This window comes from Capra hircus, chromosome 2, assembly GCF_001704415.2.
Source record: "Capra hircus breed San Clemente chromosome 2, ASM170441v1, whole genome shotgun sequence".
Taxonomy (NCBI): Eukaryota; Metazoa; Chordata; class Mammalia; order Artiodactyla; family Bovidae; genus Capra; species Capra hircus.
This window is the reverse complement of record NC_030809.1, coordinates 66,487,799-66,605,922: the sequence shown is the minus strand read 5'-3', so window position 1 is coordinate 66,605,922 and position 118,124 is coordinate 66,487,799. Positions and strand designations below refer to the sequence as shown.

The 118,124-nt window shown below is 44.4% G+C and overlaps 1 protein-coding gene and 1 pseudogene across 2 annotated transcripts; both read right to left on the bottom strand.

Moving 5' to 3' along the window:
- On the bottom strand, nt 5,347-113,260 carry CCDC93 (coiled-coil domain containing 93). 2 transcript variants are annotated; one of them, XM_018061956.1, is made up of 25 exons: nt 113,046-113,260; nt 108,414-108,527; nt 106,303-106,397; nt 98,097-98,208; nt 92,024-92,122; nt 91,190-91,246; nt 78,169-78,269; nt 77,562-77,579; nt 71,843-71,879; nt 68,885-68,977; nt 68,563-68,613; nt 67,627-67,713; nt 40,773-40,889; nt 36,942-37,004; nt 28,536-28,609; nt 27,619-27,700; nt 26,681-26,752; nt 25,384-25,437; nt 23,721-23,783; nt 20,963-21,071; nt 18,897-18,979; nt 16,648-16,685; nt 12,807-12,891; nt 10,446-10,559; nt 5,347-6,058 (listed from the first exon to the last, which is right to left on the bottom strand). In XM_018061956.1, the coding sequence occupies exons 1-25, from the start codon at nt 113,085-113,087 to the stop codon at nt 6,005-6,007; spliced, it is 1,914 nt and encodes a 637-aa protein (XP_017917445.1). In that variant the 5' UTR covers nt 113,088-113,260; the 3' UTR covers nt 5,347-6,004. The 2 variants fall into 2 exon arrangements, with proteins under 2 accessions (XP_017917445.1, XP_017917454.1); XM_018061965.1 differs by lacking the exon at nt 77,562-77,579 and having other exon boundaries at nt 113,046-113,201.
- On the bottom strand, nt 61,218-62,245 carry LOC106503000 (annotated as a pseudogene).

Below are 118,124 nucleotides of genomic sequence, written 5' to 3'. Positions count from 1 at the left end.
ATAGAATTCAGAGACAATCAGTGTGTCTAAAAAGTGAAAGCAAGGCAATTAGGGACAGGAGACACTTTGCAAAGCAGGATGGTACAGCGATGTCTACTGCTAGCCTAGATGGAAACAGGAGACTGAACACCGAGAATCACTGATGGGAGGGATAAAAGCGTAGTATCTCTAACAGGCACAAATCACCTGGCCCTCCGGTATAAACGTCAGAACATAAACCGAGGCAGTTTTCAGTGAAGAACGTAAAGTTGTATTCTCTGACTACTCATTATAAAATTGCAGCCATCACCACCGTACTGGACAGTCCTGATCTGCGTCTTTGCTGAGTCAGTGAGTCCGCACATTGACACGTGACACAATGTGTGTGTTACCTGTTTGTATTGAATTTTGTACCATGTACATGTATTATCTATTCAAATATATTCCACAGAAATATAGCCCTAGGAAAACAAGTTCCTTTGCCTGCTTGGATCTATTCCCAGGGCCTGACCCAGAGCAGAACCTCAATTGTTGTTGGTTGAATGAATGAGTAAACAGGGATTTTTCTCATAGAACAAGAAATATGGAGGCAAGTGGTCCCCAGGTTGGTTTGGAAGTGCGTCATGCCTTCAGGGAGCCAAGCTCTTTTCAGCCTTTCACTCTGCTGAGCTCAGGGTGCTGGGAGGTCCTTTCTGATGCTCTCGAGATGGTGAAGCCTGCTCCAAACCCCTTGCCCTTCCCCAAACGAGCTGCCAGAACAGAAGCTCTTCTCTGCCATCTCGAGTTGATTATCAGTGGGAAGGTCTCCTCTGTACTGGCCATGACTGGGTTAGACACCCATCTGTAAACCAATTCTTGGCAAACAGAATTCATGACTGTTTTCAAACAGCTGTCATGATTCCTCTCCTGGGGCTGTACACATTGCCACCTAGAGCTGAACAAAATCGGTACTGTAAAAACCATCTGGAAAACAAAGGGACAGGAAAGGATCGCCCACAGTGTTTCCATGCGAGACAGGTGGGGCTCCCCTTGGACCATGGCTCAGAGGTGCCATCTTCAGTTATTAAAGCCCAAAGCCAGGGGAGCAGGGGTTGGGCTGTGATTCTCGAGACGGAGGTGACCATGCAGCAGCCACGGTCTGTCCCAGGATGCAGCCACTTCGCCGTCCATCCACCCGTCCCCCCGACTGCCACTCAACCCACACAATGAGAGCAGAGCCACCCCCACTGCTTCGTCTCCCCAGAGGTGTTCTTCCAGAAGAGGAGGCCCCCTCTTCGCTTCCCTGTTTTCCCTAAGACCTGAGAAAATGAGATCAACCACTTTGGGCTCAAGGACTTTAAATTCCTAAGGAAAGCGGATTTACTGACCAAAAATCTGACATTTTGTTTCTTTTTTTAAAAAATGTAAACAAAGTGAAAATTTAAAAACTTTATTTTTTGAATAGATAATACATGTACATGGTACAAAATTCAAAAGGTACAAAACGTAAACCGTGAAAAGTAACCCCCACCCCTCATCCCAGAGGCAGCCGAAGCTGTCAGGTTCCTGTGGATCCCCCTAGAGATTCTCTACCTATGCGCACACACACAGAAGTATATACACAGACACATTTTCCCCACCCTCTTCATTTTCAGAAATAAACACTAGTAAGCCAAGTCTTTATCTCCACTTAACCATGCATCTTAGGGATCATTGCATGGTAGTAGATAGAGGATAGCTTAATATACCATTGTATGGATTTGCCACAATATATTTAACCACTGCCCTATGTTGGTGGCAGTTTCCATCTTCTTGCTATTACAAATAATGCTGAAATGCAAATCCTTGTATATAGGAAAATGCTCAGATGTAGCATTGCTGACCTGAAAGGTTTGTGCATTTGCACTTTTGACAGACACTGTCTGACTGTCCTCCATGTTGTTGTACCATGCATACTTCCGCCAACAGAGTATCCCAGGGTGCTTCCCGCTGCTTGGTTTCATGTGGCTCATTCAACCAGCCAGGTTACCTTTATGCATGGTGTACTTTGAGCCAAGACATACTCCTGACCTAATCTCTGAAAATAATACGTTCCCTTTTCCCCCCAGTCTCCCCATTTGCATGGGGGCGGGGAACCATCTGCAAAAAGTAATGCCTTTGAAAGGTCTGAAACCTTGGACACCCTTCTCATCTCAGCCATCAAGGTTACAGGGTAACAAACACTCTGAGACCCTCTAAAGTGGCTGAATAAAATCACCCCCTCATTCTCAAGCTAAGCACAAATCAGATCAAAGGTTTAATCTGAACTCTGCTAATACAAGGATACATAGCTGCAGTTTGGAGAAGCTATTTTATCCAGCCGGTTTCCTAATCATCCACTTTAGTCAGATGCCAGGGAGACTGCAGAGAACAATACAGGTGACGTCCCTGCTTTTCCGCTTACACCCCAGAGTGGAGGGCAGCTAACAGATGTTGCACAGGACTAAGGGAGTGTGCTGTCAAAGTGTCGTGTGCTGTCAAAGTGTCGTGTGCTGTCAAGATGGAGAGCAGCGGAGAGGGCAGTGTGTGGTCAGGGATGCAGGCTGACACTGAGGTATCTGTGCGAGCGTCAGGTGTCTGGGAAAGCACTTGTCCACAATCTTGGACGGAGAGTGGTCCAGGCAGAGGCAAAGCTGTGAACCTGGCACGTCTGAGGAACTGACGAAAGGCTGACATGGAGAGTCCATCATATTCCCCATGTCATCAAAGAGGCCGCAGACCAGCTGCTAAATCCCCACTAACGTTTCTACACATTTACTGTGAGAACAGGGAGACCATAACATTATTTTTTTACATAGCATTTTTAGCCTATCACTGTGTGCTATGAGACAAAACTGTCATGGCTGGGACGAAGGACCAAGAGAAGGCCTGGGGACTCTGAGGACACATCACACAAGGCCCTTCTCTTGGTCAGCGCCAGCTGCTTGGACAGACAGTGGGCCCTCGCCCTACGGGGGCTCTTCACTGTCCGGCTGTGCAGCGAGTCGTGCTTAAGGCCACCAACGGCCACGAATGACTCAGAGCACTTCCTTCTTCAGTTTCGTTCAAGTCAATTAACTGCATCTCGGGCTCAGCCATGGTAACTTGTTGCTAAAACGCCACTTCCCTAATCACCTGCAGAGAGGGCAACATGAGGCCGTGCTGAGGTGACAGGGATCAGGTGGCATAGGTTTGCAGGCCATGGGCCCAAAGTGCCCTCAGGCAGGACTGCTCTGGTCAATGGGACAGCCTGAGGTCCCTCCTGTCTCCTGCACCCGGTTTCAGGAGGCCCAGGAGCTGCAGGGATTGTCAGGGAGTGAATCCTCAGCCTAGGAAAGGTCTCCTGTCTATCAGCCCCTCTGCCTTCCGGTTTTGCTGGCAGGACACCCAGCTCTCCACAGAACACGGGCAATGAACCCAGTTAAAACCACACCCTGCAGACTCTGATCTTGGGCTGTGCCCACTCAGGCCCCTGACGAGTAACCTAGGCACCTCCTTTGGAGCAGTTAGCTGAGGGTGACCCAGGAGCCTGAATCCAGACCAAGGACGGCAACAAACGCAACCCGAGTATCTTCTCAGGTGCCTGGAGGTCGTCAGTCTGTCCTGCTCACAGTGGCTCTGACTCCCTAAGGTGCACACGGGATGGGGCCCCAGGCCAGGGGCTTCCTGAGAATTCCAGGCATCGGCCGCCAGCAAGCTCACTGCCCTGACCGAACAAGGAGGACAGACTGCTCCTGGGGAGACCTCCTTCTCCTGGTAGCACGTTTTACAACTGGGATGTATTTTTCATCTCCAGAAAAGCCTGTGGCCTCAGCAGAGCAGCCAGCCATCCTCTGGGCATACAGAACGGGTCCTGGGAGGCCCCTGACCTCTGAGGCCTGACTATAAAGCACATTTAATGTCCTCTTTACTCACAAAGGCACTATCCGCACTGTGGGTTATCCGTAGCAAACAGAATTCTCAAGACTGGCTTCTGCAGTTTAATTCAAGATGTGTTCAAGGAAAAGAAACTGATTTATTATCTTTTTCAGGCCTTATCCCTTAGTCCTAAGGGACTGAAAAATGGAAACATCTGATACCTCCCTATACCAAAACCGAATGAAACTCTGTGGAAACACAGCCCAAAGTCAACACCCCCACTTCCGGAAGATGCATCAGTTCCTCTGGATTAGCCATGCCCAACCTTCTTCAGTCATCCAGAAAGGAGGGCCACCGTGATCCCCAGGGTAACCCATTTCTCCTCCCACCACCTGGGGACAACACACGAATAGTCTACCTGCTCACATGTTGTTAGGCCTGTGAGCTTCTCGGCAAGATCACCAAGGTACTTTCCTGAGCCTGAGACAGTTTACAGTTCTACTGCCCCCACCTTCCCTTGCCCCTGGAGCTCTACCTGCACTCTGGCGACCACTGGCTTCAGCCTCACTGAGTCCTTTCAAAATCCACAGGTTACTGGCACCCACCCAGGCGGAGAAGCACATGACCAGGAACAGTGCCATCAGCACGCGGGGGCACTGGGAGCAACCTCCTCACTGGGCGGGCCTTGCTGGACCGGCACAGAAGCCAAGGGCCGTTGATCCAGCATGAGATTCTTTAAGTCTGTACACACCAGCCCTGCTTAAACACACATTAGGGAACTAAAACGAGCACAATGTCCCTGCAGCTGCACACAGCATGCTCACTGCACATTTAAGCTTTTATGTTTCATATCCCAAACCTGCTGACTGGTACCTCCAAGGCTTGTGTGGAATGATGTGCAAGCCTTGCTCGTGCTGGGTTCATTGATCTTGAATGATTCCTGAGGGCCGGGGCAGGAGGGGCTCAGTTTGGATGGACTCCTTCCAGAGGAGAACATAAAGCCCTCTGTCTTTCCTTCAAGGTTCTGCAAAGGGTGTCTCTGCCCACCTTTCCAGACTGGTCTCTAAAGCCTCCTGCAGAGACTGGCCACCCACACCTCTCCCAACAAGCATGCCTTGTACTCTCCCTGCACTCGAGTTTTAATCACATCCGTACTTTATCCAAAATGGCTTTCCCACTAATCTCTATTCAACTGTGATTCCTCCTTTGGATCCAGCCCAACCCAGCCATCTCCATGAAAACCCCTGGATCTCCACACACCTGGCTGCTCTTCCTGTTCGGACACCCTCGGCACCTGCTCAAGGCCGGTCCCTCCAGGATTTACACACTGGCCTGAATGGAGGTGACTGTGGGTGAGCCCGCCTCTGGGTCCAGCCCTGACCTGTGCACAGCAGGGAGCATGTGATGTGAGGGGGATGCACAAGACCACCCAGAGTGGCTGAGACTCACAGGAGAGCAGGGCGCGGTGAAGTGTCACTCTGTGTCAAGCTGAGGTCTTTTTTTTTTTTTTAATTTTTGGTGAGATGAACTCGGGTGAGTGCGATGAAGCCAAGGGCAGACACAGTTTTCATTCTAGTTGCTACACCATTAAGGTTGCTGACCAGCCCCCAAGGGACCAGGAACAAAAGCCATCATGGCAAGTGAGAGGCCCAACTGACCAATATTCACATGGGCTGGTCGTTCAGCTAAAAGCCTTGTTTACTAAGAAAAAAAAAAGTCCCTGTGGTCAAGCTCTGGGGCCATGTGCTGGAAGCCTGGGTGCAGGGTCTGTGTCCCCCTACTCAGTGCTTCCTCCTCAGCAGCTGCTCAATTAACATTACTGAACAAGTGAATTTCTCTTTATTCAGAGTCCATTCAAACACAGGTACCTTCATATGTGCAATGTTACTGGAGAAATAAACGTAGAATCAACACAGAGAACAAACACTGCCCACATTTCTTCATTGGAGGACGGGTGTTATCCAAGCCACAATGTCTGCACCGTCCGATCCCATGGACAACCACCACCATGGAGATGAAATGTGAGCAAACAGGAGGAAGGAAATATCCCATGTTGAGATCATCACACCTACATCTCTGCTGTAGTGTCCAGAACCATTTCACCATCTCAGAGCTGATACATGGCGTTTAGAGGAAGACATCAATGACGTGCGATGATGTCTGGGAATGTTCAAGAGGCCTTGGCTTTCACCTTGGACAGCAACATCTCGTTCTTGCGGCCTTCCTGCAGGGGAAACAGAAAGAGAGAGCAGAGAGGTGGGGACCGTGTTAGCGCCCACCTCTGCATCCTTCCCTGTACCCGGGGAGGCCTGTGGATCAGTGGACAGGCCTCCTTTTCCACTGCCACCAGTATAGGGGAGGTTCCTGGACACATGCTTCAAGGAAGGCCCCAACAGTCACAAAGACTGACTGTCACACTGAGGACAGGAGAGGATTAGGCATTGTCATCCCCAAAGACTTTAGTCCCCAAGGGGCAGAAGCAGAAAGCAGACACTTCTCTGCTGATCTTGGATGCCTCCAGTGAGGAAGGGGAGAGTCCCGGACACCATGGCCCAACGAGTCCTAAGAGACAGCAGATGAAGCATGTAGAAAAGCTCTTACCCCACAAGAGCGAAGGTTAAGAATACCCTCAGCTTTAACAGAGACACCCACAGCAGACAGAGGGAGAGAAACATATCGAGGGACATCTCTCCCATAAAGTGAGCTGCAGGAAACCCATCACTGAGGGTGCTGTAGGATGTGGACGAGCTCACTGGCCTCATCCCCTGTGTGCAAAGTCTGGCATCCAGGGTACAAGGCCATCGCTGTGTTGTTTTGAATCCCCTTCTTCCAGAGCATCTCACTGTGCGTCCTCCTCCCTGTTTGCAGTGGCCTTGCTAGCTCAGGATACTTCCGTCTGCTAGCACATCATGTCCACTTCCTCCCTGGACTTCAAGGAGCCCTGTTTACAGTGAGAGGTGAGCGTGGAAGGGGAAGGACCTCGAGGGGTCGAACCCGAGCCTTCAGTCACCATGCTGCCACTTAGTGTGGAAGAAAAACTTGGTCACCCTTGGCCCTTTCTGCATCCAAGACCCCCAGAGTCCTCAAAGATGTTTCCACCTCCCTGGGCCTGGCCAGATGCTCCCACTTCTCTGGAGGCCCTTTGCTCTTGGCTGCGGTGACCCTGGTTCACCTTCAGGGTTTCTGCATACCTTCCATTCAGAGCTGGGGAGGGCTGGGTGGGCGTGAAGCTGAGTTGTTCTGCCAGAAGCAAGATACTCTGACATTTTTTAAGCACATGTTTTTGGAGGGGGAGATAACTTCTAGGGGAGAGAAAGAATGTGAAGGTGAGTAACATTTGTTGTGTTAGAGAAGTTGAGAAGAAAGTTTTCTTATTTAAATGTAAATGGGGAGCAGTAAAGACGAACAAAACAGGCAGAGAGGCACACTATTACACTGGTAGACTGCTTTCTCTAGTTCTGTGTGTTTTCGAAATTTTCCATAAGAAAAAGATAACACAATATAACAACGAATAAATAAGTTTTAATTGCTATTCACATTACCTTATGAAGGAGGAAAAAACAAAAAATAACCCCAAAACAAAAAACCTTGGAAGCATCGAAACTGCTGCTATGGAAAAATCCCCAGCAGGGGTCATTCTTCTCATCACACCACACTGAGATGAGCTTCAAGTTTTCAGTAAAGACATTTCAGGCCGTCATGCCTGGTGTGTGAGCGCTACTTGATTCATGCAATCTCCTGGAAGCCTTGTAGGAGATGACAGAACGATATTGTCTGTCTGTTCAAAGCAAATACAGAGAGAGTCCTTTAGGTCTTTCTCTGCACGTCTGCTTCTTGCCTGCTGAAGAAAGTATGGGGCCTGTTATGTGCCAGACACTGTGAGCTCCACTCACTCGAGATTATGTGCCCAAACTCAGCATCATAAAAATGTATGGCTGGCTTCGTCAGAGCCAGGCAAGAATCTAAATCTTAGTTTGGGCAACTTGTGAGAAACTGTGCTTTGAGAAACACAATTAGTTGGTGTAATACTGCCATTAAGGTGTTTTCAGAGTATATGTTTTTTCCCTGGCAGACTTGTTATTAACAAACCCTCCCAGGGAAAGTGAGTCGATGGAATTTTAGAGATAACTCAATGTCTCTACTCAAAAGGGTCTTGATCTCAGAGGAGGTTGGAGTCAGGATGTGGGCATGACCTAGTGACTGCATGGAGCCCACGGGGTCACAGGAGCTCAATTAATGTGGAGTCAACTGTACCCCATAAAGGGATGCTGGGGTGGTCAAAGGGAAGCTGTGGAGGCTCAGTAGTAAGGAATTCGCCTGCCGACGCAGGATATGCTGGAGACTTGGCTTTGATCCCTGGTCGGGAAAATCCCCCGGAGAAGGAAATGGCAACCCACTACAGTATTCTTGCCTGGAGAATCCCACGGACAAGAGCCTGGCAGGCAACAGTCACAGGGCTGCAGAGAGTCAGACACGACTGAGAACACACGCGTGCCGCGTGGTGGTCAAAGACCATGTTCTGGATGACACTGCTCTGCACGAATACTTACTGCCCAGCATGGTGCTGGGACCAGGAGGCAGGAAGAATTCAGAACTGGGGAGAAGAAAACCAAGCAGGTCAGGGAAAAGCAAGCAGAGGAGGCAGAGCAGAGGGTTCTGGGAGAAGATTCCATCCTGGGATGAAAATCTGATTCTTCAAACTGCTTTTCTCCCTCAAATGAGATCTTACACGAAACTGCAATATGTAAAATGGCAGAATTACTCTAACTGGAAGGATGCAGTGGGAGCTAGGGAGCAGCAAGGAAGCCTCAACACCTGCGGTGGCCCCAAGTTACCTCAGAGGAGCTTGAAAAAAATTTCTAAGATTTTATAATGCTAACTCATGGTTTTAAATTTTTACCAAGCAAAATGATTAAAAAAAAAAAAAGGGGGGGAGGCCACACTGTCACCATCATTTTATAAGAGAGAGGCAATCGTAGTATCAAAAAATAAGACAATTTTTTTTTTTAAAGGTGAGTCCTTTAAGTGAAATCCATGTAGCCATCTGCAGCAAATAGTCCATTTCCCTTCCCCTTCTTCCATCTTGCTTCAGACTGAAGGACACTGAGGCCAGCACCTGGTCTGGTCTGGGGTCTTCATGGGTTCTGAGGCTCCCGTCTCTGACTGACAGTAACTGTGCCAAGGAGGCAGGAACATGGAAATCCTGTCCTTAACAAATCTGAGGGAACTGCTTCCTTCAGAGATGGCCCCCAGCCTTTGCTCCGAGAGCGTGCAGTGTGATAACGAGCTTTTCCATCTCACTTTTACTTGCTTTGATTTTGACAGCTTATACTTATCCTCCCAACTCATCTGCTCTTTGTTTCTGCTGTCAAAATGGCAGTGCTAGTGTGTCCAAGCAACGTTTAAGTGTAATTCTTCTCCTCCGGGCCTTTTCTCTTTGTGTGTTATTTGGGAAAAAGAGCTCAGGTGGGGAGCGGTGGGTCCCTGTTTACTTCCTGTAGCTCTCTCGCTGGCCCTTTGGCTCCAACCCCTACTGACCAGAGAGGCTCAGCAGCTCACCTGGTCACTTTGCCCAAGACTGAGTTCTCACTGGGGAGAGGTCTTCCCTGACCACACCACTACATCAGTCCCCTCAAGGCAAAGGCTGGAATTACTTCTGATTTGTTATTACTCATTTATTGAAAGGATGAGACATTCTGAAATGCCTACAGCTGTGGCTCTCAAAAGTTACGTTACAATAATGGGAAGAAGCAGCAGAGAAGGAAAACAGGAGGGAAGGGAGGAAGGAAGAGAGATGAGCCACAGAAAACATGTAAGAACAAAAACATTGGTATAAAAAGACTGTTTTTTATTCCATTGACCACATGCCAGGATACAACTACCTTTAGCTTCCCTGTATCTTCAGCAATCTCTAAATTCACTAAAACTATACAGATTTATATTAGAAAGGGGGCAAGAAGTCCTGAAAATAAAGCTGATGAAATCTTGGCAAGTGGCGGAATAAAGTCTCTTTCTGGAAAATCTCTTAAGAAAAGGGCACTTTCCTTTCTGGAATGATGGACAGTAATCCTGCCCAAATGCAAGAGAAAAGACAGGGGTCAACAACATTTGGCAGAGGGTGGGTGTGACAGGTGCCAGACACATGCACGGCTGGTCCCTACCCATGTGCATAGCAGGCCAGTGGCAGGATGTGAACCCAAGCCTGTCACACTCACAGTTCACCCCCCTCACACAGGGCTTCTCAAGGTTCCTCGCAGCTTAAGACTGGGAGGAAGCGAAATGCTCGACCTGAATCTATAACAAATACTGTTTCCAGGTGGCCCTGTGATGCCATCTTACTTGTGAGTTTAATGTGGCTACAGAGTGTCAAGAAAATGAAGTGAGGTTTCCTGGAACTGAAGTTCAGTTAGAGCTTCACGATGGGCCACAAAACAACACAGTCGTGACCCGCTCAGACGCACACTTTACTGTCCGGTCAACTGCCCACTTGCTGTTTCCATTTCAGACCAGTGGAAAACCAAAGAGACGCTCTGGTTTGCAGAGGTTCATCTGGGGGCGGTGGTGTTGAACAAGAATCTTGCCCAGCCTCAAGGGCCCCATCCCCCTCTTACCTCCTTGAACTCTTTCACGGTCTTAAAGTACAGCCTCTGTTTTTCTAACAATTCCAAGTACTGGTCGTTCAGCTGGTCTCTTCTCATCTTGTTTTCTTGCTTCTTCTTCTCCATCTGTTGAAACATTTGAGGAAACAGTGATGAAAAGCCAGGTTCTGACCAAGGGTGGCTGACAATGTCCAGAAGGAAACTATTACTAACTTTTCATGGATTTCCTTCCAGTAGTTTCCTTCTATGCGTCATTTCTGAGGTTGTTTTCATTTATCTGCATGATACGGCATAGGAACTATAATCTGCTCAGCAATTCTCCTGTCATTGGGCGTTAACTGCTTCATCTAACTCTTTCTTTGTGTATGTGCGTCTGTGTGTGTATGTGTGAGTACAATTTCACAAGAAACAGGTAGGCAGTTTCCTCTTTACTCAGGAACCTTTCCACAGGCCACAAACACCTATTCTATTACTTGCACTCCCTGCTGGTCTGTTCTGTGTACACCCTGCACCTGCTGGTTCTGGGGGAACCTGTGCTCTGGGGCACAGACACTCCCCCGCCACCTCTATCTAAGCAGAACCCATCATGGTACCCAGATATAGGGGGCTGTGTTTTTGTTTCTTTTAAACAAACACAACAAAAGACATCCATTCAAATAAGTGCTGTTCTGCAGAGCAGACAAGACTTAATCCATTCCAGTGCCAACCAACATTCAAAGTCTACCTGGAACCCTCAATGAGAACTACTTTTGGACTCAATGAATTCACTTGTTCAACAAAGAATTCTTTGGTGCCAACTACGCGTCAGGTGCTGTGCCAGCCACCAGCAACACAGACATGAGAGGAGACAGCCCTCCCCATTCAGGGACCTGAGCAACCTCCTGGTGCCGAGCCACCTCGTGGGGGTACAGACACAGTAGCAGCCTCCTCTGCTGGCCAGTACCAAGATGCCTTCACCATGAAGCTTAGGGCAGAATGGAAGGAATGAAGGAGTCAGGCCCATTTCCTTCCTGGGGAATGCTTCAGATAGTAACAGAAAGGGAAGCCAAAGCGGGGGAAAAAAACCCAATAACTTCCTCTTGTTCTTTGCTATGAGCAAGACTATCTCCTCGAGGATGAGCATAGTCAGTGGAAAGTCCCTGCACTGAGGGTTTTTACAGGCCTGTGGTTGGCCAGGTTCTCTGCTCCCCACCTCCCTCTAACCCCCGATCATCAAGAAGGGACTCCACTCCCTCCTGCAAGACAGTCTGCCTGCCCTGGGGAAGTGGCCCCACACATGGACAACTGCTGTCTCACTTTGCCCTCATTTTTGTGGCTGAATAGTCTTGTGACCAGTGACACTTTTTTTTTTTCTCTTTTGACATGATTTTGTTGACATCCTTAATAAGCAGATGAATATTCTGCTAGAGGGAAAGGGACATGGCAATCCCTCTCTGGTGAAATGGGATTACAGACAGCTTGAAGGAGTAGATTTTTAGGACAGGTCCTAAGGCTATTCTTTCATGTGTTTACATTCTGGCCACACTCTCTGGACTACTCCACCCCAGGATTGTGAAAGGAGATGCCCTTTGTCCCCAGGAGGTTTCGCTGCCATGCCCAAGGACCAGGTGTGTGACACTATTTCTAAAGTAGGACCAAAAGCAAGAGACATTGGAAGTGTTAGTTAGGATTTGTCTGCTGCGGTAGTGGGAGCCTATGTCTGCATGTCTGGCTTCCAGACCATCAGCGAGTCTTCTTTTCTCCTGACAAAGTGTGCACGCGAGGAGCCACAGAGTGCAGAAATGCTCACGCTGCCCCCAGCCTGGACGATTCTCTGCAAAGCTATCTCTGGAGCCCCCACATCCCTTTCAGTTCCTCTTTTCTCTTTTGAGGCTCAGTATCCTCTCACTTTGGCAGAATTCAGCAATTACTTGCATTTTTATAGGGGACTCCTGGAAACTAAAATGCTCTTGAGGTGTAAGGAATGGATCTCTGATGGTAGAATGTCAGGAACCAGACAGCCAGTGAGGACTTGATTCTGGGCAAGAGAGAAGGCCTGCTGGTGAAAGCCAGCTTCCCATCTGTGAAACGGGGGGAACACACTCACGTAAGAGGGCTTCTGGGAGGATGAGCACAGTGCTTGCCCCTCGGTGGGTATTACATCCACAGAGCTGTTGGTAACCGTCTGAAAGACTGATGCAGGCAGCCCATGGAGCTGGCCTGCCCACTGTAGGGTCAGAGACCTTAGTGGGACCCCTTGCAGAGACACGAAGATGTGTCTTCAGAACTGACAGCACATCCCCAGGACAACTGGAAGAGACCTGCTTTCTCCAGGGCCTTCTCCCATCACCAGTGTAAAACTCTGGCCACATTACAGAAAAAAAGCAGTCTGACCTTCATTCGACTTTGCTTAATTCCTTCTACGATTTGTTCCATCTGACGTAAAAACTGGTCCCGGGAAGCAGAGGAGGCCATGGCTCTGAAAGAAAGACCAGCAGAGGTATGACCAGCAAACAGGATTCAAGAAAAGGGGAGGAATTGAGGAGTCAGTCCAGATAATGCCCCAGGAGGTAGATAGGCCGTTGCAAGGCAGGAAGGATCCATGGAGGCCCTGTGATCCCAGGCAGCCAGAGATTTTAATTTGTGAGCAAGGCATGAAAGTTAGCTTGGTCTTACAAATAAATATTAATCTGTTTTTCCCCCAACCCTCTCTATAGTTTTCTTACTAATAGACACTTTCATAAATAAAATGTGACTGAAATTAACAATTTTTAAAAAATTTTGAATGGTGACAGGTACTGCTTAAGGAATGAATTTCAGTTCAGTTCAGTCGCTCAGTCGTGTCGAACTCTTTGCAACCCCATGAACTGCAGCACACCAGGCCTCCCTGTCCATCACCAACTCCCGGAGTTCACTCAGACTCACATCTATCGAGTCGGTGATGCATCGAGCCATCTCATCCTCTGTCGTCCCCTTCTCCTCCTGCCCTCAATCCCTCCCAGCATCAGAGTCTTTTCCCGAGTCAACTCTTCACATGAGGTGGCCAAAGTACTAGAGTTTCAGCTTTAACTTCAGTCCTTCCAAAGAACACCCAGGGCTGATCTCCTTTAGAATGCACTGGTTGGATCTCCTTGCAGTCCAAGGGACTCTCAAGAGTCTTCTCCAACACCACAGTTCAAAAGCATCAATTCTTTGGTGCTCAGCTTTCTTCACAGTCCAACTCTCACATCCATACATGACCACAGGAAAAACCATAGCCTTGACTAGATGGACCTTAGTTGGCAAAGTAATGTCTCTGCTTTTGAATATGCTATCTAGGTTAGTCATAACTTTTCTTCCAAGGAGAAAGCGTCTTTTAATTTCACGGCTGCAATCACCATCTGCAGTGATTCTGGAGCCCAAAAAAATAGTCTGACACTGTGTCCACTGTTTTCTCATCTATTTCCCATGAAGTGATGGGACTAGACGCCATGATCTTTGTTTTCTGAATGTTTAGCTTTAAGCCAACTTTTTCACTCTCCTCTCTCACTTTCATCAAGAGGCTTTTTAGTTACTCTTCACTTTCTGCCATAAGGGTGGTGTCATTTGCATATCTGAGGTTATTGATATTTCTCCTGGCAATCTTGATTTCAGCTTGTACTTCTTCCAGACTAGTGTTTCTCATGATGTACTCTGCATGTAAGTTAAATAAGCAGGGTGACAATAAACAGCCTTGATGTACTCCTTTTCCTATTTGGAACCAGTCTGTTGTTCCATGTCCAGTTCTAACTCTTGCTTCCTGACCTGCATACAGGTTTCTCAAGAGGCAGGTCAGGTGGTCTGGTATTCCCATCTCTTTCAGAATTTTCCACAGTTTATTCGGATCCACACAGTCAAAGGCTTTGGCATAGTCAATAAAGCAGAAATAGATGTTTTCTGGAACTCTCTTGCTTTTTCCATGATCCAGCAGATGTTGGCAATTTAATCTCTGGTTCCTCTGCCTTTTCTAAAATCAGCTTGAACATCTGAAAGTTCATGGTTCATGTATTGTTGAAGCCTGACTTGGAGAGTTTTGAGCATTACTTCACTAGCGTGTGAGATGAGTGCAATTGTGTGGTAGTTTGAGCATTCTTTGGCATTGCCTTTCTTTGGGAATGGAATGAAAACTGACCTTTTCCAGTCCTGTGGCCACTGCTGAGTCTTCCAAATTTGCTGGCATATTGAGTGCAGCACTTTCACAGCATCATCTTTCAGGATTTGAAATAGCTCAACTGGAATTCCATCACCTCCACTAGCTTTGTTCATAGTGATGCTTTCTGAGGCCCACTTGACTTCACATCCAGGATGTCTGGCTCTAGGTGAGTGATCACACCATCATAATTATCTTGGTCATGAAGATCTTTTTTGTACAGTTCTTCTGTGTATTCTTGCCACCTCTTCTTAATATCTTCTGCTTCTGTTAAGTCCATATCATTTCTGTCCTTTATCGAGCCCATCTTTGCATGAAATGTTCCCTTGGTATCTCTAATTTTCTTGAAGAGTTCGCTAGTCTTTCCCATTCTGTTGTTTTCCTCTATTTCTTTGCATTGATCGCTGAGGAAGGTTTCTTATCTCTTCTTGCCATTCTTTGGATCTCTACATTCAGATGCTTATATCTTTCCTCTTCTCCTTTGCTTTTTGCTTCTCTTCTTTTCACAGCTATTTGTAAGGCCTCCGCAGATAGCCATTTTGCTTTTTTTGCATTTCTTTTCCATGGGGATGGTCTTGATCCCTGTCTCCTGTACAATGTCACAAACCTCCGTCCATAATTCATCAGGCACTCCATCTATCAGATCTAGTCTCTTAAATCTATTTCTCACTTCCACTGTATAATCATACGGGATTTGATTTAGGTCATACCTGAATGGTCTAGTGGTTTTCCCTACTTTCTTCAATTTAAGTCTGAATTTCACTTAATTTTTTAAAATCTGCAGCTTTAGAGGCACTGATCAAGGCACTGGCTGTCCAGTGGTTAAGACTTCACCTTTGAATGCAGTGAGTTGAATTTGATCCCTGGTGGGAGAGCTAAGATCCCTCATGCCAAAAAACTGTAACATAAATAACAGAAGCAATACTGTAACAAATTCAATAAAGACTTAAAAAATAAAAGGCACTGTTCAAGACTGGAAGACATTTTCTGAGATTTTCCTAAAACCAGGCTGGTAAAGCTGTTCCTGTTTCCAGGAAGAGCAGCTAAACAAGTATGACCTTAAAAAACATGCCTGTTCACCTCCAGTCCTGCAGAGGGACTGATACGAGAAGGATCAGAGCACACGATACAAGGATGAGACGAAATCTTTCAAAGGATGGGCCAAGAAATAGCAGAACTTCCACAAAAACACTCCAACCTCAGCTTCTCTCAATGATCAGGGATACAGATGAAGGCATCATTTTTAGAAATGTCACAAGGTTGTAAGTCACTAGCTGAATCTGAATATTAAATGGAGCTGTTTGTTTTCAATTAGAAGTGAAACTTGAAGTTCAGAGCTTGTAATCCAGCTAAGATCTTAGCTGCTGGTCACAGCAGAGTCCGTGCTGGTAAGAGAGGAATTCTTCTGGACAGAGTACCAGCCTGGGGTTGCCTGGATGGCAGACAAGGGAATGGTTATCTTTGAGGGCTGGTATGATTTGAGTAGAGGTGGGCTTTGCTGTTCAGTTTTTAGAGAAAATATTTATATTTGAACACGGTAATTTAGAGTATGCACATGACTTAAAATCTATCACCAAATTTGAAAACTATTTAAAAAATATATAGATTATTTTATTACCTAGATTTTATTTTTTAATTTACTTTTTTCCCCAACCAAGGATTGAATCCAGGCCCTCCATGGTGAAAGAGTAGAGTCCTAATGACTGGACGGCCAGGGAATTCCCTCATTATCTAAATTTTAAAGCATCTATATGTGTGCAAAAACAAATGTTATTAATCTAATCTTAGTAGGACAAAAGTAATCTACAAAGAAATTATAGTAGTTAGGCATAGTAAATTATTTGAGAGCTAACTTTTCCCCTAAGCTACTCCTTGGTGTTTTTAAAATTTGCTGTAATATCATGTTTTTGTAAGAACTCAAGGTCTGCATAAACCAAGACACATATGCACACAGCAATAGGGGTGGAAGTATAAGAATCCCAGCCTGGGCACTGAGCTTTGCTGCAAAACAGAGGTGAGCCGACGCCGTGTAGGGCACACGGATGGTGACTGGAAGAGAACACTTACTGTGAGAAGTTCTCATGAATGGAGTTCAGCAGGCTGATCTGGGGAGGAAGGAAGAACAGGAACAATAAGCAAAGGCCGAAAGATGCCTGTGCCACCCCAGCCACTGAAAGCCTGGCGCCTGTCTCTGGATACTGCTGAAAGGAACACACCTTGTTCATGCAGGTAAAAAGTAACACAAAGACAAGAGCAACGTGTTCTCAGCCTCATAGTTTCCCCAGAGCCTCCAGCTGTAACAAGCATGACCTTGGTAGCATAGGAGGAGGGCTCCGTGATGGGACCTAAACCCCAGCTGAGACACATCTAAGCCAATATTAGGGCTCCTTGGGGAAGCTGCACCACTGTCCTTTCGATCTCACCAAACACGGAACTTCATTTTCAGGGCCATCAGTCCAGCGGAGAGTCAGTGGGGGAGGGAAGGTGAGAACACTGTGCCCACCCTACTCCTTCCCACAGAGTTTCTGCCAATGGGTCTGCTGCCAGGCAGCTCTGAGAGCCTCCACGGGTACGTGCCCCATTCAAGGTCCCTCCCCCATGGAAATGCCATGGCCCGTACACAAGACCCTTTATCTGCCCTGATGACAGTCCAGGTCAGGGCTCTGAGTCTGGAGTCTAGAAACCTAGGTTGTCTTCCCAGCTCTGTCACTGACCCTCGCCTGTGAGCCCAAAACTAAGCATTTACTATACTTGGACTCAGGTTCACACTCTGAAACATGGAGATGATATTCTTGTCCTTGACTCCACAGGCATGTTGAAAGCTAAAATATCACAAGTATAAATAGACTTGGAATAAAATGTACAATTTACCCAAATGAAAAGTTCTAACTGCATTAATATTGCTTGGAATTAAAAAGATGCCACCACCCTGCATACTCCTAAAGGAATGCAATAACCTTAAACACTGCTGATGAAGGGAAGTCAATGGGGTTTAAGGCTTTCTCACAAGGAGCTGGCCTGTCCCTGAGTTAGGGGACAAGTCTTCTCCTTACCAGGTGGGAAGACCCCCAAGTCAGGGTATGCAGCAGAGCAATCCCCCAGGTCTGATGAAAATCTCCCAAATGGACTCATCTGTTCAAACACCGATCAAATGTTTGTTATGTGTCTATCACTGTGTAAGGCCCTGGATACAGAGGAAACAGAACCCAACCCCTCCTCAAGGAGTGCCTCTCGGAGGAGAGAGATTGATCCGGTTTGACTGGCAAAAATAGGTAGTCAACAGGGAACTCAAACTGGGGCTATGAAACAACCTAGAGGGGTGGGATGGGGTGGGAGGTGGGAGGGAGGGTCAAGAAGGAGGGGACACATGTCCACCTACGGCTGACTCATGTTGATATATGGCAGAAACCAACACAATATTGTAAAGTAATTATCCTTCAATTAAAAAAAAACCCCCCCAAATAAAAAATAGGTAGTCAAGATAACTATAGCCACAGAGGCTTCCATTTGGGTCCAGGTAAAAGATACATCTGTAATAGTATTCTTATTAAAGTGGTAATTAGTGCAGGCTGCAAGATGATAACCAAATAAACAAAGATTCTGTCTCCCTGAAGGTGAGGGGTAGGAAGGAGCGCATACGTATCACTGTGTGCTAGGAACTTCAGGGACACTGTCGCATTCATTCTCTATCACTGTAGGGTATGTGCTGAGGGTCAGGAGAAGAAGGTCAGACTAAAACCCAAACCCAGTGACTCCGGAGCGCCTGCCCCCGCCACCACACTGCTGCATGCTGCAGCTGTGAAGGCGCCGCTGCTCATTTCTAAATACAGCTGCACACCTGCCCCGAGCCACTGCTTTCCACGGAGGGAGCTGTGAATCACCAGCAGATCTGACCTGAGGGAGAGTCGGAGCAATATGGAGCGGCTGCTCACGGTCAGCCCTGCCACTCCTGCTTTCAATTTCACAATTGAAAGCAGTTCTTTCAGTTCATGCCTCTGTCTGACGCTGATGACTAAACAGCCATTTCCCCAGGTCAACTCTGACGGCCCACCTTCCCCATTTCCTTCAGTTGGTTCTTTCCTTCATTTAAAGCTCAAACTCAAGTTTCACCAAGTCCAGGCCCTTCTCCGTATCTACCTCTTGTGCTTCCAGGATGTTTCTTTTTAGAATGGTGCCTCTCGCAGGGCACCATGCAACTGCTGCCCACTCTGCACGGTGACAGCCCCGAGGAATTGTGCACTTTCTGACCTTGTACCCAGCACTGGGCACATGACACACACGCATCTATGTTATCTTCTTTCTATAAAGGCTCTTACCTCTTTCTCCAAATAAACCTTCTTGTCATCCAGGGTATTATATAAAGTGAAGAACTGCTTGGTTTCTTTGTGCACTGCCGAAACTGTAAATGCAGAGAAATCAGCGAGCATGTGTCAATGATCCCAAGTGCCCTCTCCCGGCTGAGGCGCTGCAGGACTGGGACCTGCCGGGTTGGCGCTTACTCTCATTTGCGAGGAAGCCCCATGGTGCACAGAGGCCGTGTGTGGGGGGCTGCTGCGGGCTGGCAGCAGGTGGCAGCCGTGACAGCCCTGCCAGGACAGGAGCTAGAGGAGGCTCCCTGCCAGTGTGCAGGATGGGGCATTTCTCTGAAGTCCTCCAAGTGAGGGTCCCAGGAGAAAGGGGGCAGGGATGAAGCAGCCCCACGCCAGCTCTTCCTGTCTGTGCGGCTCCCTCCCTTTCCAGGCTCCTCATGAGCAGGAGCCATAGTTGGCTCACTTTTGTAAACCCTGTGCTTAAGGGGAAAGATTTAACTTAGGGAAAAAGCTATTTTCTGCTGAGAAACTGCCACTGTTGACACCTACACTGATCATCTGAATTAAATGTGAGGACTAAAACATCTGGGTGGGGGTAAAACATAAAAGGAAGCACGTATGCTCTGAGGAAGACAGTGCTCCAGCTAGAACTAGGAAGGATGGCTGAGAGGTCAACATCTCAAGGGAAAACTGGGTGTACTTTAGAGAAGACTGGGAGTTTCCCAAGTGGGAACTGTAGGGCCCTGGCCTCCTGGACCTGCAGACCAGCTCACAGGGGTGAGGGACACAGGGACTGCAGGGGCCCAGCTGGCCCAGACGAGGCAGGTCTCTGCTCAGGATTCTGAAGACTCCATCCAGTTATGGAGAGCTATGATATATTAAGGCTTTTAAAGCAAGAGTGTAAAATGATGAAATTTATGTGAGAATGAGCTCTCAGGCAGGAGTGAGGAGAAGGCGGCTATAGCAGGAGTCCAGAAGAAACAGACATGATACTATTCAGAAACAGAATTGGCAGAGCAGCATCAGTCAGAGAAGACAGAGGGTCTAGCCGGGCTCGACAGCAATCACAGTGAGTGAGGGGAAGATGGGAGGGAGGCAAAGTCTTGTACCTGCCGAGTCTGAGGTACCCAGGAGATATGCAGGAGTGGAGCCTAAGGAAGGGGTGATGGTCCAGGACCTGTTTACTGAGGGTAAGTGAGGAGGTCCTTGAAGGGTTTTGTCTAACAGAATGGAGAAAGGGTCCCAGGTGCAGGTAACAGGAGGAGTCAAGGCCTAGGATGTCAAAGTTCATGGTGTGCTGAACAGCAGTGTGTGGACTGGGGAGGAAGAGGACGACTGAGAGCCGGAAAGAGGCCTCCTGGCAGGCCACCTAGACTAGGGAGGATCCTGGATAGAATGAGAGTGCTTTCCTTCAGTCTAGGGAGCTTGTGCGGGTCTGTCTCAGGAGAGAAGTGATGCAACTGGATGGGTGGCTGAGAGGGATTCAGAGAAGCAGCTGCAGACCAGTGAATGGTTACTGGGCTATGATACAAGGAAGAAGAGGTACGGCAGAAGCACTGCGAAGAAAACAGCAATGGCAGCTTTGAGGGTCACTCTGAGCCTGATGAGACGTGATCCCTGATTTAGGTTGAGGGACACCCAGTCTTGAATGACACAACGCGGTTAAAGGCAAGGATCACATGAGAAGAAGGTTCACAGAGAAGGAGGACAGTGAGTGAGGACTGATCTAGAGATGCTGGCATCACAAGGTTACATGTGAAGTTGGAAAGTGGAGTCTTTCCAACTCCGGCTATAGCAGGAGTGATGGCTGATGCAGATGAGGGTGGGCTGAAAGCATTACTCCAAGAGCTCAATCAGCTTAAGCCATCTATCCATGGAGAGGGAGTCAGGCCTCTACAGTGTTATGCCTGGGATTCTGGGCTACGTGGAATGAGTGGCCCTGATGATGAGCTAAAGCCCTTTCCAGGGCTGGCTTCCATGGACAGAAACACCACGCTACAGTGGGTCAGAGGCCCTTGTCCCCTGCCCCTCCCAGGGCCAGCCTCAGGACAGTATGTGGTCGATGCACCTACTCTGGCGGTAGAGTTCAATAAATCTCTTCTGATACTGTATTAGCTCGGCTCGGCTGGGCACTTCATCAATCTTGCGATGTAAAATTGCTATTTCTCGATTTCTTCGAGCCTAAATGCAAAAGAGATGGGGAGACAACACTATTTGATGAAAGGCCTTATTTGTTCCCACAAAATATTGCCTCCACTCACCCTGTGCCTGCAAACCAGCCCTGGAATGCAGGCACACAACACCAGCTGGCTCCGATTCTGATTCCCACCTGGCAACACAGAGAGAAGGCATGGCTGTGAACTGGTGCCACCTGTGTACGCGTGTGCTAAGCTGCTTCAGTCATGTCTGACTCTTTGCAACCCTGTGGACTGTATCCCCCCAGACTCCTCCTTCCTCGGGATTCTCCAGGCAAGACTACTGGAGTGGGTTGCCATGCCCTCCTCTAGGACATCTTCCCAATCCAGGAATTGAACCCACATCTCTTAGTTTCCTGCACTGGCAGACGGGTTTTTTACCACTAGCGTCACCCGAGAAACCCCTAAACTGGAGCCACAGGAGGCAACAAATTACAGGTCCAGAAGGAAGATTCTGAATGGGATGGTACCCCCGGCCAGCCCACCAGGCCCCAAGGACTCTGGAGCAGCTGATTCCCCAGAGCCAGGTGGGGACCAGAAGCGCTTCCCGGATGACGAGAGACTGATGCCACCTTGCTGCTCCACACAACTTCCAAATCCCTGAGCCTGTCTGAAAAGCTCCTAAAGCATCTTTCTGGCATTTGCCCCCTCCCATGAAATGAACTGGGCTCTATTAGTCAAACTGCTCCTGATTGCATCTGGGAGGCAGCGTAGTGAGCATGCAGGGGAGACCTTGGGCTCTGAGGCGGGGAGTTTTCTGCGGGCAGCACTGGAGAAGGCTGTCCAGCTCCCCGACACAGTCACAGTCTCAGTGTTGCCCTCTCCTGTGCCTCCTTGTCCCTCCCTCTCCCAGCTACTTTATTACAGTGGCAGATGGGGACCTCTAATTTATTTGGGTGCAAAACCCTTTCCAGTGCAAAACCCACTATCAACTCTGGTGACCAAACCAAAATCAGGTCTGTGGCTTGAGCTAGAGAAGAGGGACAGATCTATTTCTCCTTTTGGCCAAGGCTATATTCCCCATGGGTGCTTGGGCTCTGACGCCTATGTTCCGCCCCCCCCCAGGAATCTATAGATATAATCAATCATTCATTCTTTTCACTGCATCTTTAACCTCTCCTTTTCTACTGGTTTCTTTTTACTGGCATTTAAATATGCTGAAGTCCCTCATCCCTTTAAGGCCCTTCCTTACCCTGATCAGGGCCTTCTCTGTGGCCCAGTCCTTAAGAATCTGCCTTCCAATACAAGGAATGTGGCTTTGATTCCTGGTTGGGGAACTAAGACCCATAAGCCGTGGGGCAACCAAGCCCTTGAACTGCAACTAGAGCCCATGCACCACCATGAAGACCCAGGACAGCCAGAAAAGAAAGAAAGAAAAAAGTAAACCACAAAACCAAGTACTCAAGTGCCTCTGACGTCCTGAATCCCCTCCCCACAAGCCACCCTTCAATCCACTGCCGCTGGCTGCTCCCAACACCCACTGGAAATACTCTCGCCAAGGTCACACAGACCTTCTCTGTGCACCTGTGGCAATTCTCAGCCTCCAGCTCCCTTGACTTCTGGCAACACTGAACCTTCTTTCCACTGAGCCCTCTGCTCAGCTGCCAGGAGACCTCAGACTCCTGTTTTCCGTGGGCCTCGAGCTGCCCACTTGGTCTCAAGCCTCACTAGTGGAGTCCTTCTTCCCCTCTTCACAGCCCAGCCCAGACTATTCCTACTTGGTGGAGTACCCTAATCTTTAAAAGCCCCACAGAGATCTCATGACCATTTCTCTTCACTGTCCCATTCCCTTCAGCCCTATCCTTTTTAATTTAGGCTTTTCCTCAATGAATAACACAAGAATCCACGTTAGTGCCAAGTCGGAAATTCTCCACCACCCTGACTCTACTTTTTTCTCTAACCCATCCCAAGTTCCATCGATACAGCTGCTCAGCATCTCGGCTACCAGTTCACATCCATACACCCTCACTGAGCCAGCCCTAGCTCGGGCTTCAGCACTGACCCCTGTAGCCCCTTGGCCACTCCCACCAGAACCTGGCCTTCCTTTCCCAGAGAGCAGAGAGAAGTTCCGGGCCAAAGTGCAACACAAGTCAACTCTTGGCTTTTAAGTGTCCCTGAGCCAGAATCTGGCAATGGAAGAGATTTTACAATGCAATTTTGACTCTGCATGAATTTAAAGCCAACTCTGAAGCCTATGTCCCCATATCTGATGGCGTTCTCACCACCCTGCCTCCCCCTGCACGCCCCTGCCACCCCAGATCATCAACTAACAGCTCATACGGGCACATACTATTTGAAGAAAAGTACTTGACATGAACATTAGACCTTGAATCCTGCCTCCGGCACTTTCTAGCTGCTTGTATTTAACAGATTTGAGTCAATTTCTTCATACAGAAAATAAGGCTGATAGCTACTCTCCAGTAAAGGTGATAACCAAGTCAAACGAGATGCTGGTGAAATACCAGACCAATGTGAGGTGTTATAACCAATACCTCAATCCAGAGTTACACTCCAGACAGAACAGCAAACAGCCTTATAACCGAGTCTCCCTGGCTCTTAGACACTGAGATGCTCTTGTTCTGCTACAGGACATGCAGACCTAGTCAGATGGGTTTATCAGCTTGCTTTTACTCACCTGTAGTAGACGGATCTTGTAAAGTTTCTCTTTCTCCATGTTATACCGTCTGTCTAGGTCTTCCTGAAATTGGAAAAAAACTCCACAATTACCTGCAAATTTTTATTTTTTTGATGAAGTCTTTTGAAGTTGAACAGTTTTTATATATCTCCTTCACTGTGAGGCTCCAAATTTCTTTTTTGAAATGGCTGAGTTCAGGGTTGAGTCCTCATCCTGTGAGACCCTCGACACTCTTTCACATCACTTTGTAACAACTCTTTCTTCTTCTGGGACCCAGGCTGAACCCAGGGTTCTTAAGTGAAGGATCCCCCAAATCCATGTGCCCTTCCTTCCCTTAACAAAAAAACCATGAGGAGGAGATAACTAATATTTAAAGAGCCTGCAGTTCTGTGTTGCTGTGTTAGATGATGCTAGCTTGCTTACGTTTCTGTTTAGAGCTGCAGTGTCCAATGTGATTGCCATCAGGCACATGTGGCTATTTAAATTCATATTATCTAAAATTGAAAAATATTCAGTTTCTCAATTGTCCTAGCCAACCTTCAGATGCTCAGTAACCATACACAGCTAGCGGCCACCATATTGGATACAGCACAGATCGAGAACACATCCACCACTGTAGAAAGGCCTTTTGGACAGTGTTAAAAGACAGAAACCAGCCCCTCACTGAACCCAATGAGGTAAGAGACGTGGCTGGATGGCTCACTGTGCTAGAGGAAGCTACAAAGGCGTCAGAGGTGCCCCTCTCCCCGTGTTTTTGCACACACACACCCCTGCCAGCTCCTCCATGGGGCTCAGCCGCAGGCAAACCCCAACAGCCTTCACTGTGGGAGTTCTGAAGTTCCCTCTCTGGGAGCCTCTGAGGGCACGAAGGGAAGAGGAACCTAGAGGAGGTGAATGGTAGAGGCTTTCCTGTTGCTCCTTTCCTCCTCCTCTCCCTTTTCTGTTCCTTTCTCCTGGAAGCACTCCTTTAACTCAGAACAGGGGTTGGCAAACACCCCAATGGCTAAATCCAACGGCCCTTGAGCCAAACTTGCCTGTGCCTAGTTTTTTTTTTAACTTGTAAATTTTTTCACTGAAGGACAACTGCTCCACAGAATTTTGTTGTTTTCTGTCAAACCTCAACGCAAATCAACCACAGGTATACACATATCCCCTCCCACCTGAACCTCCCTCTGTGCCTAGTTTTATAAATAAAGTTTTATTGGAACATAGCTATGTCTTTTCACTTATATATTGACTCTGAGGACCAGAGTGGAGCTGGCTCACAAGGTTGACAATATTCACTACCTGGCCCTTAACACCCCCTGACCTCGAAACGCAAGCCCATAGACAGAGCTCTCTCCCTGCACACTGCCCACCCCTCGAAGCCTGTGGGCTGTGACCAGCAGGTGTGGCCCTTTACAGGGCTTTCCCCTTCCCAGCTCAGAGGCCAGGCTGGAGATGGAATGCCTGGGCCAGGTGCAGGGCCTCAGGGCTGTCCACAGGGAAGCTGTGCTCCACCCCAGGGGCGGGTGTGCAAGATGGACCCAGGTCCTGAGAGCCCACAGACGAGGAGGTGGCCACAGAGATGATGGAAGGAGGTGTGAGAAGCTTTTGAAGACACAAAGCTGGTCACCATGCCCACAGAGGACAGTACTGGTCCTGAGAATGGGCAGGTACTTACATTGTGCATCATCGCAGAGGTTAAGGCACCATGTGACTCTCCCCCAGAGAGGGTCTGCAATGAGGAAAAGTAAAAAAAAAGAAAAAAGAAAACATCATCTCTGAGGAAAGAAGCTGAGGGTCCAGAAGTAGGAAGGGGTGGGCTGGCAGTTTGCCGATCATGTCTGAACCCGAAACAGCCCGTACATGAGTGCTAGATTTTAAACTGTTCTGAAATGTCCATCAGTCACATATTAACAAGCTAAACTCTGTTTCTAAATGTGAGTCAATCCCTCTAGCGAGGTGTGATGGCTAAGAAGAGAAATGCCACCCTTAAAGTCTGAGTTCTATACAAACCCAGAGCTGGCTGAGCTGAACTCAGAGTTTCAGTCTTGGAAACGACTGGAAAGTTGGGGTGGTCCCAATTCACCACCCACTGCCCAGCCATACTCTGCCGTCGCTGTACCAGTCCTCATGGCTGTGGCTGAAGTGACAGAACCCATCACGAACGGGAGGTAGCACCTCCATGGCCTGTCTCCCTGATAGCGGGGCAGTGTCCATACAGGCCCAGGCCCAACCCTGGCAGAAGGCCCTGGCTGCTCCAGTCCCCTCCCTTCCCTGAGCCCCAAGTTCCCCATTTCCCCAAGCAAGAGGGTGCAGTTGACGAGGTCTGAGGCCATACCCTGACCTAAGCACAGAGAGCCTCAGCAAAGAAGCTTTGAATGGAATATGAGAAGGGAAAACAAACCAGTGATCCCTAAGGTCTCATTTGCTGAGAGAAACAGACTTTATTTTCCATCCTTGTCCACACCAGTTCCTTGGAAGATCAAGGCCTCTGTTCAGAGAGCCAGTGGGACCTGTTCTGAGCCAGGTATGCTCCCAGGTGACCAGAGCCCCGACCTTACATCTCCAGCGAGCTGCTCTCTGCAGCATCCATGTCCTGGGGCAGGAGAGCAGGGTGAAATCAGCAAACTGGCACACAATTGAGAGGTAAATGGGACAAATGGGACCAGAGCTCAAGGAGTTCCTAGAAACATCCATTCCTAATGGAGGGGCAGCCGGGCTTGTAAACCGGTTAACACTTGCCCCAGGGTTGCTGCCATCAACACTCAGAGCTGCTTTAACTCACAAAAAGAAGACAAAGTTCAGGGACACATATCGACGAAAACCATTTGAGAAATGAGTGTTCAGAGGACAAGGTTGAGGAAAAGTCTGGTCCCTTTCAGCACCAGACTCTGCTGGGGAGTCCTCTAGAAACCCTTTCATGGTGGACGTCACAAAGTCCCCAGTAGTCTGGAGCACCCCTCCACAGCCCGTACCTTTTCATCTCTGCCTGGCGCCCTCTCAGCCTTCAGGCTTTCGATCTCCTGCTGCAGCCGTGCCATCTCCTCCTTTAAAAGTAATATGAACATTTACAAGATCTGGACAGGCTAGTAACTGGATGTAATGATTTACCTTGATCTAGAGTCTTATTTTCACATTCGTGAGTTTATGTGGGGACAAGAAGTCCATAAAGAACTAGCCTCCCAGGCCCCTGATTTTCAGCCTGGGAACGTCTTTTTAGGAGGGTAGAGGCAGCCGTATCTCAGTCAGAAGGGGTCTTTCTTCCCCAAGGGCAGGTGAGGCTTGCAGTAATCACTGGGACATGGGATGAATGAGTGGCTTAGAGTCAGTCCCAAGCCGCCTCCTCTTTTTCAGCTCTTCCCCACCTTTCCTGGGACCTTCCAGCCTGGAGCCCTGCCTTACCCAGCCCTCCTCCACTTGTCACCCTCATCTGCTTAAGTCAGGTACAGCTTCTAGAGGGCTCCTACGCCATAGTGGCCTCTCTTCCCTTAGACTCACAGAACTCAGCCCTCTTTTCCTATCTCCCACATAGCCACCTGTGCACATATCACCCCCGCTATTGGACCATGTGACAGAGACATGTTAGGATTTTAGGGCGGCCCTAGTTTCGTATGATACTACTCCTCTTGTAGAACTTTTCTTTTAAATACATTTGTAAATTAGAAAACACTGTTTGTTAGACTGTGCTCTCAGTTTGGGGTCTGATACACAGAGTTACTCATCCAAGTTATTTCTGGTGTCCTCTGATCGCAACATAAGCACTTTACTCCTCTTGCACACTACCACGTACCTGCCTGGTGAACCTCCTCTTCCTATCACACCTGGATAGGACCCTCAGCAGCACAAGGGGAGGGAAAGCAGGAGACTGTATGAGAATCTTTGTTAACATCTGATGACACCAAGCAACACTTACTCGACAATGTGCTTTAAACTCCTGTTCCTGACTTTTCAGATTTTCATTCATGGCTACAAGGGCTCTCAAGTTCTGCAGGATGCTGAAAAGACCAAAAAACAACTGACTTTCAACAAACCACTATGATTTTATGAATCACAGCTAAAACCAAGACCCCAGAAAAAAAGGAACTTTTTTCTTAATTTCTTTTGTCTCTCCCAAGAGTGTCTAGTAGGCTGCCCACCAATGATAATGACCACCATTTAACAGACATTATTTTTCATCTATAAGCTGAGTCCATCAGGTCACATTCAAACAAATGTTACAGAATACAGAATTAAAATATCAACTGCAGAAACATCAATGTGTTTTGAGATTACTGTATATTTTTAATGACACCAACTACTTAAGACTCAGAGCACAGATAGAATTGTAACTTTAATTCCCATTTAAAATTTTAAATGTAAATGTAAATGCTTTAATTTAATTTAAATTGTCTAAAGACAATTAATTAAAAAAAACACGAACAACCCAAAACCCAGTGTCTTAGTAAAATAAAGATAACATTTTCATTCTTGAAGGACAGGGTAACATCAGTGCTGTTAAAACCTGGTAACCATGGTTGACTCCAAGGAAGGAGGACTGGGTAGCTGGGGGCAGGGACGGGAGAAGACTTTTCAGTGTATGTCTTTTTGAACCTTGCAAGTATTACTTACTTTCTAAAAAGGAGGAAACAGACAAAACAAAATACAAAACATAGCTGCTCCCGACCCAGGGGGAAGTGGGAGGAAGAGCAAGAAGGCAGCCCCGGATCAGGATCAGCGTGAAGTAACCGGCAGAACGGCGCCAGCAGCCATGACCTGGGCTCCTCAGCCCTGTTCTCCAACCACCAGTCACACTCACAGAGAAAATAAATACCACGTGTTGAGATCTCCTACCTCGGATCAGCTTTGGCCTCTATCTTCTCGAGAGCTGTCTGCTCTTTGTCCAGTTTCTCACTGTGACCCTTGAGCTACGGGAGAGAAGGAGGCATGTTGCTGTAGACTTGCCAGGACAGAAGGCGAGGGCTTCCATTCTCCTTCCTGGTCCACACCTGCGCCCTCTCTGGACAGGTGGCCCAGCCCACTGGACATGGCCGTACATTGAGAAAACAGGTGGACAAGGGGAACAGGATGGGGCTGGAAGGACAGCACAGAAACATTAAAACCACAGCCCTCCTGACACAGGCTGTGAGTAAAAGAAACCTTGGCAATACCTTTAAATCACAGCAGCAAGTGGGTGGAAAGCCAAAGTAATGCTGGCAGCAGGTGTCTCTCAGTGGGAAGAAGTAAATAAAAGCAGCAGCTATGAGAGACAGACCTGGGTTTCAATCTCAGGATATCACTATTGGGGCTACTCACAAGGCTAGGGTTAAATCTCCTATCTTGAAAAACTCCATTTTCTTTCTCTGAGTCAGCGGAGACTTTAAAAAGCAAACTTTAAGGAAACTCAGATTTCAGTTTTTAAGGTGTGTAGATCTACTGTACGATAGACTATTAAGCTGCCATTAAAAAAGAATAAAGTTTTTTTATGATGATCTCTAACATTTACTGTAAGTTGAAGAAAACACATAAAACCACTATTCCAGTGTGCATCAGGGAAGGTATACATGTATACATCTTGTATACACATGCATTAAAGAACCCACACATTATTTGTATATGCACAAAAATTTTCTGAAAAGATTCACAAGTGATTGGTTACCCTCTAGGTAGAGTAGCTGCTTGGGTTACAGGGGGACACCATTTGTACTTTTTGAATTTTGAACTATGTGAATGCGCTACCTATTAAAAAAAAAGTTGAAGAACTTCCAAGAGTTCTAGCTGAGAAAAAGTAGCAGCAAGTCCTTCTTTCTCAAGTCCTGGGAAGTTCAGGTGATTCTGTTTGATGACAGGAGCGGGCACCTTGGGGACAAGAAAGATGGTAGCAGGTAAGACTGGCCAGTGGAGGACCACCGTGTGGATCCGGCAGGTGTGGGAAGAACTGGGCGGCAGGACTGGGGTCTGCGTCAGGAACAGCTGGTGGGCTGTGCAGTGAAGCCTGCTTCCCTTAAGCCAAAAGCTGGCGCAGGAGTCCCAGAGGCAGGGCGGCTCCCAGAGACCTGGCAAGACTCAGGAGGAGGGACAGTGTCCTGACCCCAAATATCAGTTAACACTGCCTGATCTCACCAAACAGCAGGACCCCCTTTCCAAAATAGTTATGTGGAGGATGCTGCATAAAATGAATACAGAATCCACACAGCTGATAACAGAAAATTTCAGAATCACAAATAAGCACACCATTAAGAATTATCATGTATTTTAAGAAAGACAAAACTGTAAAAAAGGTTATCAACTCAACAAATGAATTCTGATCTGAAGGGATAGTTTGTAGATCAAGGAAAACTTCAGACACAGTCAATGCCCTTACGCTGGAGAGGATCCTCCATATATAGAAAAGAGTCAACCACCACATAAGAAATTAAAGTTGTGATTGCTGAAATTAGAAAGTGCACAGGCTAGAAGGGGCCCGCCACTGATGCAGGGGCCTGCAGCGCCTTCCCCACACGTCAGGGCTGCCAACCATGCTCCACCTTCCACACCCCGCTTTATTCTCCTATATTCCAGGGAAGGCAGGTCCTCCCTGTTTTCCAGGGCCACTAGGTTTTGCTGAAGAGGTAAAACCTGGCGCACTGGCAGGAAAGGGCTCAGAGCGCTCATGTGCCCATGCCTTGCCTTGAGCAGATAAGGAGAGTGAGGCCCAGAGGCAGAGCTCATTACTGATTCAGGGTCCCGGTCTTCAGTCTTCTGACTAAATCAGGCTTCTTCCTACACTGTTCAGCATAGCCTCCCATCTTCCTAGACGAGAATTAGTTTGACTGCCTGACTAGATGGTAAGCTCCCTGAGAGGTCATGGTGCCAGGTCTCCAGCACTGGAATCTACATGGCCTTTCTGCCTCAGTTTCTCCAGCAGCACAGCAGGGATATTAACAGTGTGCTGCCAGGGTTGACAGGACGATTCAATGGTAACACAAATGATGTGCCCACAGCACAGCCAGTACATCGCAATGTTGGTTGCCATTATCATGTGAGGATAGGGAGAGTATCTCCTATTATTAACTTAATTCGAACCTTCCACCTTTCTAGCACATGCAAGGATTCAAAAAATATTTTTTTAATTTATTTTTTTATTGAAGGATAATTGCTTTACAGAATTTTGTTTTCTGTCAAACCTCAACATGAATCAGTCATAGGTATACCTGTATCTCCTCCATTTTGAACCTCCCTCCCATCTCCTGCTGTATGCCATCTATCTAGATTGACACAGAGCCCCTGCTTGAGTTTCCTGAGCCATACAGCAAATTTCCATTGGCTATCTATTTTACATATGGTAATGTAAGTTTCCATGCTATTCTTTCCATATGTCTCACCCACTCCTCTCCTCTCCCCGTGTCCATAAGTCTATTCTCTATGTGTGTTTCTCCACTGCTGCCCTGAGAATAAATTCTTCAGTACCATTATTCTAGATTTAGAATACAGTAGTTCTCTTTCTGACTCACTTCACTCTGTATAACAGGTTCTAGGTTCATTCACCTCATCAGAACTGACTCAAATGCGTTCCTTTTTGTGGATGAGTAAATATTCCATTGTGTATATGTACCACAACTTCTTTATCCGTTCATCTGTTGATGGGCATCTAGGTGGATTCCATGTTCCAGGTGTTGTAAATAGTGCTGCAGTGAACCATGGGATATATGTGTCTTTATCAATTTTGGTTTCCTTAGGGTATATGCCTAGGAGTGGGATTGCTGGGTCATATGGTGGTTTTCCATACTGTTCATGGGGTTCTCAAGGCAAGAATACTGAAGTGGTTTGTCATTCCCTTCTCCAGTGGACCACATTCTATCAGACCTCTCCACCATGACCTGTCCGTATTGGGTGGCCTCACATGGAATGGCCTAGTTTTACAAGACAGTTCCAGAAAAACATCTATTTCTGATTCATTGACTATGCCAAAGCCTTTGACTGTGTGGATCACAATAGACTGTGGAAAATTCTGAAAGAGATGGGAATACCAGACCAACTGACCTGCCTTTTGAGAAACCTATATGCAGGTCAGGAAGCAACAGTTAGAACTGGACATGGAACAACAGACTGGATCCAAATAGGAAAAGGAATACGTCAAGGTTGTATATTGTTACCCTGCTTATTAACTTGTATGCAGAGGACATCATGAGAAACACTGGGCTGGATGATGCACAAGCTGGAATCAAGATTGCCAGGAGAAATAGCAATAACCTCAGATATGCAGATGACACCACCCTTATGGCAGAAAATGAAGAACTAAAGAGCCTCTTGATGAAAGTGAAAGAGGAGAGTGAAAAAGTTGGCTTAAAGCTCAACATTCAGAAAACTAAGATCATGGCATCTGGTCCCATCACTTCATGGGAAATAGATGGGGAAACAGTGGAAACAGTGGCTGACTTTATTTTTTGGGGCTCCAAAATCACTGCAGATGGTGATTGCAGCCGTGAAATTAAAAGACGCTTACTCCTTGGAAGGAAAGTTATGGCCAACCTAGGCAGTAATATTAAAAAGCAGAGACAGTACTTTGTCAACAAAGATTCATCTAGTCAAGGCTATGGTTTTTCCATTAGTCATGTATGGATGTGAGAGTTGGGCTATAAAGAAAGATCGCCGAAGAACTGATGCTTTTGAACTGTGGTGTTGAAGACTCTTGAGAGTCCCTTGGACTGCAAGGAGATCCAACCAGTCCATCCTAAAGGAGATCAATCTTGGGTGTTCATTGGAAGGACTGATGTTGAAGCTGAAACTTTGGCCACCTGATGCGAAGAGCTGAGTCATTTGAAAAGACCCTGATGTTGGGAAAGATTGAGGGCAGGAGGAGAAGGGGACGACAGAGGATGAGATGGTTAGATGGCATCAATGACTCAATGGACACGAGTTGGGTAAACTCCAGGAGTTGGTGATAGACAGGGAGACCTAGCATGCCGCAGTTCATGGGGTCCCAACGAGTCAGACACGCCTGAGCGACTGAACTGAACTTTGTCAAAAATAAGGTACTGATAGGTGCATGGGTTTATTTCTGGGTTTTCTATCTTGTTCCATTGGTCTGTATTTCTGTTTTTGTCCCAGTATCATACTGTCTTGATGACTGCAGCTTTGTAGTATAATCTGAAGTCAGGAAGGTTGATTCCTCCAGCTCCATTCTTCTTTCTCAAGACTGCTTTGGCTATTTGAGATATTTTGTGTTTCCATACGAATTGTGAAATTTTTTGTTCTAGTTCTGTGAAAAATGCCTTTGGTAATTTGATAGGGGTAGCACTGAATCTGTAGATTGCATTTGGTAATATGTTATTTTCACAATATTGATTCTTCCTACCTAGGAACATGGAATCTCTCTCCATCTATTTATGCTGTTTTTTAGTTTTTTTCATTAGTGTCTTTTAATTTTCTGTGTACAGTTCTTTTGTCTCCTTAGGTAAGTTTATTCCTAGATACTTTATTCTTTTTGTTGCAATGGTGAATGGGATGGATTCTTTAATTTCTATTTCTGATTTTTCATTGCTAGTATATAGAAATGGAAGTGATTTCTGTGTATTGATTTTGTATCCTGCAACTTTGCTAAATTCACTGATTAGCTCTAATAATTTTCTAACACTATCTTTAGGGTTTTCTATATACAGTATCATGTCATCTGCAAACAATGAGAGGTTTACTTCTTCTTTTCCAATCTGGATTCCTTTTATTTCTTTTTCTTCTCTGATTACTGTTGCTAGGACTTCCAGAACTATGTTGCATAATAGAGGTAAAAATGGACACCCTTGTCTTGTTCCTGATCTTAGGGGGAATGCTTTCAGGTTTTCACCATTGAGAATAATGTTTGCTGTAGGCTTATCATAAATGGGCTTTACAATGTTGAGGTAGGTTCCTTCTATGCCCATTTTTTAAAGGGTTTTAATCATAAATGGGTGCTGAATTCTGTCAAAGGGTTTTTCTGCCTCTATTGATATTATCATATGGTTTCTATCTTTCAAATTGTTAATACAGTGTATCACGTTGATTGTGGAAAAGGAAATGGCAACCCACTCCAGTACTCCTGCCAGGAAAATTCCATGGTTGGAGGAGACTGCTAGGCTACAGTCCATGAGGTCGCAAAGAGTTGGACATGACTGAGCGACTTCACTTTCTTTCTATAGTTCCTTTTGGAGAAGGAACTGGCAACCCACTCCACTGTTCTTGCCTGGAGAATCCCATGGACAGAGGGGCCTGGTGGGCTACAGTCTATGGGGTTGCAAAGAGTCGGACCCGACTAAGCAACTAACACACACAGACACATCACACTGACTGATTTGCATATATTGAAGAATCCTTGCATTCCTGGAGTAAACCCAACTTGACCATGGTATAGATCTTTTTTCTTCCCTTGTGTTTCTTAACTGTATAAGTTCGAATGGCAACCCACTCCAGTGTTCTTGCCTGGAGAATCCCAGAGACGGGGGACCCTGGTGGGCTGCCATCTATGGGGTCGCACAGAGTTGGACACGACTGAAGCGACTTAGCAGTAGCAGCAGCATTTGTTGTAAAGCTGGTTTGGTGGTACTGAATTCTCTTAACTTTTGCTTATCTGAAAAGCTTTTTATTTCTCCATCAATTTTGTTTGAACGATATCCTTGCTGGGTACTGTAAGCTTGGTTGTAGATGTTTCTCTTTCAATACTTTAAATATATCCTGCCATTCCCTTCTGGCCTGCAGAGTTTCTGCTGAAAGATCAGCTATTAAGCGTATGGGGTTTCCCTTGTATTTTTTTCTTTGTGTTTGGCCTTTGTTAGTTTGATTAGTATGTGTCTTGGCATGTTTCTCCTTGGGTTTATCCTGCATGGGACTCGTTGTGCTTCTTGGACTTGACTGACTATTTCCTTTTCCATGTTAGGGAAATTTTCAACTATAATCTCTTCAAATATTTTCTCATACCCTTTCTTTTTCTCTTCTTCTGGGACCCCTATAATTCGAATGTTGGTGTGTTTGATATTGTCCCAGAGGTCTCTGAGACTATCCTCAGTTCTTTTCATTCTTTTTACTTTATTCTGCTCTTCAGAGGTTATTTCCACCATTTTATCTTCCAGCTCAATGATTTGTTCTGCTTCAGATATTCTATTATTGATTCCTTCTAGAGTATTTTTAATTTCAGTAATTATGTTGTTTGTCTCTGCATCTTTAATTCTTCTCGGTCTTTGTTAATTGATTCTTGAATTTTCCCCATTTAGTTTGCAATCATCTTTACTATTATTATCCTAAATTCTTTTTCAGGTAGTTTGCCTATTTCCTCTTCATTTATTTAGACTTCTGTGTTTCTAGTTTGTTCCTTCATCTGTGTAGTATTTCTCTGCCTTTTCATTCTTTTCTTTAATTGATAGTGTCTGAGGTCTTCTCTTCCCAGGCTTGAATTCTTTCTTCCTTTTGGTTTCTGCCCTCCTAAGGTTGGTCCAGTGGTTTGTGTAAGCTTTGTATAGGGTGAGATTTGTGCTGAGTTTTTGTTTGTTTTTCCTCTGATGGGTAACACTGAGTGAGGTGGTAATCCTGTCTGCTGATGATTTGGTTTGTATTTTTGTTGTTTAGATGAGGCGTCCTGCACATGGTGCTACTGGTGGTTGGGTAATGCTGGGTCTTGTATTCAAGCGGTTTCCTTTGTGTGAGTTCTCATTATTTGATACTCCCTAGGGTTAGTTCTCTGGTTGTCTAGGGTCTTGGAATCAGTGCTCCCACTCCAAAGGCTCAGGGCTTGATCTCTCTCCAAAGACCAGCCTAGATCCAATCTACCAAGAGGAATTTCACCCAAAATGAAAGGGCTTTTACTTGAGTTCCAAAAGCCAGTGCACAGAACACAATGGAGATCTCTGACTCAGCAGAAACCGCCACCCTGCCCCCAGCCTGAGCCACGAGACCTTAGAAGGTAAACAGAAATACTGAGGACTTGGATTCTTGGAAGAGCTTGGAAACTAAAGCTCAAAATATATTTGATATAGTGTTTAGTACCAAAAGTGACTTGACAGCCACTTAGGATTTTGTCAAGATGTTCTGCCTTGAATGTTTTCCAGACTGTTATACAAAGATGGGTCCATGACTTGGCACCTTTTAAGCCAGGACTGCGGAGTGTGCACAGGAAGACAGCAGCAGGGGTTCCACCAAGCTTCCCATCTAATCCGAAAGGATTGGAGTCACAGAACAGTGTAAAGAAAGCGGATGTGTCCAAATGCAACACGGGCATCTTTAGAAAGAATTTTTAAAAATTCCTCTAATTTGTTATCCTCATGCCTGCCTTCTCAAACATTCTGACAATAACTGAAGAGGCCAGTCCAGGTCAGAATCACAAAGCTTTGCCAGGTTTATAACAAGTCAGAGAACTAAGTGCTGCATACTGCTAAAGAAACAACCATTTTAAAAGTGAAAATTTCATGTGAAATTTAAAAAATAAAAAAATAGGGACTGCCTTGGCTTCAGAAATGTCTCTGAAGATCAGTCCCATTTCCACATGGTTCAGAAAGTACTAGGACCTCACAGGGATAGCTCTTGCCTGAGCACCAAAGTCACAGGGAGGAGAGCTTTTCAGATCCGGACGAGGACTAGCTTTCTGTAGAAACAGGGACAGGAATAGAAAGACCTAAACTCCCCTCATGCCAGAGCTGGCATCTTGTGTATTTGCTTTTCTCGCCTGGTTTCCTAGGTAATTGGAAGTGGTGGGTAAGCTATGCTGTGATGCTGATGGAGGACAGCACCACTGCAATCTGGGTTAGGAAATGGATCATGGGGTCAAAACAGACTTATAACCCTCTTTTCCTCCAGAGACTCCCTCCCCCATTCTACCAGGAGATCTCTGGCAATTCTGAACAACAAATTATACCCTCTGTAGTTGTGTCATTTTACAGAAAGAGACCTTCTCACTCTCAAGGAATCCAGTGTTCTGGTACTTTCTCCAGCCTGTAGCTTGGGGAGCAGGAGTTATTTACCATGAATGATCGTCTGTGTTCTTTCACATGGCCACCCTGCTTGTCAGGCCCTCTGTCCTCAGGAAGCTTTCCTGAGCCTTGCAGCTCATGGCAATCTTCCCCTCCACCCAAGACCCTGATGGTTTAGAACATGGTAGCATGGATAAACATGGCTCAAGACATCCTACTGTGTGACTGTCCTTTGTCCAGATGGACCTGAGCCCTGAGAAAGAGATCGTGACTCCTCCACAAGGACTGATGATGTGAGTGCAGGTCAACAATTCCCAACAAGACCCATGGAGGAAGGAAAACTGCTCACCTCTGTCAGGGTTTTCTTTTTTCCTTCGTATTTGGCTTGTAGGTCAGTATGACTTGCCTGAAGCTGTAAATGAAAGATAAAAGACATTTGCTCTCATTTGATCCTCACAACAGCACAGATACTGGCGGTATCCATGTTTCACAGATGAGAAAATGGGAGCCCAGAAAGATTTAAGCTGAGCAAATGTGGACATTTTAGATTCAATTAGCACCAACCATGTGTCAGGTGATGTACTAGGTATTCTGCATAAATCCTAACAATGAATTCTTACATTCAATGGAAGAAGACATTATTCTTATTTAACAAATGAGAAAGTAAAGATTCAGAAGAGGTAAATCATTCAAGTTTCATAGTTGATAAGTGATAAAGCTTAGATTCAAATTCAGGTCTGAGTTTACTATATGGCTACAATCAATTCAGTTAATGGACATGCTGGTTCATAGGATACAAATTGCACTGAAGTACTCAAGAATCTAACATAGAATTTGTGTGTGTGTGCTCAGTTGCTCAGTGTGCGACTCTTTGCAACCCCATGAACTGCAGCCACCAGGCTCCTCTGTCCATGGGATTTCCCAGGCAAGAATACTGGAGTGAGTTACCATTTCATACTCCAAGGGATTTTTCTCAACCCAGAGATTGAATCCGCCTCTCTCACGTCTCCTGCATTGGCAGGGGGATTCTTTACCACTGTGCCACCTGGGAAGTCCTAGCATAAAATCTGACAGGAAGGCAAATAATGTCAGATTGGAGAAAGGAGTCAGGACTTCAATGAAGAGAAAGAAGGTGAATTACATTTACTGCTCAAAATCACACAATCATAAACTTACATCTCAAAAATGTCATTTCCCTTTTCTTTACCAAAAAAGGTGTATCCCATGCTGTCTACGGACTTTTACAGATATCTGAAAACATTCTATTCAAAACTCAAAGGGTTTGTACATTTCTACTTTTGAAAAGAGGATGTGGTAGAAAACCAGTTAGACTCATCAAACACTTCAGTTGTTACCTGCACACAAATTAACAATGAGAAATTATATCTTATATCTCAACAATTATTTCAAAATAACTCAGCCCATTAAAAAATATATATTCATTTACTTACTGGCCACGCCATGCTGCCCGTGAGACTATTAGTTCCCCAACCAGAGATTGAACCCAGACCCCGGAAGATAGAGCAAGGAGTCCTACCCACACGACCTTCAGAGAACTTTCAGCTCGGCCCATGTATGAGCCTGTAAGTGACCTATTAGAATTACATCATCTACAGATGTAGTTAGAATTAAACCACCTACACCATCATGACTCCTAAATCGTGCTCTGGGTTACCCGTCTTCATGACTGATGCGTTTCCAGCCAGGCCTCTCAGGAAGCCATCACAAGCAGAGGGCAGGAGAGATAACGGCAGGGGAAGCTGGGAGTTCTGGCCTCTCACTTTGCAAAGGGAGCCATCTGTGCAATGGCCTCCTACTAAACTATCTGTATCACTGGGGGATGACAGCATTTCTGGAGAAAGTTGTTTTTCTCTTGAAATCCTAATGGTTTAACTCTTGAAGCTCCAGGAAGAGATCCTGCCATTTCCCACCTGTTTCACCACCTTCCTGCACCACCCCCCAACCCTGTACCCACCCACCCATCCGACATTTACCCAAGGTTCTGTTCAAATGAAGTGTACGGCAGAAGACAAAGAACACAGCACAAACCTTGCCCCTCAAGTTGCTAAACCAGTAAGCTGAGGATTAAAGTATGAGAAGAGCTTGGTCAGAGACAGGCCTGGGGAAGCCAAGGAAAGAGTCATCTTGCTCATCAAGGAAGGCTTCGCCAACAAAGACCCAAGGGGGCTGGATCCTGGCAGGGAAGTAGGAACTTGCTAAGGAAGGGAAGATTCTTCTCTTCTCTTTGATTAACTAAACTAATAAGAGCTTCCTTCATCTTTTCTCTAACAGGAACTGTCCTAGTAGCTTAGCTAAGTTTTTGTCTTGCTGGAGTCTTCCATGATTCTCCCACCTCCATCCTCTTATTCGTCATGAACCCCTATACTGACCCCCCAACACTTAGCCCACTGGTTAACACCTCCTTTGGGTCCTCTCTCCTCAATCTCAGGTTTCTTGTCAGTTAGCTACTAGCTACCTTCCTGTTCTCTGCCTTTACAGCATATCCCCCTGTTGGACCATGAGATGTTCTGCATTCCTTCCCTTATTGTACTCCTCCCCCCATTTCTCTGTGGCCTAACACTCGCTCTGTGGCTCCCATCACTAAGGCTGCAGGGGTATCCCCGTTGCCTTCGATCTACAGGACCTTACAGGAGATCATCTCAGATTTAAAGAGTCTGGATTGTCTCACATACCATTATGTGTAGAAGTGTAAACTAGTAAAATAATTGGTGAATAATTTGACAGTTTCTAGAAAAACTGAAAATGCATATATTTTTTGATCCAGCAGTTCCAGTTCGTAAAATCCATTTTACAGAAATATTTATACATTTGCAAAAAGATGACTGTACAAAGATGTTCATCATAGCATAAACTTACAACTGGGAAAAAAACCCTGGGAAAAAACCCTCATGAAAAGAGGAACAGGTTAAATAAGCCATAGCACATATGTACCATGTCACACTAGGCAGCATCAGAGAGAAGGAGGTAGACCTATATGCTCCGGTTTTGGCTCTGCCGTTAACAAGCTGTGTGACCACAGGCAAGACTACTTCACTTCTCTGTGTCTCAGGTTCCTTGTAAATGAGAATAATAATAGTTCCTCCTTCATAAGGATGTTATGCAAACTGAATGAGTTAATTATGAAAAGTACTTTGTAATTACTCTAAAAAAAAATAGTCCTTTATAGCCATTACTGAGAGATACATGTGATAAAATAAGTGAAAATCAAACTCAGTTTTTATAACCAAACAACCCCCCTTCCCCAGCTGAATGAGCCGATTTAAGACCTTGCAAAGCCTAGAAAAGTGGGTTGCTTTAAGGAGCGGGACTGGACGAGTACCAGGAGAGTTTAATTTTTATCTTCATACAGTTCCATAGTAGCTGGTTTATTTACAGGGAACTTAGATTATTCCTATAATCTTAAAAAAGGCGGCTGAAGCATTTAAATTGATAAAGACAGAAAAAAGCGATGACATATGTCTTCCCATCACTACCTCCAGACCCTGAGAGCAGAGATCATAACTTGTTTTTCTTTCACCACCATGGCCTATTTCAGTGCTCAGCACAGCGGCACTCAGCTAATCTGTGTGAATTAACTAATGCTCTTCTTGCCCTGTGATCTTCTTTTAGAGCAGAGGTTGGGAAATGTTCTCTGTGAAGACCAGGTAGAAAAATATTTTAGGTTTTGTAGATCTCAATTCTCCCACTGAAGCTTGAAAAGTAGCCACAGAAAATATGTAAACAAATGCATATGCATATATTTCAAAAAACTATTAATATTTACAAAAACAGGCTTCCCAGGTAGCTCAGTGGTAAAGAATTTGCCTGCCAATGCAGGAGACACAGGTTCAATCCCTGAGTTGGGAAGATCCCTGATGTAGGAAATGGCAACAACCCATTCCAGTATTCTTGCCTGGAAAATTCCATGGACAGGGGAGACTGGCAGACTACCATTCGTGGGGTTGCAAAGAGTTGGACATGACTGAGTGATTGGCATGCATGCATGCATTACAAAAAAAGGTGGAGGCTGGATTGCCCAAGGGCCAGATTACATTGATCCCCTGTTCTACAGCCTCCTTTGATCTTTCTGACACAGAGATCTTGACTCCTTGTTAGTTTCTCCCTTCTTGAAGAATGGCTTTATTTTACTAGAATGAAATTATGAAAAGAAAACACTAACCTCTTCCAGTCGTTTGGTCTTCTGCAGAATCTGCTTGTTCAAGGAAATGACTTTTCGCCGATGTAGTTGGGAGATTCCTAACTTTTCTGGACTTTCTTCAGCTGACAGTTCAGACTGCTATGGGAAAAAGAAACAGAAGAACCAAAGGATTTAATTAGCTCACCTCAGTGGGCTAATCAGCCTGCCTCATCTGGGAGGAACACTGCTGGGCAGGTGTCCACAACCAAGCCCATGGGGCCCCGGGGTCCTGTGTAAAACTCACTCCAGAGGAGACTGTGACATAATGACCAAAGGCCATATGGAGAGAATCTACATTTCTGGCAAAGCAAACAGCATGTGCAGAAGCATAGGGATATATAATGGGTTAGGCTGATAATCACATAAGTAATAGGATCTCAAATATGAAGAAAAACATAGTCATCTTAATATCTACTTGAGATTATTCTGGAGCTATCAAAAATGATGAACTGATTCACTTTCATCAAAGTATTATCAGTATATGGTTAAAGAGTTTAACCATTCAGTAGCACTTATAATGAAAAGAAACAGCATTTCAAAGCATTCCCTCATCCATGGGACAATGTGCTATTTCTATTCTTCTGGTGTTCACAGAGGATGGATTTGAAAGGGGTGAGTGTTGCTGAGAGAGACCAGGATAAAGGTCCTGAAACTGTGTAAAATGATGAGGGGATGAAGAAGAAGGGCTGGACAGGACATAGAGACTGTCAGGACTGGAGGGGAGGAAGGGAGAGAGTTCTGGTTGGGGTGATGAGATGAATGTAGCAACAATACCAAGAAACCATGCACACAAGGGGGCAGATGGCCACTTGGAGGCAGCTTGGCGCAGATGATGAAAACAAACACTTGGCTCAAGACACCAGAGGGAAGCCCCAGGAAGAAGAAACAGGAAAGATGACCCTATTCCAAGAGAAGTCCTTAAAACCTGTCTCGGGTGATCACAGAATAGATAGCTTCATTCACCTGCCAATGAACACCCATTATAGCCGCACTGCCTTCTTTACTGGAAACATCCCAATTCCAAGCTAATCACTGGTCTGAAGCTCAAGAGCAACAAAACTATTTGAATATTTGATTCTCTGTGGATGTTTTAACAGCGATCATAAGTTTGAAAGTTATGGGGAAGAGACAGAAATGTGAAAAGGAGGAACTGGACGGTACAGTCACCATTTATACTGGTTAAGAATTTCCCTGAATAATTCAGAGGCACCATTAACAGATGATGAGTGTTTTTGCTGCTTAACGACTCTGGAGGTGGGAGACAACCAGCTGGATGTGGCTGCCTAAAATGGCAAGAAACATCATTTTCCATCTTGTGAGCAGGGAGGCCGTAGAGGAAACAGAAAAAATAAGCATTTGGTATTACAGCACAGCTAGCCCTGACACCTGAAATTTTGGAAAATGTCAACTAACATACTCCAGCTTATCTGAATTTCTTCAAATTGGAGTTAACTTTTAAAAATGTAACATTGGGCACATCAAGATATTTACCACTTGTAGTCTACGGAAGAAGAACTATTTCTGAAAATTACAAAAAAGGGGGGTGGGGAGGAAAGAGCACTCCTTGATTTTCAAGCCACTTGTCAGAAACATAATTATAATTAATTATATCTTGGGCTTTGCAGGTGGCTCAGTGGCAAAGAATCCACCTGACAAAGCAGGAGATGCAGGAATCAGGGGTTCAATTCCTGGGTCAGGGATTCCCTGGAGAAGGAAGCGGCAACCCACTCCAGTGTTCTTGCCTGGAAAATTCCACGGATGGAATCAAAAGCCTGAAGGGCTACAGTCCATAGAGTCGGACGTGACTGAGCAACTGAGCATGTACACATACAATCTCACCAGTTATATCTCCTCCACTTTGACGGCATCATCCTGAACTAAGTTATCAATTTGTCCACTTAGCTTGTTACGTATTTAGTAGCTTTCTTCTTAATTTCAGATTTGGGTTTTAACCTTCGTCTTAGATTCCTTGATACTGACTTCCAAAATGTCACTGGCATATCCTCAGAGCATTTTATTCAGTACTTTACTAGCAGATTTACACAAACCTTCTATCTCATGGTTAATCGATACCTGAAATGGAATTAACTCCCCAACACAGGGACTACGCCCATGGTGTGTCTCTAGGTTTGACGTCAGGATGCCTTGACTGCCCTGACCACCTCCGACTGTCCTTTTGCCTCTGGATCAGGCCAAGCTATGAGCAAGCGGGCTGCAGCGTATCCTCATCTCAGCCACCTCCCAGCAAGGCTTTCTCTAGGCTGCAGGGGTGAGGGGGTAGGGATGTACACATCCAGTGCTATTCTGTACCTGGCATGAGTTGGATGATGTTTCCAACTCTCAGCATGCTTTCCTGCTGGTAAACTGCTTTTATGGCCACAGTCCCGACTACATTTCCCACCTAGCTTTCACACCCTCTTATCAGTGTACCTGGCAACAAACACAGCCTTGTTGGAAACTGTGCCTTTGACACTTTCAAGAAACTTTCTTACAGGAACATCAGTGGCTATCCTGCTATCTGGAAAGAGGACTTTCAGGCTCACTGGCTCTCCTGCTCTCTCACTTTAAATTTTTAGTCACATGGTTCTTTAAGATCCTTTCAGGGTTCTTTGAAGTCAAAATCCTTTTCACAATGATACTAAGACACAATTTTTTTTCTCTCATTCTCTCATGCTCATACATTGAAATTTTCCAGCTGCTATATGGTATCACTGCTCTGATGCTAATGTGTAAAACATTTATCATTATTATTTGCAAGTGAATTAATATGTAAGCTTTTAGGACCTCCTTGAATCCCAGGGACAGCGGAGCCTGACAGGCTGACGTCTGTGGGGTTGCAAAGAGTCGGACACGACTGAAGTGACTTAGCAGTAGCAGCAGCAGTAATTTTTAGCTTCCCAGGTGGCTCAGTGGGAAAGAATCTGCCTACTAATGCAGGAGACTCAGGAGATGCAGGTTTGATCCCTGGGTCAGAAAGACTCCTTGGAGTAGGAAATGGCAACCTACTCCAGTATTCTTGCCTGGAAAATCCCATGGACAGAGAAGCCTGGTGGGTCACAGTCCACAGGGTCACAAAGGGTTAGACATGACTGAGTGAATGAACATGCAGTAACTTTTAAGAGTTCGTACAGGCTCTTGAAACTAAAAATTTTGAGCCCTGTTACTTTAAGGGGCCTAGCTAACTCACCGACTGGCACAGCCTCACTAACACAGCTCTACCAGTGCAATGGGCCCATCTGTAACACCAAGAGGGGACACTTTTCTGATTCCACTTTTACTAGACAACTGCTTCAAACCAATCAGAGAAAAAATATTTGTAGTTCACAGAAAGGATGCTCAAGTCTCCATATAAACTTACTATCAAACAACTCCCACAACAGTATATGTTCCAAGCAAAAATGGGCTTTCAAAATCCTTTCTCTTATTGCTAGGTAGCAATTCTCATTGCTCTGTGCAGTCCCTTAAATTTGCACCTGCAAAGCATTCATGTCAGGATATTAAGTGCCATTTCCACATCTGACATTTCTCCAGTGCAATTAAAATGAACAATATGCACATGAACAAGCTCACAGTACATATAAATTTGCGAATTCCTCCATTTGCCTAAGTCTAGAGACGGTGCTATGCAAACTTCTTTGTTTAATGGGAAGTTAGTTTTAGAACAGAAAAAATCATTTATTCTAGAGCTGAATTGAAGAGAGTTCTTAATCTAGTCAACAGAAAGCTGATTGTTCTCTATTTGAAACACACTTTCTGTGTTAAGTAACTGAAAATTTTCATTTCTTTCAAATACCCTCCTCAAAGCCAAAAGAACTAGACCAAGGTCTCTGAAACAGTATGGCTCATTTGACATTCTGTTCACTGAGTCTTCTCAAAAGAAAACTGGAACTGACCAAGTTGGACCTTAAAGGATGAGACTCCATTGGACAGATGGAGAATAGAAGGGGCTTTATAGTAAATCCTTGACAGAAAAAAATTAAGTTCTTGGGGTAAGTTAACTGGTTTCTACCTGAAAAGCCCAATGTCTCGCAAAGAATGCCAACCACCTATAAATATTCCATTTGTGTTTACATTAGAGCAAGGGCTAAAATGCCAATCTAATTTTGTTCAACAATTTCAGATTAAGAACGTGCTTTCAAAATGACAGGGTGGATTAAGATGGCATCTAGTGCAGATTCAGTGTTTTCTAATAACTGACAGATGTTTGCAGCTTCTATTCTAAGGGGAACCAGATATAAATGTCATTCAATAATATTAGTCCAGTTCAACACAGTAAATTCCTAAGAGAAACAAAAAATGATTACTTTAGCTAAAACTATATACTTTCATAATGGAAGACACCCAAAGGGTCATATCTACACATCTACCTTCCTAAGTAAACTCCAAGAGTTGGAGATGGACAGGGAGGCCTAGAGTGCTGCAGTCCATGGCGTCGCAAAGAGTCGGACACGACTGAACAACTGAACTGAACAGAACCTTCCTGATACAGGAATCTCTCCTATGTCCCACCATTAAAATATGGCCACTAAAGCTGTCAATAATAAGGGATCCCTAAAATAATGAGGGGTCCCTATATCAAGAAGATGCCACAAACTCTCCATACTGAGCAGACGAATTTCAGTTGTTGGACCCTGATGAACCCTCCCACTGAAAACATGTAAACAGGCAATATAAAATATTTATTTTTTAATCTTAAAAAAATCTGTGAGCTACAAAGGATGTAAGAAATCCTAGAAAGCCAAAAAGTGAAAGTGAGAATCCAGGAGGTAGGTGTACCCATGGAGGCTGGCTTTTTTCTTGAATGTGTGAGTGAAGTTGCTCAGTCGTGTCCAACTCTTTGGGATCCCATGGACTGTAGCCTAACAGGCTCTTCCGTCCATGGAATTTTCCAGGCAAGAGTATTGGAGTTGGTTGTCATTTCCTTCTCCAGAGGATCTTCCTGCCCCAGGGATCAAACCCAGATCTCCCACATTTCAGGCAGATGCTTTACTGTCTGAGCCACCAGGGAAGCCCTTTTTCTTGAGAGTATTTGCCAAAACCAATTGATCTCAAGCTTTGATTTTTAGAATTCAACAACTGCTTTGCATAATCCTTGGCACAGATGTAGGAAGGAAAAAAGTCTGCAATCAGATTTTGTTAGAACGGATTTGCCCTTATGCAGTTCTATAACCTAAATGCACACACTACCTAAATGATACCAAAAACCTACTACATGCACAATGGGCCTGAGCTGGGTATGCCCAGGTGCACGTAAGAGCAAAAGAAAATCCTCTCTGGAAGAACAGAGCTCCAATTCCAGGTCTCAATAGAGAAATGTCCAAGCAGAATGAACTCACAGTCAAAAATCAAAAGCACACACAATGTCATGAGCAAGTCAGCAGAAACGAAGAGCAGAAACAGACATGCAAACTCAAACATACATGCTCATTTCTCCCTGAAGCCACAGAGATAAAATATAATCACTCTCATATAACAGTTCAAGTTTTCTAATACAGAAGCATTCCAAGCTTTACAAGAAGATGTCAGCTCCTTTCACCATCTTGGCTGCTCTCCCTTGGGCACCCTAGTTCATAATCCTTTTCAAGCATTCCTGATGGAATCTGAGCATGGCAGACTGGGATGGGACCACCCACTTTCCCTTATCTACATTCTACTCCCATTAATGAAACAGCATACATAAATGTGCTTTTCAATATTCTTGACTCCCACTAATGAAATCCCATGAATTTCAAAGACCCATATTCATGCAGCCTTGGTGAGTTTTTGAAGCATAAGTCTGGGCCCCAAGGTGAGCAGAGGCATGTACAAAACCCCAAACATCCCATTTCTACCCACACAAGCTAATGTCAGATCAGATGGCATGCTCATCAAATCCTGAATTGGTATAACTTATTTTTCTGAAATAAGAGAGTTCATGCTTACTTAAAAAAAATAAACTTAATAGTTTGGGCTTAAAATTTCAATCCAAGATATTTTTGAATGTTGATTCCACTCTCTCATGTATTAGCCACCTATTCTTTTCTAGCTTTAAATGACACTTAAATCAGATGAAGCTAATTCCTATGTCTTCATCCAAATTGCTGAAGAACCTGAAAGGGTATAAGCTATATAGGCTGTGTGGCTTGGGACAATCCCATCAGGCCAATTCATTAGCTAATACCACAATACCATTCTCTGCACTGTTAGTTTTTGCATATTGCATAACTTAGTCAGAATTTAGGAAATCCTGGAGCAGTTCTGAGACACAAACATATTATTAGTATCATTCTTTCCAGATTTACAGGGTTTTTTTTTAATTGTTGTTTAGTTGCTAAGTTGTATCTGACTCTTTTGCAACCCCATGGACTGTAACCTGTCCATGGAATTTCCCAGGCAAGAATACTAGAGTAGGTTACCTTTTCCTTCTCCAGGAGATCTTCTCAACCCAGGGATCTTATGCATTGGCAGGTGGAGTGTTAACCACTGAGCCACCTAGGAAATTTCTTCATCTCTAAATTTGGATTGGTTTAAATCTCTCTCACCACTTTGTTTCATCAACTAACCTTTACTCAGATCCTATTACATGTAGGACAAAGTGTTAGGCATTTGGAACGTGGAAAAAGACACAAACCTCATCTCTGGACCCTCACAGTCTAGTCAGGTAATACCTGCTCATTTATAAATAAAGGTGGTGTACCTGCCACCTTCTCCCCAAGCCTTCACTGTTTCAGAGAAAGAGAGAGTTTTGCATGGTCTTCTGGTTTCTTCTTCCTGCCTTCCTTTCTTTTTCCTTTCCTCCAACAAATGTTTATGAAAACCCCATTATGGCAAAGGTGATATACAATGCTCCCAGCTCTGGTTGACAGCATGCATTCTAGTCCTGGGAAAGAGGCAGAGACAAATGAAATAGTGCCTTGTGAGCAGTGCTATGAAGAAGACAACAGGAGCTGATCCACACATCAGAGGATCCATAGGAGGGAGTTACCCGTAATGGCTATGGGTGAGTCTCCACCGAGGCTGATGGACGACTGGAAGAGGCTTCTGCTGAGTGTTACGATCAGCCAAGTGGCAGAGTGGTTAAGAATCAGCCTGCAAGGCAGGAGATGTGGACTTGATCCCTGGGTTAGGAACATCCTCTAGAGAAGGAAATGGCAACCCACTCCGGTATTCTTGGCTGGAAAGTTCCATGGACAGAGGAGCCTGGTAGGCTGTGGTTTACAGTCACAAGAGTTGGACGTGACTGAGCACAGCATACACACATGATGGGTTAGGCGACAGAAACACAGAGATGGAAGATGAAATCCTGGCCTTCCAGAAGTTTACAGATTTAGAGTATGACCAGTCTAGTACCTGTGACCTTATGTGAAGAAACGGAGTCTAGGAGGAAAGGGTTTAAAAAAATCCCTCCCTTGCCAGCCCTCATCACCCTGATTCCAACCTGGGTTCTTCTGTGTCGCAGTAGCAGGGCCCCAAGAGGGCAGCTCCTCTCCTGTATCCTGCATGCCACTGTCGCTAGAAAAATGGTTTTTCTTTTTGGGTGGGGATAGGTGATGAGATTAGAAACATTCACACCTAAGCTTATCAGAAATCACACTGGCTCTAGTTCAGGACAGACTGTCTAGAAGAGTCAGGGACTCCTGGTTGCTTAGCATCCCATGACCTTCTCTGACTCAACCAAGGTCCTGGGGACTGGTATCTTCACCCAGTCCCTAGCCCTCTTGAACAATCACTTTCCATTTCACCTCAGTTGGGTATAATTTTAAAGTCATCCATTCTGTCTATTAATAGGAGAAAAGTTCAGTATCAAAAATACCCAACTGTCACTTCTCTTTGGGCAGATACTGACATTTCGACTGGCAACACCAATCAAGTAGCAAATGGCTACTTGATTTGAAAACATGAATTACATTATTCCATAATTCTTTTTACAGGCTGATTGACTTCTACCCAGGGGCTCCTCAGGGGAGCACCATGCCTCAGTGAGAATTTATAACTCTATCCCTGTCCTTATACCTGACACTGCCTGGAACATAGTGCTGCTCAGTAGATGTTTGCTGAAGAAAAAGATCATTCCATCTAAGGGGTTAATTCTCTCAGCTGTCTGGCAGGAAAGAAATCATGCTGAAGACTTAAAATACCTATGAATTATAGCAACTTTCTTTATTTTGAGAAGACTTTGTAACACTAATTGGAAATACAACATCAGAGCAGAGAAATAAGAGCATGAAGAGGGCAGATGACATATTAGCCATTGATTCTCGCGGGTCAATGCCATCCAGTGCAGTGAGACGGAATCCCTAAGGACCTTCTGTGAACACAAGCTCCTGGCAGTACAGCTATCATGAATACCCAGCACCCTCTGGTTTAGTAACAGCGATGCCCTGCCTTTGGGGAATCATTGTTTCCCATCCTCTCTCTTGTTCCAGAGGGACTATCAATCAACAAGCCCACCTCCTGGCCAGAGCAACTGGCTGAGGAGTATGTGACCTAACCTGTAACCAACAAGTGAAAGTGAAAGTCCCTCAGTCGTGTCTGACTCTTTGCAACCCCATGGACTATACAGTCCATGGCATTCTCCAGGCCAGAATACTGGAGTGGGGAGCCTTTCCCTTCTCCAGGGGATCTTCCCAACCCAGAGATAGAACTCAGGTCTCCTGCACTGCAGGCAGATTCTTTACCAGCTCAGCCACAAGGGAAGCCTATAACCAACAAAAGAGAAGCCCTTCTTAGGACTTCACCCACAGATGTGGGAGGGTGCTGGAGACTGCAACAGTCTGTGGTGAGGTCCCCCAGGCGACAGACAGGGACGCAGAGTGAAGCAAGTTTTCAAGGGCAAAGAGAGATGACAAGGCAGGTGAGTCCCTGGGACCCCTGCTTTCACGGACACCCCCACCTCCTGTTACGAGAGCTGAAAAGGCTCTTTTTTGCTAGGGTTTCTATCACTTGCAACCAAAAGGCTCCTAGAAGGCTACTCTTGAGGTGAATGAGTGACGGAACTTTTGGCAATTTTCTCGGCTGGCTGTACCATGTACAGCGAACGTGACCATGGTTGAGGGGGCACAAAACCTACTCTAATGCAGTCTACACCCACCAACGTGGCTGTCTGCTTTCTTTAGAGGAGACTTTCCTTCCGTTGGGTCTTTATATGCGCATCCCTGACCAGACCATGGCCATTACCTCCCTGTGGTTACATCCAGGTCCTAATCACCTAATGAGATGCCCCAAATGCTCTTGAAAAATAAAATTTCAAGACAGAATACAGGCTTCTGATGAACTGCCAGAGAACCGTTCTCAGAATCAAAAGGTCAGAAGTAATTTGTGTCAGAATTTCTTAATTGCTGGACAGGAAAACATTTCAAAACCTACTGAGAAAAAGAATTCCTTCTAAAAATAAGTCTCCTGATGACCCAAAATGCCTCATCTTAGAGTAAGATTGAGATGTTGACAGTCTTCTGGCTAGGATATTACACTCTGGAGAGGTGGATGAGAACATTTCAGTGTGGTATTTTCCAGTGATATCAAAAACCACTCACATACTCCAAATAGAAAATTCCACAGTTTTCAGTAGCTTAGGTGCAACTGTGTGTGAGCGCTTGGGCTGCGTCATTTTCCTTTTTACTTGCTTCTGTGGTTAGTTTCCAACATGACCTGGCCTCTTCACTCCACTCAGCCCAAGGTGGGCGGTTAGACACTGGGAGAGCCTAAAGATGCTTTGTCACTGAAACAAGCCTGGGAGGCAGACACTAAGGACGGTCAAGGAGGCTGCCCTCTGAGCACACTGTCCTGCCACAGAGACTGGTTTCAAAGTCAGCAGGCATGTATGCAAACCTGGGACTTATTAGCTACATGGTAGTGGACAAATTTCCACTGATCTTGGTTCCATTTCCTAAATAGATACATTGTCACATGCTTATGTATTGAGTACCAACTCTGCCAGGTGTTTGGTGAGGCTCCAACATTATAGAGAACGGTAAAATGTGATCCAATCTACATAGGTAAAAGTGAACGTATTATTTACTGAGTCACTACTCAGTCATTAGCCCAGCAGGCTCCTCTGTCCACGGGATTTCCCAGGCAAGCATACTGGAGTGGGTTGTCATTCTCTTCTTCAGGGGATCTTCTGGACCCAGGGATCGACCTTGGTCTCCTGCATTGCAGGCGGATTCCTTACCATCTGAGCCACCAGGAAAGAGGAGAAGGGGGTGACAGAGGATGAGTCAGTGATAGTATCACTGACTCAATGGACATGAGTTCGAGCAAACTCCGGGAGATGGAGAGGACAGAGGAGCCTGGCATGCTGCAGGCCATGGGGTTGCAAAGAGTGAGACATGACTCTAAACAACGATAACAATGTACACATAAATAGGTTAACTTCAATTGCATACTGAGTAAGTATAATGACAGAAGGAGGCAGAGGATTATAAGCAAAGAGGCAACATGCTCTTTTGAAAATTAAATAAGAAAATAGTATAAAAAGTATTTGGAATGGAAATTGATAAAGACAGTGGAGAAGGAAGACATGGAATTTACCTCCTCCGTGAATCGTCAAAAATACACTTATATATGGAACAGTTCCTACTGAAAACTAACTGGGAAGTGGAAGCAAGGTCTGTAAGAAAAATCCACATGTAATCAGGCAGGAGGGGTTCCTCGGTGGCTCAGCGGTAAAGAATCCGCCTGCCGACGCAGGAGATGCAGATTCGATCCCTGAGTCAGGAAAATCCTCTGGAGAAGGAAATGGCAACATACTCCAGTATTTTTACCTAGAGAATCCCATGGACAGAGGAGCCTGGCAGGTTACAGTCCATGGGGTCACAAAAGAGTTGGATACAACTTAGTGACTAAACAACAGCAAATCAGGTAGGAAGGGAAGAAAAGTGATCAGGTCAGGTCCCCTAGAAGGGAACGTAGAGGAAAGGGGAGATCACTCAAGTGGAGATCCGTCCCGGGGAGTGAGCACTTCAAGCTCGTGTTGGGTTCCTCATGGTCTGGGGTCCAGCACACGGAAGATGAGCCCCCTGAGCTGACTGGAGGGCCAATGGGACTAACAGGAGGGCTGTGGCAAGCCTAGACTGTGCTTGTGAGAAGCACATCTGCTTGCTCTCAGGGCAGAGCGGAGGGTGGACTGAGGACTGCTCCAGTGGCAGCCCAGTTTCCTACAACCGCCCTGGCATATGCCCCAGCCTGAGACAAGCAAACGCCCCAGCCTCACTCATTTCATACTACAGCTCCATAAGGGGCTGAGGGTTGTCATGACTGAGGTGAGAGCCCAGCCACTGCTGGCACTCACTCGGGCAGCGGATCAGAAGCAGCCCCAATCTCTGATGGCGCCCAGGCCCCACAGCCTGCAGTCTGATCAAGACTGAGAACCCACACGGGTCCCCATCTGTCCTGTGACACGGCTCTATGACATGGCAGGGGAGGCAGAGGCTGGGGGCAGTGATTGGCTCTGAGGGACAACAGAAGACCTGGACCCAAAGCCATCTGAATAGGGTGGGGGCAGCCTCTGGTGGTGCTTGCACAGGTGGCACTTGGGAGGCAGCCCTGGCCTCTGTCTATGGCTGGCCCACCACAGCCTGCAACCTATCTTGAGCTGAGAGCCCACAGAGGCTCCTCTTGCTCCAGCACTGCTCCCCTGTCAGAAGCATGGGTCTCAGCGCCAAGAAAGGGAAAAGCACACACTTAAAGGGAACAGTTAGCTTGGAGTCAGCCCTCAGGGCTTCTGTTTCAGCAACTGGGGATCTATCCCTGTTCCTGACACAGCAGTCATGGGCACTGAGCAGACGGGAAGCTTTAGCTTACAACTGGCTCCAACTCAAGCCCCTCCACCTACAGCCCCACCTTCTGCCAAGGTGAGAGCTGCCAGTATATCTCTGAGGAAAGATGTGACTTGCTCTGATGTCAAATCCAGCTCTCCCACCAAAGGTAGTAGGTACATGCAGTCTGTATAGGGACACACACATAAAGACACCCTTCATGACTGCAATAGGTAACTGTTTCATGTAAATTCATAGAAGAAGACAAACTTAAGTAAAACGAGAAGGCAGAGGAGCTGGTCTCAATTGAGAGAGCAAAAGAAATCCCTGGGAAAAAAAGAAATACAAATAAACAAATTACCAGATAAAGAATTCAAAGCATTAGTAATAAAAATGCTGACTGAATTATGGAAAAGAATAGATTAATACAGTGAAAATTTTAACCAGGAACTAGAAAATATAAAGAACAATGAGTCAGAAATGAAAAATATGATAACAAGTGAAAAACACACCAGAAAGAATGAAGGCAGACTAAGCGATAAGGAAGAACACAGAAGTGATCTGGAAGACAGAATTACGGAAATCATCCAGTTAGAACAGCAGAAAGAAACTAAATATGAAAAAATGAGAGCAGTTTAAAAGATCTCTGAGATAACATCAGGAGTTATCAACATGGACATTAAGGGATATCAGTAGAAAAGAGAGAAAAGGGAGCTAAAAATATATTGATTAAATTATAGCTAAACATTCCCAAACCTGAAGAAGGAAAGACATCAAGGTACAGGAAGCACAGAGGGTCCCAAACAAGATGAACTCAATCAGACCCAGTGAAGATACAGCATAATTAAAACTGCAACAGTTAAAACTAAAGAGAGAGTTTTAAAGGCAGCAAGAGAAAAACAGAGTCATATACAAGGGAACCTCCGTCAGGCTATCTGCTGAGTTTTCTGCAGAAACTCTGCAGGATAGAGGGAGTGGTATGATATATTCAAAAATGCTGAAAGAGAAAATCCTACAACCTAGGATATGCTACCCAGCAAGTTTATAATTTAGAACTGAAGTTGAAAGAGAGATAAAGAACTTCTCAGACAAGTAAAAATAAAGAGTTCATCAATACCAAACCTATCCTAAAATGTTAAAGCACTTTCTCTAGAAGGAAAACAAAAGGCTATAACAAAAAGTAAGAATGCATAGAAAAGGAAAAATCCCACTAGGAAAGGCAAATATATAGTGAGGGCTGAGGATCATTCACTTAAATAAGCTAGGATGAAGGTTAAAAGACAAAAAACTGTAAAAGCAACTATGACTACAAACAATAGTGAAGGGACAGACCTAAAGATGTAAAATGTGACATCAAAACCACAAAATGTTGGGGAGGGAAGTAAAAAAATTCTTTAGAATTTTCTAGATTCTTTAGAATGTGTCTGAACTTACATGACTGTAAGTTTAAAACAAGTAGATATAGTTGGAAGCCAAGGTATATGAACCCCATGGTAACCACAAATCAAAAGCTTGCAATAGATACACAAAGACTAGAAGGAAACACAAGCATACCTTTAAAGAACAACAAAGGAAGAAATAAAAAGAGAAGAACACAGAAGAACTATAAAGATAATAGGAAAACAAGTTATAAAATAGCTATGTATGTATAAAGTAGATATGTATAAGTACATACTTATCAATAATTACTTTGAATATCCATAGCCTGGGGCTTCCCAGGTGGCACTAATGGCAAAGAACCCACCTGCTAATGCAGGAGATATACGAGACACTGGTTTGATCCCTGGCTCGGGAAGAATCCCAGGAGGAGGAACTGGCAACCCACTCCAGTATTCTTGCCTGGAGAGTCCTATGGACAGAGGGGCCTGGCGGGCTACAGTCTACAGGGTCACACAGAGCTGGACATGACTAAAGTGACAGCATGCATGCACGGATCCATGGACTAAATGTACCAGTCAGAAGACACAGGGTAGATGGCTGGATAGCAAACAAACCCAAAACAAGACTCACCCATGTACTGTTGATAAGAGACTCACTTTACAGCTGGAGACATGCACAGACTATAAAAGTGAGGGGAGAGAAAGACATTTCATGCAAACAGAAATGACAAGAAAGTAGGTGTAACAATGCTCGTACCAGACAAAATAGACTTTGAAACAAAGTCTCTGACAAAAGATGCAGAAGGGCACTGTATGATGATAATGGGATCAACACAAGGAGAGGACATATATTAACAGATACACATCCTATGTAAGAGCACCTAAATATACGAGGGAAATATTAACAGACATAAATGAAGAAACTAACAATAATACAACAGTAGTAGACTTTAGCACCCCACTTATATCAATGGACAGATCACCCAGAGAGAAAATCATTATGCTAACAGAGGTCTTAAATGATATAACCAACCAATTGGATGTAATAGGTGTCTATAAGACACTCCATCCCAAAGCAGCAGAATACACATTCTTTTCAAGAATACATGTAACACTCTCCCAAGACAGATCACATGCTAGGCCACAGGTAAGTCTCAACAACCCTAAGAGGACAGAAATTGTATAAGCATTTTTTTACCCCACCACAATGGTATAAAACTAGAAATCAGTTATAGAAAGAAAAACTAGAACAGCACAAACGTGAAGACTAAGCAACATGCTACTAAAAAACCAATGAGTTAATGATAAACTCAAAGGGAAAATCAGAAAATAACTGCAGACAAAAGAAAATGGAAATACAACTTTTACTGCAGCAAAAGCAGTTCTAAGAGGGAAGTTTACAAGAAATAAGAAAAACAGGTCTTCTCTAAGAAACAAAAAAAAAGTCTCAAATAAACAACCTAGCATGTAAAGGAATCAGAAAAAGAACAAAGTCCAAAGTCAGCAGAATGAAGGAAATTATAAAGATCAGAGAGGAAATAAACAACACGGAGATCAAAAGAACAATGCCGGGGGGCGGGGGGGGGGAATCAATCAAACTAAGAGCAGTCTTTTTTTCTTTAAAAGATAATCTTAACTGAATACATTTAGCCAGGCTCATAAGGAAGAAAAAAGAAAGAGGACTCAAACAAAATAAGAAATTAAAGAGAAGAAATAACAAATGATGCCATAGATATATAAAACTCATAAGAGAATGGTATAACCAGTTATATACAAACAAATTGTACAACTTAGAACAGGCAAGTTTCTATTAACATACAGTCTGCCAAAACTAAGTCAAGAATAAATAATTTGACAGACTACTTGATATGAAATAGGGAAAAAAAAAAAAACAACACCTCTGTAAACAAAGGTCAGGACCAGGTGGCTTCACTGTAGAATTCTACCAAACATACAAAGAACTTATACCTATCCTTCCTGAACTATTCCAAAAAAAATTCAAGGATAGAACACTCACAAATTCATTCTATTAAACCATCTTTATTCTGCTATCAAAACCAAAGACACTGTCAAAAAAGAAAATTACAAGCCAGTATCTTTAATGAATGTAGATGCAAAAATCCTCAGTGAAACATCAGGAAACTGAATTCAACAATATATACAAAGAACCATACACTGTGATAAGTGAGATTTACTCCAAGCTTTTAAGTATGATCCAACATTTGCAAATCAATGTTATAAACCACATTAACAAAAGGAAAGATGAAAATCATAGGATCATAGGCACAGAAAAAGCACTTGACAAAATTTAACATTCATGATAACAACTCTCAAAATGGGTATAAAGGGAATATATATCAACACAATAAAGGCCAGTTATAACAAACCCACAGCTAACATTATACATAATGGGAAAAAGCTGAAAGCCTTTCCCCTAAAATCAGGAAGACGACAAGAATGTCCACTCTTACTACTTCTATTTAACACTGTATTGAAATCCTAACCACAGCAATCAGACAAGAAAGAAAGAGAGAGAAAGAAAGGGTGAGGAAGGGATGGAGAGGGAGACACAGACAGAGAAGGAAAGAAAGAAAGGGCATCAAACTGGAAGGGAAGATGTAAAATCGTTATTATTTTCAAATGACATGGTACTATATACAGAAAATCCTAAAGTCTCCACCAAAAAACTATTAGAACTAGTAAGTGAATTCTGTAAGGTTTCAGAACACAAGATCAATATACAGAAATCTGTTGCATTTCTATATGCTAATATGAATTATCAGAAAGTTAAAAAAAAAATCCCATTTAAAACCACATCCAAAAAAGTTACCAAGGAATAAACTTAACCAAGGAGGTGAAAGACCTGAATGCTGAAAACTATAAAACACTAAAAAGGGAAAGTGAAGATGATTTAAATGGAAAAGATATCCTGTGCTCTTGGATTGGAAGAATTAATATTATTAAAATGACCATATTACCCAAAGCAATCTACAGATTTAATGTAATCCTTTTCAAAATACCCATGACACTTCCACAGAACTAGAACAAATAATTCCAAAATTTATATGGAACCAGAAAATACCCCAAATTACCAAAACAATCTTGAGAAAAATGAACAAAGCTAGAGGTATCACGCTCCCCAACTTCAAATTATGCTACAAAATTACAGAAATTAAAACAGTATGCTACTGGTACAAAAACAGCCACATAGATCAATGCAAACAGAAAGCTCAGAAATAAATCCACACACCTATGATCAATTAATCTACAACAAAGGAGGCAAGACTATACAATGGCTTTTAAAAGATTCTTTACAAGTAGTTCTGGGGAAACTGGATAGAAACATGTAAAAAAATAAGATTAGAACATTTCTTAACACCACATGCAAAAATAAACTCAAAATGTATTAAAGACCTAAATGTAAGACATGAAACCATGAAACTCCTAGAAAAGAACATTGGCAGAACACTCTTTAACATAAATCATAGCAATATTCTTTTGGACCTAAGGCAAAATAAATAAATAAAACTAAAAATAAACAAATGGGACCTCAGTTCAGTTCAGTTTAATCGCTCAGTCGACTCTGAGACCCCATGAATCACAGCACGCCAGGCCTCCCTGTCTGTCACCAATTCCCGGAGTTTGCTCAAACTCATGTCCATCAAGTCGGTGATGCCATCCAGCCATCTCATCCTCTATCGTCCCCTTCTCTTTCTGCCCCCAATCCCTCCTAGCATCAGGGTCTTTTCCAATGAGTCAACTATTCGCATCAGGTGGCCAAAGTATTGGAGTTTCAGCTTCAGCATTAGTCCTTTCAATGAACACTCAGGACTGATCTCCTTTAGGGTGGACTGGCTGGATCTCCTTGCAGTCCAAGGGACTCTCAAGAGTCCTCTCCAACACCAGAGTTCAAAAGCATCAGTTCTTTGGCACTGAGCTTTCTTCACAGTCCAACTCTCACATCCATACTTGACCACTGGAAAAACCATAGCCTTGACTAGATGGACCTTTGTTGGCAAAGTAATATCTCTGCTTTTCAATATGCTATCTAGGTTGGTCATAACTTTCCTTCCAAGGACCTAATTACATTTAAAAGCTTTTGCACAGCAAAGGAAACCACTGACAAAATGAAAAGACAACTGTCGGAATGGGAGAAAATGTGTACCAGTGATATGATCAATAAGGGGATAGTGTTCATAATACATAGACAGCTCATACAACTCAATCTTTTTTTAAAAAACCCAATTAAAAAATGGGCAGAAGGTCTGAACACACATTTTCTCAAAAAAAAAAATGCACAGATGGCTAACAGGCCCATGAAAAGATGTTCAACATCACTAACTATTAGAGAAATATAAATCAAAACCATAAAAAGCTATCACCTCACATCTGTCAGAATGGCTATCAACAAAAAGCCTATAAATAACACATATCAGGGAGGATGTACAGAAATGGGAACCCTTGTACACTACTTATGGGGATGTAGACTGGTGCAGGACCTATGGAAAACAGAATGGAGGTTCCCCAAATGCGTAAAAATAGAACTACTATATAATCCAGTAATTCCACTTGTGGGTATATACCCCAAAAAACCATAAATGTTAATTCAAAAATGGTACATGCACCTCAATATTCACAGCAGCATTACTTAAAAGTCAAGATGTGGAAGCAACCTGAGTGTCCATCAACAGATGAATGAAAATGATGTCAGTGTATATACACATTCACACAAAGGAGTGTTCAGTTCATTCAGTTCAGTCGCTCAGTCGTGTCCAACTCTTTGTGACCCCATGAATTGCAGCACGCCAGGCCTCCCTGTCCATCACCATCTCCCGGAGTTCACTCAAACTCAGGTCCATTGAGTCGGTGACGCCATCCAGCCATCTTATCCTCTGTTGTCCCCTTCTCCTCCTGCCCCCAATCCCTCCCAGCATCAGAGTCTTTTCCAATAAGTCAACTCTTCGCATGAGGTGGCCAAAGTACTGGAGTGTCAGCTTTAGTGTCAGTCCTTCCAAAGAACACCCAGGACTGATCTCCTTTAGAATGGACTGGTTTGATCTCCTTGCAGTCCAAGGGACTCTCAAGAGTCTTCTCCAACACTACAGTTGAAAAGCATCAATTCTTCGGTGCTCACTTTCTTCACAGTCTAACTCTTGCATCCATACATGACTACTGGAAAAACCATAGCCTTGACTAGACGGACCTTTGTTGGCAAAGTAATATCTTTGCTTTTGAATATGCTATCTAGGTTGGTCATAACTTTTCTTCCAAGGAGTAAGCATCTTTTAATTTCATGGCTACAATCACCATCTGCAGTGATTTTGGAGTCCCCCAAAAATAAAGTCTGACACTGTTTCCACTGTTTCCCCATCTATTTGCCATGAAGTGATGGGACTGGATGTCATGATTTTAGTTTTCTGAATGTTGAGCGTTAAGCCAACTTTTTCACTCTCCTCTTTTACTTTCATCAAAAGGCTCTTTAGTTCTTCACTTTCTGCCATAAGGATGGTGTCATCTGTGTATCTGAGGTTATTGATGTCTCTCCTGGCAATCTTGATTGCAGCTTGTGCTTCATCCAGTCCAGCGTTTCTCATGATGTACTCTGCATATAAGTTAAATAAGCAGGATGACAATATACAGCCTTGACATACTCCTTTTCCTATTTGTAATCAGTCTGTTGTTCCATGTCCAGTTCTAACTGTTGCTTCCTGACCTGCATACAGGTTTCTCAAGAGGCCGGTCAGGTGGTCTGGTATTGCCATCTATTGAAGAATTTTCTACAGTTTATTGTGATCCACACAGTCAAAGGCTTTGGCATAGTCAATAAAGCAGAAACAGATGTTTTCCTGGAACTCTCTTGCTTTTTCCATGATCCAGTGAATGTTGGCAATTTGATATCTGGTTCCTCTGCCTTTTCTAAAACCAGCTTGAACATCTGCAAGTTTACGGTTCACATACTGTTGAAGCCTGGCTTGGAGAATTTAGAGTATTACTTTACTAGCGTGTGAGATGAGTGAAATTGTGCAGTAGTTTCAGCATTCTTTGGCATTGCTTTTCTTTGGGATTGGAATGAAAACTAACCTTTTCCCATCCTGTGGCCACTGCTGAGTTTTCCAAATTTGCTGACATATTGAGCACAGCACTTTCACAGCATCATCTTCCAGGATTTGAAATAGCTCCACTGGAATTCCATCACCTCCACTAGCGTTGTTCTTCGTGATGCTTCCTAAGGCCCACTTGACTTCACATTCCAGGATGTCTAGCTCTAGGTGAGGGATCACACCATTGTGATTATCTGGGTTGTGAAGATCTTTTTTGTATAGTTCTGTGTATTCTTGCCACCTCTTCTTAATATCTTCTGCTTCTGTTAGGTCCATACCATTTCTGTCCTTTATTGAGCCCATCTTTGCATGAAATGTTCCCCTGGTATCGCTAATTTTCTTGAGAAGATCTCTAGTCTTTCCTATTCTATTGTTTCCCTCTATTTCTTTGCATTGATCACTGAGGAAGGCTTTCTTATCTCTCCTTGCTACTCTTTGGAATTCTGCATTCAAACGGGTATATCTTTCCTTTTCTCCTTTTCTTTCTGCTTCTCTTCTTTTCACAGTTATTTGTAAGGCCTCCCCAGACAGCCATTTTGCTTTTTTGCATTTCTTTTTCTTGGGGATGGTCTTGATCCCTGTCTCCTGTACAATGTCATGAACCCCGTCCATAGTTCATCAGGCACCCTGTCGATCAGATCTGGTCCCTTAAATCTATTTCTCACTTCCACTGTATAACCATAAGGGATTTGATTTAGGTCACACCTGAATGGTCTAGTGGTTTTCCCTACTTTCTTCAATTTAAGTCTGAATTTGGCAATAAGGAGTTTACGATCAGAGCCACAGTCAGCTCCCAGTCTTGTTTTTGCTGACTATATAGGGCTTCTCCATCTTTGGCTGCAAAGAATATAATCAATCTGATTTTGGTGTTGACCATCTGGTGATGTCCATGTGTAGAGTTCTCTTTTGTTATTGCAAGAGGGTGCTTGCTATGACCAGTGTGTTCTCTTGGCAAAACTATTAATACTATGTATAAAATAAATAAGCAACAAGGGTACCTTGCATATCAAGGATACATTACAGCCATTATTTTGTAATAATTTTAAAAGGAGAGCAGTCTATAAAAATATTGAATCACTACACTGTATACCTGAAAGTAATATAATACTGTAAATCAACTATATTTAATAAAGTGTTTTTAAAGTACCTGGCAATGATATGGAACTTAGGGTGGATTCTTGTTTTTTTTTTTTTTTTTTGATGGCACTTTTATTTCCCTTCTAAAAAAACCAACTGAAACTAAATGAAGTAAACAATCTCAAATTTTTATTGTCTTTATAATAAAACAAAATATGAAGCTCAAAACTAGATCACTTGGCCCTTTCTCTTTTTATCACATCCCAGCTCAAAATGCTTGCATCTCTTAATAGCCAGCATGCTCTTCAATCTGCAGTTGGGCTCAATGCATTCAAGACTCAGTACAATCTTCTTTGTAGTTTTAGCCTTTTTCCAGAAAATCGGCTTAGTCTGCCCACCATGTCCACTCTGCTTTCTGTCATAACGCCAGTTTCCCTGGGCACACAGAGAATCCTTACCCTTATTGTACTGTGTCACTCTATGGGGCTGGTGCTTCCCACACTTCTTACAGAAAGTCTAGTGGGTTTTTGGAATGTTCACCATGTTTGCGAGAGCAGTAACGGCACGGAAACAAAGTAGGGTAGATTCTCCTGATTCCCCAACAGACCTGCGATCTACAAAATGGTTTCATATCCTGTCTCAGGGAGACGCTGACCAGGAAAGACTTAGCTGCATGAGTCAAAATGGTGTACCACTGGTTAGCACGTGGCACTGAGTAAGAGTCCCTTCCTGCCCTTGCCTGGCTCTGCTTCCTTCCCCTTCCTTCTGGTATAGTAGAGTGGAAGTACTCTGGGGACAGCCAAACCCTTCATTTTCTGCAAATCACACTACTAGATTCCTCTTCCCTCTAACAGTGAATGATAAGATGCAGTAAGCATGTTAGACAGCAGTACCACAAGGCACAGTGATGACTCAGCAAGCACATTCTGGGAAGGGTGCACCTTCTGGAAACAATCAGAGATGGAGCTCCCTGGCTGGACTCTGTCAACACTCATAAATTATGTACACAGAAGCTTCTTTGTGTTCTTCTTCCCTACTGCTTTACAGGAACCATATTAAATTGAGTTACACATCTCAGGGACTTGCTTTGAAACACATGAATTAGGTACCATGTTATACTGTTATAAGAACTGCTCAACTTTACCAGTGAAAGAGAAGCCTGCATATGTTTTTCACTTCATTTTTATTTTTCAGTGCCTGCTGACCATCCAATGACTTGCACCAAGCAGGCTGTTTGATTCATTTCTGAGGCACAAAATCATTTTCACACTTTCATCTTCCAAAAATTATTGTTCCTTTTCTTCACTAAGCAAAAATTCATCCTGATCTCAGCCCAATTTGAGTTTCTTTCAAGTTCCACCAAAAGGCTTTCCTCTTGAGCATTCTTCAATTCCATCTTTACTTTCAAGCATTTCATTACTGAGGCCCTGAAGGTAGGGGCATGGATTTTTAGATGAACTGCCTTATTTCAGTCCAATTTATGGCAGTAAGATTAAAGAGAAAAACACACGCACCATGGTGGACAACTCCGACAGAGCCCCACAGTCTCTGCAAACGTGGTGGGATGAATGTGACCGCATGCACATCAATACGTCACATAAAACTAATGTGTGGAGGGGCTTACTTGCTGAAACAAGCGGTGAGGTTGGAGAGGCACAGCTGGCAAGGGCCTGAGGGCAGTCTCTAGCTGACAGCCAGACCTGCTGACCTCAGCTGACAGGTGTCGAAGGACTGAATGCGGCCAAGCACCATGTGAACTTGGAAGTGGATCCTTCCCCAGTCAAGCCTCAGATGAGACTACTGCCCAGGCCAGCACCTTCACTAACTTTTTAAGAGTCCGAAACTAAGGACCCTGCTATACTGTGCCAAACACAGAAACCATGAGACAATATACTATGTTATTTTAGGCCACTTATTTGTGTAATATTGCTATGTAGCAACACATACTAAATTCACAGAGAAAGAGAAAAGCAACCCCTGACATTTGAGAGCCAATCTGGTACTCAGCAAGGCCCTGGTATTGCTGGGAGCTGGGCTGCATTCACACTAGGCTTTTGTGTTAAACATAAATAACTCCAGAGGACATCAACATCAGACAGGGTCACAAGGATCAAGGAAAAAGACATGACCACTCTGTAATGTTTGTATATGGGCAAAAACATGAACACTATTCAAATCCCCTAAATGATCAAACATCCCCCTATACTGGCTAACATGAACATAGAGCTTTAACCGTGATTCTTTTCCCTTGGCCCATAGAGAAGATTTCTTTAGATACTCATTCACCGAATTATCCCTCCTTAATGCATCTAACACAGAGCAAAGCTCTACCTTCTCTAATCTTCCTCTAAATCACCTAAAAGAAGTCTGAATCCCCTCAGTCTTTTCTAAGGCCTCCTTATTGAGATGCTGTATAATTCCCCACTGCTGTGTGGTCTCCTTCACTACAACCAGTAATAAGCCCAACTTGTCTAACTATGGGTGTGTTCCCAGAGACCTTTGACTGGAGGACGCTGACAACGGCAAACAAAGCAAATTAAGAAAAACAAAAAGCAAACATGACTTTTTCATGGTAGGTGCATAAAAACAGAAGCATAGAACAAGAAAGCAAGAAAATACAGAGCTTAAATTAGATCTAAAATAAAATTTAAAAAACAAAGTATCTCCAAATGAGTATAAAGAAATAATTTGATAAACAGTATTAAGGTAAGTGGATAGGAGCAGGAAAACTAGGACGGATCCAGATTGTGGACTAAATAAGAATGAACTCTATGTAGCATAAAGGATTAAACATAAATAAAAAATTATGAGCTGAAATCTAATGAATTACTTATCAGATCAATGTAAAAAGAACACTGCCATTTTGAAACAAAAAGACTGATCAATTTGGGTGCCAATGCCTTGCATGAAAAGAAAAGCAATAAACAAATCAAAGAACAGCCTGAGAAATATGTGCATCACCGTGACAAAATATTTAAATCTAGAATAGAGATTTTAATCAAATTTACAAGGAAAACATCAGATACCCAAAGGATAAGTGAGGAAAGGCTTCAACAGATCAGTCAAATAAACAGAAAATAGAGCAAACAAAAACATGCAATCATGTTCAAGCCACTCAGTGGTCCAAAGAGGTACTATTTTATAGCCACTAAGGCAGCAAGTTAGACAAATGAACAGAGGGGGAGACGCTTGGATCATCCTGGAAGCCCCTTCATGGAGGCAGTATTTTATATTGCCACAACTTATTTATAAAGCAACACAGAGGAGTCAGAATCCAATCTTTAGACTCCTAGGAAATCTTTCCAAAGAAACCGTCTGTTCAGATTTTACAAGAGAATTATCTATAATGGTAAACAAAAGTCTAACAATAAGGAAATGTTTAATGAATTGTGCTAGATTATCTAGTATTCACATAATTATGAAGACTAGAAACATGGAAAATATTTAGGACTTAATGTGACCCAAAAAATGCAGTTTATAAAAGTATAAATAAAGGTTACCATTAGCTGCATGGCTATAATGTGCCCCAGGCACTGTTTTGGGCATTTTCGTCACATTTCACTTAATCTTCACAATACCCTGCCACGCTGCTAGGAGAGTTATATTATTCTCATTTTATAGATGAAGATACTAGGGCAAAGCGATTAAATAAAGTGGCCAAGGTCACAGAGCTGGGAAGTTGAGGAGACAGACATGAACCAAGATAGGACTCCAATGCTGTATTTGTAACTGCTCTGTTTTACCTCTTTTACACACACATGATGGCTGCAACTAGGTGCCACCATGGGTATCTGGGACACATACTGGATTAAATATGCAAATGTGAAATAACTGTGATACGGGAATAGGATTAAAGTCAATTTAATTACAAAAACCCTCATCTTTAATGATATATGATCTCCCCAATATAAACAACATTATCAAGCAATGAACTGCTGCTGCTGCTGCTGCTAAGTCGCTTCAGTCGTGTCTGACTCTGTGCGACCCTGTAGATGGCAGCCCACCAGGCTCCTCTATCCCTGGGATTCTCCAGGCAACAACACTGGAGTGGGTTGCCATTTCCTTCTCCAATGCATGAAAGTGAAAAGTGAAAGTGAAGTCGCTCAGTCATGCCCGACTCTTAGCAACCCCATGGACTGCAGCCTACCAGGCTCCTCCGTCCATGGGATTCTCCAGGCAAGAGTTGTTGCAGTGGGTTCCCATTGAACTCCAATTCCATGAGAAGTTTTAATTATATGTATGCGTGTGTGCTCCGTCATATCTGACTCTTTGCAATCCCATGGATTGTAGCCTGACAGTCTTCTCTGTCCATGGCATTTCCCAGGCAAGGATACTGGAGTGGGTTGCCATTTCCTACTCCAGGGGATCTTCCTGATCCAGGGATCACACCTGTGTTTCCGGCATTGGCAGGTGGATTCTTCACCACTGAGCCACTAGGGAAGTCTTTTAATTATACACATCCTTTGAAAAAGACCTGTCCAAAACTACTTCTAATTTTATTCTTTCCTGGCAGGGCAGAACAGAAGGACAGAATACAGAATATAGCCATCAGATCACTGCACAAGGGTGAGGGAAGGGCAGCCCAGGGATACAGCAGGAAACATGGAATCGCAGAGCTGATGGGGAAGACAAGTTAGCTTCATGACTACCAGGCAAGGACATGTGTACTAAGGAGACCTATTTGCTTCCCCTCTTATAATAATCTAAGCTCCTATCTACTTAAAGTGGGCAGGTATAAAGATAAAAGTCAGAGTCCCCGGAGGAAGAGCAGTGAGTACCCCGAATGTTTGTCTTTCTGTAAAAACTGAATCAGTGATGCTATGTGGCAACCTAAGGGCAGGTACAAGCTCACCCCCTTGTCATCCAGGTGTGTGTGTGCTGACAGCAAAGCAAGACACTTCTTCTCAGGGCAGTGAATTAATCACTCTTGCCCACAACTATGTCTTTAAGTTTTTTGATTCTACTGGTACTTTCAGGATGACCTAAATCCTTGGTCAAATGTCAGATGACACTCTAACCACTGTCACCTTTTCTAGGTGGTAAATTAAAATAAGAGGATGCTTTGGATACTATTAGGCTTCCCTGATAGCTTAGCTGGTAAAGAATCTGCCTGCAATGAAGGAGACCCGGGTTCGATTCCTGGGTCGGGAAGATCCCCTGGAGAAGGGATAGGTTACTCACTCCAGTATTCTTGTGCTTCCCTTGTGGCTCAGCTGGTAAAGAATCCACCAGCAATGCAGGAGACCTGGGTTCGATTCCTGGGTTGGGAAGATCCTCTGGGAGAAAAGAAAGGCTACTCCCTCCAGTATTCTGGCCTAGAGAATTCCATGGACTGTATAGTCCATGGGGTCACAAAGAGTTGGACACAACTGAGCGATTTTCACTTTTTTTCACTTTGGATTCTAATATGAAAGTTGGATCAGAAAACCTATGTTAAGAAGCACAGACTTTGGGGGTGGGGAAAACAAGAGAACCCCATCCCTAGACATTCTATGCTGTTTTTTCCTAAGCTGACTTATAACAAGAGTTTTTATTTTTATTTCAACTTTATTTCTACTTCTGGAAGTGAGCTCACCAACAAAAGTTTGATTTCCATCCTTCACCATATTACTGACCCCCTTTAACCATTTCACCCTCCCTCTGTCCCCTTCCCCTCTGCTAAACACTACTCTGTACCATTTTACTCAGTCTTGCTCAGAAAGCCCCTCACTTTGTGTGAGATGACCACTGTTGTGCTTAGAGCTGATTATAACTCCCAGATTACAGGTGACATCCACTGTCCAACTACATCATCTGTGCAATCTCTTCAGAAGACCATTGCACAGAGGGTCAGGGCAGAACTCATTTGTTGTCAAGGCTTTTGAGACAGGGAAAGTGAAAGTGGATGCTTGAACAGACATCAATGTTTTAGGCGGGCAGAGGGAGCAGGGTTGGGTAAGGGAGGACGTGAAACAAGGCCCTGTAAATCTGATTTTACTGATACTATATCTCGGCCAGACCAGAATCAGTTATGTGCAAAATGATTAATCACTGTCTCCCTGAAATATTCAAGGTCTTGCTGCCTATTCTTAGGATGGAAAAAAAATCTAATGCTGAAATATGACTTTCAGGCTTTTGCTCATTCTATACCCTTTTAATAAAGCAGGACACAAAATTTTGCCTTGGGCTTGGCTGAGTTATGGGGTTTATCTCCTAAGTGGCAAAGCTTCATCCCTCAGCCTCATCCACCAAACTGTGCCCAAGTTATACGAAGCCTGCTTGAGAAGGAAAAATGTGGGTGCTGTCCCTAAGGCATCCATCTATCAGATGCAATAACTGCTCCAAGAGACAGGTTTTCTCTTTATATTTATAGAAAAATAGTCACTGCAGAAGAAAATGAATTTAGCTAATGGGCAAATGTGGATGGCACTGCATGGTGGATATTCTGACAAACGTGGCTGATGAATTACAACTTGCCTCCATCACTGCTGGGAGGGGCAGGGAAGCAGAAGGACAAATTCTTGGGCATTATTGAGGCGATGGCTTCAGCTGGGTCCCCACCTACCTTTTCTGCATACTCAGACACGATCTGCTTGATCTCGGCAGAGCATAGGCCCACGATCTGGCCCACGGAGCTTGCAGTCAGCCGGCTCTGCAATCACAAGGGAGGGTGTGCCCTCAAGGACATGCACTGGCTTTCACACACTGGAAACCCTGAGCATGACTACAGCAAAACAGATAACATTCCTGGGGGAAAAGTAATTTGGCTTTTCCTCATGTGTTCATCAACAAGGGAGAAAACAAGCCTCAGGACAAAGGTTACCTCACCTCACTCCCTCCTGAATCACTCAGCAAACTTTGTTAAGATTCTCCTCGGACCCTGGGTATCTCTAGAAAATCATTCTTCACCATTTACACCCCATCCCATGGTTTTTGTTGCTGAGGATCACTAAAAAGAGCCTAAAGGGAACTTGGCAGGCATAGGACTCAGAAGAAGAAAGTGGAAATGGGAGAGGAAGAGGGATCTTAGAATTCTTGAACTATCTCCTGTCACAGGTCTTTCCTGCCATAAAGAGGAATTCTCTTTCAAAGCACCTGGATAAACCTTCAGGACAGGTCGTGAGCTCTGAGAAGAGGGAATATAAATTCAATGCCCTACCATCTACCCAGATGGTATAGGGAAGAAACAGGAGACAGGGGCTCCTGTGGCCTGAATGCCACATGTGGTTGTGGACAAGCAGAGCTGAACCACAGCTCTCCCACATGGGTCCTGTGATGCCATCCAGCTGGGACATCCTGTCTTCACAAAGGTCCTTCAGGTCTCCCTCCGAGAGGTTCCCGTGAATGGCAACACTGTGCATGTATAAAAAGTTCCCCAAAGAAAGATCCCAGGAAACAAGAAGCAGAGTGCTAAAAAGAGAGGGCCCTCCACGGCAGAGCAGGCTGGTTCCAAGTCTCCCTCTCCACACCGTGCCCACCCTAGTGGCCACGCCCGCCTCACCTCCGTATGCGCCATGGCGGTCATCTTGGTCATCAGGGACTGAATACGCTGCTAAAAGAGGAATGGGGAGAAGTGGCAGTGAGCAGGTCTGCCCACAAAAGGCTTAAGCTGGGTATCTAAACAGGGCTTTTCAATGGAATCCAAGGGCCGTTTTACCCAGTCTCATTTTATGGTGAGTTTCATGAGAAGTGATGGAAGGAGACTGAAAACTGTGAAAAGACAGCCAACGGTAGCTGGCCATTCTGGAAAACTGGAGATGAAAGTGACATTTCTCCCCAAAAGATTTATGCAGAAACCCTAGAGGGCCACACGGATCACTCACCTCTTCAGCAGCTTGAAGCTCATCCTCCTCATGGGCATCAGCTTTTCCTGCAGTCAACAGCCCTGTCGGAAGTGCTGCTTTCTTGTCCTCAGCCTGGAAAGGAAGATGCGAAAACTGCAGCTGAGCACTATCGGTGGAGACAGTAGAGAAAGGGTAACACTGAAAAGAGCCATAAGTCAGTGAAAGAAAACACACAGATCTGGACAAATGACCCAGCCCCTGGGAAAGGATGCAAAAATCCAGAGACCTTAACCTCCACTCCAACCATATGCCAAGCAGGTGGAGTCTTGGGCCTTGCTCAATGCCTGCCTCCATCTCTGAACTACTCGCTGATTAAATTCCTATCAGGCCATACACCTTTGCCATGCACTGTGATTGGGTCTTCCCCTACTTTAATTTCTTTAAGACTAGATCACTGCCTTTTTTTCAGCTGAGGTGCATTAGCAGATATGAAAGCAATTTAGCAGGTATGCTGCTGCTGCTACTAAGTCGCTTTAGTTGTGTCCGACTCTATGCGACCCCACAGACAGCAGCCCACCAGGCTCCCCCATCCCTGGGATTCTCCAGGCAAGAACACTGGAGTGGGTTGCCATTTCCTTCTCCAATGCAGGAAAGTGAAAAGTGAAAGTGAAGTCGCTCAGTCGTGTCCAACTCTTCGCGACCCCATGGACTGCAGCCCACCAGGCTCCTCCGTCCATGGGATTTTCCAGGCAAGAGTACTGGAGTGGGGTGCCATTGCCTTCTCCATTAGCAGGTATGGCTGGCATCTAAATAGAAATAACAGAACATATTAGAGTGCATTAGAGGTAGTAAAGAGTACTGCTTTGTGAAACTTGCTTTTAGGGTTGCGTGCGTGCGTGCGTGAGTGCGTGCGTGCGTGCGTGTGTCTACTAAACCATGATGAAAACTGCTTTGAGAAACTTGTTTTTGGGGTTGTGTGTCTGTGTGTCTATTAAACCATGATGAAAATAACCCCTACTAACAAGAGCTGTCAACAAAGTTTGAAAATCGCTGGTTTAAAGGATAAGACTCTAAGCTGCTTGTCCTGATGCTCAAGCTCCATGCTATAAATCCAGTTCAGGCTCAAAATGTACCACACTCCGGACACCTGGAATCATGGCTGCTCCCCAAGCCTGCGCTATGAGTCTAGAGTTCTTGGTTTTAGCTCCATCTTTGCCATTCACAAGCTGTTGATCTCAGATTTACCTTCTCTGGCTATTAGGATCTCTTGGGGTTGAATGAGAGGATTGGCCTCAGATATCCCTCTGAGACCATCCCAATTCTGGGATGTGCTTCTATAACAGGCATATGACTGGCTCCAGGAGCTGGCCTGAGCACTTGTATATATCTGCAGGGGATAAGACTTCCAGTTCAAATGTACCATCTAACACAAGAATGATAGTCAAGGCTAATGTGAATAATATTTCATGGACATCTCATAATGTTTCCAACCATAATCAAACTGCCTTATTTCAGAATACAGTCATATACATGGACATTCTTTTCAGACCTAAAATTATATATACACATACACATCAAATTCTTATATACAATACAGTTACCCCATGACACTCTAATCCAGAAAAGCCTTGCTTTGGAGGAAATGGCTGTTTGGTTGAGTGAAAACACAAATGTGGAAATGAGAAAACCAAAAAAGATGTCATAATCAATGCATAAATGATTATTAATGATAATAATGATGACAGTTTACACTTAGTAAATGTGCACTATGAGTTGGATTATTCTACATCTTTTACATTTTAATCTTCACAACAGTGTTGTGAGATGGTACAACTTCTGTCCCCATTTTACAGATGCCATAAACTGAGGTGCAACAATTAAGTGTACTGACGGAAATCACGCAGTGAAGGGGAGGAACTAGCATTTGAAACCAGCCAGTCTGGCTTTAGAACTTATGCACCTCAGTGCCCTCTGAGGACTGAGACAATGACCACAGGAAGCACAGGGAGGCTGGGGTCAGGGACGGCTTCCGGGAAGCACTGGGAATGGGGTCTAGACAGAGGAGGGGCAGCGGGAGAATTGTAGGAGGAGCGGTGTCTCACTCAAGAAAATCTAGGGGTCAGGTAGGGGATGAGAGAACAGGTTTCCTGGACCTCAAGCTGTGGACTCTTTAAGAGGTCACCAGCCGCTTTGGCCGGCACGTTAGTATTGAAAAGGCAGTAGGTAAGAGCACAGGTTTTGATGTCACACAGACCTGGGTTCAGATTCTTTTTATGGCACTTTAGGAGCTGTGTGATCTTGGACAAATCACTGAGCCTCTCTGAACCTCAGCTTTTTGATCTGAAAAACAGGAATGAGTATCTTCCTCACAGAGTTGTTTAGCCTGACCAAAGGGCCTGGACACAGGAAAGGGTAGCACTATAAGATTTATATGCCTGCCCTGCTGCTGGCAATTAGAATCATGAATAGACACCGCTCCTCCTACACAAAAAAATACATGAATGAAGAGAAAACTTTGAGACACCTTTATGAAGTTATAGAACCCCATCTTGCCTTCCTGTTTTTTGTACTCCAGGCTTAGTACATAGCCAGCCTGTAATGTATACCACGCTCTCTCTCACTGCCAGCAGGCTGTTCACACCCATCTAGGGTGTCTCTCATCAGATGAGGATGCTCAGCCACCCCCCCCCCCCCATTTTAGAGTTATTAAAGCCCACGTTTGACCCCGGGGCCGTGATTTTCAATCACCCTTCACTTCTAGTCCCATGATGAGGAGTTGTCGCAGTTCCCCAACCTGCAGAGGCAGCAGATTGGGAACGCCAGGAGGGAGATGCAGGGATCAAAAGCAGCTGGTACACCCCTGCTGATCGGGTTGCTCAAGGACCAGAGCCTTGTTGTCCCATCCCTTTTGGGAGCCTGTCAGTGTCAGACAGAGGCAAAGTAGAGGGATACTTCCATATCTCAAATGTGCTTTCCCATTAGCCAAGCATTTCTTACCTTTTCTGTTTTGCTCTGGCGGCTAAATCCATATCTCCTGCAAGCCACAGAAGGGAGGAGCTCAATTATTAATCCAAAACAACAAAAGAAGTTGATCAAATGAATTTTAGTTGCACTTTTATATAAAAAGCACCAAAGAGAATTTTGGCTATTTGGTGACTAGAGAACATGTTTCAAGTGCCAAAACCACAAACATATTTCACTGTTTTTGAATAAAGGGCCCAGCATTCAATTTGCCACATAAATACTATCAATATAAATGGGAACTCTCCATGCAAAGCACAGCATTCTCTCAAAGTGTGATTACTACTGTTTGAATCGGGAACTGTACCGATCCATAGTTTAAGCTAGAAGCCTTAAAAATATCTGTATATGTGAATGTGTTTACTCAAGCTTAACATGCTCTCTAATGACTACTTTCATAACCTCACATCCAGCCCATTTTTTATTCTCAAACACAGCCCAAGCACAATGCCAAAAGTGTTGTATGCTCACTTCACGCAAGTTTAAATTCAAGGACACTCACAAATGCACTTTAAACTAGCTTATTTTCAGGTTCTAATTAATATCTTTTTTTTTTAAAGCAATACAAAAACCATTCGACCTAAAACAAAAGCCATAATGCAAAACACCCGAACTCACTTACCTTTAAATGGTTTATAAGGAAACAAAATCACACACAACCATTTAAGAAAAAACAAATTAAGGGACCCTGCTCTGCCCTCACTCACAGTTCACCCCACTTGCTGGGTTGTGTGCTGGCTTCTGCCCTTGTCTCAAGCCTCCACTTCCACTCTCCCTCCCAATCCCTTATTCAACCTCCTACTGGCCTTATACGCATCTGGCAAGGCAGGGAACAGAAGCCCCCCTGGTGGGCACTGTCACTAGGGCCTCCCTTCTATGGACCCAGCTAACAACCGCTGAGCCTCACCCCAGCAGCTCACCTCCCCTGCTCCTGGGCATCGGCGCCCTGAGCAGAGTTCTGCATATACCGTGCTGTTCTGTCTCCGGCTACCGTTCTGTCCACTCCTCACATCTCAGCTTTAAAGCCACCTTTTCCTCTGAAGCCCTCTCAGACTTCACTTTGGATGCTTTTGGTCATTTCCAAAAGTCAGTTCCAGTCAATCTGAAAATCTCAATCTAGGACCAGTGCTTTGCCACACATGTGATGAGTGTGAAGGGAAACACACACTTGGGCACAGGATTTCTCAGGACTGGGCTGACAAATCACAGGCTTAGTTTACAGTTGGGTCTAGTGTACAGAGTAGGTTGGGTAGTTGAAGGTCAGGGTTTAGATTCTTCACCCTGATGACAGCCAGCTCTGGACATGGGGGAAACTGCTTCACCTCTCTGAACTTATCTGTACCACCATACCTGTACCACTGACACGGGATTATAGACATGATCTCAAGCCCTGTTTAAACAGCTTCCATATGATTTCTATAAATTACCGCTAACGGTATAGGAGGGTTAGAAGGAGACACAAACTACAGGCTGTGTAGTTTGCGTTGGACACTAAACTACACCAGCGCTCTGCCCTGGCTGATCTATCCCTGCGCCTGTATGTGTTCCCCCTACTTTCTGATCAGCAATCATATCCAGCTGCCTGTTTGCATGTCTGCATCCTTCTCCAAGAAAATGCAGAAATCAAGAACCCAAATGTATCACCTGTCCTTGCAATAGGCTGTCTTATAACTGGAGAGACCAGAAGTCATTGCCAGGTACACTGTGCCCATCCACAGATCGACAGGCCCACAGTGCAGGAGATCAAAGTTCAATTCTGAGTGTCCACCCAAATCCTGTACAAGACCTTACGGCAGATTCTGTGAACTGGCTTAGTCATCTTTCTATACTGTACAGGCCAGAAAACCAACAGCTCTATTTTCCACATTCCCTTGTACCCAGAGTTCTGAATACTATTTAAGTTCCATCAATGAGATGTTATTGCCGGAGTTTTGAATGTGCAACAGTTAGAGCAGGAAACTGAGAGCATAAGGGGTTCACTGTGCTCATGGGGATCACAGCAGAAGTAACCTGATTCTGGGCCAGAAGCTGTGACAGTGGGTTTCTGATCTTGGAAAAAGCGGGTGGCTCTTTTGCCAGCAGCTGTGGTACCAGCTTCCCAGAACCACAGGCTACCTGCCAGCTTCTTGACCACAGAGGCAGCAGCAGCATCCTCGGCAGCCCAGATCTACTGTGATACTTGGGCAGTAACCCTGCTGAGTCCAGATCACATGCCTTAACTCTTCCCATCCACCCCTGTAATCAATCCCTTCTGCTGGACCTAGTGGGCGGGTGCTGAGTCCTGAACCAGGGACTCAAACCAGCTGACCAACAGAGGGTCTCTCCAAAGTTTCCCACTCCTTGAACTGTGCTTGCACCCTGGGTATTCTTTTGTTTCCCAAGCCTTCATTCTCTGGAGACCTTTAAGGGCAGAAGACATACCCTCAGACAGGCAGGCCTTATCAAAGATCCAGGAACTTTATGGATTTTCCAAATAAAGAAGTAAACAACTAAATATGAGTAAATTCAATTCCCAGGTCCAAGCTACTTCTCCTTAAACACAGAAGCTGAGGAAGACTTTTCTGACCACCCCAAACTAGGCTTCTGTGCCTGTCCACCTGTATGCTCTCACTGTTTCCTCCTCTAACTCCTGCACTTTCAAAACTCCAGAAAATGTGTCTCAAGGGCAGAACCTAAATAGTATTAACAACTCTAGGTGCAAGGGAATATGGAAAATAGAGTTGCTTGTTTTCTGGCCTGCACAGTATAGAAAGGATGCTGGATGTTGACTAAGTAAAGTCTTGTACAGGATTTGGGTAGACATGTGCTTCTGTGTTGACACCAAAAAAGCACCTGCACTCACCCCACAGGGTACAACTATTCTGTATCATATGCACTCTGTCTGTTGAGCCCTGGAGGGGAGGAAATCTTCTCCACTCACTTTTTTTCTCTATACTTTTAAAGTTGAGGTTTAATTCATACAACATAAAATTCACCATTTTAAAATGCATATTTCAGCAGTTTTTAGTATATACACAACTTTGTGTAACCACTGCTGCGCCACACATATAACTTTAGTATTCACCTACCCAAGTTATTCCAAACATATTCAAACATACTCAAATAACTAAAGCGTGTATTTAAAAATTTAACTTCATTATTAAGATTCTGTTTCTAAGCCACACTAGTCACACTGTAAGTGTTCAACAGTCACAGGTGGCTAGTGACCACTACATTGGACATCATCATTCTAGAAAACAAACATTCTAGTCTTCTTCCCTGGGGCACATTGAGACAGATATCAAATTATCTGGAACCCAGAACAAATCAGGGACATAAAAAGCCCTGAATACTGAAGACAATGGATTCCGTTCTTTGTTCATTCAATGAACATTTACTTAACACCTTCTGTGAACATGTCATGGGCCTTCAGAAGGGACACAGGTTAGGAGAGATATGTTACATGCACTTAAAATGCACTTCCTCACACTGGCAGTTTCACAGTGTGGTTAGGTGTGTAAGTTAGCTCCTAAAAGTTTACTGAACCCATAATATAATTGAAATATTATAAAGACACAATTGTGTTTCAGTCTAAAATCAAAACTATGAGTCGTTTTTTTCCAACAACATAGTATTTAAAGAAATATACCTAAACGTGTTTTTAACAAGACATACAGTCCTTAAGGCCCTCAGCACAGTTGTCCAGGTTCAAAATCTACCCTTGAGCAACTGAAAGTCAAAAAAGGGAGGAGAAACTGAGATGCTGGTCTCAAAGCCAGATGTTTTGTGGACCTAGGCTGAGTGACCTTTAACTGCAAAGAGGATACACTGTTTTCAGACCTTCTTACTTAACAGTCAAAATATTTTCCCTCTCATCAAGAGGAGAAGTGAAGAGGAAAACAAGCACTGACAACAAATGAGGGATTTAGAGTCCTGGGGAGGGGGGCAACTAAGGGATGCCACAATGGTGAGGGAGAGGCTGGGAGGAGCAGAGTGAGTCCCAGAACCAGCAGGGGGCCAGCCCTGCTTGATGAGGAAGGGAAGCAAAGAGGGTAAGGCTTCTCTTAAATGGGCTGGAGGGAGGCCTAGAACTGGGGGGGATGAGAACACAGGGACAAGGAAACTGAAAAGAGAGGCTCAGGATAGGATTCTCATTTGAATCCAAAAGCTCATATTTATGAGCATCTGAGAACCAAAATCTGCTGCTGCTAAGGATAATGAAGATGATGGTGGTGGTGGTGAAGATGCTGCTGCTGCTGATGACGTGGTGGTGGCAGTGATAGCATCTAATAGTTGACATTTACTGTTTTCTACATGGAACAGACTGTCAAAGTCCCTCATAAAGACACTGTTATATGACCCTCATCTAATGGGAAAGATCTCCATGCAGTGGAGAGCACTGACTAGAACCCTACGAGTCAAACAGCCAGATAGGAGGATAGGGGCCTTCCCAAGGGAGGGGAATAAATGAACCACTTCTCTGGGCTGTAAGTTTCATCCACTTTGCTCTGTCAGTTGTAATAACTCTTTAGTTGTTCAGTCTCAGAGCAAACAAAAAAGACTGGGCCTGTCTTCCTACGACCAAGAACCAAATTCTCACCAGAGGCTCAAACAACATTTTTAGATAATGATGATGACATGCTTTTGGAGTCCAACAGACCTGAGCTCAAGTCCCAGTTTGAGGCTCTTACTAGTTAACAGTTGACCTTGGGCAGGTTACTTTTTAACCTCTGTGAATGCTGTCTTCATCATTCTCAAAAAGGGGAATGAACTGAATAAACCACCAGAATTCCCCACCTTCACAAATTCACCCTCCCCTTATCAGAAAAGCTTAAAAAAAAAAAAAAAAAGAAAGAAAGAAGAAAAATAACCCATCTCCTAAAAAACAACAACAAAAAAAGCCTTCACCAAGCAGCTACCCCAGGCTTAGAAACCAGGAGCCAGCATGACCCCACCAACAAGAACTAAGGTGAGTACTGAGACACATATTGAATATTGGAAAAAATGAAGGTATGAACCATACAAACTAACAAAAACACATTTCCCTGAGTTGCTTTTGGCCCTAGGACATGTGAGACTCGCAGAGGCTGTCTCCCCAGCTCTGGCTCCTGTGGACCAGCACAGCCTTGTCTGCCCTCTTGCAGCTGGGGGTGGCTAGAAAGCCCCCATCACAGTGTCCAGTTGCACAAGGTCCCACACCTCAAAGGACCCCACACTTGGTTGTTGTTGCTATCATGAAATTCTTAATGGTTAATCATTACTTATAACTCTTAACATGGGACCCTGCATTTTCATTTTATATTGGCCCCTGCAAATTATGGAGCTGGTCTGGAGGTGCCTGATTCAGGAGTTCAATTCACAGCAGCAAATGGTGAGCATGGGGCAGCCCTCACATCTAGATAAGGGCCAGAAATAACTTCCTTTTAATGAAACAGACTAGCTTTCATTCTTAAGAGCCAGCATTACTCTCTCAAAAACAAACAAAAAGTGGCAATTGCAATTCCATTTGAGAGATGGAATTAGTAAGGCAATTAAACCTTAATTTCCTGCTGGTTCTCTCCAGCATCCTAGAGGGAGAAGCCACAGATGCTCACTCGGAGACACTAGCGGCAGTGCCCTTAGCTCCAGCCCCCCGGTGAGGGCTGGGTTATGAGCAGAGCAACACACAGCAACCACTCAGATGAGAGGGGAGGAAAGCACCAGGAGACATACTCACATCAAGGAATCAGTGACCCTAAGTAGAAAATGCAGGACATAAAGGAAGGTTAATACTCAGAGTCAAGCAAAAAAAAAAATTCAGCGAGGAAAGGCACTTCTGTGTGTTTAAATGAAAACTGAGGCCAGAAGAATTTTTTTTTTAAATTAGAGATATTTTTAAGAAGTGACAAAACAACTTCTAAATTCTTCATTTTTCTGGTCAGGACAATTCACAGGAAACCAAAACTAGTATCTAACACAAAGTGAAGCTGCTTTAACTGAGGTTTCCCTGAAGATGTTTACAAATGGCAGGGACAAGGAGGGCAGCCCACCCAAGCCTCCATGAACACCCCCACATGCCTTGACTCCCCGAGGAGGGCAGAGCTGGGTTGAAGGAGGAACTTCAGAGATCAGGCTTCTACCACCGTAAGGGAAGCTACCCACAGAAACTGGACTCATTTAACACCGGAGGGAAAAGTACTCGGTGTCGGAAATCTCGGGCCCAAAATTGTAAACTTGACCAGGTGAAAACCAACCAAGTTCATCCCAATGAAGTGATTTAAATCAGCTTTTCTTTTCAACAGTTTTATCAAATAGACACTTATAGACAGGGCCCCCTTCGTTACCGGCCATATTCCAAAAGCGTGGCATGGATCCGTGACTCTTCATCTAGCAGCTCCTCTGCTCCCTGCTGGCGTTTGTATTTCCGACGAGGTTTGTAAGCATCCTAAGAAGTGGATGAGGTGGAGAATTACCGAGGGTGAAGAGGCGGGTCTGGCCTGTCATGGGCGGGCCTTGCTCCCCGTGGTGGTGGTTGTACAGCTCCCCTGCAGGTAAACAGCCAGCTGGGGTGGCTGCCTTCAAGGCGTCTGCACTTTATTTTATGTTGTAGCAAATACTTCCACCCAAGCCACTATTGTCAACTTTGTTTCATCTTGGCTGGGGCTTTTTCTATCCTACGACGCTTTAATATTTCATGCCGTCAAATTCATCAATCATCTTTTTTCCTAACTCAGGGACTGGTTTATATGTTACTTTTATAGATTATATTTAGCCTTTTAATCTATTTAGAATTTCTTCTGGTATAGTGAAACGTTGGTATGTATAGATATATTTTTCTCTGAATGGAAAACTAAGAATCCCAACATCATAAATTTAATAGTCTATCCTTTTCTTGATTTAAAATGGCAAACATATATACACATAAAACATGTACCAATATTATCCTCTGCACTTCTTGTTTAATGAGTATCCTGTATCCATTGTTCTTTTTCAAATTTCCTGGACATTCTTACACATTTTCTCTTCCAAATGAATTGCAGTATCAGCTTGTCAAGTTCATTATGAACAACTGTTGAGCTTGGATTAGAATCACACCAAATTTATAGATAACTTTGGGAAGATCCGACATCTGTATATTACTGAATCTTGCCTTGAAAAGCAAGATTTATCTCTATTTAAATCTGTTTCATCCCTTAATAAAATTTTCCAGAAAGAAATACAAAATTTTCACAGTCCCTACATATACAGACCTTTCTACCATCCAGAGACATAAAACTGCAACAATCACCGACATAGATGTTAACCTAGTATACTTTTAAAAAAAAAATTCTTTCATGGCAAAAGAAATCTCAAATTCTTAAACTCTTATACCAAAAAAGGAAAGTTGATATAAATCCTTCAGAGATATATCTATTTTTACAGAAGTGTTTGAGGTTTATCCTCAAAAAAAAAAAAAAAACCACATAAAACACAAAATGCATTATAAACTTCCAATGATTTTTAAATTATTAGAGTATTATTTAGTTATAAATATAGAAATAAATATAGATCCACCTTGTGTAGGACACATACTGAAACTGCACAAATATATATTTTCTAAACAAAGTATATGGCATGTAGTAGGTGCTCAATTAATTTAGGTCGTCACCCTGAGATGACCTGGTTTACCATTCTACCCCAAATATACGTCCTTCTTGACTGCCAACTGGCATCAAATAATACCTTAATAATATTTGTTCAGGGCTCTAGGTACAAGTAGGCAGCTGTTTGTGCAAGGCATTTCAGTTTGCTCCTGGATCTTTTCTTTCCCACTGGCAGAGTTTGCTTGGTGGCTCAGATGGTAAAGACTCTGCCTGCAATGTGGGAGATCCAGGTTTGATCCCTGGGTCAGGAAGATTCCCTGGGGAAGGTAATGGCAACCCACTTCAGTATTCTAGTCTGGGAAACCTCATGGACAGAGGAGCCTGGTGGGCTACAGTCCATGGGGTCACAAACAGTTGGACATGACTGAAGCGACTCAGCACATACAGGAACGTCGCTCAGTCATGTCTGACTTTTTGCGGCACCATGGACTGTAGCCTACAAGGCTCCTCTGTCCATGGGGTTTTCCAGGCAATAGTACTGGAGTGGATTGCCATTTCCTTCTCCAGCGGATCTTCCTGACCCAGGGATCGAACCCGGGTCTCCCGCATTGTAGACAGACGCTTTACGTCTGAGCCGCCAGGGAAGTCCCAGCACATACACATACACAAAATCTCCACTTGGACATCAGCAGGACAAGCGCTACTATCTGGTTTCTCCAGACCGTGGTATTTTTAGGCTAATCAAAATTGTTCCCCTCTTGATAATTCTGGTTAACTTTATTATCATCTCACTTTTTATTAAGAAAAGTTTCAAGCATACAGAAAAACATCCTTTCTGTAACATCTATAATTTCAACTATTTTGTAAAAAAGAAATGAAACAGGTTCTGGGATGATCCTGGAGGGTTGTTATAACTCGCTGCCACAAGTGTTCCTGTTTGCTGCTGGTGCTTACATGAACATGAATAGGAAGCTATAAATAACAAATCAGATTTATGGGGAAATGAAAACCATAATAAACTGGTATGACATCAGTTACTGTGCACGATTTAATTTCCATGGAGCTCTACTATTTACAGCAGCACTATATAATTGAGCTTAACTGCTACCTTCCTTAGTTACCATTCATAGAATCAATGACCCAGACAGGAAGTTGGGCTCTTCTAAAAAAGGACTGGCTCCAAATCAATAGCATACTTGAAACCAACAGCACAAGGACCTTTTATTCAGCCAAACAATGACAACGTTGGCCTTTGTGCAATTATTCCTTACACTTTAAAGCACCTCATACACATCTCACTTTTTGCATTTTATAACTATACTGTGGGCAGAAGCATGGTAGATGCTATTACCTCCACCTTGCTACTAAAGCAGCAGAGAACAAATAATTTGTCCAGGATTTCTCGAATAGGTACCCAGGTTGCTAGTCCCAAGGTTTCCTACTATACTAACTTGCCTCAGCCACTAGTCACTTCAGCTGAGCCATCTCACGAGACCATATAATGTGAAGTGGCCACATGGATCATTACAATGGTCTGCTTGAGTAAAGGACCTATATGTTCCCAGGCCAAGTATAAAGAACTATTACTAAGTCACCCTTTAAAGAAATGAGTCAGGAACACTGATGTCTAGTCCTGTCTCTGTCATTAACAAGCTGTATGACCCTGGGACCCAGTTTCCCTCAATGGACCTTTTTCCATACCTGCACAATGAGGGGTGGACTAACAGATTTTGAAGGAGACTCCTAGTCTCTCATTCTTTGTGTTCTTTTAACCCTGAAAAGATGAGTTGGTAGCATAATTCCATGAGTAATTTAAAGCCAGAGGTTATTTTTTAACTATTCTTTCTAAAAAACATGACATCAACTTCTCTTTGGCCATTCAGTTCAGTTCAGTTCAGTTGCTCAATCGTGTCTGACTCTTTGCGACCCCATGAATTGCAGCATGCCAGGCCTCCCTGTCCATCACCAACTCCCGGAGTTCACTCAGACTCACGTCCATCGAGTCCGTGATGCAATCCAGCCATCTCATCCTGGGTCGTCCCCTTCTCCTGCCCCCAATCCCTCCCAGCATCAGGGTCTTTTCCAATGAGTCAATTCTTCGCATGAGGTGGCCAAAGTACTAGAGTTTCAGCTTTAGCATCATTCCTTCCAAAGAACACCCAGGACTGATCTCCTTTAGAATGGACTGGTTGGATCTCCTTGCAGTCCAAGGGACTCTCAAGAGTCTTCTCCAACACCACAGTTCAAAAGCATCAATTCTTCGGTGCTCAGCTTGGTAGTAATAGTAATTGTTATCACTTATTGAAAGTGTGGTATGTGTCAGGCATATACTGCTCTATATGCGCTACCCACTTGACCTTCACATCCATGAGGGCAGTTATCTTTGTCTTATGTATACAGATGATGGAACAGGCACAGAGGTTAGACAGCTTGCCCATGGTTACAAATGCAATAAATGAAAGAGAAGACTTCAGAACTGAGACTCTCAAGCACCTGCATGATGTGTCCTACCTCAACTGTGATCACCCTTCCTGCTGGGCCCTGATCATCTGCTCAGCATATGGCAAAGGAAACATGAGTGTTGTTGGGGTTCAAAAGTTAAGGTGACCCCTCTGTAAAGCAGAGACTTGCGTACAGTGAGTGGCCCAGCTCTCCACTTCGCAGGACTGGCTACAAGTCAGGTTCACCCATCAGAGCCATTCCTCTGGGTCACATTCCAAATGGCAGGGAAGGGGTGGGAAGAGTTCAGCTGTGTCTGCAACAACGCCCCAGTCACTGCCCCTCAGCTACGGCAGGCGACCCCTTCATGAAATAACCAGTGGGCAGCAAGACAGCCACCGACAGCCACTGCCCTCCAGAGCTCCAGGGGGCCGGACCACACCATACTCTGCAGGAAGCACATCTCATTTTCCCAGAGCTCACCTGGCAGCCCAAAACTGACTCTAACAGATAACTCCGCCCACCAGTCGCTGAACAAACACTGCCTTCCACCCAAAGGGGCTCCGCTGATGTCCCCACCAGCAAGCACAGGGCCCTAAAACATCTCCTAAGAAACAATTATTCTGAGACAAACAGGTTTGTCTTCATTTTCACATTAATAAAACCACCACTACCACCACCACAAAAACGAAGCCCCTGGGAACTGAGTGGAGGGAATGATGAGATGGATGGATGGCAGTCATGTCTGTGGGTAGCTAAGTTAGCTGGGGAGGAAGGTTTTCTCCAGACATCCCCTAAATCTTGTTCGTTCGCTATTCTCTCTTACAAGAGCTCTGCTGTGTGGGTCTGTGGTCTGCTGTGAGGTTTAGCGTAAGTCCCACTTCAGACCCCCTTCAAACTGTATCAAATAGCTTAACTTGGTGGGTAAGAAAGAGGCTGCTGTTTTGCACACATGAGCCAAGATGGCTTCTGTATATTGACTCCTAGGTTTATTTCTTCACAGCATGCTGAGACCCACTGCTCAAAACCCTCCAACTCTTTACACACCCAATTATTCACAAGATGCCCCACTAAGCAGAGTTTTAGCCGTTTACAGCCTGTCCACACTGCATGCTCTGCAAAACTCCCCTATCATTTCTGAACCACAGATAGGAGAAGCCCAAGACTATAAAAACTCCAGACTGCAGCTGCCCTCAAATATCTCTAACCCACCAGGGGCTTCCTGCCCCAGCCCTGCCCTGGGTTCCCTTGCTTTCTTTCCTCCCCTTCTGGACTGTGGCCCCCGTGCCTGGGCCTCAGGATGGCTGCACACTGTAAGAGCCTCCCCACCCTGCAGGCAAACCTCTTAAAGCATTGCCTAAATAGAGCCTGAGGTGCTACTGACCCTGACCCATCACATCTTTCCCCCTGATGAGCCCCAAAGTCCCCTGCATCCCTTACAGCTGCAGTGTCCCTACTTTCAGCCCACACTCTAGAATGCAGCTGGGCACACAGTGAATGCCTAGTTATTAATGCTATTACTGAATGAACATATGGAGTCAGACAGACAGGGTTTAATCCTTGCCCCTTTGCTATCTGTCTGGTTTGGGGCAAATTAACCCCTGAGGTTTACCATCTGTGAAACAGGTATATGGAGAGAGACAGAAGGATTAGTCAATCTATCTGTTTAACATATCTGACACAAGGAGATCCAGCCAGTCCATCCTAAAGGAGATCAGTCCTGGGTGTTCACTGGAAGGACTGATGCTGAAGCTGAAACTCCAATACTTTGGCCACTTGATGCGAAGAGCTAACTCACTTAAGAAGACCCTGATGCTGGGAAAGATTGAGGGCAGGAGGAGAAGGGGAAGACAGAGGGTGAGATGGTTGGATGGCATCACCGACTCGATGGACATGGTTTGGGTGAACTCCGGGAGTTGGTGATGGACAGGGAGGCCTGCAGTGCTGCGGTTCATGGGGTCGCAGAGTCTGGCATGACTGAGTGACTGAACTGAACTGACACACATTAAGGGTTAAGATATACATACATGTGTGTTTTTGCTGCTATTAATAAAATGTACCAATACATATTTTTTCTTATGTTGCCATATGTACATTTTACGTCCTAGGTGGAAAGGCCCTCCTCATGGTGTTTCCCATGGAAAAGCACAGTGGAGTTTTAAATTATATAGTCTTTTAGGGGACCGATAAGAACTCTTTTTTTTTTTTTTTAAATTTTGTCCCCTCTGGTCTCATATAAAATTCTAAACATTACCAAAAAATGCTCAACAAATCATAACTAAACATATTTTGGGGGGCTCTGGATAAAATTTCACAGATGCTCTTTACTAAAGGCTGAGACAGAGCAAAAGACCTCACTGCACAGGTCCCAGGTACTTCATGAATGTGTAAGGCTGACAGCTCAGAAAAGGAGGAAGTAATCTGTAAAATAGCACATAAGATGAGACACATAAGCAATTATGATGCTGAAGTGGAAGGGGTAAGGGGAGGACTGTCCTGGGTGGCAACAGTTTCATTTTTTCATATCCTTTGAAAATACCACCTCCCATCAAGCAGGCTTTCTACAAACCAGTCAGTTATTCTATAAAACGGGGATATGACGAAGTCAAGAAAAGAATACATTTCAAAGGCGAAGCAGAAGTACTGGGAATAACCCCTAGGAGGAAGTAAAATGAGGCCAAGACAAAAAGAGCTCAGAAGTTAAAAGTTCACACAACAACCTTTCTGCCAGGCAATCTGGCAAGAGGTCCTACAGACTGGGGCATAACCTCTGAACCAATTTCACTTCAAGGAAATGTAACCCAAGCAAATAATTAAAGATGAAAAAAAGTTAGCTATGGGGATGCCCTACATAATAGCCAGAAAAAAAAAAAAACACAACCCCAAACCAAAGAACAAAACAAAACCCCAAAAAACAAACTAAGCTAGTTAAATTAGTACCACACAATGTGTAATGTTCAACCACTAAAAATGCTGCGGGGGCTTATTTACTGGCATGGAAATATAACTTTGATTATATTCTTGAGCAAAACAAGCACACAATAAAACAGAATATACAGTACCGTGCTATTTTTTTATAATCTCTAATTCTCTATATTAATATCCATAACTCTTATATTTCCTACTTGGAATATCAGTGGTTATCCCTGGCTGGTGGTACCAAGGGTGATTTAGTCTTTGTACTCTTTCTCCATTTCCTAATTTTTCCTTATTATTACTGCAGCACTAGTATATAAGAAAAACAATATTTTGTAAAATTAAAAATCATGCACCAAAAAATACAGATGAGCCACACAACCAAGGACAAGGGCAGAAAATTGGAACAGTCCTACAAAGATGGATAAAGACAAGAATAAGCTAAAAATTTTTGAAAAAATTAAAACATTTAATATTTATTTTTGAAAGGATGTTATATCTAAGCACGAGTAAAGTCTGCTTGTTGAGGCACAATGAAACATGTTAATAGATGGGAAAAAAGGCAACATAACACAACCATCTCCACTTGGCATCCATTCTCCAGCTAGACAAACGGTCTTCAGTGGGGCAGGCACAGCAGATGCCCTCGTAAGGGCAGCGCACCCAGCCACTCTGCATGCATTTGACTCTCTGGGACCCTGATGACTACTATCGCAAGGTCCTGAAATCAGTCAGGAACATTACTGCAGACTTAGTGTCAGGGATACGTGAGAAATAAGACACCAGGTGAAGAGTGAGAAAACTAGAGAAGCACCAGCACCTGTTGTGTCTGAGGAGTCAGATGGAAAATCAAAACCTGGCTGCCTCTTCTCAGCTCTGCAACTGTGCAGGGATTTTACTAGCTTTTCTCAGTTTCAACTTCTTATAAAATGGAAAAATAACACATAAGTCCTTGAGTGTTGATGAGAACTAAATGAGATAATGTTTGTAAACCTAATTATATGCCAAGCACAAAGGAGGCATTCAATCAGTACACGGTAGCTGCATTCATCTTTTATAAAAGGCTGGCTCTAGAAACCTGCCACCATATGTTAAACTGAATTATAATCTTTAATTTATCATTCAGAATTTAAATTTGGGATTCTACAGAATAGACTGGCCTATAAGAGGCAGGTAAGAAACAGTGATGAGCCATGTGGAGGGCAGAACTGGGGAGGAGAAGAAAACATCCTTCAGAACCTGACACTTGCAAAGAACCACACCCTGGTAATGTAGGAAAGACTTCATTCCTTTTCCGTTTCCCTGGTGGCTCAGACAATAAAGAATCTAACTGCAATGCAGGACACCTGGGTTCCATCCCTGGGTTGGGAAGATTCCCTGGAGAAAGGCATGGCACCCCACTCTAATATTCTTGCCTGGAGAATCCCATGCACAGAGGAGCCTGGTAGGCTACAGTCCATGGGATTGCAACGAGGTGGACACGACTGAGCAACTTTCACACTTCACACTCATTTCTTTTACAAGGGGAGGGACTCTCTGTGAGGAGAGTGACTAGAAACAAAACCCAGCAAGCTGTTCTATGTCTTACAGGGGTCACAAGAAGATAACTGGGATGCACACTTGACTGTCTGACAAGTTCCTGGGACTCTCATTCCAAGGCTGCAAGGAAGCATGTGTAGAGCTGTGGGTGAGCAGGAAGGAAATTAATGGCAACAGGGTTCAATTAAGAAACCTAAGAAGGCAGCATCTGGAAGTAAGAAGTACTTTCAGTAGACAAAGAAGAATATAAACAAACAAAACCCAAAGGCCACCTCTGGCCATCCATAAAAATTCTTTATCATTACAACAGCAATGTAACACCAGATGGTCAATAGAGAAAACAGACTGATTATATTCCTTCCAGCCAAAGATGGAGAAGCTCTACATAGTCATCAAAAACAAAACCAGAAGCTGATTGTGGCTCAGATCATGAACTCCTGATTGCCAAATTCAGACTTAAATTGAAGTAGCAAAAACCACTAGACCATTCAGGTATGACCTAAACCAAACCCCTTATGATTATACACTGAACGTGACAAAAAGATTCAAGGGATTAGATCTGACAGACAGAGTGCCTGAAGAACTATGGACAGAGGTTCATGACATTGCACAGGAGGCAGGTATCAAGAAAAAGAAATGCAAAAACAAATGGTTCTCTGAGTAGGCCTTACAAATAGCTTTGAAAAAAAGAAGAGAAGAGAAAAGCAAAGGAGAAAAGGAAAGATAAATGCATTTGAATGCAGAGCTCCAAAGAATAGCAAGGAGAGATAAGAAAGCCTTCCTCAGTGATCAATGCAAAGAAACAGAGGAAAACAAGAGAATGGGAACCACTGGAAATCTCTTCAAGAAAATTAGAGATACCAAGAGAACATCTCATGAAAAGCTGGGCACAATAAATGATAGAAATGGTATGGACCTAACAGAAGCTAAAGATATTAAGAAGAGGTGGCAAGTATACACAGAAGAACTACACAGAAAAGATCTTCATGACCCAGATAACCATGATGGTGTGATCACTCACCTAGAGCCAGACATCCTGGAATGCGAAGTCAAGTGGGCCTTAGGAAGCATCATTACGAACAAAGCTAGTGAAGGTGACAGAATTCCAGTTGAGCTATTTCAAATCCTAAAAGATGATGCTGTGAAGGTGCTGCACTCAATATGCCAGCAAATTTGGAAAACTCAGCACTGGCCACAGGACTGGAACAGGTCAGTTTTCATTTCAATCCCAAAGAAAAGCAATGCCAAAGAATGTTCAAACTATTGCACAATTGCACTCATCTCACACACTAGCAAAGTAATGCTCAAAATTCTCCACGCCAGGCTTCAATAGTACATGAACTGAGAACTTGAAGATGTTCAAGCTGGATTTAGAAAAGGCAGAGGATCCTGAGATCAAATTGCCAACATCTGTTGGATCACTGAAAAAGCAAGAGAGTTCCAGAAAAATATCTACTTCTGCTTTGACTACACCAAAGTCTTTGACTGTGTGGATCACAACAAACTGTGGATAATTCTTAAAGAATTAAAGATTTTAACATTTAAAAAAAAATAAATAAATTCAAATGTAGTGGCTTAAAAAAAAAAAAAAGAAATGGGAGTACCAGACCACCTTACCTGCCTCCTGAAAAATCTCTATGCAGGTGAAGAAGCAACAGTTAGAACTGGACATGGAACAACTGACTGGTTCCAAATCGGGAAAGGAGTATGTCAAGGCTGTATATTGTCACCCTGCTTATTTAACTTCTATGCAGAGTACATCGTGAGAAATGCTGGCCTGGATGAAGCACAAGCTGGAATCAAGATTGCTGGGGAAAATATCAATAACCTCAGATATGGAGATGACACCACCCTTATGGCAGAAAGTGAAGACCTAAAGAGCCTCTTGATGAAAGTGAAAGAGGAGAGTGAAAAAGTTGGCTTAAAACCCAACATTCAGAAAACTAAGATCATGGCATCTGGTCCCATCACGTCATGGCAAATAGATGGGGAAACAGTGGCAGACTTTATTTTTTGGGGCTCCAAAATCACTGCAGATGGTGACTGTAGCCATGAAATTAAAAGACACTTGTTCCTTGGAAGAAAAGCTATGACTAACCTAGACAGCATATTAAAAAGCAGAGACATTACTTTGCCAACAAAGGTCCGTCTAGTCAAAGCTATGGTTTTTCTAGTAGTCATGTACAGATGTGAGAGTTGAGCATCGAAGAATTGATGCTTCTGAACTGTGGTGCTGGAGAAGACTCTTGAGAATCCCTTGGACAGCAAGGAGATCCAACTAGTCCATCCTAAAGGAAATCAGTCCTGAATATTCTTTGGAAGAACTGATGCTGAAGCTCCAATACTTTGGCCATGTGATGTGAAGAACTGACTCATTTGAAAAGACCCTGATGGTGGGAAAGTTTGAAGGCAGGAGGAGAAGGGGATGACAGAGGATGAGATGGTTGGATGGCATCATCGATTCAACGGACATGAGTTTGAGTAAGCTCCACGAGTTGGTGATGGACAGAGAAGCCTGGCGTGCTGCAGTCCATGGGGTTGCAAACAGCTGGACACGACTGAGCGACTGAACTGAACTGAACAACAGTAAATGTACTGGCAGTCAACTGAGGAGTAAGTTCACACATTTCAAAAAGGAAATAAACTAAGCAATTTGAACTATTAATCAAAGAAGACCTCCAATTTTTTCTCCATTTTCCTGTATCTTGATTTTTCAAAGAGGTGCAGACAGCATTTTATCTAGCATTTTATTGCATCCTGGCTCTGTCATCACCAATGTGACCTTGGTCAACCTAAATAACCAATCTGTGCCTTAGTTTCGTCCACTGTCAAAAAAAAAAAAAAATACTATTACTTCATAGGGCTGTTGTGAGGATTAGATAAGCTACATACAAATGTTTAGAACAACGTTTGGACACTACATATTTGTCATTATCTCCTCAAATTCCTTTAAGAATTTAAGTCACGTTGCTAAGCAGAAGACAATTTTCTTTAAAAACTCCATTACAAATGAAAAGAGGAAATAATATGTCTCCAGAGGACTGAAATATTTAATAGGTAAAGGGATATCAGGCCCAGCTTCATTGACAGGATAATCAACAGCTACACTGGCCTTTTTATTCTTGGTGACACAGTCAAAAAATGTAATGTTTCTCACTCTCTCTTAAGGGCTCCAAGTGAGACTTACACATGAGGATATTCAATAAACATTAACTGTTTTTGCCTTTTTTTTTTTTTTTTTTTACCTTTTGGGCTTCCCTGGTGGCTCAGTGCTAAAGAACCTGCTCGCAAACCCAGGAGATGTGGATTTGATCCCTGCGCCAGGAAGGTCACCTGGGGAAAGAAATCGCAACCCCTGCCAGCATTCTTGTCTGGAAAAATCTGAGGGACAGAGGAGCCTGGTGGGCTACAATCCATGGGGTTGCAAAGAGTCAGACATGACTTAGCAACTAAAGAACAAATTTTTCATTTTACTGTTTTTGAAAAGGTGATAAGAGATATAGTATAAAATTCAAATAGGACAGAGTTTATGGGGAAAAGAGAATTTCCCTTCCTCTCCTGCTCCTGGCTCCCCAGCTCTCTGTATCTGAGGTAACACTGTCATCTAATTCTCAGTTCTTTCCAGAAATGAAGCATCACTTAAAACAAGGGAAAGCAATAGCCCAAACAACTGGTTATTATTTGTCATGAAAATGCAATCAGGAGAAATCTTTAACAGCATACGATGCTCTACCGGTGAGGAGGGAAAAAACTATAAATTTATATTCAAAGTATAATTCTAATTCCTATAAAAATACACATTAAAAACACGGAAGAAATATGTCCAAAAGTGGCTGTTTCTGTATCGTTAGATTAAGGCTGACCTTTTTTCCTCTGATTGATCAACTTTTCAAAGAAAACTTTAAAGATGTTCTAAACTCAACATCTATTTCACAACAAGGAAAAAAAAATTACTCTACTGTTTTATCATATATTCTTATTATTAACACTTAATACTGCCACCAAATCTGAAAACCACATCCAGCTTCAGAATGTAACTTAAAGGTTTTCCATACCTCACATTTCCCAAATGGAATTGTGGGAAGATACAAATTATAACCATAAGCTGACAAGACTTTTAAATGAGCATTTCATGTCTTTCATCCTCAAGCTACTGTTACTCTTTTCAGAGTAATCACCTGGGAAGATTACATATTTATTCTTAAAGCTAAAAAAAAGGGGGGGGGCAAAATAATTCAATACATTATTTTCTAAAGAAAGAGAACTACACCTAGGCATTGAGGCTTCATTTTCATGTAGGAAGGGTCGGGGGGTGAGGAGTGGGTGGCGCTGACTAGGTTCTGCTGGGCTCTGGCCCTGAGTGTTTAGAGAAGGCCCAAAGCTCTCCTCTGGCCCTTGAGCTGGGTAACTGCGCATGTGGATACAGACCCTGTGGTTGAGGCACGCTGCACACGGGACAAAGGTCATCTCGGAGTTTCCCACACAAAGCTCAGAAGCTGCCTTTCCAAAGCCACCAAGGCAGTGATAACCTCTGCATCAGTTTTAGCTCGTCATTTGTTCTCTGGAGCTATGTGAAGTTTGAAGTTTATAGTCACCACTGGCACAAATGGGGAAGGGCTCTGAGTCTGGAAACTAAGGAGAACACAGGGCAGCGGCTGTGGCACCTTCTACCCTGAACGCCGGCATTAGATACTGGGCACGCACAGCAGGCAGCACCTCCCTCACACATTGAGGTCAGCTGCTGGGCAAGCCCCACAGACAGAAACCTCAGGGAGTGCTGGTAGGGGGGCGGTGGGGGCAGAGGCTTCTGCGATTTGAATCAAAGGGCTACTTGGAAGCTATGACCCTATGATCTTCCCTGACAGGAGAACTCGGGCAGGGAACTCACAGAGAGGTCAACAACTGTCCTGATGGCCTTTTCTTTCCTCTTGATGAAGTCATCATCCTGCAAGACAAGAATACACAGGGATGAAACAAATCCTGTGTAAAGACGGAAACTCAATTAGACTGCTCAGCAATCCGTCTTATAAACTGACTTCTCATTACAACTTTGTCTGAAAAAGTCTCCATTTTCTAACAAATTGGAATACACTGAGCGTGAAAAAAGTAAGGGCCTCTGTTAAGGGCTCCAAAACAGATCCCAACAGCTGGTAAGAAAAAAGGGGACCACAGAGTGTAGAGGCGAAGACAAGTGTTCTCAGTCCAGATCTTCTGAGTTCTGAGACCTCAGCAAGTTACCTCACCTCTAAGCCTCAGCTTCTCCAGGGGCAGGAGCGATCATAAGGATCAAGAAGCAGAAGGCATGTAGTGCTCTGGGACTGGAAAGTAGCAGGTATCTGACAGAAATCAGCAGTTACTGTTGCTGTCATTATCACTCAACTGCTACTACAGGTGTGTCATCCTAAGCAGAGAGTCTCTTGAAAAGCTTCATACAATTATACAGAAATATGCTCGTGTTCTTGTAATTTAATAAAAGGTCTGGATCAAGTACCAAAATTGAGAGAAAAGGACAAAATTATAGAGCTTGGCACTCAGTGCCCATTCAAAGAGCGCAATTCAAATGAACCAGGAGGTCCAGTTTCAGTGCTGACCAGGTGGACGCAGAGATGCCATACAGTTGGGTAGGAGCACAGGGGAGCCTGAGCTTACTCTGCTTCTTCCAGGCGGTCCCTAACCGTGCACTCAGGTTCTCAGCTGGACAAGGAAAGAGCAGAACACTGACCTCAGGTAGACTGTAGGTTTTCTGGAACTGGGATATGGAGTAGGAGCGGATGTAGTCACCCATCTCTTCTTTTGTTTCTATAGCTCGCTTCACCAGCCACTGGGGAAGAAAGTGCAGAAATGTGAGCTAATGGGGATGAAACATGGCGAAGTAAAGGGTAAAGACCAACTCAGTGATGGCATAGGTCCTGAACCTGAATCACATAACATGAAGTAACCAGGTGACAAGCAACCATCAATACACACTGCCCTGCAGGGAAATCAGCCGCTGGTCATCTGGATGCTGAGATCAGGTGGACTGGAGCTGACAGCCTCAGAGAAACCTTTGAGCCTTGCTCCAGGTGCCCAGGCCTCAGTTTCCTTCTCTGCTAAAGTGGAGGGCAGAGTATCATTTCCTTTCACCTCACAGAGCGACTGCAGGAGCAAATGAAACACAAGTACCAGATGGCTCTGTAAATACTGGAGCCCAGCACAAACACAGCTGCTCCCCAAAGCTTCCTGCGTCTAACGGCAGACCTTAATGGAACTCTCTCCAACTTGTGCTGCTTGTGCCACAGACCAGAGGACGGAAAGAGAACCAGTGAGAATACCTAGCGTAACCCTTGTCTGATAGGTGAAAAAATCCCTTGGATATTCAGATTTGAGACCACGTGTACCAAGGACAAGCCTCAGACCTCAGATGTAGCTTAGCACTCACAGCATTCATACAACACTGTAAGGCAATGGGCACTGACCGCGGTTTACAGAAATAGCTCAGAGAGACGACATTAATCCGTCTAGTGATCCATAGCCAGCAGCTGCTGGCCACAACCCGGAGGGTCCACCACCAGGACATGGCATGTCTGGGCTTCATGCAATGTTTCCCAGATCTACAGAGCTGACATGTGCAAGAAGCCACTCCTCATGTCTGCTGACTTACACCTCCAGGGAGCTGAAACATTTCCCTGCACACACCCACACCCCACAACCTGTGGAAGGCCCAGCCACTCTGAGTGTGAGAATGCAAAGTACAAAGACAACCTTTACTTTTTCTCCTGACTCTGCACTCATTCCCATTATTACTGAAGACCTTTGTGGAGGTGTGCCATGCTCTCTTCAGGGAGCTACAACATTTCAGGGGAAGTTTCTATACAGCTGTTGTGCTGCCTCAGAAGGCACAGCTGCACACAGCACAGGGCTCCTGCTCAGGAATGGCAGGAAACTCAAGTGCAGGAAACTCAAGTAAAGGAAATGCCAGGAAGCAGTTTGCCCACAAAAGCAGTTCAGTTCAGTCGCTCAGTCATGTCTCTTTGCAACCCCATGAACTGCAGCACGCCAGGCCTCCCTGTCCATCACCAACTCCCGGAGTTCACTCAGACTCATGTCCATTGAGTCCGTGATGCCATCCAGCCATCTCATCCTCTGTCGTCCCCTTCTCCTTATGCCTTCAGTCTTTGCAAGCAGCAGGGTCTTTTCCAATGAGTCAGTTCGTTGCATCAAGCGCCCAAAGAATTGGAGTTTCAGCTTTAACATCAGTCCTTTCAAAGAACACCCAGGACCGATCTCCTTTAGAATGAACTGGTTGGATCTCCTTGAAGTCCAAGGGACTCTAAAGAGTCTTCTCCAACACCACAGTTCAAAAGCATCAACTCTTCAGTGCTCAGCTTTCTTCACAGTCCAACTCTCACATCCATATATGACCATGGGAAAAACCATAGTCTTGACTAGACGGATCTTTGTTGGCAAAGTAATGTCTCTGCTTTTGAATATACTATCTAGGTTGGTCATAACTTTTCTTCCAAGGAGTAAGTGTCTTTTAATTTCATGGCTGAAGTCACTATCTGCAGTGAGTCTGGAGCCCAAAGAAATAAAGTCTGACACTGTTTCCACTGTTTCCCCATCTGTTTCCCATGAAGTGATGGGACCGGATGCCATGATCTTCGTTTTCTGAATGTTGAGCTTTAAGCCAACTTTTTCACTCTCCACTTTCACTTTCATCAACAGGCTCTTTAGTTCCTCTTCACTTTCTGCCATAAGGGTGGTATCATCTGCATATCTGAGGTTATTGATATTTCTCCCGGCAATCTTGATTCCAGCTTGTGCTTCTTCCAGCCCAGCATTTCTCATGATGTACTCTGCATATAAGTTAAATAAGCAGGGTGACAATATACAGCCTTGATATACTCCTTTTCCTATTTGGAACCAGTCTGTTGTTCCATGTCCAGTTCTAACTGTTGCTTCCTGACCTGCATACAGGTTTCTCAAGAGACAGGTCAGGTGGTCTGGTATTCCCATCTCTTTCAGAATTTTCCACAGTTTCTTGTGATGCACACAGTCAAAGGCTTTGGCATAGTCAATAAAGCAGAAATAGATGTATTTTTGGAACTCTCTTGCTTTTTCAATGATCCAGCGGATGTTGGCAATTTGATCTCTGGTTCCTCTGCCTTTTCTAAAACCAGCTTGAACACCTGGAAGTTCACTGTTGACATATTGCTGAAGCCTGGCTTAGAGAATTTTGAGCATTACTTTACTAGCATGTGAGGTGAGTGCAATTGTGCGGTAGTTTGAGCATTCTTTGGCATTACCTTTCTTTGGGATTGGAATGAAAACTGACCTGTTCCAGTCCTGTGGCCACTGCTGAGTTTTCCAAATTTGCTGGCATATTGAGTGCAGCACTTTCACTGCATCATCTTTCAGGATTTGAAATAGCTCAACTGAAATTCCATCACCTCCACTAGCTTTGTTCATAGTGATGCTTTCTAAGGCCCACTTGACTTCACATTCCAGGATGTCTGGCTCTAGGTGAGTGATCACACCATCCTGATTATCCGGGTCATGAAGATCTTTCTGTACAGTTCTTCTGTGTATTCTTGCCACCTCTTCTTAATATTTTCTGCTTCTGTTAGGTCCATATGATTTCTGTCCTTTATCGAGCCCATCTTTGCATGAAATGTTCCCTTGGTATCTCTAATTTTCTTGAAGAGATCTCTAGTCTTTCCCATTCTGTTGTTTTTCTCTATTTCTTTGCACTGATTGCTGAGGAAGGCTTTCTTATCTCTCCTTGCTATTCTTTGGAACTCTGCATTCCTATGCTTATACCTTTCCTTCTCTCCTTTGCTTTTCGCTTCTCTTCTTTTCACAGCTATTTGTAAGGCCTCCACAGACAGCCATTTTGCTTTTTTGCATTTCTTTTTCTTGGGGATGGTCTTGATCCCTGTCTCCTGTACAACGTCAGGAACCTCTGTCCATAGTTCATCAGGCACTCTATCAGATCTAATTCCCTTAAATCTATTTCTCACTTCCACTGTATATTCATAAGGGATTTGATTTAGGTCATACCTGAATGGTCTAGTGGTTTTCCCTACTTAAAGCAGTGGCCAGAAGTAACTCTAGGAGTACTCTTTTGTTGCTAGAATCTTCCATCTGTTTCTATCACTCCACTCCATCCCAACTCCAGACAGTAACCTCAGGCACTGACTAAAATCCAGAGGTACAGGGGCTGAGGATCAGATGACATTTGGGGCTACTCCAGCCCCTCACCCACACCCCAGCATGGACCCTGTACATCTCAGGAGGCTGACTCCTGCTCAACTCAGTTTCACTCTGCTTTCTTTCCCACCTAGAGATCCACTTTCTGGCCTTCATAGTTGTTGCCTTTTCAAATCTGCCTCTGTTAATTAGATCTACACTGAGTTATTACTTGGCTGGATCCTGGAGAACGTGCTCTGATGAGGAGGCAAAGCCCACTGATTCACAGGATTCCCTTAGAGACACCATGGCTCTGTTTCAGAGTTCCCAACCTGAAGAGCTGAGGAGGGAGCCTCTAGGAGAGCCAAGCTCTGCCGCAGGGCCCTAGCCTTCAAGAAAAATATCTACCTTCACAGGATTCACATGCCTCATGTAGGAGAAAAACATGTGACCTGGAACACGTGACCATTTCCACTGTCCCGCTGCATTCAGAGTCACCACAGCTGTGCCAAACGGCAAGAACTAGGGTGGTGGACCTCAGACCCACACAAGAAAGCTGTTCAGCAGGTCCCAGCGAGTGGTCTACAATTGTTCTCTCACTGGTGTCTAACAAAACAGGAAACAAAACCACAGGCATGTGGTGAGTTTCTCACAGTGCTAAATGTATTCATTTGGAAAGACTGTTCTTTATTCTCAGAGTGAGGGTTAAATGGCCCTTCTTTCAAGAAATGATAGAAAATGCAAAATAACTGTTACTTCTAACAATGTCCTTGCCTGCCAAAATACAGGTGGCAACCACAGATCAACCTCCATTTTTGCTTTAAAATTTTGCAGGTCCACAAAATTAAGAAGGCTGGTAACCATTAGCTGAGGCTCTCATGTCCAGCGAGGAAGCCCTCAGGCATTCCATTCAGAACACAGACCATCAGACACTCAGGATACCCAAACCAGCTGTAGAAAATCACCTTCACACTCTTCTCATATGTGGGCTATCATTTTGGTCCTCCAGCTTCTAGCACAGGACTGAGTAAAGTCTAGTCACAAGAAATTCAGGTTGAGGCGGAAAAGGCAACAACTTCACAATATGATAGCGTTGGAGGTTTCGGTAAGAATTTCCACAAGGTCCCTACTTCCTATTTTCACAAAAGGATGGGGGTACCATCCTCTAACGAACATACACATCAAATCCTGAGTTAAAGTACTAGCCTCAAATGTACAAATTTCATTTAGAAATTTCATAGTTAATTTGAAGTCTAGTTCAGGGGAAGATTCCCAGCAGCAGTAACTACCACAGAAACAACTACGTAATCCTTAGAAAGCACTGACTGAGACACACCAGCCCTTCAGCCATGTGCTTTACACACAATAACTTATTCAACCTTCATTCTATCAGGTAGCTGCTATTGTTATTTTCCACTTAACAGGTAAGAAGTGAAGACATCTGCCCAAGATCAGACAGCTGGAAAGTGGCAGAGTCAGGATTTGAACCCAGAGAGTCTCCAGAGTCCAGGATCTTAACCGCTACACTACATAACTTTCACAGAATCAATGAACTTCTCTAGCAGGGGCTGGGTGGCTGCACGGTGGTGGAGGGGGAAAGTTCAGGCTTAAGGACAAGGAAAATTTAGAGGAATCTGCCTCTCCACTCACTAGTTTTCTGTCAGTAAGCCAATTGATTATCCACTATGAGTCGCACTTTTCTCAAATGTAAGACTGGGATTACAACAGATGCTTCAAGGAACTCTATTAGGACCTGAGGCTAAGTCCTGTCCATATAGCAGGCAACAAAGTGAGTCCTTGTACTCCTCCTCTCTCTGTGGTATCCAGAGGAAAGGCTGAGGCACAAAAACCACACAGAATACAGGGACCTGTACAGCATGAGCCACTTCATTACGGGGCCTCAGAAAAAAGCTGGGCTAGAGATAAGTCTCTTGTTAGAAATTCAGTCCTCAAATAAGGACTGAATGCCTACAAAGTGCCAGACATTCCACGAGGTGCCAGAGACACAGGACTGAGCAGGACAGCCCTGATACCGGCCCACGAGAGACAGAGATAAATAACCGGACACTCTGACGCACATGGTCACAAATAGGTAGGGAACATGCTGCATAGGAGGATATAGCAAAAGAACCTGCTCTAGATCTGGGGGGTCAGGGGAGCTTTCTTGAGGAGACATGGAACTGAGAGCTGAAGGATGAAGGAAAGGAGAGAAGGGAAGAGCTTCCCAGGCTGAGAGAAAGGCCCCGTGACAGGAAAGAAGTATAGTATGTGGGAGGAAACTGGAAAGAAAGCCAGGGGGGCTAGAACATAAAGAACAACGAAAAACAAAGAATAAACTGAGGCTGGAGAGACAGAAGGGAACCAGAGCATAGGGGCCTCCCAGAAGGGCAATGAAAAGTTAGCTGTGGGAAACATTCAAAGATCAGAACAGGTGACTGAGTGGAATGAAGGTAGACTGAATATTGGCAACTTCTGCGGATAACATTAGGGCGTGCAGTCATGCTCTGAGGCCACCAAATCCATGCCACGCCCATCAGATCCAGGATCTAGGCCAGAGAGCCCGAGAGCCAGACCCGTTACAGGAATGCCAGTGTTCAGAGGACAAGAAACCCCTCAGACGCTCTCACCTGGACAACAGGAAATATGTGAATAAAATCCATCCCCTGGATCTGGTGGGGCTCCAGCTGGTGTGGACATTTCATTCTTGGCAGGACAGAGACGATTTTTTCTGATAGAGCTCTGCTCGGAGGAAAACAACAAGCCAAGAGTGAGAACACACTAAGCGGCTCTTAAGACATCTCTACCATCTGGGCTGCATTCCAGAGGGATCCAGGGATTCTCAATACCAGACCAGGACCACATTTCTCCTGGCTGACAGCAAAGTGAGAAAAATAAGCACAATTTAGACCTGTGTGCATGTAAGGCCACATAAGGAAAACTGCATTCACCCTTAATTCCAAGATCATGTTCGTCCTACTTTTTATAAGAAAATTTTTTGTTTCTTCATGAAGTTATGGTGGTAGCTATTTTTTTAAACATCCTTACATGGCAAAATAAACAGTTATTAGTGCTGCATGTTCTCCATTTCACTTTGTTGTCTTTCTTTTTGCAAAAGTCTGCAAACCACTAGGTTAAACATTTTAAAAAAATGTTCTAAGTATCATTCGTGCGTGCTTAGGTGCTCAGTGGTGTCTGACTCTTTCGTGACCCCATGGACTGGAGTGGGTTGCCATTCAATCCTCCAAGGGATCTTCCCAACTCAGGGGTTGAACTTGGGTCTCATGCATTGCAGGTGGAGTCTTTACTGTCTGAGCCACCAGGGAAGTTGAAAAATCATCCTGGCAACAAATTAATTACCAGACTTTGTGCCAAGTGCCCAGAATATTAAGACAAAACATGAGGTCTCAGGCTTGTGTAGAAAAAAAAAATTGAAGTTTCTACTCTGTTAAGAAATATTTTTGAAATAAATAATAGCCTTTAATTTTGATACTCTAAAATTAATCCTAGATTTGGAGGAACCACTCTTTTTCCAAAGAAGAGGAGTTTTCAGCTTCTCTCAAGGGACATGACCCCTCTCCTCCACCTTGCGTGGTTCTCCCCTGAAGTGGCTGGAGGAGAGCAGGAGTCAGGCTCTCTGAAGCCCAGAGCATATCTGACCTCAGTCAGGAGGTGAGTACCCACCCCCACTGGATGCCCAGATGAGCCCTGGCCCGGGTGGGACAGTTTCATGGCAGGAGTGAAAGAAGGACTTATGTGCAAGGTCATTTCACCACAGATTTAAATCTGTGATCAGCTGCTATTTGATCTCCGATTATCTGGTTTCTATTTCTTGTATCTTAGTCAGATCAGATTAAAGAGGAGAGAGAACAGAGGTTCAGTGGGCTTGCTAACCCACAAAGCCATGGTACATAGCCTAGGAACTCCGAGAAATAGTCCAAGCTGTGGTCTTGTGGGGCCATATGGAGAAATGGGGGCTCCTGGCTCAGCCTACATGGACAGTTTAGGTTATATCCTCATTTAAGACATTAAAAAATTTCAGCCAGAATGGCCTCATCTACAAGTATCAGACTATTTTCTAGCAGATAAAGGCCATGATTACAAGGTCAGCAGGTTCTTACTAGAGGCTTCAATTACAGCAAGTTTTGCGTCTATCTACCGAAAAGGTATCTTTTGTGCAAAGAAATCTTGCACACTTTTGTCTTTCTGCAGTTCCACAATCCTTTCCAGGAGACAGACACCCATAGGACCAACACCTAACTCAGGCCCAGATAAGAGAAAATATCTAACTTAAGTTTTCCTTAGCACATTTCATGCCCTCGCTCTTGGCAGGAACTAAGTAATCTTGGAACAGAAGCCAAATGACTCCCAGAGAAGGCTCCCCAGAGAACACATCACACAACCATGTTTGTATCTACAGTAGCGTCACAAGGCAGGACCAAGCTTAAAACTGCTGAGTGGAAACAGTCATAATCATAACATCAAGTCCAATATGTTAAGAGAAAAACATGTGAAGAGGCGCAGTCTGCTCCCTTACTGCACACACTCACAGAAGGCAGGACTACTCACCTTCCAGGAGGGAAGGATGCAGGAGGACATGTTCACTGCAAACAGAAGCGGGTTGTGATTCATGCAAAAGGTCTGAGGCATGGAAGCAAAGTGTCATCTGACTCCCAGAGCCCCTGTGGGCCTCCTTTCTGAGTAGCTCGCCCACAGGACACAAGTATCTTCTCCGTCCCAGTAGGGAAGCCTGTGGTTGCCCAGCTTCTCCTGGGGTCCGAATGGGACAGTTTGGTAGAAAAGATTGACACAGTCATTTGGCAACGTTATCTAAAGCTCTCTCTTAAGTTTTACTTTTTAATTTAATGTCCATAAGACTCCCATGTCTTGTTCCTTAATTTCTTTGAAATTTGTGAGGGGAAGAAATGGGTGCTTAATTGGCTCTGCTCCCCAGATTCCAAGCTTAGCAAGTGAAGATGGTCACACTCTGGCTTCCAGTCCTTGCTTGGGCAGGTCTAAGAATTCACTCACACCGGGACCACCTAGCCAAGTCGTGTTTTGGTTTGGTAGGAAGTGAGCTCCCTCTAGTGGCTACAGATTTGTGGCTCTATGCAGGGAGGGTTGCTGATAGCCCATAACCATTCAGAAGCTTAAAAATCAGAGGCTGAGACACCAACACCATCCAGACAACCCTCCACCTTCAGGCAAGGTTCTCCCTGGCCACTCCTCAGAGACGGCCCACTCTCCCAGTTCATAAAGGCCCTGAGGGAAGGATGCCTAGGGTCATCTTGCGGTTTACAACCCTGTTAAACCTGCCTCCCAGAAATGACTACCAAGTGTGCAGCGTCAGCAGCGTGTAGAAGAAGCTGAAGGCACTATTACTGCAAAGGGCCGTGGGAATGTGGGAGAAAACAGGCCGGCTTGGGGGCAAAAGTCAGGAAGACTTCCGGCAGAAACCTACCAGTCTCCTTTTGGCTTTTCCCTGGGGCTCAGAGTGGATCCTCTGACTTTCTGAAAATCAGGGAAAATAACAAGTGCAGAGGTCACCAGACAGGTTTCCCAGTCTATGCTTTTAACACACCCACTTTTCATTACTGGAGGTAAGTTCGGTTCCTTTAGTTTTCTAAGGGTTCATGCACCGTTTCCTCCTCCACTGCACAGTTTTAAAGAGAGCGAGTTAAACCAGGGTCTAAATTCCAAGCTCCATCACCCACTCTGGTACTTTTGGCGAGCCACCCGGTCCTTCTGGTCCAACACTACCATCATAAAATGAGGGTTAATCTCTGTCCTGCCTATTCAAGGGTTGCTATGAAGGTTAAATAATAAAGGGCACGTGCTCTGTACACAGGTGCCTAATAAATGTGTGTTGACGTGCGTTGTAGAAATGAATCGGTTACAAGCCTAAAATCTTATTTATGGACCTTGGAACACAGCACTTTGTGGTGATGGGATTTCAGGACAAACTGGGGATGCAGAGGGGAAGCTCAGGGAACCCAAATGAAAGAAGGATCAAAAAGGAGGATGAGGCCCCAATGGAGGCCCATCCACAAATGAGGCCCATCTGGGCCCCAATGGAGCACAGATGGAAGATAAGCATGCCCTATGAGGCGAGTGCGTACTTTAGGGATGGTGCTGCCCCCTCCCATCCGCTGGGATGCACAGAGGCACTGCAGCACACGGCAATAATATCTGAGTTGTACCAAACCAGAAATTTTGCGGGAGGTCCCTAAACGCAGAACACAGACTCAATGGACATGAGTTTGAGCAAACTCCGGGAGGTGGTGATGAACAGGGAGGCCTGGCATGCAGCAGTCCATGGGGTCACAAAGAGTCAGACATGACTGAGCGACTGAACTGAACTAACTGTAGCAAACCAGAAACTTCGTGGGAGGACCCCAAACACAGAACATGTCCCAAAACCAAACAGAAAAGATTTTGGATAATTCAGTGCCCTACGGCTATGACATTTCTTCTATAGATAATAAAGAATCAACTGCCTGAAGAATCTGCTAGGAGTCTGCTGGGTCTTTACAAGTAAACCCTGTCCCCAGCTTTGCTTTCACATCAAGTACTTATCAGGAAAAATAATACACCCTCAACTCCTTAAACAAACCCTGTGGGGGCAGATGTGCTTCAGAACTCACAATTCTTTAGATGTTGTAGCTTAGTAGATTAAGGGGTATATACTATGTATTCCAGATGTTCAAGCTGGTTTTAGAAAAGGCAGAGGAACCAGAGATCAAACTGCCAACATCCAAAAAAACAAGAGAGTTCCAGAAAAACATCTATTTCTGCTTTACTGACTATGTCAAAGCCTTTGACTGTGTGGATCACAAGAAACTGTGGAAGATTCTGAAAGAGATGGGAATACCAGACCACCTGACCTGCCTCTTGAGAAACCTGTATGCAGGTCAGGAAGCAACAGTTAGAACCGGACATGGAACAACAGACTGGTTCCAAATAGGAAAAGGAGTACATCAAGGCTATATATTGTCACCCTGCTTACTTAACTTCTATGCAGAGTATATCATGAGAAACGCTGGGCTGGAAGAAGCACAAGCTGGAATCAAGATTGCCGGGAGAAATATCAATAACCTCAGATATGCAGATGACACCACCCTTATGGCAGAAAGTGAAGAGGAACTAAAGAGCCTGTTGATGAAAGTGAAAGAGGAGAGTGAAAAGGTTGCCTTAAAGCTCAACATTCAGAAAACGAAGATCATGGCATCTGGTCCCATCACTTCATGGGAAATAGATGGGGAAACAGTAGAAACAGTGTCAGACTTTATTTTTTGGGGTCCAAAATCACTGCAGATGGTGACTGCAGCCATGAAATTAAAAGATGCTTACTCCTTGGAAGGAAAGTTATGACCAACCTAGATAGCATATTCAAAAGCAGAGACATTACTTTGCCAACAAAGGTCCGTCTAGTCAAGACTATGGTTTTTCCACTGGTCATGTATGGATGTGAGAGTTGGACTGTGAAGAAAGCTGAGCGCCGAAGAATGGATGCTTTTCAACTGTAGTGTTGGAGAAGACTCTTGAGAGTCCCTTGGACTGCAAGGACGTCCAACCAGTCCATTCTAAAGGAGATCAGTCCTGAGTGTTCTTTGGAAGGAATGATGCTAAAGCTGAAACTCCAGTACTTTGGCCACCTCATGTGAAGAGTTGACTCACTGGAAAAGACTCTGATGCTGGGAGGGATTGGGGGCAGGAGGAGAAGGGGACAACAGAGGATGAAATGGCTGGATGGCATCACTGACTCGATGGACGTGAGTCTGAGTGAACTCCAGGAGTTGGTGATGGACAGGGAGGCCTGGCGTGCTGCAATTCATGGGGTCACAAAGAGTTGGACACGACTGAGCAACTGAACTGAACTGAACTATTTATTATGTAAGACCCCACTGAAATCCACAACAGCATCCTATCATCAAAGAAATGAGTATTTCTGTAGCAAAACTTATGAATATCACATAAGTGGGATCGATAAAGACCATAAATAACCTTAAGTCAGTCAGATCATGTTTTGCTTCCAATTAAAGTTTTATATCCACACTTCAAAAAAAAAAAAAAAACCAACATTTTCACTGTTTTTTAGATTTTAGAAATACAGATTGAGAATCCTAGCTCACAAGGAATGCAAAAGAAATCCCAGAACATCAGAGGTCCCACAGGTGTAAGAGGCAATCAGCTCAGATTGGAACAGAAAGAGGCTTCAACCAAGAGCGTACTCGAGAAGGCAGAGAATTCATGTTAGTCAACAGACTGATTAAGAAGCTGGCTGATCTCAGCTACAGGTGAAAGTACATGCTTCTTTGTCAACAACAACAACAACAAAAAAGGCAATCAGAAACGCAAGGGGGAAAAGAAGCTTTGTAAAAAGGCAGTGTGCTTGATTCTCAATGACTTGCAGAGACCACCTCCACTTGCTTGGGCCAAATACTTCAAAGTCATCCTCCACGCTCCTCTTACTCACACTCTAAATCAAATATGCCATGAGATCCTGTTGGTTCTACCTTTCAAACAGATCCAGAATGCCACCACTACTGGCACACTGCCCAGGGGAGGATTACTGTAACATGCTAAAGAATCTCCCTGATTGTACCTTCACTCCTTTAATTCAGTATTCAGATGAGGGGTCCTTCTTAAACACAGAACAAACTGTGTTCTTGCCCTGCTCAACGACCCCTACCTCTGTGGATTTCCCACCTGACTCAGAGTAAACCCTAAGTCCTAAACCTGACCTACAAGGCGCTACCTGATCTGTCCCATGACCTCTGCACTTCGGTCTGCTGCTGCCCCCTCCCCATGGCCCCACCCCCCACCACAGTACACTCTAGGCAAGCTTCTGCGTAGGCCTTCACACTGGCAGTTCCCTCTGCCTGGAACCCTCATTCCTCAAGTCTTAACTCTGGTATCACTTTCTCAGTGAAGCCTACACCGACTTAAACCACAACTGCCGGCCATCCTACGTCTCTCCTCATACCCTTTCCTGGGTTTAGTTTTTTTTCATAGTACATATGTCTACATATACTGTACTTATTTATTAGATTAGTTTTTGTCTGTCTCCTCCAATAGACTCTAAGTTCCATGAGGATAGCACATGTTTCATTAATGCATCCAGAACATTATGAATGTAAGGGTTCAATAAATATTTGCTGAGTCAATGAATAAATGAAAAGAGATTGCTTTTGACGGCAATACTTCAAATATTCTCCTTTAAAAAGCACCATTACAGTCCAGAGAATTACCGTTCTTTTTCTGACCCCATCACAAGTCTTAGACCTTATTGAAAATACTGTTTATAGATTTACTTTTAGAATTTACCTGTAGATAAAGAATGCACAACTTAACTGCTACTATAGAACAGACTATAAGCAGGAGAAACTAGTTTATATTAATGGATCAAGAAATAGAAACTTAAGTAGAGCAAAATTATGCAAGCGATCATAGAAAAGAAAGATAATAATTAAGAGTGGAAGTTGGAAGACAAAGGGGATGTAGTGAGTGGTACAGGTGAGCCAACTTCCTTTTCTCATTGGACTTGAATGAAACCGTGTATACAAAGGTGGAGACGTATCAGTGACCACGACAACGAATCTAAAACCTTGACAGTCAAAGATGACTCTTTCCAGGGAATAAAACTAGGGTGTAAAATGGCAAAGAGGAGAGCCATCAGCTGCATGTTTTGCTCCCTTTGGTAGTATCTGAATGTTTCTTGTACGTTCACGTATGTAACACCTTAATAAACAAAAGAACAAGGATACACTCCCCTGCTGGGTTGGACTGGATCATCGGGAGTACAGCCACACACCTGGACTCCATTGGACCCCCCAGGTGAACTTTTCTCTGTGGGTGACTGGACATGATGCCACAGCCCCACACACACAGGTGTCAGGATGCAGCGCCCACTATTCATGGCCGGGCACTGATGGCAGTATTACTGTGTCAAACAGCATGAACTCCTTAACAAGGAGCCAAGAATGCCTTTTGGTCTTAGTGTTAAGGATTTTGGTGATTCCCAGGGACTTGCTTTTCTTCTACTATATGGAAAGTATAAATTGGATAATTTATTTTTTCTTCTTTTGATGTCTTTTTCTTCTTTTCAGCCAAATCTGTGTCCCATCCTTAGGAAAACAGGGCTTTCTGGCTCCTCACAGTAGTGTTCTTTACCCTCAACTCTGCCTTTCCTTCCCTTTTTTACCCTTTTTGCTTTGCTTCACTTTTCCACTATTACTGCTCCCCCATGCATGCTCATAAACCATCTTTAATCCATTTAAGGGAGGACAAGGCTTCAGAAAAATGAGTAAGGAAATCACAGACTCCTATAGATCTGATATCACAAACCCTCTTTCTGTACATAATGAAGGCTTGCCCAAGGTCACACAGCTGTCCACTGGCAGGGCTGGGCAGAACTGGGATCCCAGTGATCTCATGAAATCACCAAGTCCCTGGTGAGCTACAGAAGATCAGCCAGGGCACCCTTCCAGGATGTCTTTGGCAAGGACATAGGCAAAGTGAGGCTCTGCCTCATGCAGAAGCAACAGGGTGGGAAAGATTCCCCTCCCTTCAACTATCCAACTTCCATCCAAATTCAATGCCTTTGGAAGGAGATATTCAAGCAATCAACAGAAATTCTGATCAACAAAAAACACCAGAAATAGCCTATTAACATCGTAATAATATTAGATGACTCTCATGTGTTAGCTGTGTGACCTTGGCTTCTTTTAGTCCATGAGTGAAGCATCTGACACAACTTTTGGCACACAGCAAATGCTCAAGATTTATCTCCTTTCTCACTGTTCAGGCTCATCCATGGAAAGCCCAATAACTTACATTTTCTGACCTATTGTAGAGTTCTCCTGAAAGAGTAAATCAACATCCACGTCAAAGTTGCAAGTGGTGATGCACCAGGTCATTCCTCCCACCACCTGCAAGACATAAAAAAATACCTATTTCCTCTTCCTAGTTTGGGAAGAAGGGAAGAAGTGCAAGGCAGTTTTATATACAAAATTGTGTATCCTCAGAGAGAGACAATATGTGTCCTGGCTCCATCCACTGCAACTCATCTAAACAGCTGCTGCTGCTGCTGCTAAGTCGCTTCAGTTGTGTCCAACTGTGTGCGACCCCAGAGACAGCAGCCCACCAGGCTCCCCCGTCCCTGGGATTCTCCAGGCAAGAACACTGGAGTGGGTTGCCATTTCCTTCTCCAATGCAGGAAAGTGAAAAGTGAAAGTGAAGTCACTCAGTCGTGTCCGACTCTTAGCGACCCCATGGACTGCAGCCTACCAGGCTCCTCCATCCATGGGATTTTTCCAGGCAAGAGTACTGGAGTGGGTTGCCACTGCCTTCTCCCACCTAAACAACACTGCTGAATAAAGTTTTCTGCCAGGACAGGAACAGTCTGGATCCACACTGTTTAGTATGGTGCTTCCAGCCACACATGGTTACTGAGCACTTGAAACATGTGGCTCTTAGACTGAGAAGCTGCCTTCTAAGACTGAATGGATGTATGAAGCAGATTCTCTTTATACCAATGGGGACAGACATTAACTCTCAGCTGAGAGAAGCCTTAATCCAGTTAAAGTGCAACACAGCAGAATTATTACGAGTTTTATGGACCAGATATGTGGGTAGCAAGGGGGACATTCTGTGGCTTATTACTTAATTTCCATACATCCCATATTTTCTTCTACCTAAAGGAGATGAGAATCTGTACTCTATTTTGTCATGGGACTTCTCTGAGATGCAAATGAGACCAAGGCTAAAAATCCATTTGAAACAAAACCTTTATAGACACAGCTTGATCTTAGAAAAGATCAACAATGAATCTTATCCCTGGCTATAGTGTAGACTCATGAGAGATGCCTAATAAAATACAGATTCCAGCCCCCAGCCCACACCTAACAAACCAGAATTTCAAAGGCTGAGACCTATACATCTGTATTACAAAAGAACCTGTTACATGCAGACAGGACTTTGGCCCACTGGCGAACTCAATGCTTCCTTCTACCAGGAAGCTTGCCTGGCATGTCCTGGTTGATCTGGATGCTTCACTTCTGTGCACAGTTCATCGTGGCACTTAATGAATTGTGCCACTTATTCTACGTGCGCTGGTTTACCATCTCTCTTCCCTGCTCTTCAGAAGTCAGGCTCTTTGAGTACAAGGTCTTTGTTCTTATCCTTGTGCTCTCAACCCTACTACTATTCCATATGTGTAAGAACTGTTCAAGGTTCTGCCAAATTAAATAACTTCATCCAATAGCAACTTCTTCTCCAAACCTAGTATTCAGAGCCCAGAGTATACTTGGCAACTATCTGTGAGCATCCCAACTTGGGAAGAAAGTGAAAGTTAAAGCTGCTCAGTTGTGTCCAACTCTTGGTGACCCTGTGGACTGTACAGTCCATGGAATTCTCCAGGCCAGGATACTGGAGTGGGTAACCATTCCCTTCTCCAGGGGATATTCCCAACCCAGGGATTGCCCAGGTCTCCCGCATGGTAGGCAGATTCTTTATCAGCTTTATCAACTTGGGATAGCTCCCTATTAACTCAAATTACTTTATCTTATGGACTTCCCTGGTGGCTCAGACGGTTAAGCGTCTGTCTACAATGAGGGAGATATAAGCTTTATTTTCCCACCCAAACTTTAAGCTCCTTGAAAGGAGAAACTATTTTGCTTATGTGTATTTCTCAATCTTCATGCACAAAAGGACTTGAAGATGCATTTTACTGATACATGATTATTTTCTTTTAATAGGAAACAAACACTTCCATAATGAATCTGAATCCTGGAGAAATGCAACATGGGTACAGAGAAAGAAAAATACAATCTCTTCTTCCTTTCCACGGTAAACCATGCCATCCTAACAAAAAATACCCTGCTGCCATGGTAAACCATGACATCCTGACAAAGACTAGCCTAATGGTTAGAAAGATTTCCTCTTACCTTGTCAAAAGGTGATAAGCCTTTAATTCTTGCCCTGAAATACCCAGCTGCAACCAAGAGCTCCAAAATTTCAGTCAACTTGACATTCTGCTCTTCATCTTCTCTTGTTTCTACCTAAAACGAAAGCAAAAGGCTGGTAAAAGCTACCTTGAATAAAGGAACACCAGGTCTATTCCCTGATACCACAGACTCACTGCCAGGGAGCATATGATATTGGCAATTATCACTGTGTTCATGCAGTAGCGTGGGGACACAGTGCTGCCAGAGTCAGACAGAACAAGGTCCCTGCTCAACAAGCTGTTAATCATCATAGATGGGGGAGAAGACATGCACAGGTGTATCGACTGTTCAGCAGCTGCTGAAGGAATCCAGGGAAAGGAAGACTTCAGCACATTCACCACCCTATTCTCTAACATGTGACTTATATAGCAGCTTCTCAACTGGATTATAAACGCCTTTCAGATGGAACAGGTGGTTTGTTTTGTTTGACCTTTACACTCATCTTGGTTCTAGAAGTTACTGACAAGAGGGGCAAGAACAAAGAATTCAATCATCTGCCCCCTCTGCACTTTGATCTCTATAGCAAACACAAGGAAGGCTTTCAACACAGACACATTACAGGGCGATTACTACCATGTAACAGGGCTGCCTTAAAGATAATATTTACTGGATACATTTAAATAGGGATTTGATTTAAACATTCTTTATTTATATCCTACCTTCACTCCAGGCTGTTAACTCCAAGTTCAATACATCTAAACAGACTAGTACTTTTGCCTCCATACACTTTACTGAACTGCGCCTTTCCTGTCTTCCATTATTGCAGAAAATAAACAACTGCCTCTCTATAGAAAACAATGTCATGATACCCTGGTTCATAGCCTCATATCCACCTCTGACTATTCCCTTAGCCAACAATGCCTGCTAAATCTTCCTTAATTATGCAACTCACATTTATCCTATCTTCCATTTGCATGTCATGCCAGGACAATGGCAACTGCCTCTCACTCTTTCTTCCCTAATAGTCTATCCTGCTTACTCCTTCCTAAATCACAGCTTTCTCATCACCCCTCTTTAGCGCCCAGCCCTCATCATTTAGGCATCACTCACTGTCTACCAGCTAAGTTCCAAATGTCTTGGTTTTGCATTCAGATCTTGGGTTGCAACCTATCTTTTCAGCTCCATCCTTTAGCTCCCACCAAAACAATCCAGACACAGCTGTGGCCAACCTAAACAAGCCCTGCTCATTCTCATTCCTTCACTGTTCTCCTGATATTCTCCACCCACCCAGATACCACCTTCAAACTCCAGCTCCCATTCAATGTCATCTCTGCAGCTTAAAACGGTCATTCCTTTGCATTTCTATTTTATTTATAGTCTGTCATTCATACAATTACTAACCTCTTTTGAGTGGCATGCCTGTCTTTCCAAATAGACTGTTAGCTGGTTGCGTGAGGGGTGGCATATATTCCATCTATTAGCCACCCATGTTTATCTCTCTATTCTGAACAGCATTAGGCTCCAAGGACACACTTATTAAATATGGAATGACATGCTTAACCATCAGTCACATAAGCTCCATGACCTAAGCCAGTCATGTATTAACAACATGTTTTCATAGTCATGACACTGATCATGGAAGGTCAAGTTTATTTTAAAAAACAAACTTTCAGGCAAAGGAGCACACATGTTAACACATAGTTGAACATGGAACTATAAAGAGACGGTTTATCTCCTGCAACAGGCAGTGCTGGAGGGGACAGCCTTGCAACACTGCTCATTTCACTTCCCTCTCAAATGACGCTGGTCCAGGCTAGCAAAGATTCTTTTTTTTTTTAATTTTAAAATATATTTTATTGATTTTAATTTTAAAAAAATATAAATTTATTTATTTTAATTGGAGGTTAATTACTTTACAATATTGTATTGGTTTTGCCATACATCAACATGAATCCGCCACAGGTATACACATGCTCCCCATCCTGAACCCCCCTCTCTTCTCCCGCCCCTCACCCCGTAACTTCCCACTGGGTCGTCTCAGTGCACCCGCCCCAAGCATCCAGTATCATGCATCGAACCTGAACTGGTGATTCATTTCATATATGATATTATACATGTTTCAATGCCATTCTCCCAAATCATCCCACCCTCTCCCTCTTCCACAGAGTCCAAAAGACTGTTCTATACATCTGTGTCTCTTTTAGCAAAGATTCTGAAGGTTAGCATTCACTAATTCCTAGCAGACATGCAAAAATAAATATTAATTATTCACACCTTCTCTTCCTTGCAAAAGGTTTGTGATGGTTGAGAACCATCTACAAGTCAAGGGATTCAAATAAGAGAAAATAAAGAACAGTTATGGTTCACAAAAATAGAACAGAAAAGGAAAATGGGATAATATAAGTATTTTCTTAAAACTCCTGGGATGTAAAAAAGGAATCCTTCATTTGTTCAATCACGTATCATGAAGATACTTCCAAGAAAAGGACAATACATCAGGACAACCCGGGAGGGGTCCTCCCTGCCACACCTTGTACCTAATGGGCACCCTCTGCCCACACCTTGGGGAGTGCACGGCCCACACTTCCTATCCACCCACCCCCAGAATGGAGAAGTGTACTTCTGCAATATACCTTGTGAAGTAATTTTCTTGCACAAGACAATGAATGGGGAATGTTAGTAAGACATCAAATCCATTTCATAGGTAAACATTAAAACAAAATGCAAAAGGGTCACTAGCTAATATGCAGTGAAAGAAAGAATACTCTAGCTTGAAGCCATAAACATCACCAGGCTGGGTAACACATCCAACTCTTAAAACTAAAATTCGAATAAAAAGGAATGCTGTAAGCTCTTAAACTAGGAACACTAAGCTGTCAGTTGTCTTGGACCTTAGTTCATGTAAGCTGGAAGGCAGGGCCACGTCTAGCTATCTCTCTTTCCTTCACGTACATAAAAGCTTTTACAAAATTAAATTTAATGAAATAACCGGACTAGTGACAGCTTAATGACACATACTATTCATATTCATACATACTAGTCTTTGAACTAAGTGAATCCTGTTTGCCTAATTGCCAGGAACTTGGAAAAGCGACAAATTAGACCCAGTCTCCTGACAGTGAAAGATTAAACAAAGGACAAAGGAGGTGCAAGTTTTTTTTTTTTTTTCCTAGAAAGACCCTACTGGTGGTACACTGGGGCAAAGAATTGAAGGGATTTAAGTTAGAACCTGGGAGAATCAGACAGAGTCCACAGCAAAGTGCTAGGCAAAAAACCTGATGAGAGCCTAGAATTTAAAAAGGCAAAAAGGAAATATCAAATCAAATCACAGAACAGATTCTAGTCTTCACAAACCCTGGTCCATCAAAGCAACTCGAATGTCAAGTGTTAGCTAACAGAAGGGTTCTGACATTACACTTGCTAGGTTTTCTGAAGATGATGAAATAGATTTCCATTCTGGGAGCAAACACTGACAGATTAAGTCTGTTCTGCAATCACTACATCTCCAGCTTTTTACGCACAGAACAGTGCTCCCTCAATAAATGGTACTAGTGGGATTTAAGAACTAAAGGATTTAGGGAGGAAGGCAAAGAAGCAAGACTGGCCCCAGGCAGTTAAGTGTGAAGGGACCACGCACAATGTCAAGGAATCAGTCCCTCTGACAAGTACCTGCTTCAGAACCTTAGGAAGGGGACAGAGGCGCAGCATGGACTCCATTTCTTTCAAGAATCTAGTAAGCTAGACTAGTTTTTGAGTAAATCAACTGGAAGAGAGCACAGATGCAAATTGTCTAGATAAGTGATATTTGCAGCCAAAAGGAAACGCACTTTTCCTCTCCTCCCAGATAATGTGTATATAAATCCAGAAACCGCTGATCACCCTGTCCCTCGGGATCGACTGTGTACTTAATAACAAACATCTCTGGGAGGAGAGGCACCCGCTCTCCCTTCTGGAGAAGCAGCGACGTTTCCGCCCGGCCACTCCGCACGGACGGAGAGCGCGTCTCCACCGCGAACACCGCGGTGCGCTGACCCGGCCGGACACTACCTGGCGCGCGCCCGGCTCCCAAACTTCCTCCAGCCAGCCTGGCCCAGCGTGGGGACAAACGCAGGGAGGCTATGCCCCCCGACACTACGTCGGCGGGTGCCGGCCGCCAGGACCCTGTGGGCCCGGGGGAGGCGGCGATAGGCGCCACAAGGTCACCGCCCTTTGCACAACCCGAGCCCGGACCGTCCCAGCGCGCGTCTCGTGACTATCGGGCGCAGAAGCCTCGGTCCTCGGGGCGAGCCGTGCGGCGCCGGGGGTCGGAGAGAGACTGCCGGAGGGAGCCAGAGAGGTGGGGACCCCAGGCCCCGGGACGCCTGGGGCAGCGTCGGGGCAGGTATTGGCAAGAGAAGGCTCCCTCCGTCCCAGGAGACCCGGCACCGTTTGAAGTTGGTCTCCGCCCATGTCCACACTGGGGAACTAGCTTGGCCCCCAGAGGATAGGGCCGGTGCTTGGGGAAGAGGTCACACCTGAGAAAGGAGGCGGGGAGCCCTAATCGCTGCCGGATCTCCCAGTGCTTGCGACCCCGCAGGCTCGGCCCTCGCTCGGAAACCCGGACGTGTCAGGGAGGGAGGAGGGGTTCCTTACCTCCGGGAGACCCTGGCCTTCCGGCCCCTTTGACAACCCCATGATCCCGTCGGACCGCCCTGCGGCGGCAGCGAAGCCTGCGGAGCGTCCAGAGGAAGCTGTCCCCAGCCCCGAAGCTGCTACCGGGGTGGAGTGCAGAGCGGAAACTTCCTCCGCCGCCGCTGCCGCCGCAGCCGCCGCCAGAAGCCTGGAGCGCAGGGGCTCGGCGGAGCATGCGCGCTGGGGCGGGAGCGCTGCGCGATTGCGCCTGCGCGAGGGCAGCCCCGGGCCAGGCCCGGACCCTCGCCGGCGAGGAGGTGCAATCCAGGCCTCTTGTCGCGGTCGACTTTCCGCGTAGCTTCGCGTCGCGGTCGACGTTCCGCGTAGCTTCGCGCCGGGGCTCTGCGTGTTCCTCCGAGGTGCTTTATAAAAGGATTATTCCTCAATCCTGGGGAAGATTTGCATCCTGCCTCCCCTCTCTGCTTCTCAGGGGCATCGGATGCCCCAAGTGGGTTTGGTCCTCTCCGCGAGCCGAACTTCGGAAGCCCGGTTGCTCCCGGATCAAGGCTTGAGCAATGATCAACTTGACGATTCAGACCCGGGCTGGTTCTAGTTCAGAATCGGGGTGTCCCCTGAGTTACACGCACTTGGGCAAACTTCTTGATATACGGACCAGGGAACCGAGTCCCCCAAAAAAGGATTGTTAGGCTCACTGCCTTTCCTCCAGCCAGTGAGTGCATCGTGTTCACTCACTCTAACCACCCTCCGTTTCATGTTCTTCCTGAGAGGAAAGTCATCTCTGAGGATTCAACTCCTGTAATGATGTCATTTTAGTTACACCGTTTACCTGAAGCACACCTTGTCTGTCCCAGAGAATGGCATTTATATAAAGGAGTTATGTACCTAGCCACAAGCCTTGGGCACCAGCTCTGTAATTATTTTCTTCTTTAAGCGATGAAGGAAGAGGTGACGTGTGAAAACTTTTCCTATAGAAAAGTTTCCTCTGTGAGTGTGTTGGGTGGGAGGGGCCGAGTGAGGAATGTGAGGTTGTGAGTCCCTTGAACTCAAAGAGGTTGTGTGTGTGTGTGTGTGTGTGTGTGTGTGTGTGTGTTTCTCTCTGCATACCTAGCATCTTAAAAAGAAGGTAATGTTTCCTTGAAGAAATTCTCTGTGCCTTTTGCACTGCTCCTGGGCATTTTCTTGACAGAGGAGAGATTTCTCTGGAACCAGAGTATACAAGAGGTTGGAAGCATCGTATGAACGACCATTTCCTTTTAAAATATACTTAGTAAATATTGCTAACAATATTAAGCAGTAAGTCAAGAAATTTGAATATGCAAATTATGGTGTTGTGAGACTAGTCTTGCCTGTGCTGTGTGGCAGTTTACTCTTATCCACTGAGAAGCCAGGGAAACAATGTCTAAGGTGCCCACTTTCATAACTTCTTCAGTTCAGTTCAGTTGCTCAGTCATGTCCGACTCCTTGCAACCCCATGGACTGCAGCACGCCAGGCCTCCCTGCTCATCACCAACTCCCGAACTCATGTCCATTGAGTCAGTGATGCCATCCAACCATCTCATCCTCTATCATCCCCTTCTCCGCCTACCTTCAATCTTTCCCAGCATCAGAGTGTTTTCCAATGAGCCAGTTCTTCACATCAAGTGGCCAAAGGATTGGAGTTTCAGCTTCAGCATCAGTCCTTCCAGTGAATATATAGGACTGATTTGCTTTAGGATGTACTGGTTGGATCTCCTTGTAGTCCAAGGGACTCTCAAGAGTCTTCTCCAACACCATAGTTCAAAAGCTTCAATTCTTCAGTGCTCAGCTTTCTTTATAGTACAACTCTCACATCCATAATCACTGCTGGAAAAACCATAGCCTTGACTAGATGGACATTTGTTGGCAAAGTAATGTCTCTGCTTTTGAATATGCTGTCTAGGTTGGTCATAAATTTTCTTCCAAGGAGCAAGCATCTTTTAATTTCATGGCTGCAGTCACCATCTGCCGTGATTTGGGAGCCCCCAAAAATAAAGTCTGACATGGTTTTCACTGTTTCCTCATCTATCTGTTATGAAGTGATGGGACTAGATGCCATGATCTTAGTCTCCTGAATGCTGAAGTTTAAGCCAACTTTTCCACTCGCCTCTTTCACTCTTATCAAGAAGCTGTTTAGTTCTTTGCTTTATGCCATAAGGGTGGTGTCATCTGCATATCTGAGGTTATTGATACTTCTCCCGGCAATCTTGATTACAGCTTGTGCTTCTTCCAGCCCAACGTTTCTCATGATGTACTCTGCATATAAGTTAAATAAGCAGGGTGATAATATACAGCCTTGACGTACTCCTTTCCCAATTTGGAACCAGTCTGTTGTTCCATGTCCAGTTCTAACTGTTGCTTCCTGACCTGCATATAGGTTTCTCAAGAGGCAGGTCAGGTGGTCTGGTATTCCCATCTCTTTCAGAATTTTCCACAGTTTCTTGTGATGCACACAGTCAAAGGCTTTGGCATAGTCAATAAAGCAGAAATAGATGTATTTTTGGAACTCTCTTGCTTTTTCGATGATCCAGCAGATGTTGGCAATTTGATCTCTGGTTCCTCTGCCTTTTCTAAAACCAGCGTGAACATCTGGAAGTTCATGGTTCACGTACTGTTGAAGCCTGGCTTAGAGAATTTTGAGCATTACTTTACTAGCATGTGAGTTATTTTTGTAGTCTTAAAACTGTCCTTCCCTGAGATGGCATAGGATGAGGGGGACTAAAGGTGGATAATTTGTAGCCACTGTTGAATGACCAGGCAGGTACTGATGCCAATGGACTTATAGCACTAACTCCCACAGCAGAAAGCTGTATTTAAAGCAGCCTGGGGATAGGGCCTGAAGAATAATAGGAATCAGGTAGGCCACACAGGAGCTCCCTGTTGTAAATGCCTTTATCATGCTTTAAATAAACATGAGCAGCTATCTTTCCCAGTAAGAAACCATCCTGTTTTACTGTTTGTGTAGATTAACAGTAGCAGAGTCAGTGTGCCCTTGACCCCCACCATTTTTTCAAAGATTCAGCAAGTCAGCCAAGACAGCAGTCAAAAAAGTTAGAGTAGCTCATGTTTACCTTGGAGAAGGCCTCAAACAGACTATATCAGAAGGAGGTTTGTGGGGACTCAGATAAATGCATCTCTCCTCTTCTGGCTCAGAGTACCCATACACACATTTTACTTCCCAACTGGGATATTTGGGGATTAGGGATCAGTTTGCCTCTCCTCTGCACATCCAGTACAGAAATGTGTGATGTTCTTCTAAGTGTGAGATTCTCAGAAACCTTGAAAATGCTTTCCTTTTCTAGGTAAAAGGTTGCCATGGTAAAGAGGTTTCTGTTCAGTTCAGTTCAGTCGCTCAGTCATGTCTGACTCTTTGCGACCCCATGAATCACAGCACACCAGGCCTGCCTGTCCATCACCAACTCCCGGAGTTCACTCAGACTCACGTCCATCGATTCAGTAATGCCATCCAGCCATCTCATCCTCTGTCGTCCCCTTCTCCTCCTGCCCTCAATCCCTCCCAGCATCAGAGTCTTTTCCAATGAGTCAACTCTTCAAATGAGGTGGTCAAAGTACTGGAGTTTCAGCTTTAGCATCATTCCTTCCAAAGAAGTTCCAGGGCTGATCTCCTTCAGAATGGACTGGTTGGATCTCCTTGCAGTCCAAGGGACTCTCAGAGTCTTCTCCAACACCACAGTTCAAAAGCATCAATTCTTCAGCGCTCATACTTCTTCACAGTCCAACTCTCACATCCATACATGACCACTGGAAAAACCATAGCCTTGACTAGATGGACCTTAGTTGGCAAAGTAATGTCCCTGCTTTTGAATATGCTATCTAGGTTGGTCATAACTTTCCTTCCAAGGAGTAAACGTCTTTTAATTTCATGGCTGCAGTCACCATCTGCAGTGACTTTGGAGCCCAAAAAAATAAAGTCTGCCACAGTTTCCACTGTTTCCCCATCTATCTGACATGAAGTGATGGGACCAGATGCCATGATCTTCGTTTTCTGAATGTTGAGCTTTAAGCCAACCTTTTCGCTCTCCTGTTTCACTTTCATCAATAGGCTCTTTAGTTCCTCTTCACTTTCTGCCATAAGGGTGGTGTCATCTGCATATCTGAGGTTATTGATATTTCTCCCGGCAATCTTGATTCCATCTTGTCCTTCTTCTAGCCCAACGTTTCTCATGATGTACTCTGCATATAAGTTAAATAAGCAGGGTGATAATATACAGCCTTGACGTACTCCTTTTCCTATTTGGAACCTGTCTGCTGTTCCATGTCCAGTTCTAACTGTTGCTTCCTGACCTGCATACAGATTTCTCAAGAGGCAGGTCAGGTGGTCTGGTATTCCCATCTCTTTCAGAATTTTCCACAGTTTATTGTGATCCACACAGTTCAAAGGCTTTGGCATAGTCAATAAAGCAGAAATAGATGTTTTTCTGGAACTCTCTTGCTTTTTCGATGATCCAGTGGATGTTGGCAATTTGATCTCTGGTTCCTCTGCCTTTTCTAAAACCAGCATGAACATCAGGAAGTTCACGGTTTTGTTAGGATCATCGTTATGCTGGGTGCATTTTTATAAAGCCTCAAACATGCTGTCCTCATGTTTGTTGCAGCTTTTCCACTCTAGGACCCTTGCTATAACCAAGAAGGGGAATTGTGAATTCTTGAAGCAGGAACTTGGAAGGCAGCTATGGGTGTTCAGAAAAGTAGAGTGACACAGTTTAGGACACATAGCACATTATTGGCAGCGCTGGAACTAGAGCCTCAGATTTCTGATTCACAGTGTCCTTTTATCCTTCTGTCATTCATTCATCCAACCATCAATCCAGCAAATATTCCTGAGTTCCTTTTACATTGCTGGCTCTCAAACTTGGCTGCACTTTAGAATCACCAAGGGAGTTTTAAAAGTTACCAATACCTTGGGTTCCACCTCCAGAAATTCTGATTTAATTGATCTGGAAGGAAACATGAGTGTTGAATTTTTCCCTTGGAATATATTGTTTATACACAAAACAATGCAGGTATGTGTACTCGGGCAACATGATAGTAATTAGTGACTAC

Excerpts from the sequence above, each read along its gene's own strand:
- CCDC93 (XM_018061956.1), bottom strand. The coding sequence starts at position 113,087 with ATGGGGTTGTCAAAGGGGCCGGAAGGCCAGGGTCTCCCGGAG. Across the intron at positions 25,438-26,680 it reads CGCCAGGCAGAGATGAAAAG|ACCCTCTCTGGGGGAGAGTC; the intron begins GTACGGGCTGTG and ends TCCTCATTGCAG. Across the intron at positions 6,059-10,445 it reads CCGTGAAAGAGTTCAAGGAG|GAAGGCCGCAAGAACGAGAT; the intron begins GTAAGAGGGGGA and ends TTTCCCCTGCAG.